Source organism: Podarcis erhardii (genome assembly GCF_964252035.2).
Source record: "Podarcis erhardii genome assembly, chromosome: 6".
Classification (NCBI taxonomy): Eukaryota; Metazoa; Chordata; class Lepidosauria; order Squamata; family Lacertidae; genus Podarcis; species Podarcis erhardii.
Window position 1 is genome coordinate 15,577,551 of NC_138510.1, and position 144,179 is coordinate 15,721,729.

The following is a 144,179-nucleotide window of genomic DNA, read 5'->3' on the forward strand; positions in this document are numbered from 1 at the left end:
CAACACTGTAAAGGACAGGTCATACATTCAGAAGTATGACTTGGGGGACAGAATTAAATTCAGAAGAACCCATTTGCTGAGAAACTGGATAGGCGTCAGGGATTTTAGGAAAGATTTAGGAACTACAGTTGATGACCAACTTGTACACAAATCAACAGTATGATGTTAAGACAAATATCATTTTAGGTTGCACCGACAGGTAAAACTGTTCCAAAACTTGAGGTGTTTTTGTGCTCCTGAGCTCAAGATGTCTGTATCTGAAGCACTGTGTTTCGTTATTTGTACTCCTTTCAAAAAGAGTTTGGGACTCTGGATAAGTTTTGAGGGGAAAGATACAAAGATTAGTAAATAGGAAGGAAGACTAAAGGAAGCAGGCCTCTGAACATTGGGAAGGGATAACTTGCAGAATTATTTTCTGCAAGATGAAGATGGCTTTTCAAAAAGCATTTGGAGCACAGAGGATTGTTCTATCAAGGACTATTAAGTGCTACAGCTAAATCCCAATTTTCCATACATAAACATACAAAGTCCCTTCTAAAAATATAATGAATGAACACAGAGATCTTAGGAACAAATCAGACTGGTTAATTTTGTGGGGAGCAGGTGGGATTTGTGTATCTTGGTTGGCCAAAAGCCTGTTTTGCTGGCGAAGTCATGCTTGGAAATTTGTGGGACTGAACAAAGTGTCCACAGCAAATTTTATCTGTTGCTGGTGGGATCTCAAGGTGTTACCAAGGACTCCCCAAAACCCCACATTATCAAAGATGTGACTGAATACCTTTTATACTAATTGGGCATGGAGTTTTATTAGCCTGCATAGCTTATTGTGCCTTACGATGCTAAGTACTTTTAGAATGTAGACTAAATTATGCAGAACAAAAGAAGTTTTACAGTTCATAGATAAAACCCGTTTTGCCCACCAAATGTTTTGGACCGTGATTCCTATTAGCCTCCATCACGTTGGATGGGCTAATATGAGTCATCGTCCAAAACATCTGGAGGGCACCAAGTTGGGGGGAAGGCTGGCCTGAGACAAGGGTGCTAACCTTCAACCCTAGGCCTAAGAACACAGTGACTTGCCCAATAAATAGCCAGAGGGATTCATGTCCAAGCCAGGATCTGAACTGTGCTCTTCCAGACTACAGTATTTGCTGCCAAAAGTAGCAAGAGCGGCTTCTCTAAAAAAGTTCCTTACATCCACCAGTCACAGCCTCAAAATTCAGACATGATTTGGTGCAAGAAATATCAGGCATCATAAATAACCAGTGGTCCTCTGTCTCAACTAGGCCTTGGTGGAAAAGGGGGAAGGGGGAGAAAAAAACACCCAAAAGTACAGCATTCACGTGAGAGAACGACTGAGAAGGTTTGAGATCCACAGCACAGCTGTTGTTGTCATTCAGTGCTTGGGGTTTTGCAAACCTCCAATGAGGGGAGAAGGGTTCTGCTATCACAGGGGGGTTTGTGCTGTGATGAGGCGGCCTTTTTCTTATGGCTGCCCCTAGCAAGCTGGCAAATTTGGGGCTTGGGTGAAAGGCCACATGTTCTCCAGACAGAGCCTACTACTTGGGCTAGCAACAGGTGCTTTCTGGCAGTGTCTGAAACCTCAGCTCGTCCCTAGGCTAGCTGGTGCTGATGTTGTTCAGGACCTCCTCTGAGAGAGGACACTTCCTCATCCTCCTTCACAGAGTCAGAGGAAAGGTAGCATACTTGTTGCTGGAGCGCAGCCACATGAGGAAGAGTAGGAATTGACGTATCTGCTTGCCTACCTACTTCTCCCTCTGGCAGCATGGGGGTGGGGGGTTGGTCTCTGTGGGGAGGAGGAGTGGACCCCAGATAGGGTGCGTGTATTGCATGAGGGGTGCCCACCCACACCCAGAAACCCTTTAAATGATCATACTGTCATATGCGGTGGTTATACAATCACCTCAGTACAGTATGTCTTTACTTTCACTTTCTGATCAGGAATTCCAGTCCACATTCCCCCCAAAAATATTTTCAAAAATCAAATATTAGATATTGGAAACCCCAAACTAGCGATAAATTTTCCTAATTAGGCAATCCTGGAATATACATATATAGCTCCTTTATCTTGATGGACAGCATTGGGATCAAAGTATGTTAAAACTTTTTCTTGCCGTGTTTTATCTCTGATCAGAAGGTACATAATCAGATACTGGTGTATAACCACACAAAATTGGTCGGGGCCAACAAATACAAGGCCCTGCAGCGATGTCTGGCTTACCTGTTGTGGACCCATCAGGGGCCTCCGCAAGACCTGGAACTGTTCCTGCCTTGTTATCTTCTCCCCCACTTAGCTTTGCAACAATCCTGCCCAGGCAGCCCATGCCAGAGAAGCCAGGATGAGGAAGTGCCTAGAACCTCTGGTGCGTTATTATAGAAAAGTTCAGCCACCTAACTATCTACTTCTAGGGGTTTGATAAGCCTTATTAAGGGAACTCAGATGCTTCTTTTAAGGCTAACGATACATAAGAAACACCTTCTGAGTGTGTTATTATATATTATATGGGTGAGCTCCAGTGCCTTGTTGGTTGCTGTTCTATAGGTGGCATAAACCGTTTCACTGTATACCCTCCAGTCTCTTCTTTTTAAGATATGTTTTATGGGGATATTGTTTTTCCTGGGGTAATAAATGGCAGGCTTTCTGCCCATCTCTGTGTAAACTCCGCATTGTTTGTACATGTTTGTGTAAATAGTTTTCACGAAAGCAAGAACAAAAATTATTTATTTCAGCTACTGGATTTTTCTCTCCCCTCCAATCATGTTCAGGAAAAATATATATATCTTCATCTCTCCTTTGAGCACATTTTGTTTCCTTATTTAAAGATATTTATTAACAACTGTTGGCGCAAAAAGAAAACTATACATTTTGGGTCCTTTCCCCCCTTTAGAGCAGTTGTTTTTAGAAGGTTGTTTGTACAATTTAATCAAATAAATCATTGCTGTTTTACATGTTTTAAAGAAGACTGCTTAGTTTTGTGTGTTGATGTGATCATTTCTCTTTTTTTCCTCTGCTCTCTGCCCTACCTGTGCTTGCACCCCAGACCTGTGCACATTTATTCGTAACTTGAGTAAAGTACCACTAAGGTACACTCAGGATTTCATCTGTGTACTTATAGTCCATCCTGCGCACATGAAGATGAGTGACAAGATCTATCCTTTCAAGAAATAGGCAATTGATTTAACGTGCCTGCCATGGTAATTTTGTTGGCCGTGTTAGCAGTGCAGAAATGATGAACTTAAAAATATGTCAAGGCATCCTTGCTAATACTGCTCGAAGTAAACCTTTATTTATTCAGGCTTGCCTTAGAGTCAACCCATGGTCTCCACTTACTGTCCCTGGTTACACACCATAAGAATCCTGGGAACTGTAGCTTTTTAATGGGTGCTGGGAATTCTAGCTGTGTGAAGGCTGAGCTGCAGTACCTAGGATTCTGTGCGTGGGAGGGGGGGAATCATGTGCTTTAAATATATAAAGTTCCCCAAACTTCATCACTGTGAGCCTCCACTGCCTCCACTTCACCCTAGTTGCTGGGCATGTCAATCGTCAACTCAAAATATAATATTGAGAAGGTTCCAAGTTCAATCCCGATGTCACCAGTTAAAGGTAAAGGGACCCCTGACCACTAGGTCCAGTTGTGGCCGATTCTGGTGTTGCGGTGCTCATCTCGTTTTACTGGCTGAGGGAGCTGGTGTACAGCTTCCAGGCCAGCATGACTAAGCCACTTTTGGCAAACCAGAGCAGTGCACGGAAACGCCGTTTACCTTCCCGCTGGAGCGGTACCTATTTATCTACTTGCACTTTGACGTGCTTTTGAACTGCTAGGTTGGCAGGAGCAGGGACTGAGCAACGGGAGCTCACCCCGTCGTGTAGATTTGAACCGCCGACCTTCTGATCGGCAAGTCCTAGGCTCTGTGGTTTAACCCACAGCGCCACCTGCGGACTGGTAATATTCCCTCGCCTGATACCTTACAGAGCCACTGCAAGTAATGGTAGACAATCCTGAGCTAAATGGACCAATGGTCTGATTTGGTCAAAAATAATACCCCGACATACTATGCAGTTGCATTCCTTCTTTCCCCCTTAGTCACAAGGCCTTTCAGTCTACTAGATCTCAAGATCACCTAATAGTGGGGAACTTGATCACTGCCTGCCCCCCTTGCTTTGATTCATTCCCACCTCCTATTTCCTTGTATTCCTAACTGCTTAGATTATGTGCCATGGTTACTTGTCAACAGTCACAGCAACCACATAGCTCTTAATGCAGAAATGTGGGGGTGTGGTGGGGGGTAAGAGCCCCAAGGAAAAAACGTAAATCCCTTGCTGGCAGCCTTGCAAAGATGCCCAGTTGATTCTAGCACAGCTGTCGGCAGCTGTTTCAAAGAATTAGGAGGTAAATTAATTCTGTTTACTGCTGACATAGTTGAGAGATTTAGTCATTCCAGTAAAATTGCAGAGGCACAAGAAAGGCAGGGGGAGAGAAATGCTACGGAAACATCAGCCAAGAAGTTGAATCTCTCTCCTTTCCCCCACTGCCCAATTTAAGTGGATATATTTCCAAAGATGCTGCCAGCATTAAGATTCTCTCCTGACACCCTGACACCACTTCATGGAGGGTATGTTCTTGCTCAGGAGGCAACATATCGAGTAGTGGTTAGAGTGTCAGGCCAGGTCCTGGGAAACCAGGGTTCAAAACTTCCTGCAGTCGTAAGCCTCACTTTGGACCAGTAACCACCTCTTAGCCTAACCTACCTCACAGAGGTGTGGGGAAGAGAAAATGAGAACCAAGTGGTGCAGCAATAAAACTGCTAGCACATTTGCAAAGCTAAGCAGGGTCTAGTATGGTTTCAAATTGGACGGGAGACTGTGTTGAGATACCTGCATTGCAGGGGGTTGGACTAGATCTACAATTCTATGATTCTATGCGCACCACCCTGAGATCCTTGGAGGAAGGGCGGGATAGAAACGGAACAATAAGTAAAAATAAATAAATAGGCTTGTACCTAGTGTAGTGCTCAGAACAGTCTGGGCGCAAGGATTTTTGCTTGCACAATGGGACTCCCCACTGTGTACCCTCTAAATCTGCTTTGGGGGTTCCTCCAACCCTCTGGAGCAGATCTGAGAAGAGCAGGGAGGAGGAGAGGAAGCAAAGCCTGTTGTGCAAGTGGAACTTCTTGCACTGATGATACGGTTATGCAGCACTATGTTAGATACAAGCCATAAAGTTTGAAAACACTTGTTTGCAGCAGGAATATTCACTAGGGACATGCCTCTGTATGTTCCCCTAATTGTTAGACAAATGTTTGCCCGTTATTCCAGAAACTGAACTGGAACCTTGTGCAGAACATACTGAGGTACCCCACAAACTCCAAAAAGGTACATTTCCTTCTGTTTCCAATATTCAGAATGTGAGTGCCATTTCTTCTGTAGCCAAAGTAGCACTACACCCCCTCCCCCTCAAGAGACAATATACCAGCGGACTCAGGGGAACTGCAAGGTTCTCTCTTATCTCTCTCACACACGTGCACTCCCATATAATATGTGACATCCAAAAGGAATGGAAACCCTCAAAACAGCCCAGTGAAATCTGAGCAGGCTGAGTGGTCATAGAGCTCTGACTGAGTGACGAAGGGGAGGGAATGGAGAATTGATTGAGCAGAGGAGCCATGGAACAGAGTGACTGGGATCCTGAACAGCAGCACTTCACACTGCAACACTTTGTTGCAGATCCTGCTTGTGTCTCCAATGCTGTGGTCTCAACAGGGATCATATTATGCTCCTATGCTACTCAGAGTGTGCTTGCCACAGCCTACCTTGCAGATGGGCAGAAGCAACCTTTGGAAGCCCTGCTGCCTGTGGAAGCATTCACACTGCACATTTCAGATGATCAGGTGGGAGAAAGACAGTCGCCCTTGGTGGCTTTTCTTGAAGCTCCTTACCATCTTATTTCTCGGTCTCTTTCAGTATTCATGCTGCCAGGGTGGTTGGAATTAGAGGCTGAGACAGTTCTGTGTGTTAAAATATGGGACTCCCCCAACTGCGTGGATTCAATTTTGAGAAGAAAGCGATTGGATAGATTATGTGTTGATGAACCTTCATAATCGTGCCAGACATTTACTTCTCCTTAGTCCCTCTTGAGAGTCCCATGGACTGCAAGAAGATCAAACCTCTCCATTCTGAAGGAAATCAGCCCTGAGTGCTCACTGGACGGACAGATCCTGAAGCTGAGGCTCCAATACTTTGGCCACCTCATGAGAAGAGAAGACTCCCTGGAAAAGACCCTGATGTTGGGAAAGATGGAGGGCACAAGGAGAAGGGGACGACAGAGGACGAGGTGGTTGGACAGTGTTCTCGAAGCTACCAGCATGAGTTTGACCAAACTGCGGGAGGCAGTGGAAGACAGGAGTGCCTGGCATGCTCTGGTCCATGGGGTCACGAAGAGTCGGACACGACTAAACGACTAAACAACAACAGGCCCTCTCCTCAAGGACTTTTGCACAGCAGAGGTCACTTTGGGGATAGAATAGGTGCATGAGAGAGGAAGAAATTAAACTGGTGCAGTTTCACCCACCAAGGGTAGGGAAAGCTGCTCCTATTGAACTTCTACCTGCCATAAAGATCTCACAGACAAGGAGTCCTGTTAAGGGGGAGGAACTGGGTGAGTGATGAAGTGTGAGCAAAGTATTTGAAAGGAGCCCAGCGCTGGGTAGGGAGCAAACGTATTCTCAGCCCAGTGCTGACGGTGAAGGGATATTTTGGTCAGATTTCTTTACTGCAACATCCTTAACCCAGCCGTTAATGTATCTGGCTCTGATATGAACTTTGGCCCGGCTAATGGAGGGAAACTATTCAAAGTTGGTGGATTTATCCCTATGCAATGTGCTACTGATGTGTCAAGTTCCTTGGATGACTTCACATAAACTATGTGAAAGTGGAAAGATGCCGAGTCTGGAATGAGTTACAAAGGGTCAAAGTTCAGCTATGTTGTCTCCCAGTTCTCTTGCAAGTGAAACCACTTTCCCCCTCCGCTATTTGGGAATCTTATTTAACTGTTACCCCTAATCCTAAACACATTCACTTGGGTTGGGGGTGGGGGGCAGGTTCCATGGCTGTCAATGGCATGTGCTTGTTCCAAGTAAATAATAAATGCATTCATTGGAGGGGGAATTAAATTGCTAGTAAATTTATTGCAATTATGTTGAGGCAGCTCCAGTTATTAGATGTGTACAGTATCAAGACCAACAATAAAACCAGTACAACACACACACAGCTTAACAGAACTCTTTTATATGAGTGGCTGACACCGTAGTTCATTTCTCCTTTCTCTAAAGTTGCCCCACCAACTTGAACTACATTGCTCCAGAGAAAGTTGTGTGTTCCCCCCCATTTATATATTATGTTTCTATCTCACATTCCCTCAAGGTGTTGTACCTGGACCTCCTCCCCCTCCCCATTTCATCCTCACAACATCCTTGTGAGGCAGGTTAGGTTGAGAGATGCTGACTGGCCCAAGGTATTTTTAATAAACAAGTAACACTCATTCCCCGCACTCCTGAAAGATTTGGGACCCATATTTATATCAGTCACTTTCCCCCACCCCTCCCGGTTAGTTTTTGCAGAGTAAGTTTTTCATGACAAAGAAAAGTGAAGACAAAATGTAACATTGCAGATGACAGAATGTTCCAGGTTCCCCCCTCCTTTCTTTGGTTAACCCATCCATAATTTTGGTTTCACATTACTACTGAGAAGTCGGCTGTAACAAGGGCAAGGTAAAAACAAGCACGTACGATACGCAGAATGTGCAACGATAAATACTGTTAAGGGCATCTGGGTTTAAGAAGCTGTAGTTAACTTTCTGTCAGCACTGCCATTGGAAACTCTTATTTTCTGAGATTTATATCTTTATTTTGGGAAGGGAGCGGAGAAGAGGGTGGTGCAAGAGAGATTGGATTCCCTTGGACCTCAGCGCATGAGTTTTAGCTATCAAGCGTTTATTTTTGTAGTTTGTGCTGCATGCTGGGCGGGATGGATTCAATTTGTCTGTTATGAATTTCAGTGGATCATGTAACTGTAGCACTGTTTACCTCCATTTTTTATTTTTATTTTAAGAATGATTATTGACATATTTTGTGCTTAGCAGGAAACCAAGGACCCCTGCAGACAATGGTTCTTGTTCAGAACACTACAACTGTAGGGCAACAGAGGCATTTTTCTTTTCTTCTTTAAAAGGCTCACAAATACAAGCCAAGGGTAGGCATACGGTGGCAGACATCTTGTCCTGCACATCTTGGACTTGGCCAAGGGTTGCCTCAAACCAATAGCATGAATCCAAACAGCAGGAATTAAAGAATGAGCATCCCTGGCCAAGAAGTCACAAAATAGCAGAATGTGTTAGAGGCAGCACTGCCAAGAATCTGAAGAACACTCCAGAAATATGGTTAGGAAAGACGTGGATAATGTCAGAGCTGAAGGCTTGAGGAAGCAGGTGTTGGTTCTTGAGGGAGCCATGAGGGCTAGCCCAAATGGATCTGCTTCCTGGGGTAGAACAACAAATGGTGCCCACCGCTCCCTCACACAGGCTGCATACACACTCCTATTCATCCTGCACCCAGTACACTCCCACCACTGGTTTGTCATGTGGCGTGCACCGAACATTTGCTCTTGGTAGTCCCACCTGCCTCAGAAGTTCAGGGGTTGTGACCCAGGAGAGGCTATTCACTGTGGCAGCCTCTAAGTTGTGGAACACCCTCCCTTCGGAAGTGTGTCTGGCTTCTTTGCTATACTGCTTTTGGCAAATGCCGAAAAATCATTTATTCAGCATCTTCAGGAAAGTGAGGGGCAGATGGGGCTTGTCAACCTGGGAAGGTAGCCCATCTAGGAGAAGGAAAACTCTGATCACAAACCTCTGCTGCCTTGTGGGCAGTGCTGTTTTTCTAAAAAAAGAGGTGCTGGAACTCACCATGAACTCTTCCCTTGTTCTCTTATAATGGCAATGGTGCCCATCTGAGAGGTGCTGGAACTGCTTTCCGGAGAGTTCCGGCTGAAAAAAAGCCCTGCTTGTGGGACACATTTGGGAGAGGAAAAGGCTAATGAGTAAACCCTACACAAATTTGGACTGGAGTCCCTAAGTCCTTATACACCTCCTTCTGCATGCTGGTGCCAAATGCATTGCTCTGCTTTCCTTTAGACCAGGGGTCTGCAACCTTTAAGACAAAAAGAGCCACTTGGACCCGTTTCCAAAGAAAAAAAAACTGGGAGCCGCAAAACTCATCATTATAAAAATAACTTTTAAAAAAATAAAAATATTTATTAAAGTTTTAAATGTTACAAAAAGAGATAACTCCAAATTAAACAAAAACTTGACAACACATCACAATAAAGAAAGAAGAGAATAAATTTTTTTTTATAAAAAACAGAAAAATAGAAACAATTAAAAAAACACAACGAACCTTCCCATAACTTATCTTTCATTTGCTTGTTTCCTTGACCTCCTCACACCTCCCTTTTTTGTATTCTAGTTCGGTTAGCTATTTCAGCAAATCCTTTCCATCTTTCCCAATTTTTATCCTATAATTTATCTTAATATAAAAATAACTTTTTTTTGTCACTTTTTATTATTTCTTTGTTTGACCCCTCAGAATTACTCCTCCTCGTAGAAATAAACGTTAAATTAACAAGTTACCTTTTTTTGTGTGTGTGTTCTTCACTCCCCTTCAAAACAGTGACCAGCATACATGCCCCCTTTCAATGCAGTGACCAGCGTACATGCCCCTTACAATGTAGTGGGCGGGCGGGCGGGAAGGTGACGTGGGGACGGTGCATGACTAACTCCCGCACTGCCCCCATGCGACGTCACAGCCAGTACAGCGCCCGCCACAGTGGGTACAATGAGCCTCCTCCCGTTGCTAGTATCCGTCCCGGAGCCGCAGCAAAGGTGTAAAAGAGCCACATGAGGCTCCGGAGCCACGGGTTGCAGACCCCTGCTTTAGACCACATCAGTGAGGCTGAGGGGGTCTTGTTGTCTGGTAGCCCAGGACTTACAGCCCAGACTTGCATCCCAGAGACGTCACTTCGGTGCTGCTTACTCAGCAAAAACAATGTGATTTGACTTCACCCCTGAAGGTGCACTCCGTTGTCTCTCGAGTGCACCAGCAACTACATTTGTTACCCCTGACATTGACTCATCAGAAGAAATAACATGGAAGATGACAGACAATTTGTGCATGAACCCAGCTTTTATGGTGCATTTCCAAATTAAAGTCAACTTCCAATCATAGTCTGTTCATATCAGCTTATTCATTGCTTTAGTACATCTTCTCCCACCACAGTTAAATAAATAATAATCCACCTCTTCGGACACTGCGGCAACCCTGAAGCACTGGTGTGGTTATAATATGTCATGCTGTTTTCTGAAAATGTAGTGGTTTGACCACTTAGCCAAAAAGTTGGAAAATGAAACCTTCAGCTTTCTTGGGGGGGGGGGACCCACTAAACCACCAATAGTAGCCTCCTGGGAAGCTAGGAGTCAGAGTGAATGGAGTCTGCCAAAATGTATGGAATTTCCTGTTAACACCACTAGACCACAAATTCAAAGCATGTCAAATTTAGCTGGGGACTGTAACACATGGAGTTACAACTTTCAAAGTTAGATGTGCAAAAGCATGGAACTACACATAAATGCAATTATGACTCAAAGCACAGGTTGGATGATAATCTGAAGGAACATGGATACAAGTGCTGGTTAGGAAACTTCAAGCCCTACCAACTTTCTAGGAAAACACATTTGTGTACTCATACATATGCATCTTCCAATTTTGGAAAACATTGTTTGGAAGAGTGTGTCAAGAAAAAGGGACAGAAACACGTCTTATGTTATTTACACAGAACATTTCTGACACGGAACTTCGGAAAAGAGGAGATAAGTCGAATGTTCGGCTGAGGGGATGTGGAACAGTAGACTATGCCACTTGAGAATGAAGATTTGGTGAGTAATTATTTGGATCTTTCAGTGACCACATTCATACCCTGCCTTGAATTTGGTTCTTTGTGATCCACTACAACACACTGGCTTGTGGAAGGTTCCACCAAGTTAGACTCCCTTCCTGTGGGAAGCTAATGTGTCATGGAGAAGGTCTGTCACCTTGGATGAAGCTCCACATCTTTCCAGTGACTCATGCTCTTGACAAATGTTCTCCTGCCCTCTCAATCACAATTTCTGGGAAGCAGGAGAAATTGTATTGAACCTAGCGGCAAAGCTGTGAGGGGAAAACATAATGGTAAAGGCTTTAGCAAATTATGGCTGTAGTCCTATAGCCAGCTAGATGGCCTCCAATGAACTGTAGAATCTTGTAGAAGTCTTATTTCACTGGTGAAGATGAGCTCCTTTAGCCAGTTCCCAGGGGTCCTAATCCAAGACAAGATCTGGCATGGATGAACATCTGGCACCTGAGGTTGTCCTAGGCTGGTGTTACAAAACTGTACGGAGGAATTCAAAGCAGTACTAAGCAGATCACTCCATCAGTGCAGACGTTTCTCCTTGCCTGGTAGAACCATCTCTTCTTTCCGCCTGCTGCATGCTGTTCTGGGGGTCCTCCTGACCCCCCTCTGTGCCAATTTGAGGGTAAGCATGGGGGAGGGGGGGGGGGAGGAAAGACCCATTGTGCTCGAAGTCCTTGCACAGGCTTCCACTAGCAGGACTTGTTAGTTGACTCCATCCAGCCCATGGTCTACAGACCTTAGTGATCTGCAAGCTTCATTCAGATGGTCCATGCCGTGTTTGTAAAAATAAAAATAAAATCATATAGCGTCTAACACAGCACATTGCAATTGTTACAGCTGGCAGACAAAATCATTAAATGGCCTGCCAAGACCTTCAGCAATATTTAGTGTTTGTGTGAAGTCTGAGAACCACTGTTCTAGGCAATGAGTTAGTCTCTTGTAATGGATCTACCATAAACACTGTGGTGGAATCAGCAAACAATTTTTTAAATAATATTTTTTATTAAAGATTCTCTTTGTTTACAAAAGTACATGCATTGTCTCTTTTCTCAGGTTGTAAAGTCTTTTCCGTATATCAGTTACATCTGATGTGAGATATTAGTGTTGTATACAGAATAAGGTTGGGGGAGAAGAAAAAAGGGGGAGGGAGGGAAGTGGTAAACGTTGGAGAGGCGATACCTCCACAGGCACAGACCTCCACATGTGGTTGGAATGCTCCAAAATCCAACCCTTCTGGACAGCAGTCCTACAAGAGATATGCAAAATAACTAAACAGGTATTAGAACTCACCCCAGAACATTTTCCAAGATCATAATGCCAACTCACATTATAAAGAGCTTATAACCCACCTACTCTCAGCAGCCAGAAGCCTCAAATCCAGACACTGGAGAGACCTGTCAGGAGTAAGCATGGACCAATAGTATCAAATGGTATAGGAAACAACCTTACTAGAAAAGCTAACCAAGAAACTGAAACAGACATGGGGACAAAGAGAAGAGGACACCTTCACCCCAGTAATGGCTCCCCTTTATCACATACACAGCCCAACAAGACAACAAGAACCCACTGACAGCATATGAATCAATGTGGCTTACTTGACCCAACAATCCCCACCCCCAAACAAATCTCACTGCAGCCAACTAAACACAATCAACCATGCCCTGGGCCCCCCAACCAACCTCTCTCACTACCAAGGAAACATAATAAACAAACAGAAAGAGAACCTACCCAAATGATGCTGAAATAAAACCCCCACATACACACTAAGCATAAGAATCTGCAAACATTTCAACTCTGATCAGATCTCCCACCTCATTTCATTTATTTGGAAAGCAATGGTGGGGAAGCCCTGAACTGGACCAGAACCCCAGTGCTGGAGGAAGTGGTTAAATCCATCCATCTGCCATTTTCCTGATCCAAATTGCTCCCTCCTACTGCCGTTTACTCTCTTAAAGCAAACATACTTGTGGCTGCCTTTAAAAGAGATTAAAAGAGTTCAGAGAGCCATTTCCCAATGTCTTGTCTTGTTAGCCTCTGAAATAGCAGGGCTTCTCTCCCGTCCATGAATAAATACCAGGTTACATTCCTGCAATTTCCTCTGAAACTTATCTTTCAATCTTCTTAATCCAGTTACTTGAGCATCTTCATGTTAAAAAGGGGGGGGGGGGAATGGCATCAGAATATGGTGATGAGAGTGTAATTTCAGGAGCCGCAGAGCTATATATAGGCATTGCTGAACAACCAAATGAACTACTTTACTTCTGTCAACCACAATGCCACTGAGATAGATGGTATGAATTACTGTCATTTCCAAAATTGCTAGCTGCAGAAGAAACATCCAAGACACTCTACCGTGTGCTCTAGCAGTGGGACTGACAAATCCACTGTAATCATGCAAAAACATTTTAAATGGTGCTGGTAAGGACCAGCTCTGGAAATGGAGTGTCAGTCACTGAATCTGGAGACTTATGGCAGTCTGATATGGTCCAGGGTTGCATAGGTGGGGACTGAGCCAAAACTGGGCAAGGCAAGAGTTGTGGCTCTTACTGTTATACAATAGGATACATTGTTGGCATCCATCTGCCTCGGGAGACAATGGAGTCACACTGTTGGGGAGTTACAGCACCTGCTGTGGCTGTAGAAAGCATTATGGGAGAGACATGTTTTGTTGCAGCTGGGGCAGTCCAGTTGTGTTGCTGCAGATACACCATGATATTTCTTTGCTCTGGTCACTGCTGTGGATGCACAACCTGACTGTCTGTCTCCAGGCACTGTGGTTGCCTGCAAAGGATTCTCATACAGTAGGGTTGATATTGCTAGCCTTCATGTCTCATTTTCACACATCTTTGTAGCACAGACTTGGTCTGCCAATGGGCCTGGTGCCTGAAGCCAGCTCCCCGTAGAGCACGTCCTTGGGGATCCTGCCATCTTTCCTTCTGTGGACATGACCAAGCCAGAGAAGACATTGCTGAGACAGGAATGTGCACATGCTGGGAATGCGGGTTTAGGAGAGCACGTCTCTGCCCTGCCATGTGATGCCCAAAATCTTCCTGGTGCAGCACATGTGGGAGGCATTGAGGCAGGTATAAGTTGCCCATGACTCACTTCCATAAAGCAGTTACAGATAGGTAGCCGTGTTGGTCTGCCATAGTCAAAACAAAACAAATTCCTTCCAGTAGCACCTTAAAGACCAACTAAGTCAGTTCTTGGTATGAGCTTTCGTGTGCATGCACACTTCTTCAGATACACTGAAACAGAAGTTTCCAGACCCTTCTATATAGTGAGAAGGTGGGGAGGGGTATTACTCAGAAGGGTGGTGGGAATGGGTGATTGGCAGATAGCTGTGATGAGCCTGTTGACGACTCTTAACGACTGCAATAGGTCTTACAGGAAAAAGCAAGGGGTGAAAAGGTGAAAAATGGCTTTGTCATGTATAATGAGATAAGAATCCAAGGTCTTTGTTCAGACCAGGTTTTTCCATGGTTTTGAGTTTGGTGATAAGTTGTTTGGTGATAAGTTCCATAAAGCAGTGTGCTCAACATGCAAGCCTGGTAGACCTTCATAGTTTACATTACCATATTTCAAGGACACATTCCAATCTCACAAAAAACACTTGGAAAAGGTGCAGAGGACTGCACATGAGGACAGCCTTGGGAGAAGCCCTGTTGTGTTCTGAGCTAATGCCAGAACCCACAGGGGAAATGGCAAGACTCCTGGACCATGGACAGCTACAGGTGAGCCTCTTCCTCCAACAAAGATTGGTACCAGACTGAGGCCTTTATGCCTCTGTCTCCAGACTACCTCCTCCAGGCACCACCTGACTGAGAAAGTTTCAGAGCCTTAAAGGGGCAACTCTCTGGCCTTAATGCTCTCCTCTGGCTAGGGAGACCTGAGTTCACACCCCTGATCCGCTGAGTTGCGTAGTTGCAAACCTGTGCATGGCTACCAGGGAGTAAGCTCCACTAAAGGGAGTGGAGTAACTTCTGATTGTTGTTAAACACACCAAGCTTTTTCAAAAGGTCTCCAGTCAGCTGAAAAGCAGCCCTTAGCTATAAATTAGAACGGCAGAGAATCTTGCAAAGAAGTGTTACCGCTTAAACTGCTGGCATAAAAGCGGAACCCTGTCAAAATACCCAGCCCCTGCTGGATCATTTCCCCCATTCTCGGACTTTTTCTAGGCTATTCCATCATAGGTAAAGGTTAAGGGGCCACTGACCATTAGGTCCAGTCGTGGCTGACTCTGGGGTTGCGGCGCTCATCTCGCTTTATTGGCCGAGGGAGCCAGTGTACAGCTTCTGGGTCATGTGGCCAGCATGACTAAGCCGCTTCTGGCAAACCAGAGCAGCACACGGAAATGCCGTTTACCTTCCTGCTGGAGTGGTACCTATTTATCTACTTGCACGTGCTTTCGAACTGCTAGGTTGGCAGGAGCTGGGACTGAGCAATGGGAACTCACCCCGTCGCAGGGATTCAAACCACCAACCTTCTGATTGGCAAGTCCTAGGCTCTGTGGTTTAACCCACACTGCCACCCACATCCCGGTAAAACTCGAAAGCCTTGTTATCACCTTATTCGTTTGGCAGAGCAAGGAGAGCAAGGAGGGTCAATCCATTACCTTGGTGCTCTGGCAAATTACATCGTTACTGCTGCTTTGGAAAGAAGAGTCCTGGTGGTGAATTTCCCTTCTCCTCCCCATTCCTGAGCCACCAAACCACTGCAGTTGTCTCTCCTCAGTCAGGCTTCCTTCTACCCCTGTCTTACACCAGTGGTGGTGAGAGAAAACCTCCACAACAACTATGAAACACAGCTGAGGAGAATGCAAGGCATGCCTCGTAGGCTGAGAGCAGTGCCATCATAACTTCTCCCAGAAAAAACCCCAACTTTGTTGCTTCTCTCTGTGCTTTTTGGGGTGTGTTTGTTAACAGAGGCATATGTCTCATGCGTCAGAATTGTGCATGGCCAGAGGATAAGTATAAGGCTCTCTCGCCCCTTAATCCAACCCTGCATTTCTACATTGCTTTATTTTGTAATGCATTTACAATACACCCCCTTGCACAATGTTCCAACAAGTGATGGCCTCCGAGCACTGCCTTATCTCCCACAGACATGACATCTGCAGCTGCTGCGGGTTTCTTCCTATGAGATGAAAGGACGAGAGGAAGATTCTTCCAGTAAATTTTATAGTGCCCACAACAGAGAGGTTGGAAGTCACTAGGATTAAAAATAAAATAAAATCCAAAAAATAAAATCACTGCCTCCTGGTGAGTAATGAGTAAGGAGCATGCCAACAAAGTAAACACCAAGACAACATCTAAAGACAGGGCAAAAGAAACTGGATTAAAGGATATCTAATGGGTGGAAGGCACAAGAGGGACATAAACAAGTTTCTCCATCCTGTTAAGTGTCTCTTAAGTGCCTTTCCCCCCATATGACCCCCACTCAAACTGTTCAACTCACCGCCTGAGGCCCTTCTTTGCACTCCCCATTCAGCAGAAGTCCAGAGGGTGTCAGAGAGAGAACAGGCCTTGTCGATGGCAGTTCTCTGCCTGTGGAACGTTCTCCTCATGGAAGCTTGCCTGACTCCAACATTATTTTATTTCTCAAAAGGCCTTTTCTAAAATGCTTCATGTGTTTCCCAAACTTGGGTCTTCAGCTGTTTTGGGACCACAACTACCATCATCCCTCGCTAGCAGGACCAGTGGTCAGGGATGGTGGGAGTTGTAGTCCAATCACAGCTGGAGACCCAAGTTCAGGAAACACTGTTTTAAAACACAGGAAGCTGCCTTATACTGAAACCGACCTTTAGTCCATTAAGCTCAGTATTGCCTACACTGAAGGGCAGCAAGTCTCCAGAGTTTCAGACTGAGGACACTGTTTTCCAAGATTTTGTGTGGGAAACTATTAGTATCACTAACCAGGTGAACACCTGGCATGTTCAGGGTGGACTTAGGGGACCCCTAGGTCAGTTTTCTTCTCAGCCAGGGTCTCCTTGGATGCACAGCTATGTAACAACTGCACCTTGTGTGGGTATGGGGGGGGGGGCTCTGCTTGAGAAGTCCTGACCTAGGTTATTCTGCTGCAAGTAAGAACCTGTCTTTCTAAGGTCACCCAAGATTCTTTGCTTTTCCCTGTATAAAAATGTCGGCAGAACAGCTGTCCTGGCCATGTTTTATTTGTTGTAAACTCTTCCTATTGTGTGTTACGATGGTGGCCTCCGGCAAGGGAGCTTATCTCCCATCTACTTCAGCTCTCAGAAGAGCTGCTCTAGAGAAGTGCTGAGTATCTGCTGAGCTCCCCAGGGCTTTACATTTTCACCATTTGCCCCTCCTGGCGCCAGATGCAAGCCCAGCTGAGCACATCAGTTGCCTGCTGAAACTCCTACAGATGCCTGGTTTAGCCAGGAGATCACAGCACTCCGGTCCCCCAGTGCTTTTGGTCAGATGCACACAACCTCTTTTGCACCATCCCTTCGTCGGTCCTCATTTTGGATGTTTAGCAGCAAAGTGCCATCATCCTCTGAGCTGTGTGTCAGGCGGTGCTGCACCCATCCATCACTTCACAGATGGAAATATCATCCCACCTCATGGCAAATGGGTCACCTGTCCGTACTCTCCCCTCTCCATCCAATAGACATCGCTGAAGATTCTAGTCCATATGCGGTATTCATTGACTCTGTCTGCCTTCCACTGATTTAAACATCTAAAAGGTGATGTTTGGTTAAATACATGCTAGAAAGACACAATAGTTCTACAATGGAGGGTTATTAAAGTTGATTGTCTTATTTATTTATGTATTACCTGTATATACCACCTTTTCCTCCAACTAGCGCAAAGTAGTGTATCCTCACAACCACAACCAGGGTCAGCCAGGGAGGTTCGTGACCCAGTGAGGATTTGAACCCTGCTCTCCGAGGTCATAGTCCAACACTCTAACCATTACACCACACTGGCTACACATGACACTACACCCCCCTGCCCCAATTTGTATTGTGTTTCCTCTGCCTTGAAATGAATGGGGTGGAATAATGTAATGACGATGTAATTTACATAATTAATGACGTAAGACACATAATTTCACCACAGCAGACAGCAAGACAAATAGCTTTGCTTTTTTCTTTTCTTTTTTTTTGCAGAAAGCAAACTGCAGTGAAACAGGAACAGCGCTGTGTGGGACAAGCACAGGCAGAAAACGATGTCTCCTTACATCCCTATTTCCTAACACTTGTAAGTTCATTTCAGCTTCACTTGGGTAGAGAGGATGACGTATACATTAAGTTAAGCATACTTGGACACTTGCCTACAGCAGCTATCCCTCAAGCCCTTTCTTTCAAATCTTTCCGCAAAAGATGGCAACTTTAGCCTTCACCTATTTCTCTACCACGCACTTCCTCCTGCTTTCCTAAATCTGCAGCTTGTACCCTTAGGGGAACTTTGATGTGGTCCTTGTTATTTTCGCATCTGGGCTCCACATTTTGGAGTTCTGCACTTGATGATGATCTGGAAGAGCAGCCCGATGCTAGTGGTATCCTGGAGCCGAGCTACTTAATGAGTTGTTCACTAGATATCCCGCTGTGTCCGTATCTTGTTGCAGAATGGATTTCTCTTTGGTTTGCTGATGGCTACAATATTTTCCAGATGTCGAAACTGCAATAGTAATAATAATTAGCATCATTTCCAGTTGTGGGTTGCAGAGCATGGTATCCAAGAGCGTAATCTTTTGTGACCTTCTCCAGTGCAAGTGTGTGGGAGCCCTGCAAAGGGCACAGAGCAATCCAGCTGCTCAGCTCCTGCCATTTCAATGGCACTTGTGCTGGAGAAACATCCAGTGGACTCTGCCCCAAGTGGAAGGAAGATTTAGATGAGTGGGGAACCTGTGACTCTCTAGACTACAACTCTCATCATCCTACTCACAGCCCTTGGCTGGGCTGATGAGAGTTGGAATTCAACAAGTATCTGGAGACCCATAGTTTTCCCCATCCCTGCTCTAGAGGTTGGGTATGGGTCAGAAATTTCAATAACAATGTGCAAATAATAATATATTGTTATGAGTTTTGGGTGTGAAGCTGTATGCCAGACCCTTCTAATCCCTGGATCTAGCAAGTGTTAAAAGCTAATCAAGTTAAATTAGCTTCCTGGTGAGGTGATGGGTGATTAAGGTTCTTGGTGCAAGAGGACAAATGGGTGGGGGCCCCTCCCTCAACAGACAGAGCCAGAGTTTGGAGTGGAGATTTTCAGTGATGCGACTTAGAAGTAAACCAGCAAGCTGGAGAGAAAGTCAAAGCAATGTTTGAGAGCAATGCTTGATTTCTGTTTGAATCGAAGGCTGTGGCTATGGGAGAAACAAGACCCACTTGGGGTGATTATGCTGTTGGCCTTTGTAGGCTCAGGTTGTATATATGTGTAAATAAGCCCTATACCACAATGACACCACAGTCTCCATTGTGCCTCATTCTCAAAAGAAAACACAAACCCTGGGTAAGTGCCTGGAACTCCTGGAATCTTGCACCGCTCAGAGATTGAGGTGGCGTGCAACAACATTGTTAGTATGGAATTTGTGCATGCGACATAGCAGGAAGGAGTTGCGTAAGAGCGCTGCTTTCCTCACAGCCTATATCGCTATGCATGCTTTTGTTGAAAAATGGGCTTCAGTTCAGAGATGAAGGATTCCATTTGCACTTCTTGTTCCAAGTACAAAAAAAGACTAGGGGGCTACCCATACTGTCATGTTTATCTTTCATTGACTAAACCATCAAGTGAGGACTTGCATGGGTGAATGAGGCCAGCACAGATAGATGTTTCATATCACCCAAATGCAAACTGGCCGTTTAGAATCCTGAAGTCTCCCTTTTATTTCTCAGGGAAGTTTTGTAGAGTCTCACCCTGAAGTCCTAGATTGCAAAAAAAGAATCTCTTCTAAGCTGGCAGGGCTTTCTCCTTCAGCTATCTTTCTCAGTGAATATCCCCTGGAAATAGTACAGCAGCAGGGGTTAGTTGAGAAAGATAACTAGAGAGATAACACATATGGAAAATTCATGGTATCTCCTTCCCTTCCGTATATGATTTTGAACAGCCAAAGCCTGGCAAATTTTCATGTGGCGAGTGTAACATGTAGCTTGACTCTCAACCACCATATTTTCCTATAGAGCATGTTCAGCTGATGCATCTGTGTGGCCAAACTAGTGTTGCTTCTGGATATTTGCAGTTCCAGCACTGATCCTGAAAACACTTTCTCAGGAGCAGTTAGCCAGAGAGTCTCTCTCTAAAAAGGTAAAAGGCCTAGAAAACTCAACATGTTTTCTCTAATTCCTTTTTAGGGACAGGGAAGATTATTACTGCTTGCTGTTGCTGCCCACACAGAATTCGGGGAGGGGGGAGAGCGGAAATTAGAGGTTACAGCAAAGCAAATAAATGTTTCCAGTGGTTGGATTAACTGTGGACGGAAGCAATTCAGCTTGTATTAAAATCTAGTGGACTGTCTGTAATGGGGGCAATTGGGCTGCTCTGAAGTCTTTCTGTTTAGATGTTTGGAGGAATTTGTTGATGGCTATTTCAATCATTTCTCCTCCCTAAAGACACGATTCCACTCCATGACTGAAGAGGCATGGCTGAAAAGGACCGTAGGTCAGTGGTAGAACATCTGCTTTCCACCCATAAGGTCTCAAATTCAATCCCTGACAATCCCCAGGTAGGACTGGGATATAACCTTCTTTGAATCCTGGAGAGCTTCTGCCAGTAGGTGCAGGCAGTACCAAGCTAAAGGAACCAGTGGTTTGACCCATCTTCCTATGTCTCTATGTCTTGGCACTTCAGGTAGCCACTTCCACATCACCCAAAAGAGAGCAAAAGAGGACATGTATTTCCATCTGCTAATGTACCTCTGTAGATTAGTTCTTTTAGTTCTAATTCAGTGGTGGGGAACCTCTGGCCTCCAGGCTAAATTAAGTCCATTTGGGCTCCTAACTGGTCAGGTGAGGTTGTTTCCCTCAAGCCATGCCCACCTGCCTTGCACCTAACATTAGGTGTGATGTCAGGTGTTGGGCAGGTATAGAGCCTCCAAGTGTCCCTTATTTTCCAGGGACATCCTTGATTTAGAGAAGCCATCTCGGTTTCTGATTTGATTCCAGAATGTCCAGCTTTCCCTTAGGACAGGCATCCCCAACCTGCAGCCCTCCAGATGTTTTGGCCTACAACTAGCTAACAGGACCAGTGGTCAGGGATGATGGGAATTGTAGTCCAAAACATCTGGAGGGCCAAAGGTTGGGGATGCCTGCCTTAGGATGTTCCTATTTTCATCAGAGAAATGTTGGAGGGTATGGAGTTATCAACCCCCGAGCCCTCTGAAGGCAATCCTGTATAGGGAAGTTTTTTTAAAAAATGTTTAATGTTTTATTATGCTTTTATATATGTTGGAAACTGCTCAGAGTGGCTGGGGGCGCACGGTAAGATGTGTGGGGTATAAATAGTAAAATTATCATTATGGAATGGGATGTCCCTATTTTCATCAAAGAAATGTTGGAAGTTATGCAGGTAATGCCATTTCCCACCATTTAATGCATTTTTGTGGGTTATTTTCCACTTACATGTGCATTTAATCTGCACTTTACCTCAGTATATGCATTTTTGTACACATTTACTTGACGGGAGAACCACACTGCAAAATTTGTTGGGGAGCAAATTTCAAAGGATGGTTGTGTTCCACTATTGTTTTGGAAAGCATGGATCAGATAGGTTTGCCTTTAAATGGAAAGTGAATTGAATTTCTACCATATCCCTCAGAGGAGGACTGAATGGGTGCAGAAACTGTGGCCCCCGAGAAGCTGTTGGACTCCCATCAGCCCCTGCCAACATGGCCAGCAGCAAGGGGTGATGGGAGCAATCATCCTTGTTACAAGGCACTGTATAGGGTCCAAAAGTAAATCAGCATACGCTCCAGCATTTCTCCGATGAAAATATGGACACCCTGAGGAAAATTGGGATGTTCCAAGATCAAATCAGAAACCGGGTCAGCTTCTGTAAATCTGGGACTGTCCCTGAAAAATAGGGACACCTGGAGGGTCTGAATCAGGGGTCTCACACACAAGGAATAAGAAGTTTGATGGCCAGAATGTCAAGAGGTGAATCTTTACTTCTTCACACAGCGCATAAACTCTGGAATTTGTTCCCCCAAGAGGTAGTGATGGCCATCTGCTTGGATGGCTTTTCATGCTCTCTGAGTGTGAAATGCTGTGGGGGGTAAGGAAGGAAAACAGGCAGTGGGAGGAGGGATGGAGGGACTGGAACCCGGAACAGCAGCACTCCACAATGCAACATTTTGTTGCATGTCCCGCAATACAGTGGATGCTCGGGTTGCGAACGTAATCCGTGCAGGATGCACATTCGCAACCCGCAGCATTTGGAGCCTGCGTCTGCGCACCTGCGCACATGCGATCTGGTGCTTCTGCGCATGTGCAAAGCGTGATTTAGCACTTCTGCGCATGAGCGACCGCCGAAAAAAACGCAACCTGAAGTGGCTGTAACCCGAGGTATGACTGTAGTAGAATCCAAAGGATGGAACGGCCTGGAAAACAACAACAACAACAACCCAAACCCAAGCAGCCTCACCTCCTGCCCTTGAAAAATCTGGCCACAGTAGGGGGATCTGGACGCTTCTCAAGTAGGCCTTGTGCCTTATCTTTTTCCACCTTGATGGGAGCCGAGCTCTTTTGAAAACACAACTGCTGTGAAGCGGAACTGCTCTGTGAAATCAAGTTCCACCACGGATCAGCAGTCCATCCCATGCCTGTAAACACATGCCAAAATCTGGCATCTTCCACCCTTTCTGAGTAATAGCCGATCCCGCTGCAAACTCTTAACATGTGACCTGCTTTTCTTGCTTTCAGCTAGTCAGTTATTTCCCCCTCTTCTATTTAAAGATCTGTTCTCCCCCTGCTCTCCCCACTCTCTACATCTCTTGTGCAATCTGGTTATGATTACGGCTTACAGCCACCCGCAGCTTGATAAACTTATAACAGCTGCATTGCAGGAAATCACCCGCAATTCAACCCTGATGTTGTATGGATGTCTTTAGTTAACTCAGGCTTTTAACATTTGTGTGTGTGTGTGAGAGAGAGTGTGTGTGTGTGCGCGCGCATGTGTTGTGTGGGTGCATGCATGCGCACTTGCGCACGGGCACACAAAACACCTTTCATGAGTTTTGACTTGAGAGATCAAACGGCTAACAATGTGTTGATCCGGGATTGCTTTCCTGATGATGTATTGTATCATTTTGGAGAATTATGAGGGTCCGAGGTTTTCGTTCGCTAATGTATCAAAGTCGATAGGCGAATGGGGGGTAAAGCTGCGTCCTGGGAGAGGAAGCTATTAACAGCTACGCCTGGAACATTTGGAGGGTCACACTGCGTCATAGCTATTGGGTTTATTGAACATTAAGTTATATTCTTCCCTTCTCCCCTAAACAAAGGAAATGAGTTCCTATAATCTACTGCTTTGAGCCACGTCCTCTGTGGGGTAATGAAAAATGACCTACCTCATTTGATAGGAGACTGTTTGCAGGCCATGCATCATCACAAGAATGGATGCTATTCAACAAATAAAATTATTATTTCTTCCCTGAGCACTGAGTCGCAGCCCTTCATAGAGGAATTATGTATTACCAAGCTGTTGAGTGTTTGCCTAAAAGGAACATACAGTGTTTGTGTGTGTGTGTGGGGGGGGGAGCCAGCTTCAGCACTGGCTGCCTGTTCTCTTCTGGGTACGATCCAAGAAGCTGCTTGTTACACACAAAGTCTTGAACAGTTCAGGCCAATGTTGAGTCCCTGCAACCCTTCATCCCGCCCCCCTCCCCACCCATTGGCTATGCTACTTGGGGGTTGTAGGAAATTGAAGCCTGCCAGTATTTGGAGAGCCACGGGTTCCCCACCACAAGCGGAGACCCCAAATACTTCTACAGTGGTACCTTGGTTGTCAAACCTAATCTGTTCCGCGAGTCTGTTCGACTCCCAGAACCATTCTGCAGGAGCTTTCTGCACTCAGTTGGAAGCCACAGAAGCTGCATTGGACATTCGGCTTCCAAAAAAGTTCGCAAACGGGAACACTCACTTTTGGGTTTGCGGCATTCGGGAGCTGATTTGTTCGGGAGCCAAGCTGTTCGACAATCAAGGTACCACTGTATTTCTTTTTTTAAGGCTCTATTCTTTAATTGCCATTTGCCACACAGAATGGTTATTGACGCGAGAACATACAAAATGCAGAAAGAACGATGAGTGTAACAAGTAAAAATGGAAGGGGAGAGGAAAGCCAGGAGACAACTGAGAGTGCAATGCCCCATACATTTATCACATATAAGAAAAGGGTGAGACAATTTAGTTCTCAGTAAAGTCTTTCTGTGGGCTGTGCGTATGAAATATACTTGAGTTGAGTGTTGATTTCATGCTCTTTATTTCAACTCATGGTCAACAGTGAGTGAGTTCCCCCCCCCCAAAACCTCTGGCTATATATACATTATTTACACAATGGGTCCTGCATGTTTGGCTGATTCAACTCCCCTCCTGGAGCCTGATTGGGCTGCTCCTGCAGACCAATCAACTTGCTGCCTTCTAGCATCCTACCTGCCTATTGTTCTAGAATCCAAGCTCAGTACATAACAGCGTACAAGTTAACATAGGAGAAAAACTGATACCAAGTCGAATAAAAGTGGACTGTTTTTGATGAACCGTTAAGGACTCTCCGTGTGTCAGGAGTTCTGACCGTGCAAGGTCCTATGCTTTTACTAGGCAATCCTCTGGGGAAGGAGGTGAATCAGACTCTCCCAGAGCAAATAGCAGCTAGCGGGTCCCTGATTCTAGCGAAAGGCCACAGCTCAGTGGTAGAGCATCTGCTCTGAATGCAGAAAGAAGGTCTCAGGTTCAATTCCTGGCATCTCTGAGGAGGAAACCATGTCAGAAGCTCTGGAGAGCTTCTACCAGTCATTATAGACATTATTATTCAAGTGAATGTCCATGAAAGTCCCCTGCAGACCTTTCCCATTCACCATGGGAAGGCTAGGGCCAGTGTGCTCAGGGATGGATGAGAACAAGGACATTGGGGTGGAAGTGGGGTTGTGTATGTTGACCCTGCCCTTGCCCCCACTTCTAAAAATTGCATATTCAGGCAAACTCCTCAGCATGGCTTGGGGAGCAACAAGCTAGCCAGGGCCCGCCCTATTGTTAGGCACAGTGAAGCAGCTGCCTCAGGCAGCAGATGTTATTGGGAGTAGAGTGGGAATGAAGGACGTGCCATCTTGTCCTTTGCTTCTTGGCAGCAAAATGACTTTGCCCAGCCCTGAAGAGTCCCACCACGTTGGCCACAAGAGCAGTTGCAAACTGATTCAAGTCATTTTGCACTTCTGAGCCTGTGCTTGTTCCTCAGTACAGGCTAGTTCTGAAGTAGGAGAAACCATAAACTTTTTGTTCTTGTTCTTGACGGAATGTGCATGTGAGTGACATGGAACTATTAAACATACATTAAATCAAATTCAGGGTGGAGGGAGGGACACACACCCACACACCCACACCCACACACCCACACACAGAGAGATACAGATGCATTGAATAGCCCCCAAGCAACAGAAAACTGGTCAGTCAATTTGGATCTGCTAGTTTTTAACATTCCACAAACTGAATAAAAATGTGTATCCAATTACATTCTATGAAAGGGTCTTGCTTATGAGGAAAAACTTTTGTGGTCAGGTCGCACTTTTCCATTTGTTTCTTGACCAGATTCAACTTGCAGTGTGTGTGAGAGAGTTTCTGTGTAAGATGGAGAGGCAGGCAGACAGACTCTCTAGCCTGAACTTTTGGAAGAAGTTGAAGTTTGTAGAAATCAAGTTTTCATCTTCCTTCCTTCCTTCCTTCCTTCCTTCCTTCCTTCCTTCCTTCCTTCCTTCCTTCCTTCCTATTGTGTGCTGGTCCAGGGGGGAGGTTACCGTGGGGCGAGGTCCAGGACCTGAGTTGAGGGTCGGTAGACAGTCCTCCTCGGGCGAAGCGGGGTCCACAGCGGGAAGCCAGGCAAGGACAGGAACTCTGGGGGAAACAGGACTGGATGCTGGCCGAAACAGCTCATCAACGACGTTGCTCCCGCAACCTGGGACCGGGCTGACTGGCCTTTATCTTCTCTGAGGCCAGGGGCGGTCCCGGCCCCCAGGAGACCCACCTCTCCTGGCCCTAAGGCGAGCACTCCTCCTGGGAGAAACCAGTTCCCTTCGCCTCTCTGCCCTGAGCCTCTGCAGTTCAGGAGAGGCTGAAGGGTTACTGGGCCCAGGGGGAGACTCACCTGCAGGCACTGAGTCCTCAACCACCTCTGGAGCCAGAGTGGATTCACCTGGTGCCTGCTCCTGAGGCCCTGCCCCAGTTCAGCCAGCCCTGGAGGCGGGGACTCCTGTGCAGGCTGGGATTCCTCCGGTTCAGCCTCTGAATCGGATTCCCAGGCCATCACATATTGGGAGAATCTGGTGTTCTATAATTTTTTATGCCTTTCTTTTTTCATCACCCCTTCGAGGTTGGCAAACAAGCCCATTGGCTCACAACCAGATTCTCCCAATGTTGCTGGGTGGTTTTGTACATTACACTGATTTGGGGAAGTGAAGATGTGCAGATGAATTGTGCTCCATCTTAGTGCACTGCTAGTAGAATGCACAAAAAAGAACTTAGGAGAGAGGCCCATAATCTTCGGATGTGGAAAAAACATTCATGTATCACTATTCCACCACCATCGTTTGCTGAGCCCATGGTTTGTTGCTGCTGTTAAATTTATTACCTGCCCTTCATCAGCAGGTTGCAGGCTGAGTTACAACAGTTTAAAATTCAGTATTAAAAACAATTAAAGCAAATTGCAATCACAGAAGTAGTCTGGGTCTTGAAAACCCAGTGGCGGGTCTTCAGCATTTGTTGGGAAGGAACTCCACAACTTAGGGGCTGCTACAGAGAATGCCCTCTTCCAGGCCACCCTCCCCAACATTTGAGGGCAGTGGATCTACCAAGAGGGCCCACTCTACTGATATTAACATCCGAGAGGGTCTCTAGAGAAGGAGGCATTCTCTCAGATATTTGGTGCCTAAGTCAGTATGTCATGTAAGCTGATGTTCTCTGTGACTACTAGACTGGCATTCATTTACCAAATTTAGATCTGAATTAGTTTATGAGGTTGTAAGCCATGCCTTCAGATTTTGAAAAATTAAGTGAGTTTTGCAGAGGTAGAAACATCTTTGATTTATTTATTTACAGCTGTCTGCCAAATCAACCTCTTAGATCAGTTCCTTCTCCTTATTTTCACACTGTTGTCCCGTCCCTGCCAGTGAATAGCTCCTCCATAGAAACAGTAACACATTAACTTTGTTGGCGTTATATTCTTGGCTGATCAACTGAAAAGTTCTGAGAGAAGCACAAACACCTCTTGGGTCACTGTGAGCGGAGACCTTTTGGCTCGGGAGTGTAATTAAAAGTGCTCGGGAATGTTGCTAACCTCACTTTTCAAAAACAAATGCCATGTGTTTACTCTGACACGAAGTATTGTGGAAATATTCGGAATACTTCTTGGGCTTAAAAGAAATGCGGAGGAGAAAATGTTCTGCTTCAAAACAATATATATATTCTGAAATGCTGTTTTTTTCCAGCCACATTGAGGCTGAGCCTACAGAAGTGGTGCCCGGGAGCCTTCTTGATACAGGTTTACTCTTTATTTTGGTACATTTATATGTTGCATTTTTGCGAGGGCAGTCAAGGTGTTGAGTAGATAAATAGTAGATAAATAGATACTGTGAGTAAATAAATAGGTACCGCTGCGGCAGGAAGGTAAATGGCATTTTCCTGCGCTCCGGCACTAGTCATGGTATCTCATGCGCCAGAAGTGGTTTAGTTATGCTGGCCCCTAGAAAGCTGTCTCCAGACAAATGCCAACTCCCTTGGCCTGATAGTGGAGATGAGCGCCACACCTCATAGTCAAATTCCATTGGACTTAACTACCCAGGGGTCCTTTACCTTACCTTTTTACCAAGGTCTAAACCACTGAGCCTCTTGGGCTTGCCAATCAGAAGGTTAGCGGTTCGAATCCCCATGATGGGGTGAGCTCTTGCTGCTCTGTCGCAGCTTCTGCCAACCTAGCAGTTTGAAAGCACACCAGTGCAAGTAGATAAATAGGTACTGCTGTGGTGGGAAGGTAAATGGCATTTCTGTGTGCTCTGGTTTCTGTCACAGTGTCCCGCTGTGCTAGAAGTGGTTGAGTCATGCTGGCCACATGACCTGGAAAGCTGTCTGTGGACAAACGCCGGCTCCCTCGGCCTGAAAGTGAGATGAATGCTGCAACCCCATAGTCGCCTTTGACTAGACTTTACCATCCAGGGGTCCTTTTACCTTTTACCTTATCTTTTTACCAAGGTAGTGACAATTTAAAACAATGGCATATAATCTGACACAATATGAATCAGGAAGATGGAAACAAGCAAATTTTGGGGGAACATTTAATATGACGTAAGAGCTCCATGACTGAAAAATGTGGTGTCTGCTGGAGGTACTATTTGGTTTGGAGCTATAGGATGTGAATGGAGCTTAACTCTTTCACTTTGCCAGGACAGGCTCTAGGATCGAGTGAAGTCCTTGGCAAAGTGTCCTTTTGTGGGCTCCTTCCTACGTCAGTGGGCCCCTTCTGGTTGTTTAATGGTTGTGGGCATTCAGTGGATAACATTGGCAAGTTAGCTGGGTCAGGGAGATGGCATTTAAACATTCCCCACGATGCCCTGGAGTAGTGCAATGTTGGGAGCATTGCAGGAAATTAAAATGGCAGCTCCTGGACTTGGGCATTGTTTACAGGGGGAGCCCAGGGACAGCCTAAGTTTCCTGTATGCTGACATCAGGCCTATCCCTCACAATGATTCTCCAATGAAAATCACCCCAAGAAAATTGCTATTAGCTGTGGAGGAGAAAGCATACAGGTCCAATACGTGGACTACTCTTCCTTGCCCTCCTGCTCCCCCCAGCTAATAGCAGGTTCAGTGTAAGTGTGTGAGGTGATGTGGGGGGTAAAGAGTTTGATCATAATCATGCTTGCCTTTGGCTCACTTTTGGACAACAAATCATGAAACTCCAACGTCATACCTAGTTTGTCTCTCAAGCTCCGATTCTTTATGCCAGGAAGGATTCCCAAATGTACTTTGTAACTGCACCTGAACAACCATGTATCATCCACTGAAAAATGCAGTGAAAGCTGTTAGCAAAGTCACTTAAATAACAGATGGAATACAAAAAAAGGAAAGAAATCCTGATGACACTTCACTGGATAAATGGAGCAAAAATAGCATATAATATGGGGAGAAATAAACCAGAGAAATTTCACTTTCTTAGTAGTCAGGCCTCACATGTGGAAAGAAGACACATTCAGAGTAAAACTCCTTCAAACAACGCAGACGACCAGAGCACATGTTACCTCAGCAAGGCTCATGCAATTCTGACAGGTTGATATAAAACACTTCACCGCTTCATTGGCTGTCTGTCAACAGAATTATTAACCCTTAGGCTACTAACCAAATGATCCCTGCTGTTGTACATCCAACCAAAAGTAAGCAAATCATTGCTATAATATGACTTACAATTGATTCTGCCTCTGTGTTTGTTTGGGCATTGAGTATACATGCAGATGGAGTTTAGATCTTGGCTCTATTATTATGCTGTTGGTTTTATATAATGAAACTAGCATGCGTGGAGATGTACTCTTCTTACTCTAAAGGTAGTAGGGCATTGTTGTATGGTCAAATACTTACTGATAAAACATTTAATATTGTCAAATGTTGACCACCACAATTCTGCTGTCAGATATTGTTTCATGGTAATAGCTATGTCTGATATTTCCTCCAAGGCATTCAAGACAATGGACATGGTCCTCTTTCCTCCCCCAAATCCTACCACCCCACAACTGCCTTGTGAGGTAGGTAAGACTGAGAGACTGCGAATGACCCATCCACTGAGCTTCAAGATTAGGTGGGGATTTGAGGTGGCAAATCAGGAATAAGGTTAGGCTAGAATCCTTCTCCTTTCTAACAAGATTGTGAGAGGATTTTTATTTTGCATGTGGAAGCATTCCAATACACGAGTCTCCAAGTGCATTTTAAAGCGAGATGGGTGAGAAATGAGTTGACTATCGGATTTAGCTACTTGTGCATTGCCAAAAAGGAGGAAATGTCCCACCCCAAAGAAGGTAATATATTTACATACTATATTCTTGTGCTAATTCTTATCTGCAGAAGTTAGAAATAAGTAGTGGGTAAAATTCTGTGTGCCTGCTCAGTCTGTTGTCCTGGCTGATATTGATGAGCAACTTAAATGCCTCTGCAATCCTGTCCGGTGGTTCTTCCTCTTTAAATCGGACTTGGACCAGGCAGCTCTTCAAACTGAGCACAGCCTTCAGATATACAACTGTCCTCTGTAAGGTCAGACTCATGGCCAGTGCATTTTACTACATTGTTGGCAGCTTGGGAGAACAAGGCCTAAGACAATCATGTTGGTGTTTTGTGTCTATGTGCGTACCTTGTTTTTCTTTTGTACTGGAGGAAGAGAGAGAGAGAGAGAGCGCGCTGGGAGCTGGGAGGTAGCTCGCTCTTTCTAATTTCATTGACAGCAGCGGTGATATATAGGGCAATTTTATCTTAACAACCTGTAACAAAGGATAAGACAGTAGTCATCTTACATTCCCCAGACAGTAGGAGATGTTTACTCATTCTCACAGCAGACTCTCTCATCATTCATCTAGACTTTATTAGCTTGCCAGGAAGCAGTAAACCTATAATTTAAGAAATGTATCATGAAGGGGAAAGCCTTTGTTTGCTTGTTTGTTGGTTTAGTAAATATAGCTGGAGATCTGGAATCAATTCCTTGCTTTTTTGACTCCGCACAGGCCCCCCCCCATCCATAATGAGGCCTCCCACAAGGCATGGCATCGCATTGCAGGGAAGTACCCACTGTTGTGTCCCTGGGGATGAATCCTGTACCCTCCAGAGCTGGACAACAGAAACTACATAGGTTCTTCCATGAGGGAGTCACAGAGAGAGACATTTCTCTGGACACCAACGGCGTGCCCTGCTAAAGATAACATGCAATATTAACCTCACGCTACTCATTCATTCACAACTTAAGCAAGTACTTGTTTACCATCATAAATTTCCTCAGAGCGAAACTGTGTAATTCTAAATTCAGGATACAAGCTGCCTTTGAAACAGCAGTGGCACTGGGGGGGGGGGGGCTATGGGGGTTCACAGAAGGGGCAAAATATAATTTTAGATGGGAAAGAAAGAAAGGAATAGCACCATCCCTTCCCATGCCCATCTCAGAAGGCCAGGAGTAGGACCCAGATAATCCCATGAGTTGTTTCCAATTCTCCCACCAGCCATTCCAGGCCGGGGATCTGACATGGTCCAATGGGGTGGAAGATAGGGTTGCCAGACCTCTAGGTCTTACCTAGAGGCTTGCCTGACCTTTTCCAGGTGGCACGTGGAGAGCTTGAGTCTCCAGGTGGGGAAGAGTCCCTTTAACAACAACAAAGAAGAATACTTGGCATGCGGCTTGCAGGCTTCAGCCCAGAAGCAGCTGGCTGCAAATTATACCACAGACACTCGGGGGTGGGGGGAATGTCTGCCCTCCTCCCTTCCCCTCCCCCAATTAACCTCCATCTCAGGGAAGCCACTGGACTGGCACAAAAACAGCATTGCAGCACTGAGTTCTCCTCTTCCATGATTTTATCTAAACTTATATTCTGCCCTTCGTATAAATCCCAGAGTGGGTATAGGAACACCCTGTATTATGACATCATGGCGTTATTTGCTTCTGCTGCTTGGTTCCATGTCATTTATTGGCAGGTGCAGGGAAATATACATCACAATGTCACCATAGCGCATGGTTTTGATTGTCAGCTATGTGTTTCCTTTTGCAAGTGTTTCGGTGTTTGGCCAATCCTGGAATCACTAGAGTCAACTGAGGTTCATTAATAAAAAAACAGCATTTTGAATGTCTTATAAACATGCAACACCAGATGGCGCTGGAGAGCAAAATAAAAATTAAGCGATTTTCCATAGCGGTTTTCTTTTGTTATAACGATTTAATTTCTGACTTTTTTGTTCTGACAAGCCTTCTCGGCTGGATGAATAGGATGGGTAGGACCAAAACCAATGGCTTCAGGTTACAATAAAGGAGATCCCAACTAAACATCAGGAAAAAATTTTCTGACATTAAGAGCTGTTCAACAGTGGAACAGTCTCCCTTGGGAGGTTGTGGAGGTTTTTAAGCAGAGGTTGAGTGGCCATCTGTCATGGATGCTTTAGCTGAGATTCCTGCATTGCAGGGGGTTGGACTAGATGACCCTTGGGTCCCTTCCAACTCTACGATTCTGTGATGTCTCCTTGGGCTTGTTTTAAAATTTATTCATCATATAGAGATGATGATGATGATGATATTTATATACCACTTCAGAGGGTAAAAACACCAGTAAATAAAACAACCAAACAGTAGCACCCTGCTCCCACAAACACATTTAAAAGTCTGTAGAATATTAATCATCCGTATAAAGCCAAAAATACTAATACAAAATACAAATTAACATGTAACACTTAAGAACAATTTAAAACAACACCCCCACGAGTTAAAACTCTATCCCCATTAAAACTAAAAATTTAGCACAAGGGAGCAGAAATGCCACCCTGAAAAGGATGACCCCCCTTGGTGTTTCCCATTTGGGGGCAGCCTCACCCCCAGGGCATGCCTAGATGGGGCAGCAGGTGTTTCCAATGCTGCCTGCCCGCCCAGGGTCCTGGTCCTTGCCCTATTTGCACAGCTGCAGGCAAGTCCTGGTCTGGAGGTCCAGTAGAGGCCACAGGTCCAGCAGGTGTGGGGAGATGGAGGTCCCCCGGGCAGCAGCTGCAGGCAGGTCCCAAAAACCACCTCACTCAGCTGAGTGACCCCAGAGCTTCTGCTTTCACAAGCGCTTACAGCAGATGATCAGAATGGTGCAGCTGAAATCACTCACAGGGGACGTTGGAGACATAACTTGGGATCTTTGATGAATGCAGTCCCCATGAATTCACAATACAAATCAATCCGATCCACACCCTCTGGATTTCATATGCCAGTAGGATCTGATTATACATACCCCAACTTTTGAATTTCCCAAATGTTTCAGCACAGCTCTCAGGTCAAGAAAGTATAATTTGGAGTAGCATGTTTTAAATGCAAATCTTTATGCAGACTAAAAGGTAAAGGGACCCCTGACCATTAGGTCCAGTCGTGACCGACTCTGGGGTTGGGGCGCTCATCTCGCTTTATTGGCCGAGGGAGCCAGCGTACAGCTTCCGGGTCATGTGGCCAGCATGACTAAGCCGCTTTTGGCGAGCCAGAGCAGTGCACGGAAACGCCGTTTACCTTCCCACTGGAGTGGTACCTATTTATCTACTTGCACTTTGACGTGCTTTTGAACTGCTAGGTTGGCAGGAGCAGGGACTGAGCAACAGGAGCTCACCCTATCACGGGGATTCGAACCGCCAACCTTCTGATCGGCAAGTGCCAGGCTCTGTGGTTTAACCCACAGTACCACCCGCGTCCCTATTATGCAGACTTAAAAATAAACAATCAAAGATTGTGGAAATAGGACTTATTATGGGTGAACACATGCAAAGCTACATGAACCAGAAATATGCTGATTTGGCCATCCTTGGCACAGCCTTCTCAGACCTTGTGCACATCTCTAGGGTCACCTCCAACACCCCTCCAAATCTTGCTGCTCCCAAGCGATTGACTGCAATCTCTGTGACTCTTCCACATGCCTTCTTGGGGTCTTAAGCAGAGCCAGCTATTGAGCGTTGCCTCTCATTGTTATCCCGGGCTCAGCCTGCCAGCACATGTTCCAAGGCTAACATGTCGGTTCAAATCAGTGCCGAATCTTTCCGCTTCTCCACCTGCAGGCCCTGCTCAAGGCTGCCACGTAATAAGCGGCAGTGGGAGCACAATGGTTGGGATGAAAAGGGGGGGGGATCCCCTATAGACTTCTCAAGAGGGTTGATTCTACAAAATGGAGATACAAAAACAAGTTGCTCCTATCTGTGGCCGATTTTTTTGCTTCACACCACATTGGAGCACGGACGGATATTGAAGAGCTCTATACAGTTGCTTATTTGCATTTAAAATTACGGGTTCCTCTGCACCTTCTTACAAGCCTGTGCAAACAACTCAGCAATCATCTCTTATCTGAGGATCATAGAAAGTGATAAACGATGATCAGTAATGAGTCTCTGAGGCCTCTCTTGCAGAGGGTTTCGACAGAAGCAAGGAAGGCCGTGTTGGGTTGGCTACCTTAACGATGCACACACATTACAATTTACTCCGGATCCAACAGGCTCCTGCTGCTGGTGTGTGAAGTGGAGTACACAAGATTTATATACAGCTTGGTTGCAATAAAGCCTCAAAGTGGTTTACAAAAAGAACAAAACAATAACATTATCAATAAAAAAGAAGAAGTTAAAAACGGCTACAGGCAATCCTCCTTTGGAGCGGGGGTCTTTGTATGATCTTTATTTCCTGTGTTTCCTCTTTTTCTTTCTTTTTCTGAAATATACTCAGAGTCGCAAAGTGATTTCATGCTCTTTATTCAGCTCATGGTGGTGAGGACGAATGAATGAATGTCCCCTCAAAGTATCTGCTTTATATACATTATTTACACAATGGGCTGCACATGATTGGCTAATTCCGGAATTCTACTGTAAGCCAATCAGGTTGTGGATTCACTTCAATCTGGAGCATGATTGGGTGGTTCCTGCCAACCAATCATACTGTGCATTGTTCTAGGACCAATCAGACTGCTGCATTCTGAATCCTATTGTTCTAGGACCAATCAGACTGCTGCCTTTTGGATCCTATTGTTCTAGGACCAATCAGACTGCTGCAGTTTGGATCCTATTCGACTCAGTACATAACATTTTCTATTCACTTTCCGCTTATGTTTTGTTTTGTTTTTTGATGCCCTCTGTTCTGGGTTAATGAGGGTACACACAGGAAGGTGATGGCTGGCTGGTGGAAGATTCTGTGTGACAGGCAGGGAAGGGAAGTCTCCCAGGTGAGAGCAGGGAGCCCATCGCCTTTCATGTGAGACAAGGGTTAAGTTCTACCTCTGATAGAGTGCTCTGTGTTTCTTCTCCTTTCCTCTCTCTTTTGTTTTCTTTTGTATTTTTTTCATTTAGATTAGTTTGCTTTTTATTGCATTGCATGCTGATAAGTTTCAATATTTTAAAAAAACACCCAAAACTTACGGCACCTTATGGGGGAAACACACACACACACACACACACACACACACACACACACACACACACACATTCTGCATGCCTGGATAGGCTTTCATGAACAAAAGCATTTTAGGAGGCATCAAAAAGAATACAGCGAAGGTGCCTCTCTCATGTCAATAGGCAGGGAGTTCCCAAGTGTGGGTGGTGCCACACTAAATTGGGTTCTCCCTTAAAGAGGGCATGTATTGCAGTGAGACCTGGAGAACCAGGTGGGTACGATTGGTCAGCCACAACACCCGATTGGTAGGTCCCTCGAAGCTGGGTGCAATCTGGCCAATGGGACGCAGTCCAAATGGTTTGAGGGACCTATTTATGCCCATGCACGTGACCCAGAGCTTCCACTTTCTGTGCGTGCATTCGGAATACCCACCCACGTCTCCGGACTTTTAGGGCTTGTGCTTGACCTTGCCTATGCCGTCGTGTGTCGTCTGTCATTGGGACAGGGGCACGGCAGGAATTTTCCCGACTTGGCTGATTGGCTGTTGCCATTTGGGTTTCGCCTGCCGCATAGCAAATCATCACAACTTGTAAGGTTGCGGATAGGCACTGGTTCAGGTGATAGGGATGGGAGAACGCTCTAGCGTTGTGCCCGTGCCTGAGTCCAGGGGGACATTTGGGTGGCGGAGTTAGCCCGTTCCCAGCTTTCCACTCATCCAGGTATTCACCCTTGGCTGACCTTAGCTGGAACCCTGGGTCAGAGCTACCTGCATGGCAGGGAGCTAGTCGAACCAGAGCCTATGCAACCAGTCACTTTCTGTAATCAACAAAGTTGTGGCCTAAATTCTGCCAAAAACCAAAACTTGAGTCAAGTGTGAATTTATTTAGGGGGGAGGTTTCTGGGTCTGAACACGCAAATGACTGATTTCTTACAAATGTGGAACATTGTATGGGGTAAGATAATCCCACAAGTAAGCTGTTCCCGAGCTGCAAAGGGCTTTGTATGCTAATAGTTACACTTTGAACTTGGCCCTGTAGCAAATTGGCAACCAGGGCAGGTCTCTGAGCACAGGAGTTATATGCTGACAAGGTCTCACTTCAGCCACTATTTGTGCCTTGATGTGAGGACTCCTGCAAACAGAGGACCGTTCTCCAAAGCAGAACATCCGGCCACTCCATATAGGGTATTTTATCACACCGATGCCCGTCTCTGCATTTCCTCTATCCCTTGGCATCTCTCCAACCTTGAGGGATACGAAACAAGGGACACCCTTATCAACACACGGAAACAGGCCTTTATTATCTGACAGGAAATATCTCTATAAAAGCTGAACCTGCCACCTAAACATGAGACGCAGGCTTGACTGTAGAAATCTAAGCAGCCCTGGTGTCGGGGGGGGGGGGGGAATCAGCCTTCCTTGGCACCTGCCAGCAGCAAACATATTTTGCTTCTGTATAATCCAGGATTTCGCTGCCACCGTAACCCCAACAATATCACCTTCTCCTTCAGCGCTCCTGTTCGCAACTCGGCGTTACAGCTAAGCCCTTACGAAAAACAAAGAGGTGCCTGTTGATAGATAATCCTTGAAGACTGGCCTTTGTGTGAAACTCAGAGAAGAAGGGGGAAAGAACACCCCATCACGGAACGGCATTGGCAGGAAACACAAATAACTCTGGCTAATTTTCACGAGTGTTTTTCAGCTCTGATAATGGGTTGCATTGAGTATTTCTTTCTTCAGAGAGGCCAGCAGTAATGTGATGTATTTATCAAAGAAGAGATTCCAGGAAACAATGTTATATAAGGGGAAGGGGGGGGGGAGCCCACCCGCATTAAACAGCCAGATAGGCGAAAGTGGTGGTGGTGGTGGTGGTGGGGATACCAAAGTGTGCAATCAGGTGCAAGAGCTCTTGCATCATGGAAAGATTATTCAACAAATGCCGTTTTATTCAACAGATAGGCCCAAGCCCAAGACGTGAGCCAAACCCAGCTTGGTATAAAGTGAACATGGAGCATGCATTCTTCAATTACCAGATGACTCTTGGTCAAGAGGTCTCAAACTGTCAGCAGCTTCTAAGCAAAGCACATGTTTTTCTTTCTTCCTGCCCTCCCTTCACCCCAGGCAGATTTTGTGTACCGTAGAGCTAGAACAGATAGCTTGTGTGCAGGAAGAATTTGGCACCCGCCATAGCTTTCCCACTTGGAATTGCCTCCTCTCTGTTTGTCACATCCCAATTCCATCCTTGAAGTAGTGCAGGAAGTTGTGTTATGCCAGGCCAGACCATTGGCCCATCTGTCCCAGTGCTGTCCCCTTAGGCATGAACAATTTCTGTAGCATCTCCAGCCTTTGGCTTCTGCTGCTACCAGATCCCTTTGCAACAACAGGGTCCAAGGACCGAACCTCCTGCTTTGCATGCCGCTGGGCCTCTTAAAGCTATATTGGAACCACAGAGATCGCCTCCCTCCCTCTTGTCTCTATGTGGATAGTGTCATAATAATGTTTTGTCACTAGATGGCACTGGACTTGGTTGTATCTGGGCGGAGTCAGGCGTTTCCTACTGCTGTTCTGTTTGTGTTTAAGAGAAACAACAAAATTCTTGTCTAGCTTCCTGGTGGATGTGCCCTCTAAGCTTTCTGGGACTGTCTCCAAAGAAGGTTTTACCTCTTTCAGTTGTTTGCTCTGATAGGTTGGCTGCTGGTTGACTGATTTTGGTGCTGGTTCAGTCCCCCGCCCCCCATCTGCAGTTAGTGTTGTGAGTCACAAAGGTTCACTCCAAAGCAACTCAGCTGTTTTTCTGTCTGCCTTATAACTGACAACAGTTCTTAAAATAGGCCACCCACTCGCAGCCTCTCCAGATCTGCTGCTGCTGTTCTGAGGAGCTCTTATCGCAAATGCAGAGGCAGTGGTTGGAAAGGAAGGTGACAGCTTCTGAACAATCTCCAGTTTGGATTCTTCCCTGGAGTATTTTAATTGGGATCCTTGAGACACAGTTCTTGGACTTTGTCTACCGTATGTGCAATATTTGTGCACAGAGGGTGTTTGCATATCATTGGGCTTGATTTTGGGTCCAAGCAATCCAGCCAGCTTCTTTTTCAGTACTTCCAGCTTGCAACTTTGGGGATGTGGGAATTGCTGTGTGGGCCAATGATTATCACAGAACAATATACATGCCCTAGGGAAGGTTGAAGGAACTGGCTATGTTTAGCAAGGAGAGGTGAAGACTCTCTTTCTCTGTGTGTCTGTGCCTCTCTCTCTCTCTCTCTCTCTCTCTCTCTCTCTCTCTGTGTGTGTGTGTGTGTGTGTAGCATATGATAACATTCCTTAAATCCCCAAAGGCTTGAGACAAAGACTCCTTCTCTGCGGCCCCAGAAAGCAGGCTTAAGTAACAGGAAGGTAGATTTCAAGTGAACCTTATGAGGAGCCTTTTATCAGAGCAATGTGACAAAGGAACAAACAATCTGCTGGGGTGGTAGGCTCTCCCTTCAATCAGAGGCTGGACAGCCACCTTTTGGGGATGCTGTAGCAGTGATTGAGGGGGTCAGACTAGATGCCCTACAGGAGCCCCTCCACCTCTATGATTCTATGACACTGGATTACACCATATGCTGAATTGATCTTGCATTCTGGGTCCACCAACCGGGTGCCACTAGCACATAGAATCATAGAATCGTCAAGTTGGATTCATCTCGTCCAACCCCCTGCATTGCAGGAATCTCAGCTAAAGCATCCATGACAGATGACCACCCAACCTCTGCTAAAAACCTTCAAGGAAGGAGAGTCCACAACCTTCTGAGGGAGACCACTCCACTGTCAAACAGCTATTACTGTCGGAAAGTTCTTCGTGATGTTTAGTCAGATCTCCTTTCTTGTAACTTGAAGCCATTGCCTCGAGTCCTACCCTCCAGAGCAGGAGAAAACAAGCTTGCTCCATCTTCCATGTAGCAGCCCTTGAGATATTTGAAAATAGCTATCACACCTCCTCTCAGTCTCCTCTTTTCCAGGTTAAACATACCCAACTCCTTCAACTGTTCCTCACAAGGCTTGGTTTCCAGACCCTTGATCATCTTGTTTGCTCTTCTCTGCACATGTTCCAGCTTGTCAACATTCTTCTTAAACTGTGATGCTCAGAACTGCACACAGTATTCCAGGTGGCGTCTGACCAAGGCAGAATAGAGTGGTACTATCACTTCCCTTGATCTGGACACTACTTCTGTTGATGCAGCCTATAACAGCATTAGCCAGCATAGCATTAACATGGCATTCAAGAGGTACACTGCATCTGAACACTGTTCTCTTTAGCTATTCACTCTTGATAGCCCTATCTTTCATGCATTTATGCAAATCTTTCTCTTTTTGCTTAGCAATAACTATTTAATTATATAACAATTAAAAACTAACAATAAAGCAGTGTGATCTGATCCGTTGTTCTAATGCTGCATTTGATTTTATATTTAAAAAACAAGATTGCATTGTTGTGTTATTTTATGAGCATCCCAGAGAATGTGTTACTAAAGGTGGTGGTGGTGGTAAGAGACCTATCAATAGCATGTTGTTGTTGTTTAGTCATTTAGTCGTGTCCAGCTCTTTGTGACCCCATGGACCAGAGCACGCCAGGCACTCCTGTCTTCCACTGCCTCCCGCAGTTTGGTCAGACTCTTGTTCGTTTAGGAATAGCTTAGGGGCAGAGCATCTGCCTTGAAGCAGTAGTCCCTGGTTCAATCCCCAGCATCTCCAAGTTGGGTTGGGAGAGCCCCCTGCCTGAAATCCTGGAGAGCCATTGCCGGTCCGTGTAAACATTACTGAGCTGAATGGACCAGTGGTCTGGTTCAGCAAAAGGCAGCTTCCTGCATTCTTAAGGCCCCTGTTTCCACCTCTGGTGCAAAGAGCAGCGGTATAGAAGCTGGGTAGTATAATGCTAGGCTGCCTCCTCCTCTTTTACATCCCAAACTGCATCACTATTCTGGCTGCTCTATAATGCGCAGAAATCAGTAATGAAATAGGGATTTATAAAGGGTGGTGAAACATTTCAGAATGGAAGAAATTTATGTTGTGCATAGAAAAGAAGGTGTGAAATAGAGAAACCAGTAGAACTGAAACAAACCTCATAATGTGCAATACAAATAAATCCTTCAATATATTCAATTTATTTCTTATTGTTGTTATCTTTCCAATAAGATAACAACAATAAGAAATAAATTGTATAATGTGATTAATGTAACAATAATAGTTGCAAATGATACACAGATAGACATTAAGAATTGAATATATAGAAGGATTTATTAGTTGACAGACATTTTATGGACAAATGTGGAAGCAGAACAACAATATATAAAATGGAGAAAGATAATGCGAAAAATCTAGAGGTGATATAAAAAAAGTCAGAAGAAGGAAGGAGGGAAGTCAGCTCCTAGGAGCAAGTATAAATGTAAAATGTAATACAATATGTATGTATAGTATGAAATTTGTAAAACTAATAAAGATTATCTTGAGGGGGAAAAAGAAATTGGGATTTACACTGAGAACCGGTGAAACTCTACTCTGGGGAGTGGGAGAGGGGGAATGTTTATTATATATGAAAATCAATAAATGCATTGTTTTTTGTTTTAAAAAAGAAAATATCCTGAGAACTTTGTTCACCCCAATGTGGGGTGCCAATGTGGGGTTGAAGAAGAGGTGTTGTGTGTCCTTCAGGTGCAGAGCCAAAAGGAAAGACAAGACCAGTTGAGAATGGGACTGTACTAGGGAGACAATGACTTCCTTTTTTATTTTATTTTTAAAGGCATAGATTAACTCCTTGTTGCCAAGGGACTGACAAAGGAAAGAGCATGTGTCCTGTGTCAAAGGCACAGGTTGTAAAAACCAGTCCCAGCCTTGACAGAGAGCAGGAAGGTTTCCTAATAAAAGTTGTGGCAGCCCTCCTATTTGATTTCACAAGCCATCCTTGGTGGGCGTTATATAAACGGTGCCCCGTAATCAAAATAATGCCCAAGGGCATATTGGTTTAACAAGCCCGCAAGCTGCTGCGGAGTTGTCAGGATACGCAATGCATTTGCAAGATTCTGAGCATTCCTGCATATGGGATTTAAAATGATTCTTGCTTCAGGACATGTTGTTGAAAGGCTGCACTAGCCAGAATTCTCTTCTGCAGTGCAAATACCTCTCCTCTTTTGTGTTAATGATGTTTAGGAATCAACATGCACAAAGGTGAATAATGAAGCCTTTGGGGTAATAATGTTGCCTTTCTGCCCTTACTTGTAAATGCAGAAAATTATATCATTGTTTATGCTATTGAAGGCTGATCGCCAAAGAATTTATGCTTATGAATTATGGTGCTGAAGGAGACTCTTGAGAGTCCCATGGACTGCAAGAAGATCAAACCTATCCATTCTGAAGGAAATCAGCCCTGAGTGCTCACTGGAAGGACAGATCGATCCTGAAGCTGAAGCGGAGAGAGGTTGTGCATGAAATTTCAGGCTGCACCTGTGCAATGCATCTGTCAGTTTTAGTTTCATATTTTTCCACTCTTAATTCCCATTTCCACATTCGTTTGTAATTTTTAAAAAAGCATTTCAGTTCAGGTTTCTCCCAATCTGCAATTTTGCTTCAAAGTATCTTTTTTTAAAAAAAACCACACCAATGAATTTCTCCTAATATATTGCATATTTGTATGTTGTTTTCACAAACATGTACATTTGTGTAGCAGGCTGGAAGACTGCCTTGCAAAATTTAGAGAAATGTGATGTTTGAAGGAAGGCTGGGTTTTGGTTCACGTATAGATTTTCGAAAGTGCTAATTGGGTAGGTTCCGCTTTGAATGTAAACCAAATCAGATTTCGCCCTAATTTCTTATTCGAGCATGTTCTTGGTTTTGAATGCATGCTGAGTGGTAATAGAAAATGAGGGGTGTGTACATGGGATTTTGCTTTGCATCATGAGTTTTTGTTGTTGTTTGTTTAGTTGTTTAGTTGTTTCTGACTTTTCGTGACCCCATGGACCAGAGCATGCCAGACACTTCTGTCTTCCACTGCCTCCCAGAGTTTCGTCAAATTCATGTTGGTAGTTTCGAGAACACTGTCCAACCATCTCGTCCTCTGTCGTCCCCTTCTCCTTGTGCCCTCCATCTTTCCCAACATCAGGGTCTTTTCCAGGGAGTCTTCTCTTCTCATGAGGTGGCCAAAGTATTGGAGCCTCAGCTTCAGGATCTGTCCTTCCAGTGAGCACTCAGGGCTGATTTCCTTCAGAATGGATAGGTTTGATCTTCTTGCAGTCCATGGGACTCTCAAGAGTCTCCTCCAGCACCATAATTCAAAAGCATCAATTCTTCGGCAATCAGCCTTCTTTATGGTCCAGCTTTCACTTCCATACATCACTACTGGGAAAACCATAGCTTTAACTATACAGAGTTTTGTCAGCAAGGTGATGTCTCTGCTTTTTGAGATGCTGTCTAGGTTTGTCATTGCTATTCTCCCAAGAAGCAGGTGTCTTTTAATTTCATGACTGCAAAGGATGACCAGGCATCTCATGCATGCATGTTTCATTTAGTTTCCTCCTTTCCCCATATGCCTTTCTGAGCCCCCAATGTTTCTTCCCCACATACCAGTGCAACCACTGAATCACTCTGAAATACTTTGATGGGCAGCGAACTCTCAGCCCTTGTCCCAGATGTTTTTAGATACACTTCCAAAAAGAAGGCCTTTGCGGGATAAGATCTTTGAAGTACTGATAAGGTTGTGTAATCCCTTTTACCATCTGAGAATTTTATAAGAGCTACCAGAAACACAGGGTGGTGGTATTTTATCTCTTTGAATGGATAACAACTGTTGGCCATTTGTAGCATACATTTCCCTGGCTTCTTTTTCAACATACAGCCCAATTGTGGAAACTCAGCAGAATGAAAAACACACTTTCAAATCTGGAAAAGTTGCAGGAACTACATATTTTCAAAATGCTGCCCGCACGGTACTTCCCCTGCATAAAAGTGTGAACTGTGAACGCTGAACTTGGCAAATGTGGGTGTTTACCCAAAATTCTTGAAATTTGGGGCAAACTGCAGGAAAGTGTCATAACATTCTGACATTTTACTAGGAAATAGCCAGGAACTTAATGTCTCTGGTAAATGACCACATTTTACTCTCATTTCCACCATTTACCAATAAAGAATGAAATTGGTCATGGCACAGAAGCCAAAATCTTAAAAGGCAAAATGGTTGAAGCCAGCAGTGATGTTTGCCAGTAGAAATGGCTCTGAAAAACAATTGTTGGATTAAGCTACATCTGCTCTGCGTCATTTCAGTTTTTTGCCTGAAGAAACCATTACGGTAAATGTTCACAACAGGTTATTTTATTTACTTTACTAAAACAACTCTTAACATTTGCATTGCATCCTTTTTAACATCCAGAGCACTTCATGTGCATTATCAATTGCCATCCATACAAAAATCTTGTATTCAGTGGTGGTTGTTGTTCTTTGGGGCCAGTAGGGCAGAAGAAAGTAGGGAGAAAGGTTGTTTTCTGCTGCTCCAGAGAAGTGGACACGGAGCAATGGTTCCAAACTACAAGAAAGAAGATTCCACCTAAACATTAGGAAGAACTTCCTGACAGTAAGAGCTGTTCGACAGTGGAATTTGCTGCCAAGGAGTGTGGTGGAGTCTCCTTCTTTGGAGGTCTTTAAGCAGAGGCTTGACAACCATATGTCAGGAGTGCTCTGATGGTGTTTCCTGCTTGGCAGGGGGTTGGACTCGATGGCCCTTGTGGTCTCTTCCAACTCTATGATTCTATGATTCTATGATTCTATGATTCTATGATTCTATGAGATAGCGAGACTAGTAGAAGGCAACGCAGCCTAATCCTCCTTCCTGCTGAGCTCTGCTGAGAAATCCATAGAGATACCTGTTTATGCAAAACATGTTCTGTGCATTCCTAACCTTTGTAAAGGATAGGAGATGAAGCAAGACCTCACTTGATTTTTGAAAGCAGAGGTGGGAGACCTGAGACTCTCCAGATGCTTATAGACTAGAACTCCCACCAACTTTGGTTGGTGCAGAATTCAGTCCCTATTTCCACCAGGGAAACATTGGAGGGTATGGACTAGAATGTCCCCATTTTCATCGGAGAAATGTTGCAGGATATGCAACCATCATCTGAGGCCCTTCTTCCTTTTCCTCCTTCAAGAAAGGTCAGGAGGGCAGCAAGACAAGAACGGGCCTTTTCTGTGGTGGCTCCCCACTTGTGAAATGCTCTCCCTAGGGAGGCTCACCTGGTGCCTTCATTACATAAATTTAGGTACTAGGTGAAATCATTTCTCCCTGGTCTTTTGCTAATTAAAGAACCTGTGGCCTTTTAAACGTGGGAGAGGGTATTGTTTTTGTTTGCTATTGTTACTTATTTTTGTTTTGTTTTAAAATTTTGAACAGCCCTGTGATCCTCAGATGAAGGGCGGTGTAGATATTCAACTGAGCAACCAACTAACCCAGGGGTCAGCAAACTTTTTCTGCAGGGGGCCGGTCCACTGTCCCTCAGACCTTGTGGGAGGCCAGTCTATATTTTGAAAAAATAAATAAATGAACGAATTCCTATGCCCCACAAATAACCCAGAGATGCATTTTAAAGAAAAGGGCACATTCTACTCATGTAAAAACACGCTGATTCCCTGGACCGTCCGTGGGCCAGATTTAGAAGGGCCCCCAGGCCTCAGTTTGCCTACCCATGAATTAATCAACCCTGACAATTGGCCCTGCTAGCTGGAGCTGATGTCCAACAACAATTGGGAGGTTTCTCACTCCAAACCTAAGGGCATGATATGAAACAAGGCACTCCCTGAAGCATGGTCCAGACTGTTTATGATGGCAACCTTAAAATATTGTCATTACAGAATCTCAGGGTATTTCTAGGTGGGTGTTTTCAGGTGGGATTCATGATGTTTTCAGGTGGGATTCCATCACATACTGGGACACCGTGATGGTTGCTATGAACTGGATGTAGCACAGATGAGATCAAACTAGAACCCCTAGGAGGCAATAAAGTAATGCCAATGTATGTGGCACCATCAATAAATGTCCTAACATGATACGCTGGGAGGGAAGTAATGGGGAACTTTCCCCATTGAATGGTTGCCAAGGAAGCTTATAAATACCATGGCAATTTTGCATGGGTCCAAAGGGAGTTTGCCCATCAGTAAGTGAGCTCCTTGCATATGTGAAGGAGGCCGTATTCTAGAGCTTTAAATGTCTGCAACCACCTTGAATTTCTGCAGCTGTGTGGCTGCATCACTTAACATAACTCACCTGGAGCACATGTGATCTCCTTCAAGCCATTTTTATGAGAATTGTGCACCCTGGTGTTGAGCTCCAAGAACTGACTGTTACCGTATTAAGTTACAGGGACTGCAGATAACAAAGCATTCAGCCTAGGAAATAATCATCCCTAATGAATAGCTAACACAGAGAGGCAAATGAGCAAAGTTTTAAAATCTAGGGGTGAACTTGAATTACCTTTGAATAAAAATCCTGTTGTGAAAATCACCTCTCACATTCTGTCAGATCGATATGCAGCCAATGCTATCTAAACATACAGGATACAATCCCAATGTAGATTTGAACTTTTTCCGTGTGTCAATCACGTGGATGTTTTTGGTGGTCTTATCTGCATCTCTCTTGTCTTTTTTCACTGCTTCAGAACACATTGAATGAGATTATGCTTTTCCCTTCACAACTGCGGATGACACCTCCGTAAAACAACCTATTTCTTTAAGGCAGAAGGGCCATTTACTCATTGCGCACACTTACCTGGGGTGTAAGCCCCAAAGACTGAACATAGTGGGATTCTTAAATTCCTTAAAGCCCTGCAAAAATATATATAAATCATTTGACAGCTTTTGCTTAAAGCTCACGACAGCAAGCAAAGCTAGTCTAGGTTTGAAGGGGGTCCTGGGCAGTGCCCTTTGGTCAATTTTCCTCATAGTTGGTGAGACCCACAGTTTTCCCTGGCAGAGCTGGGCATGTTAACATTAATTGATTTCCTACAATGTCTTGAGCAATGCTGTGTCAAGGACCGTGTGATAATTTAAAATGTTGTTGTTGTTTAGTTGTTTAGTCGTGAGCGACTCTTCGTGACCCCATGGACCAGAGCACGCCAGGCACTCCTGTCTTCCACTGCCTCCCGCAGTTTGGTCAAACTCATGTTAGTAGCTTCGACAACACTGTCCAACCATCTCATCCTCTGTCGTCCCCTTCTCCTTGTGCCCTCTATCTTTTCCAGCATCAGGGTCTTTTCCAGGGAGTCTTCTCCTCTCATGAGGTGACCAAAGTATTGGAGCCTCAGCTTCAGGATCGATCTGTCCTTCCAGTGAGCACTCAGGGCTGATTTCCTTAAGAATGGAGAGGTTTGATCTTCTTGCAGTCCATGGGACTCTCAAGAGTCTCCTCCAGCACCATAATTCAAAAGTATCAATTCTTTGGCGACCAGCCTTCTTTATGATCCAGCTCTCACTTCCATACATCACTACTGGGGTAAATTAAAATAGTGGCGTCCAAAAACGGTGGATTGGCGTAAGTGTGTGTCTTTGCCCCCAGGCCTGACAATATAATATCTCATGCAGCTTTAGCCAAAATCCTCAAAATCAGATAACAAAGAATGTTTTTTTCTCCTGCTCTGGGGGTAGGAATTGAACCAATGGCTTCAAGTTACAAGAAATGAGATTCTGACTAAACATCAGGAAGAACTGCTATTTGGGCCCCTACTGAGGTGCTATTACCATTTTTCAAAAGGTGCATGTTAATTGCATTCACTAAATTGACCCTCAATTCTAGTTTGGCCTTTCACTGGCTTTTTGCATGGAGCCACAAATCTTTAATTACCTTTGTTAACATCGCAGCAGGAGCTTGCCTGTACCTTTGAGTGGAGTTTGCTGACCTCTTCCGGCAAAAGGAGTTTTTGCCCACTGACTAATTCATTCAGCCTATGCAGTCTTATGTTTTGCTCAGAAGACTATACACATTTCTGCACATGAGCTCCCAAGAAAGCATGAATAGTGCTGCAGCTCATTTGTTGTAGCAAAACCAACAGAATCTTGTGACACCTTAGAGCAAAGTTAAACATAAAATGACATCAGCATCCGTAGTCAAGGGCATCAGCAGAAGCACAAAGTGGATGGTGAAGGCGTTGGATGGGTGCTATTATATTCAAAACAGGAAGTGAAGATTAAAACTGAGATTGCAGATTCAAAGAACATAACTAACTTTGATCCCAGCTAAAGCTTAATGACCAGAATGCATTGGCCAGTGTATCTCCGTTGTGAACGTATTTATTTATTTTTTGGTCAGTTTAACTGTGATGGCTTCTCCCAAAGAATCCTGGGAATTCTAGCTTGGTTAGAGATCTCTAGTCTCTCCCAGTTCTCAGGAATTAGAGCACCCAAGATTGTGGGAGACAGGAATAGCTATAACACTTGCATGTTGAGTAGCTATGTTCTTATTAATAGCCAGTTAACAGCAATCTGATGTACCACGACTTGGACGTAAACCTGATTTTTAAAATCAGGACTTGCTTCTAGGTACAAATTGTACTGCAAGTTTTTCAAGGGCAATCAATTAAAAAATTAAGCACAGCCTGACACCAACTTTCCTTTGTATTCTGAGAATTTCCCTGTTAATCCATCCACCAAAATTCTGCTCTGGAGTCTCACACTGCTTACATTATTTTGAAGCATCCATGTGACAGATGAAGACTGGGGGCACTGGGCATACACCTGTCACATTTATAAATTCACATCTAGAGCTAGAGTGATGAATTTATTTCTCTTGTGTGGGATACAGGCTAAATTACAGAGCAATCCATTGGAGGAAAGAATGGAAAGAACAGATTCCTGCCAGTCTTGTGCCAGCTGCGCAGATGAGGGAACAGCTGGAAAGAAACTGCCTTGAGGTTCTTTGACAACCAAGCAGTGTATAAATTTTATGAAATAAATACCCCTGCTCCCAGCTGACATATTTCACCTTCCTTGTCGGGAACGTGTCAGAGTGGGAGATCTTTGTATTCAAAGCCTCTCTTGATCTGCCTGCTCCCTATCAACCACGTATATCCCAAGTTAACCATTTGGGAGATTAACTTGGATATTATTGGGGAGAAGGGGGAGGAATGGGGCCATGTGCTGCTAACACTTCAAGCAGCATCGTAACTTGGGCTGACCCTATCCATGCATTTATCTAAGCCTATATAAAACTAGAATCATAGAATCATAGAATCATAGAATCATAGAGTTGGAAGAGACCACAAGGGCCATCGAGTCCAACCCCCTGCCAAGCAGGAAACACCATCAGAGCACTCCTGACATATGGTTGTCAAGCCTCTGCTTAAAGACCTCCAAAGAAGGAGACTCCACCACACTCCTTGGCAGCAAATTCCACTGTTGAACAGCTCTTACTGTCAGGAAGTTCTTCCTAATGTTTAGGTGGAATCTTCTTTCTTGTAGTTTGGAACCATTGCTCCGTGTCCGCTTCTCTGGAGAGTAGAAAACAACCTTTCTCCCTCCTCTATGTGACATCCTTTTATATATTTGAACATGGCTATCATATCACCCCTTAACCTCCTCTTCTCCAGGCTAAACATGCCCAGCTCCCTTAGCCGTTCTTCATAAGGCATCGTTTCCAGGCCTTTGACCATTTTGGTTGCCCTCCTCTGGACACGTTCCAGTTTGTCCGTGTCCTTCTTGAACTGTGGTGCCTAGAACTGGACACAGTACTCCAGGTGAGGTCTGACCAGAGCAGAATATAGTGGCACTATTACTTCCCTTGATCTAGATGCTATACTCCTATTGATGCAGCCCAGAATTGCATTGGCTTTTTTAGCTGCCGCGTCACACTGTTGGCTCATGTCAAGTTTGTGGTCAACCAAGACTCCTAGATCCTTTTCACATGTACTGCTCTCAAGCCAGGTGTCACCCATCTTGTATTTGTGCCTCTCATTTTTTTGCCCAAGTGCAATACTTTACATTTCTCCCTATTAAAATTCATCTTGTTTGTTTTGGCAACTATGTAAGCCAGTTGCCGCCGCCACATCTCTATGCCACGGAAACAGAATTTTTAAACAACAGCGTCATAAAAATGGAACCTAAGGTTTCAATTTTGAATAGATGCAACCCAAATCCTACTTGTGCATTTAAAACATACATTTGTTCCTTGCGGTTACCAGCACATTTAACCAACAACAGTTCTCAGGATTCTTTGGGGGAAAAGCCATGTGCTGCTTTCAGTGGCCTGCACACCACCTGAATCTTTTTAAAGTTCAGGAGGAATGTGCCTGCTGTTGGAGGGATAACATTTCTAGCAACTGCCCGTTGGGGGAGCTAAAGCTACACTAATAAAACAGGTTTCCCTTAATTTTTATTATTTTTTTAAATCAGCAGTAAGAAAGAGAGAGCCCACAAGTGAGAAAGAGAAAGAGGGAGGGAGAAAGGAAAGAAGGAAGATTTGCATTATTTTCCTTTGATGCACAACCCCACTTCTCCCAAGGAGCAGAATCGATGGGGCAAATCCCAAAGCATTGAGGGTGGTGCAGCCACCTGCCCCCTGGGAATTTTGGGGTGCCCTTTTTGTGCTACAAGTCTCGGTGATATGTGCTGACTGCTCCTCTAAATCAGAAAAGCTGTGTAGCACATTCTGGTGCAGTGTGCATTGCTGCAAATTATTTATGAATTTCTTCCTTTCTTTTAAAAAGTAGTTCTATACTGCTGTATCATAAAACACACACACACATCATGGCGGTTTTCAATACTACAAAAACATAACACCAAACAATAAAACAATAAAAAGTTAAAGACAAAAAGAAATTAAAAACAAACACCAGTAGATCATTGTGGGGGATGTACTCTTAAAATACCAGCATAGGTCTGGTGGAAATGAAAAGTTTTCAGCCAGCGATTAAAAGTTGGCACAGAAGGTGCCCGCTGAATATCTAGTGGCTGGATGTTCCACAGGATTGGGCCAATGATACCAAAGGCTTGATTTCTCATTGCCATCAAATGAACCTCACCAACTCTGGGAAGAATGAAAGACACTCCTGCAGATGATCTCAGTGGCTGAGCTGGAATATAACGGTTAAGGTAATCCCTGAAGTACCTGTGACCCAACTTGCTTGCTGCTTTGTAAATCAACACAAGAACCTTGAACTTGGCTCAGGAGCAGATGGGTAGCCAGTTCAGTTGCTTTAACCATGTGATGATCTCAGCTGACTCTTGGGATCCTGCCTCTAGGGAGGGCCAGGAGGAGCCCAGGAAAACCCCCATTTGACCCCAAACGAAGCCTTGCCCACCATCACAGATGCAGCAGCATCAGGTATCTTCTTAAATTTCAGAGCAAAAATAGTTACCGGCCTTCAATCCAACTCTAGGTACAACTGCATTCGCATTTCACCAGTTTTGAAATTTGTAAACCCAGAGGACATGGTCGACTGTGCAGGCTACGAAAGTTTAAAAAATAAATAAATGCAAGAGGTTGAAATGGCGTGGTTCAGCATTTTAGTTGGAGAGGGGGGGGGGTGAGAGGAACTAAAGGGAACCATCTTGTAGGAGAATTTTGTACATGGTACCTGTTGGCCTGAATGATTGTCCAGCCAGCCAGGAATGTAGCTCAGTGGTTGAGCAGATGCTTTTCATGTTGAAGATTCCAAGTTGAAACCCTGGCATCTCCAGGTAAAGGCTGACACAGAACCATGCATGGGACCCTGGAGAACTGCTGCCAACCAGTGTGGTGATGCTGAATGAGGTGGACCAGCAATCTGACTTTCCATAAGGCAGCTTCCTATGTGTCCAGTTGCCCACATCCGAGCCATGCCCATAGTTCAACTGGCCATCTAAATTGGAATGTTTCCTGGCAAGATCATGTGGCGCCTGTGACCTGACAACATTTGAACTTCTCAGATGCTCACATAACCCACAGTGAGGGGAAATGTATCTCATATCCACCTGTAACTGAAAACATTTCAGGTAGCTGGAGGAAATCAATGCTGTTCAGTGAGTTCTCAGCTGAAACAGAGGACATTTATTTTTATTGCTCATTGGAGGACAATATTGAAGGATAAAAGTGTTACTTTACATATTTCAAAAGGATCTGTGTACGAGTTATGTCATGCATGGAGGAAAGGGTAAGCTGCTGCTTTGGGAGCGTATAAAGGGAGATTTACAATGTTTCTGAAACATGCTGGGACTCATTGAACAGTGTTATAACAATTATTTTTCCTACTTGCATTTGAATCATTTCCACCTCTATATTTGCATTTGCGGCACAATCACCTTTATCCTTGAATTGATATCTGAGTCTGGCTTGCAGTCAATACAACAGCAGAATCTTAGCAAGATAAAACGCAGTAACAGAATTCTTTGCCTGTATCACAAGAAGTACCAGAATACAGTGAATATATCCCATATATCCATATCTGCCCATACAAGCACAGAATTTCCTGAAGACTGTTGCTTGAAATGCTTCCAAATCTCAAAATAATAATAATAATAATAATAATAATAATAATAATAATAATAATAATAATAATAATAATAATAATTTCCAGTTATAGATAGGTAGCCGTGTTGGTCTGCCATAGTCAAAACAAAATAAAAAAATTCCTTCCAGTAGCACCTTAAAGACCAACTAAGTTAGTTCTAGGTATGAGCTTTCGTGTGCATGCACAGTGTATCTGAAGAAGTGTGCATGCACACGAAAGCTCATACCTAGAACTAACTTAGTTGGTCTTTAAGGTGCTACTGGAAGGAATTTTTTTATTTTATTATTATTTCCGTGCAGCTTCTAAACTTCAAAGCATGAGGGTAGCATTTGCTTATGTGTCAGGAACTAGATACATGATATGCAAATTTTTAGAGTGACCCAAGAGGAAAATTCCCTCTGTTTGCAGCTTGTTGTGTGCAGTTTGTTGAAGGAAACACAGAAATCTCAAGTGTAGAGGGATCTTATGGAGCCTAAAAGTGCCCTGAAACTGGTCACAGCTGTCTGTGACTCACACAACACACACCCTAGGATACCTGCTTCATCCAATATTTTCTCTTTCCCCTCCCCTCAATCTGATATTTTCTCAGCATATGGGTATGACTTGATGTGTTTTCTTGCTAACCTACACCCTGCATCCATGCACCTTCTTTCCCTTCTGTCATTTGTCATCGATTTGCATCCATGGGCACTTCCAGGCTGTCACTATTTTTGGGTGAGATTCTGTCACAGCGCAGCAAATTCAGGTTGTGAAATATTACAGTTGCTTTGGAGCTCTTGCACAACTAATGCACTTGCCCCAAAGGCTGGACTTTTTGCAGCAAGGGAAGCGATAGGGAAAAGCACTGGCAAATGTGGGATATAACACTCGCTGAATGAGAAATCATCTGTCCTCCCTGCAAACAAGTCAGAATGAATGCCTAATAATAATAATAATAATAATAATAATAATAATGTCACCCTGAAGTGCTCCACATCACCAAAAAAGAAGTCTCCAAGAGAGCACGAGGTGTATGTATAGGCCAATGCAAGTATTCAATAATGCTGCTTATAATAACATAGCATAAAATACCAGATTGCTGGTTGAAGGACTAGGCTGATTTTGACAGTTACATTATTATTATTTTTTTGCAAAACGCACAAACCTTTACACGTAACACATTTGACTGCTGCTCACATGCCAACGGGCTGATGAAAGTAATGAAGTATGCATAGGATAGGCTTGTCCTTACACGATACTTTTCCAGGGATGCTGAAGATTCATACTGTTAGGTTGTGGGTGAACATAGCAGACGACACAGCGATTTCTCCAGAGCAGCTCTTTATTTGTACGCTGGACAGAACTGAACAGCAAACAGCTCAGCCGGCCTGCTTTTATAGGCAGCCGGCTGTCAACATTGTAGCAACAACAACCCAGGGTTTCCCGCCTAAAATAACTGACGTGGACCTGAGTGAAAACTATCTACAGTATCCCCCTGCTGGCCCAGGGTGAGAACTTCAGTACATAACACCCCTCCCCACTGAGATAAGGCATTAGTTACAATCGTAATGGTTTCCTTATATACAGCACTACATGTAATGGTTCAATTAGGCACAAAAGCATATCGGTTACATTTCCCATACTTAGACCAACAGTGATACATGTCCAACAACATAGTCCTTTAAATAAGTTGGGCGCTTGGAAACTCTGCCAGACCACTGGGGACTGGTAGCCAAGTCCGGGGGGCCACACAATTCTTGCTGAGGCTGTGGTGCGACCCTAGGTGGCGTTGAAACCAAATCCCCTGGATCCGCTGCTGTGGGTGGAGCCTCCGCAAGTGGAGTGGTCTAAGTCTGTGGTAAGTCTGGCAGACCCTCTGAAGCGGCTTGGTTCGGCTCCACGCTGGCAGTTTGCGAGGGAGGTGTAGGTGGAGCCTCGCCATCTGTAAGTGTCTCTTCTGGAGCCACAAGCACAGTTGGGGGCACCACGGTAGTGTCCAAGTCCCCAACCCTGCGCCTAAGCTGGTCTATGTGCCGGCGTCACAAGCATCTGTCTTCGAGTGCCACTTGGTACGAGCGAGGTCCAGTGACTCCCACTACTGTGGCTGGCACCCAAGGAATGTCCCCCACATAGTTCCGGGCAAAGACCTGGTTTCCTGGAATAAATGACCGTGGCGCGTTGGCACAGCCTGGGGGTTCGGCCACGGCAAAGTCTGGGTGCAGCCGGTCGAGCGGTGACCTGAGGCGGCGGCCCATAAGCAGTTCAGCAGGACTCCGCCCAGTGGCCGCATGAGGGGTGATGTGTTGCACAAACAAGTATTTGGCGACCCGCTCGTGCCAGTCTCCCCGGTCCAGGCGCGCCAGTGCCTCTTTTGCATCATTCTTTCCGCTTGCCCATTGCTGGATGGATGAAAGGGTGCCGTTAGGGCATGGCAGATGCCCAGTCCCAAAAGATACCGCTCAAAAGTGCCTGACGTGAACTGCGGTCCGTTGTCGGAGACAAGGACATCAGGACACCCAGGCGTCGCAAACAGGCCTCGCAGCACCCGGATGACGGCCTTGGTAGTGGTTGAGGGCATCAGGGCCACCTCCAGCCATTTGGAATAGGCGTCCACCACTACCATAAAGGTCCGGCCATGAAAGGGGCCAGCCAGATCGATGTGCACCCTCGACCAGGGTGTCTTTGGCATTTCCCAGGTGTGTCCCTTAGCTGCCGGTGGTGCAGGCCTCGACTCTTGGCACGCTTGACAGGCGGACACCCAGGCAGTGATGGCATCATCCATGTTAGGCCACCAGACGTAACACCGAGCCAACGCCTTCATTTTGACAATTCCCGGGTGGCCAACGTGCAGAGCCTCCAGGACGTACTGACGGAGTCCCTGGGGAATCACGACGCGGTCTCCCCACAGCAGACAGCCGCGATGAGCCAAGAGTTCATGTTGTCTGGTTGCGAAGGGCTGGAACTCTGATGCAAAAGGCCCTTGTGGCCACCCCCTCCACACCCAGTTGAGCACCCGGCTGATGGTGCGATCCTGGGCAGATGCGGAGGCCACAGTGGCAGCCGATACAGGCGCTGCCGGAAGATCCTCAATCAGGAGGAGCGATGAAGCTGGAGCCGGGTCTTCCACAAACACTGGAAGAGGGCAACGGCTGAGGGCGTCGGCATGGCCCATCGATTTCCCCGGGTGATGGATGAGCCGGTAGTAGTAGGCAGCCAGGAAAACAGTCCATCGCAGCATGCGTGGTGAGAGGACCGGTGGAGTTGGACGATCACCGGTGAGGAGGCCCAGGAGCGGCTTGTGGTCAGTGATGAGGTCAAAAGTCCTGCCATAGAGGTATTCATGGAACCTCTTCACTCCAACCACAAGTGCCAGTGCCTCCTTGTCAAGCTGGCTGTAATTCTGTTCCGTTGGAGATAGCGTCCTGGGAAAGTAGCCGAGCGGTGCTTCTCTTCTGTCTGGAAAATGGTGACTAAGGACAGCGCCAATGCCAAAAGGTGAGGCGTCGCAGGCAAGGACCAGCAGCCTGGATTCACTGTACCGTACCAGCACACGGTCCGATGAAAGGAGAGCCTTGACCGCGTTGAAGGCCGCCGTCTCCCGATGACCCCAGGACCAAGGCGTCTTTGTGCTGAGGAGTCGGTGAAGAGGCTCAGCCACCGTGGGTTTGTGGGGCAGGAACATGTTATAAAAGTTCAGCAGCCCCAGGAACGCCTGCAACTCCGTCTTGTTCTTTGGGATGGGGGCCTGCTGGATAGCGCGGATCTTGGATGTGGTCGGGTGAAGGCCGGAAGCGTCGATAAGATAGCCCAATTGCATTCAGTTCGTAGGATATGGACAGGGTATATTGGAAAGTGTGCATGAACACATGCACTTCAGATCTGTAACTCTCTTGGTTCTTAAATCTTACAGGTCGGAGTTCATGCCTGGAGGGGAAACGGCCTCTTATGGCTGGTTAGTGACCTTGACAACTTTCACCCAGTCTCAGATCTCCTCTACTCAGGTAAGCTTCGATAGAGCATGGAGATCTAAGTGTTCCTGGGTGACACATCTTTCCTCTGCTTTTGTCAACCTGTATTTTTCGCTTGCCTTTCATGTTGGGATTCTGTATGGACAGCCATGTGACCATCCCACTCTTCTAGTTCTTCTGGAACTCCCAGTGACAAGTGGATCACTAAATTGATCTTAGATCAGGGGACTCAAGCAGCTCCAGCTAACATAGCCAGTGATCAGGATTGATGGGAGGTGCAGTTCAGAAACACCTGGAGGGCCCTGTAGTCCTCACCCCTGTCCTAGATGCAGGAGTGCCAACTTGGCCCCATAACCAAGGGGTCATGGGTGCCATGCAGCATGCATTGCCCCGGCATGGAAATATGTGGGTGCCCAGCTCCTTCATGGGGAATTTTGTGGGTGCTCGGGCACCCAGGGCCCCAGGGAGTTGGCACCTATGCCTAGATGATCAAGTGGGATCCAGTGATCAGGTTTATTTCATTTCATCCAGGAGCTGCCTTTTGAGGTACCACAACAGGGTTTCCCAAACTTGGGCCTCCAGCTCTTGTTGGACTACAACTTCCATCATCCCTGACCACTGGTTCTGCTAGCTAGGGATAATGTGAGTTGCAGTCCTTTTTTCAACAGGATGATCATGGACTTGAAACAACTCCTTTTAAAACCAAACTTTCCAATCACTGCCAGGTTCCTTTCAAATATTTTGCTTGTCTGGTATTTTGATATTGTAGATCACCTTGTAGTCTCGTTTGGGAGCTGAAAGGGAGTATCTAGGTGATTTTACAAATGAATTATTCTAAAGCATGGGTAGGCAAACTGAGGCCCGGGGGCCGGATCCAACCCAATCACCTTCTAAATCCGGCCCACAGATGGTCCGGGAATCAACATGTTTTACGAGTAGAATAATAATAATAATAATAATAATAATAATAATAATAATAATAATAATTTATTTATACCTCGCCCATCTGGCTGGGCTTCCACAGCCACTCTGGGCAGCTTCCAACAAAATATTAAAATACAGTAATCCATCAAACATTAAAAGCTTCCCTAAACAGGGAACTGCCAGAAGGCCCTCGGCGCTGGACCTCAGTGTCTGTGTAGAACGATGGGGGTGGAGACGCTCCTTCAGGTATGTGTGCTTTTATTTAAAATGCATCTCTGGGTTATTTGTGGGGCATAGGAATTCATTCCTTTCCCCCCTTCAAAATATAGTCCAGCCTCCCACAAGATCTGAGGGACAGTGGACCTGCCCCCTGCTGAAAAAGCTTGCTGACCCCTGTTCTAGAGTGTGGTATAAACTTTCTTGTTTATACCAGAGTGTGATGGGGCCAAAGTAATCATTTCACCCAACAGGACCCAACAATCTCCTATTAGAGGGGTCCTAACAGGAGATTGTTGCTGAAAAGCAGACATTGGAGACTGACAGTTTGAGTGAAGGAATGGCAGAGGAAAGAGACTGCATAACCCTCTCCTATCCTTTTCCAAAACCACCCTCCCCATTCTGCCTTTTTTGTCATTTTTTCATTTACTCCCCTAAAAGAAAGGATCTTGTCCTTTCAAGAGCACGATAAAGGGAGAAAATGTTGGGAGCTGGCTAGCTAGTCTGAACAACAGCAGCAACACTCCCAAAGGATGTCTGTGTGACACCAAAACTGTGAAAAAGGAACACCTGAACCGAATTAAGCTCTGTGCATCAATGAACAATTGCACAAGCTGATCTTGCAATGTCCATTTTCGCAGGGCCTGAGAACATGCAACAAATAGGAGACAATTAACAAGAACAAAGACATTCAACATCAAACATCCCTTTGGCTCTGAAAATTAATTGCGGGAAAATAGGCCCTCTTAATCAGTTGCAGATTTGTCTCTGTAATAGCTAGCGTGACTCCACTTAATTATTACACTGTAGTCTGGAGTGAAGAGTTTGGTTCTCAGCTTTGTCTTGTATGAGGTGAAAGGCCAGTGGGATGGCAGCATTAAAAGGTCAAGGGTGACGGAAAGGAGGGTGTAAGGCAATTGCGGTGGTCTGTATAATAAGGCAATCAATAATTGTTATTTAAAAATAATAACTGGGTCCTTTTCCTAAATGTAAAGTGTAATGCAAGCTTGCAAACTGAATGTAGTGCACTTTAAATGACATCAGATAGAGAACTGCTTGGGGAAACTCTTGCAATAAATCCTTGCATGAAATGTGCTTTGCAACAAAAGTGCAGCTCTTTCTATGAATAATTAGATCAAGTCCGTCCCCCCCGGGGGGGAGGGAAGAGGGGGGACGTCCTTTGAACCTGACAATGGCCAGAACAGAATAACCAGAATTCTGCACATGCTATTTTCTTTATTTTTCAACACTTATTTATTTGGTGTATTCATAGGGTTATTTCTAAACTGCCAGCTCATTAAAAACAAATCAGTATAAAGGGCTTAAAGTTTCCTGAGCCCTGTACAGATCTGAAAAGATGAGATGGTCTGTGCCCACCGGCTCACCATTTAATGGCATGATACATAAAGTAAAGTGGGACTCAGATGGCGCTGTGGGTTAAACCACAGAGCCTAGGAATTGCCAATCAGAAGGTCGGCAGTTCGAATCCCCGCGACGGGGTGAGCTCCCGTTGCTCAGTCCCTGCTCCTGCCGACCTCACAGTTCGAAAGCACGTCAAAGTGCAAGTAGATAAATAGGTACCGCTCTGGCAGGAAGTTAAATGGTGTTTCCGTGTGCTGCTCTGGTTCACCAGAAGCGGCTTAGTCATGCTGGCCACATGACCTGGAAGCTGTACACCGGCTCCCTTGACCAATAAAGCGAGATGAGTGCCGCAACCCCAGAGTTGGTCACAACTGGACCTAATGGTCAGGGGTCCCTCTACCTTTACCTTACATAAAGTAAAGGGAATGGGGAGAGAAAAAGAAATCGAACACTGAAGGGTTCGTTCTGCAGCTGTTCCTTCACTGGATTGAACCAGATTGGTCTCTCCCCTTGCCATGACGTTCCTCTTCGCAGGCAGGGCATCCAGGTTCTCAGTGGCTATAGCAGAGGCTTACAACCTTTTTTGAGTCCACAGCTCCGTTGATCAACTACATTCTTCTTGTGGCTCCCCTGTGCGGAATCATGTTCCGAGTCTTGGGAGCCCAGTTATGTCACCCCTTGTCTGCTGAGCCATCAACCCCTCACTCCTTTTTGGACCCTTTCTTGCAGAGGGTTCCTTCAGCCTCCCCTCCCCTCCCCTCTTCTCTGGAATCCTCACCCACTTGCTTTCTTATTCTGAGGCCACCTCAGCTCTCAGCAACCAGCACCCCCGGCTGGCCCCAGAGCCACAATTTGCCTGGGGAACCTGTAGCCAGGCCTGCTGCAACAAACAGCTGCACAAGCCTCTGCTGTCAGGCTACTGCCAGCGACTCCCAGCCGGTTGCCCAGGAACGTACAAAAACCGTCGGGTTTTTGTTCAGTATTTACAGAGAAAAGCTATAGAACCCAGCCTCTTGGATCATGGCGTTGCTCGTGTCCTGCACTTGGCTTCCCATGGGCACCTGGTTGCCCACTTTGAGAATTGAGTGGGCTTTTGTCCTGATCCAGCAGGTTCAACTTTATGCATTTTTAAAAATAATTCTCTCCAAAGGCAAAAATAAGGAACAAATTTCCTGGCACAAATGCCAGGAAATAGGAAATGTCCCTGGAAAATAGGGAGTGTTTGCATGTATGACAGTAGAACCCTAGGCAGTCGAGAATTGGCTTGGAAAGCTATTAGCTCATTTGCTTTGAAGAAGATAACGGGAACTGAAGATGGAAAAAGTTCATTCATGCTTTATATTTTTCCACATGCCATTTGTCTTCTTTGGAACAAACATGAAAGCAGAAATGAGTCCCTCCCCCCACAGATTCACTATTTACTTGAAGTATTTGCAAATATTGCCATTCTGTAATGCAATCTGCTTTTCTACCAACCTACCGTATTTTTTGCTCTATAACACACACCCGACCATAACACGCACATAGTTTTTAGAGGAGGAAAATCCGTAGGCATGCCACCCGTAGGCATTCCCTCCAAAACACGCACAGACATTTCCCCTTACTTTTTAGGAGGAAAAAAGTGAGTGTTATGGTGCAAAAAATACGGTATATTAAGTCAACTATCTATGGACCTCTACATTTTGTTGAATTTGGTGTTAAGTTGTTTTGCCCCATTTTTGTGGATCTAAAGGGTGTTCACACATTATGTTCAATAAATGTACCATTCCTGTGTGCATAATAGTTGCACTTTGCTCTGGTACTGTGATTCACACATGTTGTTCAATGCATGTAGAGCCTATGTACCTGTGCATACAATAGCTGAGCTGCACAAATCAACAAGTGCACACTCTTCCACACAAACACTTGTACATGCAGCTTGTACCTGTGTTTAGTGCAACGTGCGAACAAGCTTCTTGTCAAACACAGACAACTGCTTCCGTTACCACTTTGTGTACAGAAAACTGCAATCCCGTTTCTGCACCAGCACACAAAATAATTCTTGCTTTTCTTCAATCCCACCTTTGGTGTGTTTCATTTTTGCTGCTGGTAGAGAATGAAAGTAAAAGAAGGATGTTTATCCCTGATATCAAAAGAAGGTTGCTAAGACTAAGGGAAAAGGAGCCACCTGTATTTGGGCTGGATTTGTAGGGAAGAGTCATAGCTCAGTGGTAGAGCTTTGCAAGGAGATGGTCTTGGGTCCAATACTTTATGTCTCCAGGAAGGTCTGGAACAGACTTCTTCTTGAAACCCTGGAAAGTCAAGTCCAGTCATAGTCAATGACAAGTTGATGGCCCAGTGCTCTGCTATGCTGTATCTCAGTTCCCTGTATTCCTAAGAGTCGGGGATTCCTTTTTTATGAATCCAGATTCTTCCTTTCACGAATGAAAACGAATGAAGCAGGTATATTTGGAATAAAATTTGGTGTGAAGATCAGTTTCAAAGATAAGGGAAATAGTATTCACTCAATATCACAAGCCTAGGCATGTTTACTCAAAAATAAGCCTAGCTAACTTCAAATAAGGGACGCGGGTGGTGCTGTGGGTTAAACCACAGCAGCCCAGGACTTGCCGATCAGAAGGTCGGCGGTTCGAATCCCCATGACGGGGTGAGTTCCCGTTGCTCGGTCCCTGCTCCTGCCAACCTAGCAGTTCGAAAGCACGTCAAAGTGCATGTAGATAAATAGGTACCACTCTGGTGGGAAGGTAAATGGCATTTCCTGCTCTGGTTCGCCAGAAGCGGCTTAGTCATGCTGGCCACATGACCCGGAAGCTGTACGCCGGCTCCCTTGGCCAATAAAGCGAGATGAGCGCCGCAACCCCAGAGTCGGCCACAACTGGACCTAATGGTCAGGGGTCCCTTTACCTTTACTTTAACTTCAAATAGGTTTAGGATTACGACCCTTTAAACCGCACGGTGAACTTCAGTTATTTGGGTGGTCACTTATGGATTATCAAAAAGCAGAGGAAGAAGGGAGACGGATTCATGTCTGCGCATGCTAACTTATATGCATATATGCACATTTAGAAATGGTGGAGCCCAACAACACTTGGAGTGTCACAGGTTCCCCATCCTTGCTCTTGAGTGACGGCTGTGTCAGAATCATGGTGGAAAATCAAAAGCGCGACTAGCATGACTTGAAGGAAACATTTGGGAGGGCAGGCTGGGACCCTGGCAACAGCCCACAAATGCAAGGTGGTGACTCTAACCCTCTCTTTAGCTTACCCCATTGATTAAATTGGGCCTTCCTTTGAATTGGGGCCACTGTGTAGAAGCTGATACATCCATGTTCCACTCTTCCATATTCTGGTCAGATAAGCCTTTGCAAAATGCCTTGGAGCCTCAATAGTTTTGCCCAATCTCTCATTATATCTCTGTTGCTTCATTCCTTCCCAACGTAATCTGAACCCAAAAGTAGCTTTTTTGTTGAACGATAATACAGGTCAGCAGTGTTCCATAGGTCAGAAGGTCGCGCTGAGCCCCCATCTGTTTTAGTTCTCCTGTGGAACCATGAAAGTCCTTTTAAACTTCAAATGTTCTGCAGCATTCCTGACTCGCCAGTAAGACGCAAGAACTGCGGTCTAGAAATGTCACTTTCCCCTCCCCTCCCCTCCCCCCACTTTTTTGATCTGTATGGGAGTAGTGTTGGCTTTAGGGAGGAAAATTCAATTCAGCTGCAGGCAGGTCAGCGGAGAAGGGAAGCTTACAGTGGGTGCCTCCGGCCTATAAAATGCCTACCCTACTGTGTACTGGCTCCGGGGCTTATTAAATGCCAGCCATTTTTGACTAGTAAAAGACCAAACAAAGCATGCGGACCTTGTTCCTTTGCTCTTTGATGATCAAATTTGGTCTTAAGTGAGAGGTATTATTTATATAAACACATACGCACAGGCTGTCCTGAGGAATTAACACATCTGCAGGCTCAAGGTTAAAAGCCATGCATCGTCTTTATCGCAAAGGCTTTGGAACGGCCAGCCTCCGCTTGAGTCGTTTGACATGGGAAACAATTCCCGGAGTATTTTTAGAGTCATCCATATAAGGTCCTCTGAGCTCTCTCTGTTCTTGCTGATTTTCAATCAAGGCCCAAAGTGGCCAGACCCAGGGACATGGGTCAATCCTGATTCACTCTGCATTTAAAAGCGAACCTCCTTAATTTGCACTTTCTGGAACAATACACAAACAAAAATGAAGCCTTCCTTCAAAATTTGCACTTCTCTGAATTTTGCAAGGCAGTTGTTCAGCCAGGTAATGTGTATAAAAATGCATATACTGGTGTAAGGTGTGTGTGCGTACACACACACACACACACACACACACACGTGAAAACAGCACACAAGAGTATCTTCTATCAGGGAAAATTGTGTTGCAAAAAATGTGCAATTTGGTCAAATATTGTGCAAAAATGTGCACATCAGGAGAAATTTGCACTAAAATGCTTTTGACTTTTCATGTGGACTTTTTTAAAAAAATGCAAAATTATGCAGAAATGTTGAGAATTCAGTTCAGGACTGGGAAATGGGAAACTTGAAATTAACAGATTTGCCCATCACGAATCACTGCTAGGATACATTATACATGCCTCCTCAACCTCCATTCTTACTTCATCAGTGCAGTCCTGGTTAAATGAACTATATTTCTATCTAACACTGCAGCATGCCATTCTTAAATCTATGGTAAAATATATTTTTTTCTTGCTCCAAGCTCCAAGCTAACAGCTATGTTAGTGTAACCTAAGGAAAAGGCATGCATACTAAACCCAATGTTACATTAATCTTTTCTATGAAACTTAGGTGTGTCTCTTGGCAGTGCACTTAAAATAAGCTGAAAAGCTCCCCTGAGGCTTTTGTGGAGCACAGCCAACTAAAAAAAAACCAAACACACACCATGGATGAGCAAAACTTACATAGGAGTTTCATGTAGATGGGCTACCAACTATTGGATATTTTATTCTTGCTCAAATGCATAGTACTACATGTTTTCCACTGGCCTATGACATCACTTTCTGTATTTAAGTATTTTAGGAAACCCTGTGTGATTTGAGTAAGACTTACATGAGGTGCATGCATTATAGACTACAATGAGAATTCCCATAATACAGTGCAACTGTGAGCAAACTGAGCATCGATGCAAACTAAACTGTGAGTAAACTGAACAAACTGTGAGTACGGGAAGCCTTATTGGAGTCAATAGAAAGCCCAATGCTTCAAAGCAATGTGTGTGTGTGTGCTTTTATATTTCACATGTCCTCCAAGGAACTTGAGGTAGCATACATGGTTCTCCCCCTCTCCCACTTTTTCCTCACAACAGTCCTGCAAGGTAGGCTAGGCTGAGAAACTGGCTGACCCGAGGTCACCCAATGAGTTTGATGGCTTTGCAGGGATTTGAACTCTCATTTCCCAGGTCCTAGTCCAACTTGCTAACCACTACCCCCCCCCCCAATTTGCAGTATCTTCACACTGTGAGGGCCAGAACCTTAAAGAAAAAGTAACACTGGAACTCTTAGGAACTTAAGGACAGTCGTGTATATGCAAATTACATGCAAATATTTGCTCTCTCTCTTTGTGGGTGATGTGGAAGAGTCAGCATGTGCACTGGCTGTGGCTGAGAAGAGCTGAAGTCCAAACTATCTGGAGGCAAAGGATGTCCTAAGGTGTAAAGAGAAAGTAAAAAGAGACTGAGAAGAAGAAAGAGCCAACGTTGCTCCTGGCTTTTCTTGCAACTGGTCAGAGAGCAAAACAATAACAAGAAAGCCAACCACTTTTATTTTCTGCTCCAGTCAAAGCAGCAACTCTGTTTAGATACCTGGATCTGAGTGAATATTCTCATTCGAAGAATGTACATTAAAAGGAATAAAAGTAATGATAATGGCCACTAACTTGGATGGCTTTAAAAGAGGATTGGACAAATTCATGGCTACTTGTCAGGGAACTGCCATCGGAAAGACAGGAGGTGGAGGGGCTCTCAGAAGTCAGGAGAGACTCAGCAGCGGAGGAAGGCACCAGCAGGGGGAGAATGGGAGATCAGAGAGAAAGGGAGGCGAAGGAATGGCTCAGGGAGTCTTCCAGTGATAACAGCGGAGAAGTCTCAGGACCTCCCATAGGTACACCCACTCCTCGCCGGAAACTGTCGCGCCGTGAATCCAGACGACGCGTTTCCGTCAAGGAGCTTTTATGCTGGAGTAAATTCTGTAAACGCCCACTGTCGGATTCTGCCAGCGATTGACGGAGCCATGCTTAAGGGCTCCGCAAAAGACAGAGTTTTGCTAAACTGAGCAAACTCTGAGGAACTAAGCTTTTACGCACAAGCAGCTCATCATCCCATCACACTACTAGTTACGGTGTCTCTGCTCTGCCTCCACAGACAGAGGAAGCAATGCTTTTGAATACCAGTTGCTGGAGACCAGTTGCTGGAAACCACAGGTGGGGAGAATGTCCTTGTGCTCAGGTCCTGCTTCCTGGTTTCACACAGACCAGATGTGTCCCTGGTCTGATCCAGCAGAGTTCTTCTTATGTAAAGGGAAGGGACCCTGAGGAACATCTGGTCCAAGCCCCTGCAATGCAGGAATATGCAGATGTCCCTTACAGGGATCAAACCTGCAACCATGGCATTACTGATGTGATGATGCAAACGCAAGCAGAACAGTTCACAGCCTGACTCTGCACAGCTGGCTTGAGTACCAGTATATAACTCATATTTGCCAGAATATACATGCCTGATAAAGAAGACACGCCCTGTCGTAATGGTCAACTCTCTTTGTTAACGTGAAAGCATTTGACTTCCTGCCAAGCAAGGAAGCAACCAGCTGTCTGCCAGAGGCTGCTCTGGTGTGACCTCATTTTTTATTTTGAATATTGGATTGCGATTTGAATGTTGGATGCTTCCAGCCCAAATCCAGATGGAAGAAGAGCCTTGTAATGGGGTTGTCAACGTCAACAGTTCTGAAGGATGATCAATCACTGGGCCACTGGCTGGGAAAACGTCATAAAGTATTTTTTTTGTTTTAGCTGCATGGGCTTGCCTGTGTTTTACTGCCGCAGCGACACAGAGGTCAGGAAGAGCCTCTAAGGCTGCTGTAGAACAGAAGCTGGTGAGCCTTTTGAATTGAGTTTTACAGTGCTGAGAGCTGTTGCTTGCATTCTGTACCTTCTCAGCTCCATCCCTACATCACAGAATGGTATAAAAGTGGAGCCAGATTAACCACATTGCATACCTGGGCAATTGTCTACCCACCCTGTATCCCGCCCCCCTCCAGTCTGGTTCCATTTTAAAGGTTCTCAGCTGGTTTGCCATTGTTTTGCTTTCCCCTGACCAGAGCGCCCCGTATAGGTGAAGGTAAAGGGACCCCTGACCATTAGGTCCAGTCGTGACCGACTCTGGGGTTGCGGCGCTCATCTTGCTTTATTGGCCGAGGGAGCCGGCGTACAGCTTCCAGGTCATGTGGCCAGCATGACTAAGCCGCTTCTGGCGGACCAGAGCAGCACATGGAAATGCCATTTACCTTCCCACCAGAGTGGTACCTATTTATCTACTTGCACTTTGATATGCTTTCGAGCTGCTAGGTTGGCAGGAGCAGGGACCGAGAAATGGGAGCTCACCCCGTCGCGGGAATTCGAACTGCTGACCTTCTGATCGGCCAGTCCTAGGCCCTGTGGTTTAACTCACAGCGCCACCCACGTCCCTGTATAGTTGATGTTAAATTAAGCAGTAGGTGCTTTACATTTAAAGAAGTACATGGGTCTGCAAACACACTTCAGTGTAGTGGGTGTTTCAAAGGTTTCTTAATGGACAACATAGTGCAGAATGAAAGCAATTTCATTCATTCGCCTGCTTACTTATTCATTCTATCTCCCTTTCTTGCCGAATAGAACCTCGGAATCCATTCTCATCTTCCCTGCTCATTGGCTTCTTGTAGGAGAGAGTTGTAGTTCGGACAGCATTTGTTTGTTTAATAAATGCATGGCCTTGTTTTCAAGAGAGCTTCTCCACAAAGTGGACTTCAACAATATTTAAAATCACAACAATATTAGAATATAATTTTAAAAATCCATAAAACCAACAGTCAACGATAAAACGCCAAGGTCCAGCATAACACTTCAGTACACATTAACCCCCAAAGGCCATTAAGCATGGGGGAAAAGGTTAAAAAGAACATTTTGGCTTGCGCTCAACACTCCCAGGTAAACAGTGCAAAATTCACTCATTTATTGTGAGCAGGTGTTTTGTAATCTTTACATTAAATAGTCCACAAACAGTGCAGCCCTCAGTGGGTCGACTCACACTACAGGTCTACACATGGCTTAATTTCAAGTTAACATGCACAAGACTGCAGCCTAAGTATCTTTGTTCTGAAAAGGAAAGGGGGTCATTATTTCATTCAAGAGTCTCAGTGCCATGACTGGAGTGAGAAAAAGCCTAAGGGCTCCCCCACCCGCCCCCACAATACGTTTAATATGCATTCATCCTGATTTGCTTGCATAAAGCTTACACTTCATAGAAGTGCATACATATACAATTGATATTTTGCATTTGTTCTGATTTGTTATTTGGTAGTAAACATTCATCCTGCATACACCCTGATGATTGTGGAATAATTTGCATGCTTTCCCATTAATCATTTATTCACCCCCCACTTTTCAATGCATTTCCCCATCAATTTCCAAATCCAGGGTTTATTTTTATTTTAAGTAGATTAGTTGCTCTAGGGCAACAGAGCCCTTCAATCCACATTTGTTGCGTAAAGCTCAGGTATGCATTTGAATCTCTCCTGCATAGCACTGATACTCTGGAGGTGCCCTAACATGCAATGCAAGTTGCCTTCCTGTAGCAGCCAGACAAGACACAAAACGGTTCTAACAGAGGAAGCACACTTTGACTTGTGAGTTCAGTAGAGTGGCACCTTTGAAAGGAGAGGACATGTATCTCTGAAAGAAGATGGGACAAGTGATGCAGATTTGCATATAATGTGCATGTGCTACAATATATGTGTGTGTGTGTGTGTGTGTGTTGTGTCTCACCAAGGGGGAGGGAATGTGCATAAGCTCCATCCATGAGACTTTGCTTTCTGCAGGGTTCCTGATTGAATGAACAAAGTCTACATAAATTCACTTTATTTATGTGCATAGGTTCTCTTGCTGAATCTGCACAGGTGGGGTTAGTGGGCACAAACACAAACCATTGTTATTAGTGTTATTAGTACATGCACATGCTCTCTCTTTCAAAGCAAAATTCTGTGCACATTATTAGCATGTTTGCACAGTGCTTCTTCATTATGGAAATAAACGGAGATTAAAGGGGTTTAATTTGGCACCAATTCTGGCCTATAATGATTATAAACTGGGAGCTCATTTTAATCAGGAAGTAATTGATGTCAACATTTCCCTTTCTGTGGAAAAAATATCAGCCCCCCCCCAAAAAAAAGCCTTCTCCAACTTTACTCTTGTTTTGTGGAATGTGAATGGTTCTCTCTTTTTCTCATTTTTTGCTCTCTCTTCATCTCACTTCTGACTTAAATGCTTGCAGTTTCCCTTGATGGATGTCTGCTCCGGTGGTAAAATGTTTGGGAGCCCCTTTGATTTCACTTGATTCTCCAAAAGTATTCATAAAAAATACCAAAAAAGCCAAAAAAAGCCAAAAACACACACAAAAACCCCTACACCCTTCTCTGTTGTTCAGAGGTCTTGCTATCATCTGAGTGATAATTTTTACTCAAGGCTGGAATCTTGTAAACTTTGGGATTTCTGTGGTTTTTCACTTCAGTTAACTTTCAGCCAAATCTACTTTGGCTTTAAACAAACCTTAAGAGGAGGAAACAAATGACATATTGACTCTATTTCCTCAATGCAAAGGGTTGTGAAAAGTTAGTAAAGTGTCTATCAGCTGTTTCGTTCTTCTGGTCCCAGGGCAAATTTCACCCCCACCCCAAGAGACCCCATTCCTCTGGGGATTCCATGTGTTTGCTCATATCACTTGCAGTTTGAGCAACACCTTGTTCCTCTGAAAGAGGACAAAGCCATTTAGTTTTTTCTGTTTTATCATAAGCAGAGAAGTCCTGCTGCATCAGTCCAAAGGCTCATTTAGTCCTGCATCCTGTTCTTGCCGCAGCCAAACAGATGCCTATGGGAAGCCTGCAAGTAGAACCCAAAGCGTAACTGCTCTACCCACTGCCTCCAATAGGGGAGGTAGATCATAGTCCGCATCATAACTATCAGCCATTAATATCCTCTTTAAACGCCATCCCAGTTGGTGGCCATTGCTACATCTTAAGGCCAAACTGCATCAGGGGAGAAACCTCCAAGAGTTCCCATAATCCTGGGTTGCAGAAGCTGCTCATCACTATTAATCTTAAATGCAATCCCTAGGAAGGACGCGGGTGGCGCTGTGGGTTAAACCACAGAGCCTAGGACTTGCTGATCAGAAGGTCGGCGGTTCGAATCCCTGCGACGGGGTGAGCTCCCATTGCTCAGTCCCTGCTCCTGCCAACCTAGCAGTTCAAAAGCACGTCAAAGTGCAAGTAGATAAGTGGGTACCACTCCAGCGGGAAGGTAAATGGCATTTCCGTGCACTGCTCTGGTTCCCCAGAAAGCAGCTTAGTTATGCTGGCCACATGACGCGGAAGCTGTACGCCGGCTCCCTCGGCCAATAAAGCGAGATGAGTACTGCAACCCCAGAGTCGGCCACGACTGGACCTAATGATCCTTAGGAAAGACCAACCAATGCTCCATTTTGCAAAGCTGCCTTCTAATGGAAAAGCAGTTATGAGTTTTCTAAAGCATCCAAGGGAACCTGACAGTTCCAAATGGGGAATGGAAATTCCTTTAATTACTGGAATAAACCCACCTGGATTAAAATGCCCACCTGAACAAAATAGCACGCGGTTCATAAATATTTCCACTCATGCCAGTTGTTTTGTCAGAGCCAATGGTGACTTCTTACATGCATTCACAAGAAACAAAAGCACGAGGACAAACAGAAGAAGATGCCTTCACCCTGGTATGGTTACCATTTATCACATACACAGCCCAACAAGACAACAACAAGAACACTCCAACAGCATACAAATCAATCTCGCTAACCTGATCCAAACAAACACACACAGACCCCTCTCACACACAAAAACAAATTTCACTACAGCCAATCAAAGACAACCAACCCACACCCGAGGCCACCCCCAACCTCTCTCACCACCAAAGAAATACAAGTGAATAGTAAAGAGAAACCACACAAGCGACGATGACACAAAACCCCACACATACACTAGGTAGAATAGAGGCATTGCCACCCGACCCCAGCCCCACTCACCACTCCCCCTCCCCCTCTTCCCCCTTTTCTTCCTAATGTCTCACAACAAATGAAGCTGATCTGTAGAAAACACAACTTGAAAAAAGAGACACTGTACATACTTTTGTAAACCAAGAAATCTTTAATAAAAATATTTTTTTTTTTACCCCTGCCACCTCCCATTCCAAACCAAAGCACTGAGAATTGCTGCTGCCAGGAATTGCTTTTGAGCAAAACAAAACAACTGAAGTTCTCTCTCTCTCTCTGTGTGAGTTTTAATGATATTTTCATACATTGCAAAGTGGCTTTTCTTTTAATTTTACACCACATTGTTGGAGATGACATCAAACGGCACAATTTGTCATGACAGGAACGTATTACAAGGGGGAAAAAATGAAAACAACGATTTGAGGGGAAACCCGCTTTGGAGAGTTTGTCATTTGGAGCAAGCGGGTCTGGGTTGGATTATTCTGATGAACTACAAGGAGGAGGACTCTTGCCACACATCTGGGAGGCAGATACAAAATACAGAAGCAGTGGCTTTGTCTAGCAGTCAGAGCACAGTTCCAGGCTAATCTGTATGTACGAGCTCCAAAGCCTTCAAAGGGTTCCCGCCACAAGACTGGCCTGCATAACATGTGATCAACCAAGCTGAACTTGTCCCATATGGGGCAAGACTTCCTGGTTTTGTGGGCTCAGGCCTGGTCCAGGACATTTGCTGTAAAACACACCCAAAAGGATTTGCAAATCCCAACCTCTGAAATTTGACTTAGAGGCAGAACCGGGTAACACGGGGAGGGTGTAAAATGCTGCTATAATGTGCAAAAGTATAACATGGAAATTTAACCCTAACAACCCTTGGGTGAAAAATTGTGTTTTGGATGTTGAAATGTGTTTGGTCTCTAGCATAAAACTGCTGTCATGTCATGTTTCGACATCATTGTGGACAGAGATAATATATCACTGTATTTTAGTAATTTTATGGATAACTCATAGGATGTCCCTATTTTCACCAGAGAAATGTTGGGAGGTTATAAATAGAAGACCCCAAACCTACATCCAGCTGGCGGTTCCTCACCCCTGTGCCAGACCTTCTCATTGTTCTTGTGGAGGGTGTGCGACAGGAAAGGGTTAGTAAAACTGGAGACTGCCTCAGCAACAAGAGGAACAGCCATTTTAGATCTGGTCCTAACCAATGTTGATGACCTGGTTAGTGGGGTAGAAGTGGAAGGATCATTAGGCGCGAGTGATCATGCTCTTCTGAAGTTTACTATACAGCGGAAAGGAGCAGCCAAGCATACTAGGGCTCAATTTCTTGACTTTAAGAAAGCCAACTTCATAAAACTTAGGGAAGTGCTGGGTGAGATCCCATGGACAGTAATACTAAAAGGAAAGGGAGTTCATGATGGCTGGGAGTTTGTTAAGAGGGAGATAGTAAAAGCACAACTTCAGGCAATACCAATGAGACGGAAACATGGAAGGTGCCTAAAGAAGCCAGGGTGGCTATCTAAAGAACTTTTAACTGAGTTAAGATTAAAAAAGGATGTGTACAAAAAATGGAAAGGGGGGGAAACCACCAAAGAGGAATTCAAACAAATAGCCAGCACGTGTAGACACAAAGTCAGAAAAGCTAAAGCACAGAATGAACTCAGGCTTGCTAGAGAGGTTCAAAGCAACAAAAAAAGGCTTTTATGGGTATGTTCGTAGCAAAAGGAAGAACAAAGAAACAGTGGGGTCACTCAGAGGAGAAAATGGTGAAATGCAAACAGGGGACACAGAAAGGGCTGAATTCCTCAATGCCTTCTTTGCCTCAGTCTTCTCCGATAAAGAAAACAATGCCCGACCTGAAGAATTTGGAGCAAATGATTCAGCAGAGGAAACACAGCCCAGAATAACTAAGGACAAGAATACTTGGCTAGTTTAGATGTATTCAAGTCTCCAGGGCCAGATGAACTGCATCCAAGAGTATTAAAAGAACTGGCAGATGTGATCTCAGAACCACTGGCAGTCATCTTTGAGAATTCCTGGAGAACAGGCGAAGTCCCGGCAGACTGGAGGAGGGCAAATGTTGTCCCTATTTTCAAAAAGGGGAAAAGAGAGGACCCCAAGAATTACCGCCCAGTCAGTCTCACATCAATACCAGGGAAGATTCTGGAGCAGATCATTAAGCAAACAGTCTGTGAGCACCTAGAAAGGAATACTGTGATCACCAATAGTCAGCATGGATTTCTGAAAAATAAGTCATGTCAGACTAACCTGATCTCGTTTTTTGACAGAATTACAAGCCTGGTAGATGAAGGGAACGCAGTGGATGTAGCCTACCTTGATTTCAGCAAGGCATTTGACAAGGTGCCCCATGATATTCTTGTAAAGAAGCTGGTAAAATGCTACCACTCAGTGGATTTGTAACTGGCTGACTGACCGAACCCAAAGGGTGTTCATCAATGGTTCCTCTTCATCCTGGAGAAGAGTGACTAGTGGGGTGCCACAGGGTTCTGTCTTGGGCCCGGTCTTATTCAACATCTTTATCAATGACTTGGATGATGGACTCAAGGGCATCCTGATCAAATTTGCAGATGACACCAAACTGGGAGGGGTGGCTAACACCCCAGAGGACAGGATCACACTTCAAAACGACCTTGACAGATTAGAGAACTGGGCCAAAACAAACAAGATGAATTTTAACAGGGAGAAATGTAAAGTATTGCACTTGGGCAAAAAAAATGAGAGGCACAAATACAAGATGGGTGACACCTGGCTTGAGAGCAGTACATGTGAAAAGGATCTAGGAGTCTTGGTTGACCACAAACTTGGCATGAGCCAACAGTGTGACGCGGCAGCTAAAAAAGCCAATGCAATTCTGGGCTGCATCAATAGGAGTATAGCATCTAGATCAAGGGAAGTAATAGTGCCACTGTATTCTGCCCTGGTCAGACCTCACCTGGAGTACTGTGTCCAGTTCTGGGCACCACAGTTCAAGAAGGACACTGACAAACTGGAACGTGTCCAGAGGAGGGCAACCAAAATGGTCAAAGGCCTGGAAACGATGCCTTATGAGGAATGGCTAAGGGAGCTGGGCATGTTTAGCCTGGAGAAGAGGAGGTTAAGGGGTGATATGATAGCCATGTTCAAATATATAAAAGGATGTCACATAGAGGAGGGAGAAAGGTTGTTTTCTGCTCTCCAGAGAAGCGGACACGGAGCAATGGATCCAAACTACAAGAAAGAAGATTCCACCTAAACATTAGGAAGAACTTCCTGACAGTAAGAGCTGTTCGACAGTGGAATTTGCTGCCAAGGAGTGTGGTGGAGTCTCCTTCTTTGGAGGTCTTTAAGCAGAGGCTTGACAACCATATGTCAGGAGTGCTCTGATGGTGTTTCCTGCTTGGCAGGGGGTTGGACTTGATGGCCCTTGTGGTCTCTTCCAACTCTATGATTCTATGATTCTATGATTCTATGAGTCCTAGCAAAATTGCTGGATGCCTTCCTTTTGTTAGGGAGTTTGGTTGATTGTTCTCAACTGCTGGCATTCTGAATGACTGGGAAATAGCTGAGCAGGGGAGATCTCCTCCCTCATCTCACCTAGGGATGACGAGATCAGAGTGCTTGCATGTGAGGAGCAACCTCAGCTGGAGTCAGGCGGTGTGTTGGAGCACTTAACTGTGTCTCATGAAACAGTATGGTGTAGTTGTTAAAGTGTTGGACTAGGACCTGGGACCTGGACTAGGACCAAACCCAAGCTCCGCCATAAAGCTTACTGGGTGGCCCTTTCACCCCTTCTCGGCCTAACCTACCTGTCAGGAGGTGCCGTCAACAGCTCACTGGCTACCTGCCTAGTGAAATCAGGGATGCAGAGAGCGAGAGAGCTTTTTCAGTCCTTTTATTTTCATCCATAGAAACACAGGAAGACTTGGAATGTCCAACTTCATGCTTGAGCCAATGTTGCTCAGTATACCACTCCAATCCCCTGGCAGTTACTTCCTAGCTCTCAGACACCTCCTGCTGCCTATGGTGGCTGCTAAGGGAATCTGTTTGGATTTCTGCTCTGAGATACGAAGGGCATGTCTGGTGCGAGGGGAAGGAGGGGATTCTAGCATACTCTTCAGTGACACTTGGCTGCTATACTGTTTCTGACATATCAGACTCCTGCCTCTGTTCACTGCTATCTTGCTCCTGTTCCTCACCATCCATTATTTCCCAGCTCCTTTCTTCTTCCGGGGTGTGTCCTGTCTCAAACCACCACAATCCTGTTAGAATTCCTGCTCCGTGTTTGCAGTCATGAGATTATTGTCTATCACATGACGGTGTATGTTTTGACTCCACATAGTGGGAAGTGACAGGATGTTTACGTTACTGTGTTCCATGAGGTGGGACTATTGTTCTTTGTCCTTTTTCTCTTTGCTGTCTGATGCTAAAGAGAGAGGGAGCCATGTTGCAGTGCTCTGTGTGTGTTTATATGTAAATAAAGTAGATTAGCCAAAATGCTGAGTTGCTGAGGTCTGTTACGCAAGCTGCGAAGACTCTGCGGATCCCTAAGTGTGCCGGTGTCTGCTGGCATCGGTCGCTGTGATGTTCTCTCCCACTTCCTCCTCTCAGGAAGACTCTTGTGGGGATGGTCGCCACCACTCCTTGCCTGCCCAGGGTTGCTGTGAGGATGAAATGAAGATGGAGGAGGAGCATCAACATCACCTTGAAATCCTTGGAGGAAAGGCAGGATATAAATGTAATTAAATAAATAGGTAAGAATATATTGATCATAAATAGAAATATGGCAAAACACCAAACAGTTTCCAGTGACCTTCCAAGAGCAACCAACCCCGGGGTAAGCACTGCACAGATTGGAGAAGTGAGGTCAGTGTAACATTCTGTGAAACCACAAAGTTTCCTTGTTCCGGTGGCTCCATTTTGGGTGTTCAGCAATTTGCTTCCCTCTTGTTTCCTCAAAATGGAAATAAACTGCAGCAAAGATGGTTTCCAAGTTTTCTGTAATTAACAGGATGTAGGAGCCTTAGACATAACAAAGAAAAGATTGGGGGAAACCACAAACACTCCATATGGATTTTAGTTCCTGTTTACTGGAGTTCTGTTTACAGCCTGCTCTTTGATGGTCAGATAACCAGGAGTCTCAGGTTTCAAGCAAACCCTCAGTCATTATATCCTCCGTGTCTTTTGGGTCTTGGAAGCGATTTGCATTAAGCATGAGAAGCAAGGAGGAAAGAGAGGGTGGCAATATGTGCCCTTTTGGAAACAGCAAGCTCGGTGTTCCAGAAAGCACAAAAGGGGGCTGCCTCACTGGGATGAAGAGAGCCAGGGAATGACAAGTCCAGGTTACGACTGGGACAAATCAAGAGAGAACGGAGCCCGTGGAGGTGTCCACAAACATAAGAGGAAGGGAGGAAAATTTTGATGCTTTTCTTCCTCCTCCCCTGCCACTTTCTACTGTGTTCTGGAGGGTCCCCCAACTCTCTGTAATAGTTTACTGGCAAGATTGCCTTTCCTTATTTTTGCCCACCCAACCGCTTCATTCTGTGGACCTGGTGCTGTTACAGGTGCCACGTGAAATTTGTTCCACACTTGTAAGAAATCGATCCCTTAGTGTGGCAGCACCTATACTTCGGAACTCTCTGTACACTTTTCGGTGCCTGCTGAAAGGAAACATTTATATTTAGTCGAGCATATCCAGACATATAGAAATCACTTGTGTTTTATTTCTTTGCATCTTCTGTTGGTTTTAACCATTTTTTTTTAATATATTAAGATGCCTGCTTTTAACTGTTTCCCCCCATTCTTTTAATGTTTTATTTTATATTTTTGTAAATCACTTAGAGGTGGTCGATGTTTTTACGCTAAAGCAGTATATAATTTTTGTAGAATAAAAATGATTTTGAAGGGTGGTGCTGGGGCAGCTGAAAGGGGGGGGGGTTGATGCTTTTGTGTGTGTGCAAATAGTTTTTTATTTCCTATTTTTCTCTCCCACTGGATCCAAAAGTTCTTCCACATGTGCAATTGATTCCCACCCTTTAATTCCCCTCTTGATAAAAGAAACGTCATCGTGTCAGTCTTCTGAGACACAATAATAAGCAAGCTCTTAATCTAACAATCCATTTGGATGTATTTCTGGTTACTGTAAACTTGTAAGATTTCAGTTCAAGTGAGTCTGAAGGACGGCTGTGGAATTAAATCCAGCCTGGCTTTCTGCATGGGAGGAGAAAAATTGTGACTCCAGGGCATGGCTCATCATCTTATTATTTTCCACATTCAGTTTGAAAGAAAGTAGAGTAAGTCAAAGGAGCATTCTTTGAGGATTTAAGTCAAGTGGTAATTTAATGCTTACAAGGATCTGGGGAACAGATAATAATACATTTAATTAAATTGTACTTTTCCAGCTCTGGAAGGCAGAGGGTAGGCAGTGTAGTTTGCATATTTCCAACTGGTAGAATGTAAGCAGGCCAAGAAAGTTATAGTTAGAGAGAGGTCAAGATAGGAACTAGTGTGTTGGCTGGACAGCTTCAATAATCTCAGGTCCCTTCCCAGTGTGGCTGCTCACCCTTCTCAAGTACTTTTGCCTGGAATGAATGTGTCCTTGAACAATTCCTCTTGCTTGCCTGGATAGTGGAATGAGAAGTACCTGTGTAGAAGTCTCTGCCTTTTATGGGGCAAGAGTGTAGTTGACCATACAAAGGAAAAGGAACTCTGGAAATCCCTGCTCACTCCTATTAAGCAGGAACCATCACTGTGTTGTTTGCAGCAATGGCTAAAGCCTTTTTTTGTTTAGACAAGTCTACCCAGGCACGTAACGGCATTTGTTTGAAAACTGATTTTCCTTATACGTGGATACATTTTGGGTTGCGTTCAACTAGCTGTCACTCAAAGTAGACCCACGGAAATAAATGACCAAGACTAACTTATGTCCATTTAATTTCAATGGGTCTACTCAGAGTAAAAATTAGTTGACTACAACTCTCGGTGTTTCTTTTCTCTTTTATTTTTAATGTTTCATTGTGGTCACATCTACATTATGCAATTAAAGCACATAGGCTCCACCAAAGAATGCGGGAACTGTTATTTACTCCTCAAAGAGCTACAATTCCCAGCATCCTTAACAAATTACAGATACCTATATAAATATATACGAATGATATTATTTAAACACGTTGCTAAGATACTTGTGAAAATTTTATGGTCAATATTTAGGCGATAAATAGGTCTACAAGAAGTCACTTATGTCCTTTCCTTCTTCGGCCATGACAACATTTGCTTCTGGTATCTTGTTGGCATTTGACATTTCATTGATTATCCTAGTTAACAGACTAGTTAAGATCTCCACCAAAATTTTATAATCATTTGCTGTCGATCCATCTTCCTTTTTATTGGGGAAAGGGAATACAGTGGTACCTCGGGTTACATATGCTTCAGGTTACAGACTCCGCTAACTCAGAAATAGTACCTCGGGTTAAGAACTTTGCTTCAGGATGAGAACAGAAATTGTGCTCTGGCGGTGTGGCAGCAGTGGGAGACCCCATTAGCTAAAGTGGTCTTCAGGTTAAGAACAGTTTCAGGTTAAGAACGGACCTCCAGAATGAATTAAGTACTTAACCCGAGGTACCACTGTATAAGTGGTTTGATGTAGTGAGCAAATACTACCAAAGGCACTCTCCTCCTCCTCTTGCATCATCTCCCCTTCTACTCTTCGTACTGCTTTCCCTTGCTTAATAGACGCTGTAAAGAGCAAAGGCGACTCCCGTATTTCGTATGTGACTGTCCCAGGGGCATCTGGCAAGCCGCAGTTGGAGATCATTCTTGAAATGCTCTTGGAGGTGTGAACAAGTCTCCTGTTTTGTAACTTCTTCTAGGAGAACATAAAACTTCATACCCTGGAGAAGAGCATGTCTGGCTCAAAGTGCTCCGAGAAAAACGATAGAAATGTCATATTAAATACTTTCACACCTCTGCAGTTTGCCACTTGTATTTATATAACGGTTCCTGCTGCCTGCTTTCTCTGCTTCCCTCAGGGAGGACACCGTTGGAGACAGAGCGCTGGGGTGGGTAGAGCTTTTGTCTGACTTGGCAATGCTCGTCTCCTTTCCTTTGAAGCATCCATCGCTTCTATTCATGTCCATGCAGCCATTCATATCGGAAGGCAGGATTTTGGGCTGCATGGAAGCATGGAAAGATCTCTTGCCATTGGCCTTTAAGCCAAACTTGTGGGTTTCTGGGAAGAAAAAGAACCTGAGTTTTATGGCTAGTATAATAAATCAATTCATCTGTCATGGCTGGGCTTCCAACAGTCAGTCAGTTGCACAACGCTTACCTGCACTTCATACCCACTTCAGAAGCAAGCAGGTGAGATCACATGCTCCCGTACTTACCTGAAATGCAAAATATAGTGGTACCTCGTGTTAAGTACTTAATTCGTTCCAGAGGTCCGTTCTTAACCTGAAACTGTTATTAACGTGAAGCACCACTTTAGCTAATGGGGCCTCCTGCTGCCGCTGTGCCTCTGGAGCACGATTTCTGTTCTCATCCTGAAGCAAAGTTTTAACCTGAAGCACTATTTCTGGGTTAGCGGAGTCTGTAACCTGAAGCATATGTAACCTGAGGTATCACTGTAAAGCATGGCAGTGCAAGTGCTGAGGCACAGAGGGACTGACACAGCTGTGTGTTGCAGGATGCTGCTCATGTCCCTGGCTGAAATGAGTTCCTGCAGGCTGCTGTCTGGCCTATCTGAGCGGGCTTGTGGCCAAACTATATATGACACCCAGTTGCTAAGTTCACATTCAGCCCACACTTCCATAAAAACCAGTCACGAACTTTATCGATAACACAACCACAGCAGCCGACAACTAAGGACTTATAAGATGTTGTTGATTTGCACAATGCAACATTCTCTCCCTCTCCCCTGAGGCCTCCTGAGCACCCACAAAATCTGCTCCAGAGACTCTGCTCCACAGAGTCTGTGGAGAAACTAGCCTACCAGAGAAAGGTAACAAATAATGTCCATTGAGCCACCCATATTTGACTCTATTCCTGCCCACTCCTGGCATGTGGCCCCTGGAAGGTTGCTCAGAAAGGAATGTGGGCCTCAGGCTGAAAGAAGCTCATCACAAATAATAAAGCTCACAGATCACCACAGAGATTTCATAGGGACCACACACTCCTTATTTCCTGTGACTTCAAACCACCAGGTCCTCTTAGTTCTGATTTACAGCTGCTGCTGCTTCTCTTTTTCTGAGGTGAAGTGCTCTAAGCAGGGAAAGAAATTCAACTTAGGAATAAGCAACCCATTACAAGGATTATTAAAGCATATCTAAATTTCTGGGGGCAATATTACAAGCAGCAGAGTGCCTCACTGGGGCAGAACAGTTACCACCCCCTCTTTTGGAAGTGAGTTCCATAGTTTATGTATGTGCTACATGCAGCACAGTCCCAACAATTAGTCAGAATGAGGTGACTGATGTGGGGATTTGTTGGAAGACAGAGCTGTGTGTGTGTGTCAGACACCTTGCCCTGTGCTCCATAAACATGCCAACTGCCCGTGGGTGTGGTGGTGATTGCTGTCCTTTTGCCAGCCTTGGTAGCTTAGTTAACTGGAACTGGTGTGTGAGTCATATTTTCCTTCACCTCAGAGAGCAGATCTTCTTGTGCTAACCCTGGCTGCATGAATAAGTCCTTTTGCCTCTCCCAAATCTCCCACCAATCAGTTGCTTGGGATAACCCCAGGTTCTAGTCTTGGTATCTACTTGCTCCAAACTATAGAAGTTCGGTAAAGAAAGTAGATACCAAGAATATTTTTTTAGTACATTTACTCCCTTTTTTCTAAACTTAAGAAAAAGCTCCCAGTGTTGTAGCATTTCCTTGTTGGAGAGTTGCTTGGAATATTTTGGTTGTCCTTTTCTGTTCATTTCACAGCTCTTCAATTAGAGATCAAAAGAGAAATTTGATTCGGTTTGCATCTAAAGGCAAATCTATGAAATCCACACTTTCTGAAACAATATAAAAATGAAAAAAACAGCTGCATCTTATCAAACGAGTTTTACAATGCAGTTCTCCACCCAAAGTTTTTAAAAATGAGCCGCCCTGAGACCCCCAGGTGTAGGGCAGTATATAAATTTAAATAATAATAATAATAATAATAATAATAATAATAATAATAATAATGTATGTTTGGGGAAAGTGTTCAGAAAAAGGAACATATATGGGGAAAGAATATGAAACATACAAAAAAGGCATTCTATTGGGGAAATTGTGTGCATTAATCAAAACTGCATACAAAAATATGTTTGTTAGCATAAATTTTCACTAAAATGTGACAATTTTTTAGGAGGATTTTTTAAAAATTGCAAATCGCTACAGAAATCCGGAGAGCTGGATTTAAGACTGAGAAAATGTGTAACAGCTCCTTCCATCCCTGTCTACAGTACAGACTGTGGCCATGCAAATCTCAAAAATCTACTGTGCTCAAAACTTTGCAAGCTGGTAGTCTAAGCAACTGCTCTGTTTGTAGAAGGCCTAAAGGAAAATGGAGAACATTCTCTGATGATACTCTGTGTGTACTTTGCTGATTAGATTCTTAATTTAATTGCACACCACCATTTTTATAGTAGCAACAAACTCTCAGTGTTCTTTGCCACAATAATTTAGCTGGGACGCCAGAGGGGAGGGCTGGGGCCAATCTTCTCATTTTATGCCAGGTTTTGAAGCTACCAGTTACACTTGTCAATCTCGGGCATAAGCATTTAGCAGTTATAAAGAACTCATTAATGGAGCAGAGATTTATTTGAAACATTTCAAGCAGATGAAAGGCGTGCGCTCAGTGAAACTAAGAACAAAAGTTTTTCACTTGGGTGCAACCCAGCAAGCCGCACTGAAAGTATTAAGCATGGGTGGGTCAATTTATTCTCAGTAAGTGTCAAGTTTGCATGCATATTTCTACATAACTGTTCCGTCCTATTTCCACATTTATCTGAGAATTTTTTAAAAAAATCTTCACGAATTTTTTATTTCAATTAGGGGTATTGGGTGGAATTCAATTCAGTTTGCATTTACAGCTGAAACTGCCAGTTGTTTCTGAAATGGGGAACAGAGCATGTTTGATGTGGAAAAACCATAGACCCCTTTCCAGGCACCTTCTGTCTCAGAGCTACCACCATCTTCAGTTGGTTATATTGCAGGGATAGGGATCCTGTGCCTCCCTTCAGATGTTGCAAGACTACAGCTCCCATCATCCCTGACTATTGATCATGGCAGCTGGGACTGATGACCACTGGGAGTTAGCAACATCTGGAAGGCCACCTGTTTCCCCATCTTCACCATTTTAGTCTGGATGTGCCAAAGGCCCGACTTTGACATGTGAAGAAATGTTTAAGTTATTCAAACTGTGCCATTCTATGACCACGTCCCAATTATATCCATCTATTCCAGGTGTGTCTATTCAGCACCTTAAGAAAATATTACGAACTGCTACTTACTCGTGGAAGTAAAGGGTGGTACCCAAGTCATAAATCAGGGCACGGATTTATGTTTGAGCGATGGAACTTTTGCCCTTCTCCCTATGCACCCTGCTTCCTCCCCAAGCTTCTCCAGAGGGTTAGGTGGACCTCTACAACAGATTTAGGGGGGCACAGAGGGGGGAAGAGGGCGTGCATTTTGTTGTGCAAATGTAAATCCTTGCACTCATGGGACATGAGAGTTGGATCCTGCCCAAGGTGTGTGCACTTCCGGGTGGACTTTTTTTCCTTACAATTATTTAGTAGCACTAACGAGTGAGATGCAGTTGATGCCATCCTGGGTTCATGTACAACTGTCCACTGAGGAAAGGGAGCAGCCAGCTTTGCAAAAGAAAACAAATAAATACAATCCAATAAGTTATACGGGGTATATGCTTGAGACCACCATGTAGGTAAGCCTCTTCTCCCACTTCCTTGCCAAGATTTTTATGTACACTACAAATGCAATGTAGCAAATCAAGTGAGATCAAATGCAACTGTTTGACATGAAGCCACTAGTGAATCAGTTTCCAATTTCTTTGGTGGAAGGGAAAATAAAAACAATTCAAGCTGTGGGGGGAAATCATATGATGTCAGCTAACTCCACCATACAGATTTGATGTATTGATCGAATCAGCCGGGGCTTTTTCCCAAAGGCCCGGTTTAGATGTACTAATAACCTCTGCACAATTACATACCCTCCAACATTTATCCAATGAAAATGGGGACATCCTAAGGAAAAGCAGAACATTCTGGGATCAAATCAGAAACTGGGACAGCTTCTGTAAATCCAGCACTACCCCTTTAACACTTGGAGGGTTTGCAGTTATTCTTGGAGAAATAGGCCTCCAGAGGAGAGCCAGTGTGGTGTAGTGGTTAAGAGCAGTAGTCTCGTAATCTGGGGAACCGGGTTTGAGTCTCCGCTCCTCCACATGCAGCTGCTGGGTGACCTTGGGCTAGTCACACTTCTTTGAAGTCTCTCAGCCCCATTCACCTCACAGAGTGTTTGTTGTGGGGGAGGAAGGGAAAGGAGAATGTTAGCCACTTTGAGACTCCTTCGGGTAGTGATAAAGCAGGATATCAAATCCAAACTCCTCCTCCTCTTCTTCTTCTTCTTCTTCTTCTTCTCCGTCAATGGCTACCACAGTCTGCACAATCACAAGAGGAAGGACCTTCTCCAGGCTTGCACAGACCACAGTGGTGGTGGCACAGCTGACCCTCACACGAAGGCCACTATTTTTAAGTTCTGCAAGAACTTTTTGGCCTTTGATTTTTTTTTAAAAAAATAATGTTTATTACTTTCAAACACTACAAAAAAGAAAGAAAAAAGTAAAAAGACAAAAAACAATACAATACAATATAAAAACATTACACAGCACTAACACCATAACTAAACTAAACAAAACAAAAACACTTTAACACACATCATACAATTTCAATGAAATTTCAATTTCAATTTCATTTACTTGTTTCAATGACCTCCTCACACCTCCCTTTTTGTATTCCACTTCTGTTGATTGTTTCAGCAATTCCTTTCCATCTTCCTCTGTTTTCTATCCTATAATTATCTTAACATATTCTAACCTTATTTTTCCCAAATACTCTAATAATCTATTTATACTTAATTCCTTATAACATTTCTACTAAAGCCATATAACTTCATTCCAACATTTTTCTAACATTCATTAATTTTACAATATTTCTATAAATAGTCTTTAAACTTTTTCCAGTCTTCTTCCACCGACTCTTCTCCCTGGTCTCAGATTCTGCCAGTCATTTCCGCCAGTTTCATATAGTCGATCAACCTGGTGATCTTCTGTCCGATGCTCTTAGCTCTTTTCCAAGTCCCTTCTGCAGATCTTCTTCGTATTTATACAAAAACTTTACTTTGTCTTCTACTGATCTTATTTTTATTTTCCTTCCTTTGAAGAGTAGACCTTGTGGAAACTCCCACCTGAAGATGATTTTATTCCTTCTCAGCAAGGCAGCCAAATCTCCGTATTTAGACCTAAGATCCAAAAGGTATTTCGGGGTGTCTTTAAAAATTTCCACTCTTGGCTGTTGTACTTCTAGGTACTTCTGGTAGTGCCAACAGTCTCTTATTCTGTTCTTCTCTTTTTTCCCTCCTTTTCCAAGTCTGAAGGCCTTCACAGTTTTAATCTCTTCTTGACCCAAGTCCAAGTCCCAAAAACCAGCAAATTCCTGTGTGAGGAAATCTATCATACTTTCCTTCTCCAATTCAGGTAGGGCTCTGATCCTCAAATTCGTTTGTTTTTCTTTAAGCTCAATCATAGCCAGCGTTGACTTATGGTCATCCAGTTGCCTCTGTAAGGCTGGGACTCTCTCTCTCTCCAATTGTGTTACATTACGTTCAGCAGCAACGGCTTTCTCCCTAGCTTCCTTCTCAGTCTGCCATGTCAAAGTAGATCCCTGTATCAATTTCTGAATGGTTTCTGTATTAATATTCACCTTTTGTCCCAAATTATTTATACTTTCTGTATTTAAATCGATTTTAGTAGTTGCAGCTTCCACTTTTGCATTTGTCACGTCTACTTTCTTGTTAAGCTGTTCCAGTGAATCATTTATCTTATTTAATGCAACCGCTAAGGCCTCTTCTATCGACATTCCTCTTGATTTTGAATATGCTGGTACAAAAGCAGTAGTAGAAGAAGCAGGGGGGCCTGATGTTGAGGCTCTCCTAGATTGCTGCCAAGTCCTCCCAAACCTTAATGTTTTTTCAAGAATTGACTGGTCATTTTTTCCCTTTCCATTAACCATAACACTTAACCGATTCAAGGTCAGTCCCAAAGTCTCACAGTTTTTTATCTTGCAGCTGGAAATTCCCCCAGCCCAGCTCTTGTAACAGTTTCAAAGGCTTCCTCTAGAGGGAAACAGTTTCTATTTAAGTTAGTAATGTCCTTTTTTAAAACACAGCTCAAGCAATAAAGTTAGTTTCAATTTTCAGTTACTTTTACTCCTTTTTAAAAGCAGATGGAGACAGTAGAAACAATGTATTTCTCTTATTAGCTAGCTGTCAACGAACAATCGCTGTCAGTGAACGTTCCAAAAAAGTCAGTCCTGCTAGCAGCCCGTTTCCAGGGTCTGAGTGGCGGTATTTTAACTCTCTTCGCTCTCTCCCGCAGGCTTATTCAGTTCACAACTCCCCCCCCTCTTCTCCTGCCTCCAAGGGGGGGTTTAATATTCTTTACCAATGGAAATTTAGTCCTTTACAATAGGCTTTCCAAGACTTCAGCTTGCAACCTCATTGCTTCAGTCTATTTACAAAAGGGGAAGGCGGACTTCCTGTATTGAACCTCCCCGTTACGATACCAAATTAAATGTTTAGAAATCCAATTCTCCCGCTTCAGCTCTACTCACGGGTAGTTACTTTAGAATCAAATTGTCCACAGGAAAAAGTCAGCGCTCTCCGGCAACAGCTATGCGGCTTCGCTCCGTGGAAGAAGCAGACGATTCAAAGCACTGCGCCGCTCACCCCACGTCGCTCCGGACCCCCGAAACTGGGTTCCCTGCGAGTAGGGGAGGCACAAAAGGTGTCCGCCGAATCCCACGTTCATAGGTTTCTCCCGCCTGCGATTTTTTACGGGTCCCCGCCTTCGCCGTGGCGACCAGACCCAGATTCCCACGGAGCAAATTCCTCCTGATCAGAGGAATTCCGCCATTACCGGAGGCGCCAACCCGGAAGTCTCTCAAGAACTTTTTGGCCTTTGAAACCCCATGAGTCTCTTTTTACTTTCAATCCTCAGTCCTCTGCATTATTTGTTATGGGTAAAATTACATTTCTTCTGCAGTTGGAGGAAAGCCTCAGCTTGTTTCCTAAGGCAGCTGGCTTTGATATCGTGCCAGATGCCTCATCACATTTGACGTGCAACTCGCAGAACGTATATCACCTGTATTTTTATCAAAGCAGCCAACCTACCTTCAGTATATATTTCTTCCAGTCTTATCCTTCCAAAGCATTATTGGAGCTGCGTACAAAATGTTACAAATGGTTGGATAGCATTTCCTATGTATGCAGTTGCCAAAATTAATGCTGGAAAAGTACAGGACTTATAATAAAATACTTTATATGAACGTGTGACATTTTGCTCTTTGGGGTGTTTTTTTTTTAAGTGTGAATTTTATTTTAATCAGTATATTACACACCTACTGTTACACCAGTCTAGGCAAACATTTCTGCAGGGTCTTCTCTTGCAGAGAGGAAACTAGCCTATCCTTCAGTGAGAATGTGCTACAATGCTTTCAGCACAGTCCTATGCATTTTTTAGGATTCCCACTAATTTCAGCAAGGCACGCACACATGCACACAGAGTAAGTATGTATTGTGATCTTAGACTGCAACCTTTCACCGTAAGATCTCAGGATGGTGTACAAATGTGTGATTGAAACTGATTTGCACAACACCATACATAATTTTTAATTTTTATTATGTATTAAATTCACTAGTTGCTTTTCTTGCCTAAGGCAAGTCAAAGAGAGTTAAAAGGGAAAAACAAAAATCCCACATAGATACATTAAAATCAAGAAGAAGAAGGAAATACAAACAAACAAACAAACAAACGACAACTAAAACATTGCAAGCTGCAGCAAGACAAAAACTTGAAAACTAAGGAGCAGACTAGGGTAAAATTCACTCACAACATTAGGGAAAAGCAACAACCCTTGCGAAGCCTTCCTTTGTTTTGTTTTTTTTATAATAATTTTTATTCAAATTTTTAAAACACATAATTAAAAAACAAAAACATCACAAAATACAAACAAACATAAACATAAACAACTCAAACATAAATAAATTCATAATCTTATTTTCTTGTAACTTCTTTCAATCGACTTCCCCTTACCTCCCTTTCGCTGCATCCTTATTTTAAAAATTTTTAGCAACCCTTTAGTCAATTTATCCATTTAGTTCCCTTCATTAAATTCCCATAAATTTGTTAATTACAGCTGTAGTTCTCTGCTTCTTACCCCTTGACATCTTAACACTCCTCAATTTTGCAACAGTTTTTAAGATATATTTTAAATTTCTTCCAGTCTTCTTCCACTGCCTCTTTCCCCTGGTCACGAATTCTGCCGGTCATCTCTGCCAGTCCCATGTAGTCAATCACCTTTGTCTGCCATTCTTCAAGAGTAGGTAGTTCTTGCATCTTCCAATACTTTGCCAGAAGAATTCTTGCTGCAGTAGTAGCATACATAAAGAAAGTCCTATCCTTCTTTGGCACCAATTGGCCAACCATGCCCAGGAGAAAAGCCTCTGGTTTCTTAGTAAATGTCCATTTAAGGACTTTCTTAATTTCATTATAGATCATTTCCCAGAATGCTTTCACCCTCGGGCAGGTCCACCATAGGTGATAAAAGGTACCTTCAGCGAAGCCTTCCTTTGAGAGGGCAGTCCAAAGTTGGGATGCCACAGCAAAAAATGTCCCCTTCTATGTGGTACCACAACGTATCTCTACTAATGCCCAATTCAAAGTGTGGGATTGACCTGGAAAACCTTGCATTGCTCATAACCCTAATACATCATGGACTTCCTTCTCCCATGTGAACTTTCTCAGATCGTGAGATAAACATCTGAGGCTCTTCTTTGGTCTTCCCCTCTGAGAGATGCCTGGAGGGTGGCAACCAGAGAACTGGCCTTTTCTGTGGTAGCCCCTTGGTTAAGGAATGCTCTCCCCAGGGAAGCTTGCCAAACACTGATTTTGCAATCTCTTCCATACCAGGAAAAAAAATGGCATTTTTATGTTCCTGGGAATTTAGAAAATACTGAAGCTCTGGCCATTGGCATTTGTTAGGTGTGAGTGGATATTTTATGACCCTGGGTTGTTTCCTTTTCCTTTTGATAAACACCATTAGAATATCTGTTGTTTTATTTTACCAAATTTCTAATTATATACTGTTCTGAACTATTATATACTGTGGTGTATAATCTTACTGTAAATCTCTATTGGAGTCATTTTGGGTGTGTATAGAAATGCAGAACTAATTATCTGTATTTTTTATTTATTTACAATCATCATCCCAGAGCAGGTTACAACAATTACAAAAACCTTCATACTCAGTGAGGCTAAATTCTGAGGAGATGTGTATCATTGCCCTTGAAGTCTTCTCTTGCTGCCCACAAAGGCTTTTAGTCTCCCCCTCCATACACTCGCTGCCCTCTTCAGCATGAGTTAGTGTTGTTGGCTACCCATGAAAAGTATATAGAAATGACAGTGGAAGAGTGGTGCTCTTTCCCACTTTCAGCTCTATATACTTTTCAAAGCTCAGATTAATTCTTTGGAAACCATGTGTGTTCTCAAGGTGTGAGGCTGAGAAAGATGGGAGTTGTCCCAGGTGGGAGCTGGAAAGATGTGGATCTCTGTTTGTGAAGATTCAGCTAGAAGGTTGATAGAATATATAATTTTGTGTTTGTGTGTGTGTTTCATTTTTCTTCTTTGTTTCCCCCCTCTTATTATTCTTTTTTATTGTTTTGCTCTCTTTAGATATTAGCTTTGTTTGTTTTTTATTGCATTATATGTTGAAAACCTTTTATAAAATGGATTTATTTATTTTTTAAAGGAAAAGCCGTGTGTGTGTGTGTGTTTGCATGCTCTCTTTCTGTTTCCATCTGTGGGCATATATTGGGAGCACTAATCCATGGGAAGGGACGCGGGTGGTGCTGTGGTCTAAACCACTGACCCTAGGGCTTGCCGATCAGAAGGTCGGTGGTTCAAATCCCTGCAACAGGGTGAGCTCCCATTGCTCTGCCCCAGCTCCTGCCAACCTAGCAGTTCGAAAGCACGTCAAAGTGCAAGTAGATAAATAGGTACCACTCCGGTGGGAAGGTAAACGGCGTTTCCGTGTGCTGCTCTGGTTCGCCAGAAGCGGCTTAGTCATGCTGGCCACTTGACCCGGAAGCTGTATGCCGGCCAATAAAGCGAGATGAGCAGCACAACCCCAGAGCCGTCTGCAACTGGACCTAACGGTGAGGGGTCCCTTTACCTTTACCTAATCCAAGGAAAAGGAAAAAGAAGAAGAGACCGGAGCAGGCAGTGTCCATGGAATCCAGGTCAAAAATCCAAATGTGCTCACAAGCCTGAAAAGGATCTCTGCTCTTCCTCACATAGCAGGGTGGCGTGAGTTCCTGCCCTTTGTACAGTGGTACCTTGGGTTACAGACGCTTCAGGTTACAGTTGCTTCAGGTTACAGACTCCACTAACCCAGAAATAGTACCTCGGGTTAAGAACTTTCCTTCAGGATGAGAACAGAAATCATGCAGTGGCAGCACGGCAGCAGCGGGAGGCCCCATTAGCTAAAGTGGTACCTCAGGTTAAGAACAGTTTCAGGTTAAGAACAGACCTCTGGAACGAATTAAGTTCTTAACCCGAGGTACCACTGTACAGTACTATGTATTCATTTGCAAAGGATTGAATGAATGAATGGGCAGAGCCAATGCTGCAATGACCCCTTTAGCTCTTTGCTGCACTGGTTAGCTTCTGAACAGGGACATCACATCATCACCTGCATGAACTGCAGCATTCATTCAGCTCTTTCTGCGGGGATGGAGGGGACAATCTGAGGAAACTGAAGGAGTGTGCCCACCAGCGTCCACAATCCCAAAGAGCGCAGCAGTACCTTTGGAAGAAAAGAATGAGAGGATGTGAAATGTGAAGTATTATGCTTAAGGAAACAGGCACCACCACCAATCGTCTTAAAACCCGGATAAAACATGTTAAGACACTGGGTGTTAACCCTGCACACAATGTCAACATGTGATATTTTCTTAAACCTCCGCTTTTTTCTTATTTTAAAAATAAAGAACAGTCAATATAAGTGACTGTCAGTGTGTGATTAAACCAAATTTTTATTATTGTTTTAGTTCCCCCCCAATAAGCTAGAGTGCAAAGTGTCACTCGAAGGTGTCACGGCAGAAGGTCACCCACATTCTTCTCTGGCAGGGGGTGATTCATCTCAGCTGGGTTTCCTGGTTAAATGCAAGGTTAGATAAATACAGGAATATTTCCAGCAGAGGAAGGCTTATATAGATGGCGGCCCATTTCTGCACTGGCACCTGCTAAATAAATCCAGATTCAGTTTGTTTTAAAAGGCAATTAACCTTTACCGATCCAGAAAGGTTCAGGGATAAACAAGCCGGTTTTGTTTGGTAATCGGGGAGCAGAACCAATTATGCAGATGATACCATATTATTCAGGATGGTGGCAACCCAAGTGGGTTGCAAGGACCTCTCCAAAGTAGATGAACAGGCTGTGGTACATATTAGTGGCTTAAAGAGCAATGAGGTCACTCCTTTTCTCAATTCGGATTGAAGCTGATTTGAGGGGAAATGCACCGAAACTGAGTATTTCCTAAGAAACAACAGGACAGATATAGGAAAGACCTTGATTATGGCTAGTGTAATATGTACAGTGCTTGCCAAACCAGTGATGGGAGAGCAGCACATGCAGAGTAAAGAGGAGTGACAAACTTTTGGGAGTGATTGATCAATTCCTGCAGTAATTATGGATAGCTTGATGAAATGATGACTCACAGTGCAGATGGACTGCAGAGGGCAACACACACAAATGGTTTTTAAGACTGAAATGCGGTTGTAGAGGGCTCAGTCCAGATTGGGATCCTAGTATGTGTTGGATTAGGGCTGCTTTAACCCTTTGCTCCCCACTTTGATTCTGATCCAGATTGGGCTTCCCGCAGTGGCCATTTGCATTAGGGGGGAAATCTCCAGGATGGTGGGGAGAGTGCAATGACCATGCTCACTAAACCATGGTTTGTGAAATGCCAACCATCGCTTGGTTTAATGTGACATGCAAACCAGGCCATATATATTGGAAGAAAAGAGAAATGATGAAGGAAGAGTATACATGAGTAGCCAACAGCTGCAGGGGAAAGGTCACATGGGACACAGCTCAGAATGAGCTCAGGCTTACATTAATTAAAAAGGGGTTTTTTTTTGGCTATGTTCAACGCAAGAGAAAGAACAAGCAAGTAGTAGATCCTCTGCATGGAAAAGACAGAGAAATGCCATTGGGTGACAGAGAGAGGCAGAAATGCTCTGCATCTACTTTGTCTTTACCCAAAAATAATACAATGCCCAATCTGTTAATAATAGAATAAATGATGCAAGGAGGGAGCTGCAACCCAAGATGGGAAAAGATGTAGTAAGGAAACACCTAGCCACTTTAAATGAATTCAACTCTCCAGGGCCTGATGAGTTGCCCTCCAGAGTACTGAAGGAGCTTGTGGACGGAATCACAGAGCCTCTGTCTATAACCTTTGAGAATTTTTGGAGAACAGGTGAGCTCCCTGCAGACTGGAGGTGGCCAAATGTTGTCTCCATCTTCAAAAAGGGGAAAAAAAGAAGATTTGGTTAACTATGACCAGTCAACTTGATGTCAATACCAGGAAAGGTCCTAGAACAGATAATTAAACAATCAATCTGTAAGCACCTAGAAAAAGATGCTGTGATTAGGATTACATGCTGGGATTTTAGAGAATTGAACCTGTGGCCTTTGCGCATAAAACATGTGCTCTACCATTGAACCGCATGTGCCCCTGTCTAAAATAAAGATCTCACTAAGGGAAAGGCAAAAAAACCCAAGGAGATCATTGTTACTATTTTGAAGCCACCCTGACTACACATAGGTTTTTAAATTCCTGGCTATTATTCTTGCAATGCAGACACAAACAGAGCCCTGGTGCCAGCTCCTCAAGCTTCTGGAGCCACGGAAGGTTGGGTGGTGGTGGATGTCTTTGAAGAGAGAAACACGTAGCCAGTTTCAACTTGAATGGGAGAAGCATCCAAAATGAAATCCAAATATTTAAGTAAGCTAGAGAAGTTAGGAAGGCTTTATGTAGGGGATATGTCATCATGGCAGTTAACCCCAGAGCATCTGCCAATGAGTTACAGGGGGATGTGGCTGTAGTTGCTGACCCCCAACCCATAGCACTGGTTCTGAAACACTACTCCCATTCACAGTTCTATCCATTTGTGCCTTATCAGTAATTGATCATTTATCATATGAACTTTGATGGCCATATTTTTCTCTGCTTCAGCACGACAAAAAGCTCTCGATCTGGTGGGTCAGAAAACATCTTTGTCTCCATTGAGAAACTAACATGAGGGAGAACGAAGTGATGTTCTTCAGGTCTCACGAAAAATGTCAGAGGCAGGAGCAAGGACCGAGCACATCTGCCTAGTCTGGCAAAATTAAATGATAGTCAGTGTTTCCATGCAACATGCAAGTCTCTCATGGCAAGGATGCTGTTTTATTCTTAAGTTAACGTATGGAAATCCCTGCTGGATCAGACCAAGGAGCCATCTGGTCCAGCATAATCATCTCACAGTGGTCCATTAGATGCCCATGGAAAAAGCCTGTCAGCAGGACACAACAGCACAGCAGCACCTTCCCCAATTGCAATTCCCAGCAGTTGGTATTTAGAGGCAGGGCTGGCCCAAGACCTTTCAGCACTTGAGGTGAACCACAAAATGAAGTGTGTCCCCCCGGGAAGAAGGGGTGAGTGAAGCTCTACATTGGGAACAAGGGGGAGTGGATATCTACATTGGGACCAAGACGGGAAATCAAATTAACCTTACCTGATGCTTGAAGTGGGAATCAAGGGCCATGACGGGGGAGGGAAGGGGCCTGCTCTGAATCACGCTGTGTGGGTGCAGAGTCCAGTCTTCACCATTTCCTCCCTAGGAGTGAGAGGAGACCAGCAGTGCCTCCTATTTGCTGAGAGGCCACTGTAGAGGAGGCATTGCGGGGCACTGCTGAGGAGATGGCAGATTCAGCCTCTTAAGGAGCGAGCTGCAGCTGTCACTTCCACTGCAGCAGTGGTGGCAACAGCAGGCGATGTGCTCCTTGGAGGCCAGATTTGCTATGCCTGTAGATCCTGCCACCCAGGGCGGCTGCCTCACCTTGTCTCATGGGTGGGCTGTCCCTGTTCAGAGGAATACCGCCTCTGACAATGGGGAGGACATCATAGCCACCACAGCTAGAAGCCATTGATAGTTTTATTATCCTCCGTGCTTTTGTCCACTTCTCTTTTAAAGCCATGGAAGTTGGTGGCCTACTGCATGTGGGAATCGAATTTGATGGTTTAGCTATGTGTCGTGCAAAGAAGGGCTTTCTTATGTCGCTAACAAAGGCGCCAACTTCTCAAGATGATTGTGGGGGCCTGATGTGACGTCGCAAGGAGCCAGAGGGAGGAGCTGAATGCCCTCTGAACATTGACAGGATCCAGCCCTTGGAAAAAAAACATGGCTGGTGCCTATGGTCAGTGCAGATCTTCCAACAGTCTGCTTCATTAGAGGCCCATGAATCCCAGTGTTATGAGAAGAAGAACTTTTCTCTATCCAATTTCTCCATACCATGTGTAATTTTTATGTTTCTATCATGTCACCTCTCACTAATCATCATCATCATTACCCTGTTAGCACAGCGCACGATGGGTTGCTGAGCTGGTGAGGCTCATTTGACAACCATAAGAAACAGATCCTTTAGTCTCATTGGCCCAGTCCTGTGGAACACTCTGCCAATAGAGATTCAGTGGGCAACTTCTGCGCCAACTTTAAAATTGCTGCTGAAAACTTTCCTCTTCCACCTAGGCCTATGCAGGCAATTAAGAGTACATCAGTTTATTGATGCTTATTTTTAACTTATTTGCTTTTACATTGTTTTCATTTTTAAAAAATGCTTTTATTGTATGGCTTTTATCTTTTTCAAATGTTGTAAACCACTTTGATATGTTCTGTGATTTAGCGGCATATAAATACTTTTATAACTAAATAGATAAGGGGATAAATAAAGGAAGAAAGCTTCCACAACAAATACACAATTAATGATCATTACCATGGTGCTGAAGGAACCAGAGCATTTTGTGTTTGAATTACAGTAGTTTTGTAGGGTCCTCTACGGGAAAAATTGGAGAAAACCCTAAACCAACCCTCTGTGTCATTGAATGCAATTTATTTTCTTAAGCTGAATTAAGGTGATGAGTCAGATAGATACTCTTTCCTGCAGTGTTCTATCCCTACCTCACCGTATTAAAATAAGGAATTCAGTTGATATGTTCTTAATACCTTGTCATAATGGTTCCTTCTCGTTGCTGTGTACTAACTCATTAACAAAGTAACATGTTTTGATTCCACCATGAAAACCCTCCGAATAATTGTTACAGCTACAGTCCTGGGGCTGAAGAATAATGTTTCCAAAGCGCTTTTATAGGCTACAAATTATGTGCTTTTTATAGAAGTTATCTAATTTTAATTTTTAAAAATCCCCCCTGGGCAATCCTTTAACTCCTTTTGAAAGCACAGGAGTGTTGTCTTCTATGGGTGGCAAACAGATTATCGGACTGTCAGGCTCTCAGAGTCCATAGGATTTATTTATCAACAGCAGCACTCTATTCCATGGGATTTCAGTGTCATAATCTTGAGATTGTTGTTGCCCTAATTTGCCATCCTGACATTACAATAAGGGTAGTTTGAAAGGAAATTTATTTTACTTAAGGAATGGAAAACAAAGATATCACATTATTTTTATTTTTCCTGTACATGATTAGAGGGCGGACTTTTTTTGTTTCGTTTTGAAAGTAGATTCTGGGGGATTCATAGCTGAAAAATAGCTTCTAAATGTTTATCTACCAACTGGAAAGAGACTTTGATTGCATCCACACATTCCCTTCTCTTGGGAGTTGCCATCCTTCACTCACTTTATATAGAAAATTGAGATAATATTGTTGAGAAATCATTGCACTCAGGGCTTTCCTTCTTGCCTTCCTGATCCCCTTCAGACAAGGTGAACAGGTTCCAGAAAGGGCCAGACTTTAAGCTAGATGCTTTGATGGGCAGATAACTTGGATGTTTTTTCAATAGACAGAAAATAGGTAGCTTAAGATTTCCTTAAGAATCCTGAATTGGGACTGTGTAATCTGGGGAGCCCTCCAGACATGCTGTTTTTTGCTTATCCATTTGTGCTCGTGATGCTATCGTGTCAGTCACACGCTGCTTTCTGTACTGTTTGTGTCTACAAATGTTTTGGGGAGGTCACAGTGCTTCATTTCCAATCAGTGCTTATCCTGTACCCTCCTGCTGAAACCCTGTTTTAAGAAATTCTGTGGTGCATTTGTAGCAGCACAACTGGATGCTTGCATCTGCCCCAGCTGCAACTAAACATGTCTCTCCCCCATTGGTCTCTACAGCCACAGCAGGAGCTGCAACCCACCAACAGTTTGACCTCACCCATAAAGGCGCACTCCTCCATTGTCTCCTGAGACAGGAGGATACCAACAATGGTCTGCATTGTTAGCACTGGAAAATAATAGTTGGCTCACAGCTGTCTCCAACATTTTAGGGCCAACCTGCAGGGCTTCAGCATTTATGGTGACTGTTCTTGGCCCTCAGTGATGCTCAGGAAAGCAGATGGTCATGGGAAGGGCCATTCTAAAGCATCTACTTTGCATGCAAAAGATGATAAGTTCAATCCAAGTAAGGGCTGGAAAAGGCTGCTGAAAATCTGGAGAGTGGCGGCCAGTCAGTGTAGTAAATACTTCCTCTGTCCCTGTTCTTCTGCAAAGGGCTTTTGGGGCTATGAAAGCAGAATTCAAACATTTGTCTCAACGTAGAATTCCATAATGCAGGTATGGTTAGTCTTACCTTGTGAATGAAGTATGAATGGCCAGGGGACTATACACTCCCTTCTTCAATTCAGCTATATGTTTCTGCTAATGCCAGGGGGGTGTTTCATGAAACATGCATTGCACTTTGCTAAAAGGAAACAGAAACAACAAATAACTGAGCCGCACAGATAAATATCAGCCAGATGAATAGATATCTTTCCACTAGCAGATCAGCTTGCAAAGATTTAACCTTTCCGAGGCTTGCCATTTTTTAAAAAAACATATGAACTGTCCCATATTTTTAGTTTCAGAAAATTGCATTTTATCTACTGGGTTAGACATCACGTTCCTTTCATGGGAATAAGTGGCATAATGTTTTATGACATTCTGCTTTTTCTAAAGTCAAGCAAAGGATTACAGTAACTGATTCTCCCCCATTCCCCTCACTACCTCTCTCTGTATGTGTGTGTTGACAAGCACAGCACATATATAACAAGTATATTCTTGTTCTTTATTGCCCAAGTGTTTGTTGATGTGTCTCCAAGGGAAGAGTGGGACTGATATGGCTTCATTTAAAGCCTCGAGCACCATATCCCAAGCATGGAATGTCGAAAGATCTAAAGAAGATCAAGTGTATTTATTTCAAGCATATTTTTTTTATCATTATGAGAGAATGTTGTTTAAAAAGTAATTTAGGTGTTCAGTGCAAATAAGAATATTGGCAGGACAAGATGCCACAAAGTTATTGTGCACTGCAAATAAATAAACTCTGCATCAATACTTGTTTACATATGAAGATTATGCAAAACAACACTGAAGAAGGTTTGATTTGAAAGCAAAGATATCCACAGTCCTTATATTTTAGTGCTGTAACAGAAAAGGATTTTAAAATGGTTGATTCAACGGATTGGTGAATATATATATGTGTGTATATATGTATATGTATATATATGTGTGTGTGTGTGTGTGTATTGCCATGGAGCAAAGGGAAAAGATATAATGCAACTCAGAAAGAAAATAGGGGAAGCACAAGAAAAATATATCACAGGGGGTAATTGTACCGAGTGGTGGAAATGTATTATCTTTACCAATGTTCGCTGCATTGAAATACTTGAAAGGTTGATGAAAGTATGCACACTGCAGACAGAGAGGTGTTCTTCTTTGTCTCTCATATGACTAGAACCACTGGGTCATCCAATGAAGCTGAATTGTGGAAGATTGACAGCAGTCATGAAATTAAAAGACACCTCCTTCTTGGGAGAAAAGCAATGAGAAACCTGGGCAGCATCTTAAAAAGCAGAGACATCAACCTTGCCAACAATGGAGTTGACAACCTTGCTAACCTTGCTAACAATATAGTTAAAGCTCTGGTTTTCCCAGTAGTGATGTATGGAAGTGAGAGCTGGACCATAAAGAAGGCTGATCGCCGAAGAATTGATGCTTTTGAATTATGGTGCTGGAGGAGACTCTTGAGAGTCCCATGGACTGCAAGACGATCAAACCGATCCATTCTGAAGGAAATCAGCCCTGAGTGCTCACTGGAAGGACAGGTCCTGAAGCTGAGGCTCCAATACTTTGGCCACCTCATGAGAAGAGAAGACTACCTGGAAAAGATGTTGGGAAAGATGGAGGGTACAAGGAGAAGGGGACGGCAGAGGACGAGATGGTTGGACAGTGTTCTCGTAGCTACCAGCATGAGTTTGACCAAACTGCGGGAGGCAGTGGAAGACAGGAGTGCCTGGTGTGCTCTGGTCCATGGGGTCACGAAGAGTTGAACACAACTAAACGACTAAACAACAACAACAGGAGGAGGAGGATAGAAAAAAGTATGTACTTCTTCTCTAAGTGCATGAATCTACTGACATAATCACTGTGCCCCTCATCTGTGCTGGCCTGGAGCTGGCCTGGAGGGGGAAAAATAGAATCATAGTATGGTTGAGTAAGCCCAAGGGTAATCTAATCCAACCTCCCGCAGTGGAGGAATAGCAGCTAAAGTATATCTGATAGAGAGCCACCCAACCCCTGCTTAAAAACCTTCAATGAAGTCCACCACCTTTTGAGGTAGTCTGTTCCACTGTCAAGCAGCTCTTACCATCAAAACGTTATTCCTAACATTTAGTTGGAATCTCCTTTCTTGTAATTTGAACCCATTGGTTCGGGTCCTACTCTCTGGAACAGCAGAAAACAAGCTTGCCTCAACTTCCATGCAATAGCCCTTCAGATACTTGAAGAAAGTATCCTCTCAGTCTTCTCTTCTCCTGGTTAAACACACCCAATTCAGCTTTGGTTTTATTATATTTTATTATATTTACTTTAAAATAGCTTCTAGCCAATATGCACTCAAAAGTAATTTTTGCTCGGAGCTTGCATTCCAAAATTTCTTGCAACACACAGAGTTCGAAGGATCCTCAATAACACCCAAACATTACTTTTTCCTTCTTTCCAACAGCAGGTGCTTACTGACCTAGATTAAGTTGCCTGAGATGTCAAAGTCCTTGAAAAAAAAATGAGCTAACGTTGACCTAAATGGCTTCAGGCGCAACATCTGACCAAAGGAACTATGTCACACAGTATAAATACAAAGAAAAACATCTACGATTTCTGAAAACTCAGCAAGAATGGATTTATTTTGTTTTTTTCCAGAATGGAAACTCTTCAGTGCCTTTGTGTGGAAAGCAACTGACTCCATGCCATATTTTCACAATTCATGTGTGGAATTTTTCTGTCTTGCAAATTAGAGATTCCACACAAGCCATGTTAGGGAGCCCCAAAGGCCAGTTTTAAAGCGAAAAAGCTTCAGCAGCATACAAATCTACCGGATCTGCACTTTCTGAAACAATATGAACCTGGACCCTGCGATCATCATCTGAGACCCTTCTTTGTGCTCCTCCTCCACAAAAGGTCCAGAGGGTGGCAACATGAGAACAGGCCTTTTCTACAGTGGTTTCCTGTTTATAGAATGCTCTCTCCAGGGAGGACTGCATGGCCCCTGCACTGCATATTTTTAGGTGTCAGGTGGAAACCAGGCCTTTGGCTAATTAACATTCTATGGCCTTTTCAATGTGTTTCTGGGAGGGGGGTTATTAGTTTGTTTTTGTTTTATTTTGTGTTCTCATTTAGAATTTGGTTGTTGTTGTTGCGAAGCTCCCTGTGATCTTTGGATGAAGGGCAGTATACAAAATAATAATAATAATAATAATAATAATAGAAACATAAAACAGCCATTCTTCAAATTGTGACTTCTCTGAATTTTGCAACGCAAACCTCCTTTCAAGTAACATGTACAAAAATGGATAAGCTAAGTAGAATGTGCATTAAATGCACATACAGTGGTACCTTGGTTTACAAACATAATCTGTTCCAGAGGTCCATTTGTAAACCAAAACAGGTTGTAACCCAAGACACACTTTTGCCAATGGGGCCTCCCCCCCCAAATTGTTCGTAATCCAAAAGAAAAGAAAAGAAAAGAAAAGAAAAGAAAAGAAAAGAAAAGAAAAGAAAAGAGGGTTGTAATAATAATAATAATAAAGGTTGCAAACTGGGACACGCACTTCCGGGTTTGACGTGTTTGTAATCCAAGACGTATGCAAACCAAGGTACTGTATTAAGGAAAAGAACATATAAGAATCATATTAAGGACATATAAGAAAGACAGGAAGGTAGAGTACTCTGGAGTGAAGGTCCTGTGTGTAGGTTCCCCCAAGCATCTGGCTGGACACTGTGAGAAAAAGATACTGAACTTGATGGGCCTGATCCAACATGTTTTTCTTATGTTCTTATTTTCTTAACTGTGGGAAGTGAATTTAAGATTGAAAAAAACGAGAAACTGAGAGAAACCCAAATGGACAGATTTGCCCATCACTGCTTCCAGGTGAGCGGGGTTAGGATTGCAGCCCAAGTCATATCAGAAAGTCCCTCCTTTCTATCTCACCTCTAGCAGGAAGACAAAAAACAAAACAAAAACAGGAGTGAGGCACAGGAATCAGAAAGAATAGGAAAAAGGAAAAACTTGTTCCCAAAAGTGCCAACCACGAGGATTGGCTAAAACATTTCAGAACATGGCTATGTCTCTTAAATGTCCAGTTCTTTAGAGGAGTTGAAGCAATTTACTCCAACACTAGCTCCCTATCTGGCACCAAAGCACAAATGGTTAACTCCCTGCCTCTTCCTGCACCATGGTCACAGCCCGGCTCCTACTTGCAATTTTTTTTGAAGAGACAGAGATGCATTCACATAATGTGCAGTTTCCCCCTTAGAAACAGAATTCAATGTGTTTTTGGAGCTTCCTTCTTTTAGATTACCTATGTCTTCAGCCTTATTTGCAATCACAGTGGCACCTCAAGTTACAAATGCCTCATGTTACAAACGCTTCAGGTTACAAACTCTGCTGACCTGGAAGAGTTACCTCGAGTTGAGAACTTTGCCCCAGGATGAGAACGGAAATCGTGTGCCGGCGGCACAGCAGCAGCAAGAGGCCCACTAGCGAAAGCACACCTCTAGTTAAGAACAGTTTCAGGTTAAGAACGAATTAAGTTCGTAACTAGAGGTACCACTGTACTTGTGCCACATTAGCTTTCATGCATCTGCAATATTGCTTTTAATAAAAAAAGGGGGAAACAAACAGATTGACTAAAAAACATGTAACCCTCCACTCTGTACAGTGATACCTCAGGTTAAGTACTTAATTCTTTCTTGAGGTCTGTTCTTAACCTGAAACTGTTCTTAACCTGAAGCACCCCTTTAGCTAATGGGGCCTCCTGCTGCCGCCACACGATTTCTGTTCTCATCCTGAAGCAAAGTTCTTAACCCGAGGTACTATTTCTGGGTTAGCGGAGTCTGTAACCTGAAGCGTATGTAACTTGAAGCGTATGTATCCTGAGGCACCACTGTATTGTTATTTGTGCCTTCCCCAATTGGCATTGCAATCCTTAGGCCTCCAAAAAGAGTCTCGTTGGCCAGATCTCACACTGATGCCCACTGTGAAAATGGGGTCATTCGAACCTCATTTCTCCTACTGCTCTGCTTCATTCCCAATACTTTGTTGAGATGCCAACAACAGATGTTTCTGCTTTCAAGACTACAGGAGCTGCATGGAACAATTTCTCTCTCCATCCACTCTGAGAGCAAAATGTCAATCCATCAAGGGTGGAGTAATATATTTCTCTTATCGCCAAGGCGAAAGCTCACTGACCTGCTCAGCAGGGGAAACTGAACTGGGGTGCGAAGAGAGCAGATGGCTCTCAAGATTAGGCTTCAGCCACTGCGCTGGCTCCTCTTTCCGAAGGACCTTTGGTAATTAAATGTGAAAGCTCATTGGCTTTGTTCCCAAATTCCTTAGGAAGTTAGAAATGCAGGACCAAACCTTGTAGTCAGTGCTCATGATAAGGTTCGGCTCAAAGCGTGCTTAAAAAATATATCAGTAAATCTTGTGACATTAAAAGGAAGAATTCTGTACCCACATGTAAATAGGTGTGATAAGACATTCATCAATAACAGGTACATATAATTTTATGGAGGAAATGGTGGTCACAAAGATGTATAAGTTCTCAAATTATACTCAAATTTTACAATTATACTTTATAGTGGCCATAGTTCAGTAAAAGCAATAATCTGGTTGGGAGCCTCTAAATTCTTTTTGTTTTGTTTTCCACAATTGGTAACTGGTTGGGAAAGTGAAAACCAGGGTGATAGAGCAACTTTTGTGTTTTGCTTTTCTCAGGTCTGCAATCTTGTGCAGTGCCTCAAAATGTTCCTTTGGGACACTGTACCTGGAAAAGCCGCTTTTTCCAAGTCAGTGATCTCGTGTGGGTCATGTAACTTGAAATATACTCAGAGTCAAGAGTGGATTTCATGCTCTTTATTCAGCTCATAGTGGTGAGGAGGAATGGAAGTCCCCTCAAAGTATCTGCTTTATATATAATATTTACACAATGGGCTGCGTGTGATTGGCTAATTCTGGGATTCTCCTGTAGGCCAATCAGGTTGTGGTTTCACTTCCACCTGGAGCTGGATTGGGTGGCTCCTGCAGACCAACCATACTGCTGCATTGTTCTAAGACCAATCAGACTGCTGCATTCTGAATCCTATTGTTCTACGACCAATCAGACTGCTGCATTTTGGATCCTATTGTTCTAGGACCAATCAGACTGCTGCATTTTGGATCCTATTCAACTCAGTACATAACATAACTCATGCAGGATTTTGGACCCAGAAGATGGTATCCTTGCTTTGGTCTGTGTTGAGTTGGAGAGTGTGTGCACCAGTTGGTAATTTGATGCTTTTCCTTTTCTTCTGCAGGTCTCTAGTTTTATTCATGCCCTCCAGCTCTGAATTCAAACTTTTTGAGTTTCAATTTCAGATTTTAGCTTAAAGGAAAAAACCACACACCTGAAATGCCCAGAACCATAGTACCACTGGTCCACACAATAAATTTCTCAAAATGAATGTATATACGGGAAAGTTTTCTGGCAAGAAGACAAAAGATTCCAGATTACCTGCGGCCCCTACCAGACGTTAAAGGTATGTGGGGAACATGTGACAGCATACACATGATCTTCATGAGAAATTATGAGAACTGCTTTTGCAGGGCTCAAGCTTGCACGGCACCACCCAAAACACAAGTTTTTGGGTGTTTTTTTTCGGGGTGAGAGCGCAGAGCTAGAGTGTATGAGATTGCAGCACTCAAAATGGCTGCCACGAGTTTGCAGATGTCCCATTTTTTTTCGGGGCACTTGGCAGGTATGGTTTGAGTATTCCTGAGACATTAAAATGGGTGTGTGTGTGTGTGTGTTCCAGTGCCAATCGAAGGAGAACTGCTGTTGTCATCCTTGACAACATGGGAAGGCTCCAGTGTCTAGGGCCCCCTCAAATCTGGAGCTGGCCCTGGCATGTAATTTTAACTGCAGGGGCCCTTTTCAGATCTTTTTATAAATGCACAGAGGTTGAATGTGCCTCTCCACACCTCAGTGTGGTGTAGTGGTTAAGAGCGGTAATCTCGTACTCTGGTGAACTGGGTTTGTGTCTCCGCTCCTCCACATGCAGCTGCTGGGTGACTTTGGGCTAGTCACACTTCTCTCAGCCCCACTCTTCTCTCAGCCCCACTCACCGCACAGAGTGTTTGTTGTGGGGGAGGAACGGAAAGGAGATTGTTAGCTGCTTTGAGACTCCCTAGGGTAGTGATAAAGCAGGATATCAATCCAAACTCCTCCTCCTCCTCCTCCTCCTCCTCCTCTTCTTCTTCTGTCGTGTGTTCAGATAATGTCTAGAATAGGCTGGGGTAATTTGAATGGTCTCCCTGTATCAAAGCAATCGCCAAGCTGTCCATCTTGGGCCATTAGTTGGCATCGAGTACAATTCTCAATGGGACGCAGGTGGCGCTGTGGGCTAAACCACAGAGCCTAGGACTTGCTAATCAGAAGGTCGGCGGTTCGAATCCCCGTGATGGGGTGAGCTCCCATTGCTTGGTCCCGACTCCTGCCAACCTAGCAGTTCGAAAGCACGTCAAAGTGCAAGTAGATAAATAGGTACCGCTCCAGCGGGAAGGTAAACGGCATTTCTGTACGCTGCTTTGATTTGCCAGAAGCGGCTTAGTCATGCTGGCCACATGACCCGGAAGCTGTACGCCGGCTCCCTCGGCCTATAGAAGCGAGATGAGCGCTACAACCCCAGAGTCGGCCACGACTGGACCTATTGGTCCCTGTACCTTTACAATTCTCAAATTGGGGAGGGGAGAGAAAATACTCGTAAGCGATGTGCAAGGCATGGGAAAGGGATAAATTTGTCACTTCATGCTGCTGCAGTTCAACTTCAAAGCACCTGAACTTTCTTAAAGGTTTTATCCTTGAGCTGAATGGAATTTGTTTCACAGGCAGCTTTGAGAGATGTAGCCTCTAGCAGATCGTTCACATTTCAGGCAGCTTTAGCAACAATCTGTATTGAGTTTCACCTGATTTATTCCCTCTGCAATATTTCATGTCAGCTGCTATCACTTGGGTGTGGGTGGGTGTGAGAGAAAGAGAATATCTTATTCCAGACAGCCCTCTCCTAAAAAAATAAAAACGTATCCATCATCAATTCTACTCAATGTAGACTCATGGATATAAAGGGCTTAAATTAGTAATGTTCGTTGATTTCAATGGGTCTCCTCTAAGTAGGGCTGCTGGATGCAGCCTACAGTTTAAATAAGGTTAAACTCAATGATTTATGGCCAATACTAGTCTCACAGAGTAGACCCTTTGCAGTAAATGGATATGATTAACTTAGTTCCATTAACTTCATTGGGTCTGCTCTGAGTAGGGCTTAACTGGGCTTACATTTAAAGCACATTTAAATCTCCCAGCTGAATCATGGGGATTGTAGTTTATTAAAGATACTGGGAATTCTTTGGGGAAAATAATGCCCTTTCAGTGTGCTTTGTGTGTAAATCACAATGAAAACCAGTTTAAAAACTAAAAGCACAACGGATATGAACACCTCCAACTCTTTTCTTTTAAAAAATGTTGTCGTTTTCCCCCAAATTTTATTTTCTAAAGGAAGAAAGATTGTCTGAAGAACAAGCAGATGCTTCAGCATTCAAGTGGGCTCTTGATGGGACATGCTTGATCGCAACATTCAAATTTATTTGGCTAAACGTTTTGGCTTCTGCCTTCATCGGTTGGGATTCCAACCAGTAATGCCAAAGGGACTTTTCTAAGTCCCAAATGATGCGATGTGGGAGGTGTGTGTGGAAGGCACCCCAATTTCCATCCCAATTCCTCTTTCATTCTTTTGCAGTAATGCATGAAATAAGCACGCCGGTGCTGCGATTCTAATGCTTGAACAATGTATCTTTGATATGACTTAATGCTTGTGGTTCAAGCTGGATTAAAACTCTCCACGTTCTACACATTGGTTTTTGCTTGTGGTAAAGAAGATGAGTGTTAATTCAATGGGAGCCTTTTGCTTCTCATTACTTGCTGATAATATTCCCCCCACCCCACCCAAAAGGTGCTCTTCATGGCCCTTAGTCTTCAAAATATCCTTTAAAAACAAACAGAGGGTCTTTCCACCCTCCCCTTTCCCCTTGAGGCAGATCTAAGTGATAATGTGAATACTTGTGTGCAGAAATTGGCATCTCAACTCACACAAAAAAGCAACAGGATGACTCCGGGGCAAAACAGAGGGGTGTGTGTGTGTGTATGTGTAATGTTAAAGCCACTTTGCAAACAATTTGAAGTTTCAGCCCCCTTTTTACAGCCTGTGATGAGAGTGATTGATTTGTGTGAAAGGAAAATTAACTCTCCAAACTCCAAAGATGACAATTTCCCATTAATCCCAGCTTTGGAAAGGGGGCAAGGTGGTGTTTCTCTAACACCTGATGACAGAAAAATGGCCATTCAAAGCTCCCTTCGGGCACCTGATGCTTGGGAAAGTTGTGATGTTTCCATTGTGATCTCCTAAAGACAGAATTAACCAGGGGTTGCTGTTGTTGTTGTTTGATAAAAAAATAACAACAATGATGCTCCGGTCCTTATATGTTGAGAAAAGTGCATAAAAAAGAGTTGCTGGTGAGTACTGTAAAAGAGAGAAAGCCCTTTGTTCAACTGTTAAGGACATCTGGAGATGCTTAAAGGTGTGTCTTTGATTTCTAAGGTGATTAAACAATATACAGTTATAAATACAAGTAAAATAATAAAACTATTAAAAATAATAAAAATATACAGATTCAACAAAAGAGGTGGATTCCCTAAAACAACAGACCTTAACTGTCAAAAACAGTTAAAAACCATCCTGTGAAGATGCTAGGTTCACTTCTGTGGAGAGGGAGTACAATAATTATATGTGCTTTATATAGTAATTTTCAAAGCAAGACTTTCATGCCCAACTAGAAAGTGTCTGTGGTTAGCATGTAGGTCTAATCCACACTTCCAGGACACAAAACACTCACATATATATATGTATATATAGACACACACAGAGAGAGACCCCCCCAATGCATTTCATGGAGCTTTGGCTTAAAAACATGAAAACACTGTTTTTAAAAGAGAATATTCTAGTTTGGTTTTCATCTCTTAATCACAACTGAAAGTGCCCACAGTATGTCTCTTTATTTATATATTTGATTGGCAATTTAGAAAACTGCCATAAATTATTTGAAGAGTGTGTTTATTTAGTGTTACAGTCTCGGGTCATTTCTCTTCAAAGGAGACTTCAAATACGTGCTTGACAATTCATGTCAACACTTGGAATTGGACACTGCTTCTCATTTACTCATAGGTAAACTAAATGGATCTGGCAGAGGCATTGTGTGTTAAGTGTATGTCTACATTTCTGCTCCATGCAATTGCTTTTTGACTGCCATCTTATTTGCACTTGCGGTCTGAAGAATCAATAAAAAAGTTCATCAGGAAAGCTTTAGGGAGCACGGAAAACCATTTTCACTTCATTAAACGCTTTAATCTCTTCCATAATTCAGTGTGGAGGATTTGTATGGAATATATTGTTTCACAATTTTAATCCCTGTCCCCACAAATCCAGCCAACTTCACCAGATGTTTGGAAATCCAGATGGCCATACTCTTTCCGCTACATAGGCTTGACTGCTCTCAAGCAAGGTGTGCCTTGTTTCAGAAGATTACAACTGCACAGAATGCAATGGACCCTTCTGTATCAATGCTGCTGGAGAATAAGAGGATTCCTCATAAACACAGGAAGGCTCATGGTTTACCTAGCTATTATGAAACATACCTGTATTCCGTTACTCTTTGCCTCCTCATATTGCATAGGTCAAAGATAGGGAACCTTTGGCCATGAAAATAATGGTGGACTACAGCTCCCATCATCCCAGGCTTCAACGTTTAGAGGACCACAGGTTTCTCACCCATGATTTCATAAACATAAGATATGCCATTACATTACAGTGGTACCTCTTGTTGCGAACGGGATCCATTCCAGAGGCCCGTTCGCAACATGAAAAGAGTGCAACCTGCAGCAGAGTGTCTGTGCATGTGTGGGTTGCGATTCACTGCTTCTTCGCATGTGCGTGATGTCATTTTGCGTGTCTGCGCATGCACAAGCAGTGAAACCCAGAAGTAACCCTTTCTGGTACTTTCTGGTCGCTGTGGGATGTAACCTGAAAGAATGTAACATGAAGCGGACGTAACATGAGGTATGACTGGATTGCACAGGGCTTTGCCTTGCACTCATACCTTACAGTTAGCGTTGTTCACAGATGGCTGGGGGAGGCGCCATCTTTATTCTTGTAGCATAATACCGTAATTATGGCATAAGCTTTTGTGGAAGAGAGTCCACGTAATCAGATACATCTTATGATGATTGTGTCTGGTCAAGGGGGGCTCTGGACCACAAAGGTTTGCCATAAGAAATGTGTTAATCTTTAACGTGCTACGGGACTCTCTTGCTTTTCCAAAGCATATCTGCGTCAGAAGCCGATGACATCCTGGAAACACATGGCTTCACAAATGGGTCTGTGTTTGTAGGGGATAACCAACCTCTCCCTCCTCATCCCGCAAAATGATCCAATTAGCCGAGGAGGAAAGAAATGCCTCAAGAGTCCAAACTGTACATGGGTTGCCTAGGAAAACACAAGCGGAACTGGAGCAACTGGAAGTAATTGAGGAAATCCTTCATGCAGCTGATTGCCATGACAGGAGAGCAAAAGCAGATTTTTGGATGCTCCTGGAGGCTTTTCTGAGTGTGTGTGAGGGAGAGAATGTTTATCAAACTTTATTTGCACATATTCTCTGGGTAAGGAATGAAATGAATTCTTCTAGCTCGGGCCTGAATGGCAGCAATCTTATTGAAAGGAAGAAAAACCGAACACGGTCAGCTTAATTTACCTCACACGTTAACAGAAAATCCAGTATCGCAATTATATGTCAACAGTGCTGCAGCCAAGCGAAAAGGGATAGATTGGGAGGAGGCTCACCATCTGCACTATGCATTTAACTTTAAATAGTCATGGCAGGGAGGGGCAGCTGCCCCCCCAATCAATAAAAATCATTAAAAATACATAGCTAAGTGGGGTTCTGCCCCTGCACAACAAAAGGCCTGCCGTCCCCAACAAAACTCCTGGCTATACCCATTATGGCTTCCCCCAAAGAATCCTGGGGGCTGTAGTTTGTTAAGGGTGCTAAGAGTTCTCAGAAGACCCCTAATCCCCTCCCAGAACTACAGTTCCCATAGTTCCCTGGGAAAGAGGGATTGATTGTTAAACCACTCTTCACAATTGTCGTTCTGGGAGGGGACCAGTAGCTCACGGGGCTTGCAGCAATCTCAAAGGCTGCTGACATTTCAAATTTCAGCCTCTGCCCAAGTCTGTGAATCCAGTCACGAAATCCAGCAATCCATTCATCTCAGCTCTACGCTCAAATTCCTCCTCATGCAGTTCTTCAAAACAATGCATATGTAAACGCACGCTGGTAATCTGTCAGGAAAAATTGCCTTCACCAACGCAAATTGCACATGCACTGACTCTGGAATTAATGGCATTCTCACAGTTAAACAGAAAGCAGGTACAGTGGTACCTCGCAAGACGAATGCCTCGTAAGACGAAAAACTCGCAAGACGAAAGTGTTTTTCGTTTTTTGAGTTGCTTCGCAAGACAAATTTCCCTATGGGCTTGCTTCGCAAGACGAAAACGTCTTGCAAGTTTGTTTCCTTTGTCTTGCAAGTTTGTTTCCTTTTTCTTAAAACCGTGCATTCAGGGGGTGCAGTTGCGACTTGACTTCGAGGAGCAACTCATAGCATGCCCTTTTTGAGGTTTTTGAAGACTTTGGTGATTTTTGAAGCTTTTCCAAAGTCCATGCTTCGCAAGACGAAAAAATCGCAAGATTAAAAAACTTGCAGAACGAATTAATTTTGTCTTGCGAGGTACCACTGTACAGCAGATAACAGTAGAGAGCCAACCCACAGAACAGGGGGTATCTGGGCACCCATACTCAGTTATAATATGTTCAAATTGTCTGTACTGAATGCATCAATGGAAATACTTCTGAACAACCTTTATTAAACAATGTGCCCCCACCCCACTCTCAAAAAAGCCACCCGCCCACCCCGTAATTAACCATGGCAGGGGTTTGGATACTCAAGCTAATACTTACTAAAATAACTCTTCCAGTCTTTGGGTGCTTAGTCAACATGAGTTCAAAATTATCTGAAGATCTCTGGCTGATGATTTCAAAAAGGTTGTGTGTGAGTTCCTGACTCCTCCATCTGCTACAGGCACACACAGAAAGCAGCTATTTACAGATTTCAGGGACTTTCCGCTCCAAGCCAAAATCTGGAAGGATGTGAATTTCACATCAGTATCTGTAAATCTGGAAACACTAGTGGAAGCTTGCAGAATTGTGATTGCTATGGAGAAAGAGCAGATAGGGTGAACGCCCCACAAAGTAGAAGGACTTGACGGTCACCCAGTGAAGACAACCATAAATAAGGTCCAGTCACATCTCTACTTTTTTCACTGCACACATAGAATTAAAGAGTACAATAAATGGCAACCATCACCCCTAGTCTGGATGGCTTTTAAAAGAGGATTAGACAAATCCATTGAGGAAAGGTCTTTCCATGGTATTAGCCAGGTGAAATAATTGTAACAAATATGGGATACAAGGGACAGGACAAGAGGTAGGGGTTGACTGTTATCCTTCCTACGAACCTTAAGAAAAGATGCTTGAGGATTTCACTTGTTCTTCATCTGGTAGTGAACTGAATGGATTCACATCACCCAAACTAATGTGCAGTTATTCTTCTGATTCTGCAATTTTCTCAGTTTTGCAACTCAGCTTTAAAATGCGTATTTTATGCTAAAATAGGTATGAGATGCATGTTTTGCCATAAATTGTATATAAAATGTGTGTCTTTATGCTGAGAGGCACTAATTGCTCTCTCCATACAGTTAAATACAAGATAGATATCAACTGATAGATAGATGGTCAAATAAGTCCAAATTTCATGCATATTTTTTTAAAATGCAGAGTAATACAGAAATGGGATGGAAAAGGCTTATGAATCAACACATGCAAAACTGACGCGGAATAAAAATAGCTGTTGTTAGTGATACAAAACGTCCTATACAGTGAAAGTGCCAAAGCTGAGAAGGGGTGGACAGTTTTACCACTAAGAAAACAATCCAGAAAATGCCAATGGAAGCAGGGAGGAAGAATACAAAAAAGAGGGCACTGCAGGGAGAGAGGGAGCTTTGTGCTAAATATTAGGCTTTCAAAGGGGGAAAATGCTTTTCTTGGCATATGGATCAAACTAAAGGTAAAATTTTGAAATGATGTATTTATACCATTTTTTAAATTTAGGGTATTTTATTGCTTCCTCCTCCCATGTCTTCAGCCCAAAGGGACTCCCAGTACAGCTTCTGTATAAGGAAATAAAACAGTTAAGGAGTAGATCAGAATAGAAACAGTAGAGCAGAAGCACATTCAGAATCAGAGGTGGGAGCAGTGGAAGTTGCCAGGAAGTACGATCTACCCTAACTGGAATTGGCTTTAGATTTTCAGGAAAAGGTCTGCTTCCAGTGCTACCTGGAGATGTCAGAGACTGAAGTTGGATCCTTGTGCATAAGAACAACATATAAGAAGAGCTGAGAAGCTGAAACAAAGGAAATATCTTTTAGCTGATGCTAAAAGAACCTGGGGACATGGGTGGTGCTGTGGTCTAAACCACTGAGCCTCTTGGGCTTGCCGGTCAGAAGGTCGGCAGTTCGAATCCCCGCAACAGGGTGAGCTCCTGATGCTCGATCCCTGCTCCTGCCAACCTAGCAGTTCGAAAAGTGCAAGTAGATAAATAGGTACTGCTCCGGCAGGAAGGTAAACAGCATTTCCGTGCGCTGCTCTGGTTCACCAGAAGCGGCTTAGTTATGCTGGCCACATGACCCGGAAGCTGTCTGCGGACAAACGTCAGCTCCCTTGGCCTGAGATGAGTGCCGCAACCCCAGAGTCGTCCACGACTGGACTTAACTGTCAGGGGTCTTTTACCTTTACCTTTACCTTTTATATATATATATATAAAACCCACACCAGACTCAGGACTCTGTAGAGAACGTTTGCGAGCCAGGGCACCATCACAAAAAAACCCCTGCCATCTCACCTCTGAACACAGGAGGAACCAAATAAAGTCCTCCGAGGATGATCTTAATTTGCAGGCAGATTCATGCGGCAGAAGGGGATCCTATTTATTTAGGTACCAAAAATAACACATAAAAGTTATTTACTCAACCAATCACTTCACTCTGCAGGAGAAGACAGGAGATATAGGAACTGAGTCTTCATTGTTGTGGCACCTACCTTTTGGAGCTACCTCCAAATACATATCTACCAGGTGCCAGCTCTTTTGTCTTTCTTGTATGGGGGGGGGGGATTTCTATTGAGGACCTTCCCTTTTCAACGAGAATTTTAAGCAGAGCTCTTTATTCCGGTCTGCATTTGTACTGCATTTGAATACTTTTTTATTACACACAAAAGTGTTTTTAATTGTTTTTATATATGAAACTGATTTCAAGTATGTTTCAAATGTGAAAGTGTTTTTTAGTGTATTTTAATGGTTATAATTGTTTTCATACATGACATCGTGTAACTGTTTTTATTGCTGATGTTTTTGCTTTGAGATTCTTTATGGGAAATGATTTCCAAACAGAAACAAACAAATAATAAAATGGGTATACTGCTTTTCAGCCAAAACAAAATAAAAAAATTCCTTCCAGTAGCACCTTAAAGACCAACTAAGTTAGTTCTAGGTATGAGCTTTCGTGTGCATGCACACTTCTTCAGATACACTGAAACAGAAGTCACCAGACCCTTCTTTGTCTTTGTTCAGACCAGGTCTCTCCATGGTTTTAAGTTTGGTAATATTATTGGAGATAATGGAGAGACCTGGTCTGAACAAAGACATTGGATTCTTATCTCATTATACATGACAAAGCCATTTTTCACCTTCTCACCCCTTGCTTTTTCCTGTAAGACCTATTGCAGTCGTTAAGAGTCGTCAACAGGCTCATCACAGCTATCTGCCAATCACCCATTCCCACCACCCTTCTCAGTAATACCCCTCCCCACCTTCTCACTATATAGAAGGGTCTGGTGACTTCTGTTTCAGTGTATCTGAAGAAGTGTGCATGCACACGAAAGCTCATACCTAGAACTAACTTAGTTGGTCTTTAAGGTGCTACTGGAAGGAATTTTTTTATTTTGTTTTGACTATGGCAGACCAACACGGCTACCTATCTGTAACTGCTTTTCAGCCATAATGGTTCTCAAACCAGATGGTGATAATGCAGCAATAACACATGACAACAATTAACCCTGAATTAAAGCCCACGAGCAGTTATTACGAAAAGAAAGAGAAATGATAGACTATAGAGAAAGATATGTTTATTGAATGCATGAGGGGGCAGAGGAGGTATGGCTGCTGGCCATGCCCTTCCCACAATAACTCCATCATCATTTGATGTGCCTATACTGTATACTACTTTGTTTCACAAGTGCCCTCAAAGCTGTTTATCTATATCTATGTGTAGATGTAATTCATTTCATTACTGATCACAGAACACAATGAAAATAACAACACCAGCACCATCAATACAAACCAAAACAGACTCAAGGTTCAAAAATCACCAAACCACCTAAAGCTAGGAAACACAAGTGAACTTTCATCACATCAGTGATCTTTCAACCACAGGCAACAAGTTGATATCCTGCCAGGCTGACCACATCTGGAGATGCCCCGCAGCCTGAGGTGACTTCTTGCCAGGCTTCCTCTGCTCCTTCAAGATAGGGGGTGGGCTGAGTCCCATCCCAGTGAATATTGAGGGAGCAGGCTGTAGAGACCTCAGCCCCATTGTGTTTGCAATCCTGCTTCCAAAACAGCTGTCCGTGCCTCCAGAAGAAGGGTGGTCCAGAAGGAATGGGCCACCACTACCATTTGGTCCTTCCTCTCCACTGTCTCCATACTCATCCATCATTCCAGAGAGGAAAGATGGACCTCAGCTTTGAGCTACTGTTTTCAGTAGAAGCTCTGTGTTCTCAAGAAGGTGTGGTTCTGCCCTCATGAATACAGAGACCTGTCAGGACCAACCACAGATCAGTAAAGCCCCTGGCACAGGGCGGGGCAAACCTGTGGCCCACCAGATGCTGTTGGACTCAAGTTCCCAACAGCCTCCCTACTTCCCTAGCTAGTCTGACCAATAATCATGGAGGGTGGGAGTCCTGCAAGAGCTAGAGGACATGTCTTTCCTTTCTTTCCTTGCACAATACTTATGCCGAGCTCACTAGGTGTTTGAAAAAACCCCACCTTCAGGCCTGGATTGTGCAGAGCTGGTGGTTTCAAACCCGATCCTCTGTATACAAAGGTCAAGCGGGCTGCCTGTTTGCCTCCCAAGCTGGCTGCAGGAATGTCTCAGGAGAGGAGACAACAAGCACGAGGTCTGCAAAGGCAAGTTGCTTCCTGAGTTAAATGGGCTTCTGGTTGTTAAGGGGATCAGATAAGCCAAACCAGTAGCCAGTACTATCATTAAACTACTTGCGTAGCAGCTTGATGGCTCCATGAACATTTCAACCTGTGTGGCTGTTTCCCGAAATTCTCCTGCTCCTGAGATAGAGCCTTTTGCGAAAGGCACAGGGCTGATGCACAGATGCACCTGGTCAGTCGGTGGAAGGTCCTGGAGATGTTTTTCACAGGCCTTCCTTTGCTATACACTGGTGCGAATAAAGATATTTTTGTGTGTGTAGCTGAAGCATGTAGTTACATGAAGTTTCATGTAACTAGATACACGAAACATAGACCAACACTCTAACCACTGCACAATTTTCCTCCTCTCACTGCTGCTGTGATCACATGCCGGTTTCAGAGTCTTCCCTAGTCTCCCAGAACATCAAGCTTTCCAGTCCGGATAACCAGTGCTAAACTAAGGTCTTCATCCTCTTATGGGCAACAGTGAGTGGGGCCAGAGGCAATAGTGAAGTGAAGCGTTGAATGTAATTGTTACCTTAGTAGAGTAAGGTCATTTCTACACACCCTTGTACACACCCTCTAACATCCATCAAAGCAAACCAGGAGCATTATCGGAGTTCTAGGACTCATTCTGACCAGGAAAAAATCAGTTATGGTGGTTAGGGGGCAGAGGTAGTAAGGGGTGTGGCCTGGAAAAGGGGCACCCAAGGTTCTCCATCCTTGGCCTTGTCCATTGAAGACTGGGGATGGATCTACACACAGGAAAACAGAACACTATAAACAAGTCAGAAATTAAATTGTTATAACAGAAGAAAAAATCTCTATGTAAAAATCGCAAATAAATTTTCTTTGCTGTCTGGTGCTATCTGGTGCTGCATGTTTATAACGCATCCAAATCATTGGTTTTTGACTAATGTGGCTGAGTCCCTTCCAAGCAATGAAGCCTTCTTGTGCACGGGGTTTATCTGAAGAAATGTGACTATATTGTAACCACACCAGCCTCCTGTTTTTGGAGGGGGTCGGAAGGGGGATGTCCACCTACTTGTTCCTTGATTTGCAAACTAGCTCATCCACTCCTTCTGAGAAACCCAGCATGGCCCTTCTGAATTCATTAATCAAACAGCTGAAGAGCACCAACATTGGCTTGTTCTGCTGCTAGCCATGTCTGCCATGATTTCCTGTAGAAGTCATAGATATTTGTCACTGACACTGAACATTCCCTTGGGGGGAGTTGCTGCCCCTGTCCAGAGCAATCCTCATCAACAAGCTGCCTTCAACTCCTGGCATTGCCCTGCTGCTATTTTATTATTCTGTTTCGTTTTATTTAAAACATTTCTTCTTCGCTCATCGCTGCACAGCGGGTTACAACTCAAACCGTTTTAAATTCACAAGCAGTTACAAAACTATTTAATATTTTGCTTTCATGTTGCAAAGCACCCTGAGACCTTAGGGCAAAGGGTGGGTGATTATTATTATTTTTAATAATAAAAACAAGGCATATAAGGACCACTCCAGAAGTCCTTATCATTCTGCATTCATTATTATTTGTGCAGAGACATACACAGCCCCACTTTCAATACTTTTGTGTGTGCCTGCAACGGTATGGGGTGGTCATACCGAGAGCCAGTGTGGTGTAGTGGTTAAGAGTGGTAGACTCGTAATCTGGTGAACCGGGTTCGCTTCTCCGCTCCTCCACATGCAGCTGCTGGGTGACCTTGGGCTAGTCACACTTCTTTGAAGTCTCTCAGCCCCACTCACCTCATCTTCTTGTTGTTATCATATATTCCTTTCTTTGTGATCTCTGTTAGTCTTCACAAGCGGGCAGGTGAAAGACAAACATCTCCTGTGTGGGTTTTACACTCTCCAAAAATCATATCACATAAAGGACAGACGCCATTTCCACACCTCCGTTAAAAACATCCCCACTGTCTGTCCGTTGATTCACAGGCTTGTGAATCTATATCTCACAGGGCTCTAACAGGTCAAGATAACGTTCCGATAACCATACATTCACATTCCAATGAATGAATTAATCACAAGCAGGCGACTAAGAACTGTGTGGGAGTGGATTATTGATTGAAGAGAGGACTGGTGGAAATACCGGGGAATGAAAGGAAACTTTTATGACACAGTTAAAATGGAGTTTTGTGAAGACAGGCTTGCCTAAGGTGGACGAGAGGGAGGAGGACCTTGGGTGCATTATGGACACCGCTGGCAAGGCAGTCCCCCCCATTCCCTTGGGGGGGGGGCAAGGAAGGCTGCATACTTCCCATAGCAGCCTCTTAATTACCTCGTGTGGGTCGGAGAGATGTTGTTGTCGGCCATCTTCCAATGCGCCCCCTGGTGGCCCCCCAGCCATGACTGTTTAAAGTGCCATGATACAGCTTTCAGTCTATTCTGCTGATGGGTCCTTAGCAGATTTCTGCAGTTTATTCATGGCCTACCATGTCTTCCATTCATCAAGTGATGTTAGGTATTTACATTTGATTTTAGGTTTAGATGACTAAAATACCTGACATGATAGCATGGCTGAAAAATGCAAAATGTTTCATATTTCTTCTCTATCTCAGTATCTCATATAACATGACGTTGAGCATTGTGCAATACTATTACACTTTAAAAACAAAACAAATCACATATATAGGTTTAGGCTTGCCATACGTCAGGAAAATTCCTGACATGTCCTGGTTTTCAGGCGTAAAAATGGAGTCATGGGAGATTTTTTGCTGAATTGGCAAAATGTCAGGGAAAACCCGGATGTATGGCAATGAGATGGAAAAAGCGGCGGAAACAGCTCACTATTTTTGGTTTCCTAAAAAGGTTTCCTTAAAAAATGTTTCTTTTAAAAAAACACAACAATTTTTGTGGTTTCTTAACAATTCCTTAAAATTTCTTTTAAAATCTCAATAACTTTGTGGGTGTCAGGAATTTTACTTTTTGAAACATGGCAACCCTATATAGGTTTTTTGTTTCTTTTTTAAGGGAGACACTCTCAACATCTCATTTGCCCCTCCTTCCCTCACAGCCCATATATTAGCCCAGTGGTTTTCAACCAGTGTGCTGTGGCACCCTGGGGTGCCTTGAATGATGGTCAGGGGTGCCATGAGCAACACTGGCCTCTGTCCCTCTTTCCTTCCCTTCCTCCTCTGATGCCCTCTTGCGTCTCTGCCTCCCAAAGGCTTGTGTGACTGGCTGTTTGTTGCAGCAGCCCAGGCTATAAGCTTCCCAGGTGAACGGTGCCTCTGGGGCTGGCCAGGGGGTGCTTCCCAGGCCCCTGTGGGGCAGTGTGAGGAGGCACCTCTCTTTGGGGCAGGAGGGCTGCCCAGAAGACTTCCAAGTGGACAGGAAAGGAGGCTGAGGGAACACTCCACAAGGGTGTTTGAAAAGGGGTGAGGGGCTGCCAGCTCTGTGGGCAAAGGGGTGACATAACTGGGCTCCTGAGACCCACAGGGGTGCCACAGAAAGACTGTAGGTCAAGGGAGCCGTGGACCCAAAAAGGTTGAAAACCTCTGTATTGCTAAGGATTGAAAACCATTGCTAAGGATTTCATAACAGCTCTGCTGGGCAGGCCCAGAGAAATCCATTCAGTCTTGAATGACATTTTTAGCCATCACCAGCTGGATGGATTTGAGAGCATGAAGACATCAGCCATCCCCATTGCTTCACCCAAGAAATGTGGCATTCTGGTCAAGGTATGTTGCCTCTGAACACAGATCAGCCTTAGCTACCAGGGTTCTTAACATCGATATGCCTGCCTGTATGCTGTAAAAGGGACCCCTTGGTTAGAACGGCTTATCCTTCTGTGTCTTTAAACTCCAGAGTTTTAAAAATTAGGAACGCCACAATATTTTTGTATAGGTGGCTCAGTCTCTTAAAAATAGCAAGGTTTTGTGAGTGATCTGTTCTGATCTTGCTTTAGCAGAGCTGAAATGCTTCCCTCGTTCTTTGCTATGGAACACTGTGTAACTGAGAGAAGTTTGTGGGTTACACAACCAACGGTCAAGCAAGTTATTGTTTCTCAGAAATAATTGTATTAGCTCTCGCTGTGATTTAGAGTGGCTGTGACATACTGTTTGGATCTAATACTGTTATCCTTTGAAAGGGCTTCGTCTGAAGCAATCTCTCTCTCCCCCCCCCCCCTGCACAACCATTTCCATTTAACTGAATTCCTAGTCTTTTTACATTTACACGTGGTGCCTCTGAAACGGTTGCAAAATTCAACGGCCAGAAGAGGGCAGCAATTCCTCTAATAAAAACCAACTGGAGAGTTTCTTTGCAACAAATTGTGAAGAGGTGCGCAGCACATGCACTGGGTTTGTGGTAAAGGAGGAGGCAAGAAATGGCTGGAAGAAGTGGGGGTTGTGTGCGTTTGTGTGTTTGTGAGGAGCGGGAGAGAGAGAGAAGGCCTGTCATGTTCAATTTACACTGTATCATTAAAGCCAAGGGCATTGCAGTAGCTCAGCCTATCTGTCCAGTTTGATAAAATGATGTTAAGCATCTGCTCTTGGTTTCATATCGAAATTGCACCCAACTTTAATAAATGGACATGTGGAAACTTTCCCCTCTCTTTCAGTCAGGGCATTCTCATTCAGGGCTTTTGCAAAGGGCAAATTGTCCAGTTGCCTATTTCTCAGGCCGTATCCACACTTCTCTTTGTGGTGCCATTTCTAGGCACAGATATGTGACTTCCAGGCACAGGGCTGAGTGGGGTTGTTTTTCGTCCCAGCACTTTCCCTGGGAAAACTTGCTGTTTGCCACTGAATCAGAGCAAATGCCAACCAGGTTTTCTGCAGATTCGCCTTGGTTCCGATACATAGAATCATAGAATTGTTGAGTTGGAAGGGACCCCAAGGGCCCTCTAGTCCATGGGTAGGCAAACTAAGGCCCGGGGTCCGGATCTGGCCCAATCACCTTCTAAACCTGTCCCGCGGATGGTCTGGGAATCAGTGTGTTTTTACATGAGTAGAATGTGTGCTTTTATTTAAAATGCATCTCTGGGTTATTTGTGGGGCATTGGAATTCATCGTTCATCCCCCCCCTCAAAATATAGTCCAGCCCCCCAAAAGGTCTGAGGAACAGTGGACCGGCCCCTGGCTGTCCAACCCTTCAATGCAGGAATCTCAGTATGGTAAACAATGGGCAGAGAAAGTGGTGGGACAAACAAAACAAAACGTGGCTCAGACCCATGCCTAGAAATTATGGGAGTGTGGATGGGCCCCCAGTTTTTGCTTTTGAACCAGGAACCATAGAACTCCAAACCCTTTCCCTTGGTAGCCACTATGCTACCTAACTGCCACTGAAGAAATCCTGTTGAACACTTTAAACAGTTCTGGATTAGCCAATAGGCAGACGAAGTGCTTAGGGCGATAGCAAAGTAGGGGCACCAAAAAAATGAGAGTTTTAGTTTTTTTAAAAAAAGAATTTGACACTAAACATTAGGAAGAACTTCCTGACAGTAAGAGCTGTTTGACAGTGGAATTTGCTGCCAAGGAGTGTGGTGGAGTCTCCTTCTTTGGAGGTCTTTAAGCAGAGGCTTGACAACCATATGTCAGGAGTGCTCTGATGGTGTTTCCTGCTTGGCAGGGGGTTGGACTCGATGGCCCTTGTGGTCTCTTCCAACTCTATGATTCTATGATTCTATGATTCTATGACTTGTCCAGTTCTGGGCACCACAGTTTAAGAAGGATATGGACAAGCTGGTACGTGTGCAGAGGAGGGCAACCAAGATGATCAAGGGCCTGGAAACCAAGCCTTATGAGGAGCAGTTGAAGGAGCTGGGTATGTTTTGCCTGGAAAAGAGGAAACAGAGAGGAGACATGATAGTCATCTTTGAATACTGTCACATGGAAGATGGAGGAAGCTTGTCTTCTTCTGCTCTGAAGGCGAAGGCCTGGACCAATGGATTCAAGCTACAAGGAATGAGATTTCAACCAAACATCAGGAAGAACTTTCTGATGGTAAGAGTTGTTCAACAGTGGGATGGACTCCCACAAGAGAGGTGGTGGACTCTCCTTCCTTGGGGGTTTTTAAGCCAATTTTGGATGGCCATCTGACAGGGATGTTGTGGGGAGATTCCTGCATTACAGGAGGTTGAACTAGATGACCCTAGGGGACCGTCCAACTTGACCATTCTATGAAGCCATGTGCTTCAGCTGAAAGAGTTGGGTGCACCCTTATTGCTAATATTACGTTTTTATTTGGTTTTTTAAAACTGCTATTATTTTTGTTATTTGGGGTTGTTGTTGTTGTTTTTTTTTTTTAAAAAAAAAGGAATGGGGAGGGAAAAGAAAAGAAAAACCATCAGAGCAGCTGCTCCTCCACTAGCCGAGAGATGGGGCCAGGCTGGTCTTTCCCCTTGTATTCTTTCTGGGAGACAGAGAGCACAGCCTCCCAGTGGCCTCCTCCAGTCACCTGGCTGAGACCAGCTGGGCTCACCTGCAACACCTCCCTGATAAACAGAGAAAAACCTTCCTGGGAATTATTGACTTAAGCATGAGGATAATACAGTGCAATGTACAAAACTGCAAAGGAATTTGCGGAGCAGCAGCAGTGAGAAATCCAAGCTATTTTAGCAACTGGAATTTGCACGTCTCACCCCTTGGAGTTCCTTTTTGTACTTCACACCCAAAGTGTGATGATAATGTTTCATACTTAGCATTCATAAAGCTCCTTTTAAGAGTTTAAAGCACTTCCCACGTCTTGGTAAGGACCAAACTGCATTTTACGTTTCTGACTTTTTTTAAAAAAGCTACCTAAATACAGTCTAATTTGTTTGGGGAGGAAGTAGGAAGGTTGGGGGTGTTTAATCATTGCTTCCCATGTCTTTGTTCTGATATAAATCCCACCCCCACCCCCTGCCAACACTGTAAGTATAAGCCTGAGATTTTGTAAAGAGTAAGACCTGCTGAGAAAGGAGTAAAGTCTCTAGATCAGAGGTTGGCAACCTAAGGCCCATGGGCCATATCCGGCCTATGGGCCTCCCGGAACCAGCCCATGGCTGGTTCCATGGATCGGTGCGGGGATTCCATGGTGTTTTTTTTTTTTAATGGTGCGGGCGCCATTTTTTTCCTGCTGACATTTCCCCTCCCCTCCCTCACTGCAGCGGAAACTCCTCCCTCCCTCCCTCCTCCTGGTGCAGCAGATTGCCAGCCAATCGCCTGCTAAGGTTTGAGGCCCTGGCCAATGGATGAGCGGCGGCTGCGTGTGGCTGAGAAGAGGAAGGGGGCTGGGCTGAGTTGGCAGAGAGCACTTCAAGCAGCCCCTCGTCGGAGCAAGCTGTTTGCTGCCGCTGCTTGTGCCACTACTGCCACTCTGCCAAGCGCGGCTCCTGTGCCTGCCCTTGAGTGCGGCAGAGGCTATCAGCGGCAGAGGAGGAGGAACAAGCAGCCCCAAAACAGCCCTTTTAGGCTGCTCGTTCCTCCTCCTCTGCTGCTGCTGCAAGCCTCTGCCTCTCGGCAGCACCCTAGATAGGCAGGGGGGTGGGAGGGGCTGGTGGAGGGGGGGGGAGAGAGAAGCCTCTCACACACACACATGCACACACACATGCACTCTGGCCCACCAGGAGGTTTGTGGTGCAGTGAACCGGCCCACCCCCCAAAAAGCTTGCCAACCCCTGCTCTAGACCTTATAGAATAAAAGTTAGAAAGCAAAATGTGGAGGCACCATTCAAAGCAATTGCTTTGTGAGATATGAACCTGTCCATACCTTTCAGTGTTTTTAGCCAATGAGTGAAGTCACAGCTGTCATTGATGAGCATTACAGAGAAATGTAAAGTCGTATAACTCCAAGGGAAGATCCCCAAATTGCCCAGGAAGTCTTTTCTCCAGACAGTGGAGAAGCATCTTCTTGGTTCATTCTGAAGGTGTTTTGAAATCCTCTCTGATGTGTCTGTGACTCTAGCTTTTATTGAGATTCAGACAATGCAGTTTTGCCCGTTTCATTTTGAAGGGACTTCCTGGGTTATTTTGAAGCTCATAAATGGGTATATTCATGTCAAACTCTCAACACATCATTGCTGACAACATTTGTATAGTTACTGTACGAGGTATACATAAATTGCCATAACAAATGCTCTTAGAACACACCACTTACTTTAAAAAAAAGTTTATTCTTAAACTTATCCAAGCATGGGCATCTCCAGCTTGGTTGCTGTATATCTTAAATCTCTTTTGACTGCCCTCCCTTGCAAATACCATGCTTGGTCTTGCACTGAACATAGTATTGCTTGCTTACGATCAGCCCCTGGAAGAAATGCAGTAATAATTGGTTTATACCTCATGAAGCTTGAGTTCTTTGTATGGTTTATGGTTGGCACTGGGGGAGAGCCAGGTTCTTTTGCCTTTAAGCAGACAAACATTCATCTAGTTAAGTCACATCTAGGAAGTCCGATTATGGAGACAGCTTCGTCTGTTGACATTTTGTCTGCCAGATGTCTTAGTACTTGTATGTGACTCCCGATGATTTTTTGGGCCCTCCATCCCACCTGCAGAGGAAGATACAGATTTGCATACAACACAAAACATGCACATTTTATGAAAATGTTTGTCCCCTTTTGCAAGAAGGGAAAAAGGCCCATTCCACATCAGTGTACAGAAAATATTACTGTCACTCCTGAGCTGACGTATCTGAACTTTCCTCACTTTCCAGCAGCGGTGTAGCTAGCCATTTGGGTGCCTGCGGTGGGATGAGGTGCCGTGGAGTGGGGCGAGGTGCCCACAGGGTGTGACGGGGGTAAGGAGCACCTGAATCCCAGTGCCCGAGCCCCGTTCTGCTCCAACACAATTGCAGGCCTGTGTTGCTTTTTCAAACAGCGCGGAGCCTGCAGGGAGTCTGCCTGCTGCCTCCCCCTCAGCTGTAGAGTGAGCAGTGCCCGAGCCACCACGTCACTCCCAGTGCATCACTCCCAGTGCCACCTTTGTGTGGCGTCCAGTGTCCACCGCCCCCTGCCCCTCCACACTACGCCTCTGCTTTCCAGGTTACTCATAAATACGCTTATGTATCTGATACCAACGAATGTTAAGTTGTACAATCTATATAATTCATGTAAATTAATTAAATCTGCATAAAGGTGCTTAATCTGCTCTCCCAAACACAGGGAGGGGCACCCACTTTATTTGATATCAGCTATATTTGGTATTTGAAATGTAATAGTATTAAGTATTGGTGTTTGGTAGCTGACGCGTAATGTGATTTCAGTATTTGACAGCAATCGACAGATGGTTCACAATAATATTTAGTATGTGACAGCTGAGTGCTTCTAAGATTTCATTTCCGATGCCAGCTGAAATGAAAACTACCAAGAGATGCAGGGAAGGCTGAGCGCTTGCTCAGGCTGGACGGCATTATGGCAAGCTTCAAATGTTTGACAATAGATGCCTTGGTTTTACCAAAAACCCAATGTAGTGCTATGAGAGGGAATCTTGCTGATTCCTTCCTTGCCCATCAGCATCAAAACCTTTGTGTGGTATCGCTTTGCCCGCAGGGAGGTGCAGGAGGGCATTGACATCACATTGCTAATGCCAGCTGCCAGGCTGGGGTTGGTTCTTCACATGCATCAGACAAAGGGAAGGGGGGTTGTTGTCTCCTGCAGGTTAACCTGAACCACCTTCCCCAACCAAGTCCCTCCAGAAGTAGTTGAGCTCTAGCTCCCTTCAGCCCCAGCCAGCATTCATGACTCCACATTGGAAAGGGAACGAGGCAGAGAGAATGGCACCATGCCTTACCCAAAGCACAGAGAGGGACTGCAGTACCTTGAGGACCACCTCTCCCCTTAGGAACCAACCCAACCATCATCTGAGGCCCTTCGAAGTTTGTCTCCTCCATGAGACATCTAGGGGATGACAGCACAGGAATGGGCCTTTTCTGCAGTGGCTCCCAGCTTGTGGAATGCTGTCCCCAGGCAGGCTCACTTGGCACCTTCACTACATATCTTTAGGGGACAGGCAAAAATGTTCTTCTGTAACCTTGTCTGATTAAATAATATATGGCCTTTTAGCTATGTTTGTGAGAGGAAGGTTATTGGTGGCGGTGGTTGTTGTTGTTGTTGCTATGATACATAGGTAAAGGGACCCCTGACCATTAGGTCCAGTCGTGGCTGACTCTGGGGTTGCGGCGCTCATCTCACTTTATTGGCCGAGGGAGCCGGCGTACAGCTTCCGGGTCATGTGGCCAGCATGACTGAGCCGCTTCTGGCGAACCAGAGCAGCGCACAGAAACGCCGTTTACCTTCCCGCCGGAGCAGTAGCTATTTATCTACTTGCACTTTGACGTGCTTTCGAACTGCTAGGTTGGCAGGAGCAGGGACCGAGCAACAGGAGCTCACCCTGTCGCAGGGATTCGAACTGCAGAACTTCTGATCGGCAAGCACTAGGCTCTGTGGTTTAACCCGCGTCCCTCGCTATGATACATATATTGTGCTTTTATGCTGTCCTCTTTGGGGGAAGGCCAGTATATTGAATGAATGAATGAATGAATGAATGAATGAATGAATGAATGATAAAACTCCCCAGGCATCCCAGACTGTACTGGAGGCCAGAGCGTCCACAATCCCTTCCCCACTGTTAAAGCCCAGGGAAATGATACCTGCTACTTTGAAGATTTTTTTCTCCAGCATCCACCCAGGCAACCCCACCTGCCATCTAGCAGCAAGGAAGAATGCAGCCTCTACATGCCCTGCAGATCAGGACTTGAGATGCACATATATGTGTGTGTGTATTAAGTAGAGGAGGGAAAGCTGTAAGGAAATGGTGTCCAAATGGAGCTAGTCTACTTTCCTCTGGGGTAATTTCATCCCTTCTGCAACTGTGTACCTCCAGGGCCCCCTTGGGCTATTCGAGGAAGTTGGAGCTGAAGTTCCCCACCCTCCCTCCTGAATCCCGCCCCCCCACCTCCAACACACTTAACTCACAACCAGCTACAAGGCTGTCAGTCACATTCATATTTGGTGCCTCCAGCAACAAAGCAGCGGGGAGGTGGGGGAATGGCTGGAGCTGGGGAGGGAAGAAGAGATTTAACATTCCTTTGGAAAGCATCAGACGGTGCCTTGTAATTAACTGCAACAGTCACTTTGGGTTTTCTTAAGCAAATGAGGCAGGGGAAGGATGGGGGAGATTGGATTGTTGTCCCCCCAGGGAAGAGGAGACAGTCATCTCGCCAGGCACCAAGCGCTGGAAGGCGACTTTTCTACCTGGGCAGGCAGCTGAAAGGGAGAAACGCTGTTGCCTTAGGGTAGAAATCGAGGGGTTTGCTTTTAGGTTTTCAGGTTTTTCAGAAGAGTTGGACCATGGATAGTGTAGAAGGCTGGATTACTCAGTACTGGATTACCCAAGCATGTATTTAGGGCACCAGCAAAGCAGGGACACAAAGAGGGAGAGGGAGAGGGAGAGGGAGAGGGAGAGGGAGAGGGAGAGGGAGAGAACCTTTGGAAATATTTTTCTTTTCAGCATTGAAGCATCAAAACAGTCATCACGAGAAAAATCAGAACTTTGTTAGACTTCCTTCCACTCCACGCTCTCACCACATTTCTTTTTCTGTTCTCTTTTCATTACTTATTCCCACGTAAGCCAGGAAACATCCTACTAATGTAGATCAAAATAATGCAAGGAAATCACATCCTGCCATGTGTTGCACATGGTATACATACATGTACATTTCAGCATACATGATATATATCTGACAGATAAATGACCAACTAGAACTGTTTTTTATACATATGTAATTTTATTTATTTTAGCTTGTTCTGAGATTTTAAACTTCCCAGTTGGTGATGTTATTCTGATATTTGTCATTGACCACAATAAAATGACTACAATAAAATGTGTGTGTGGTTTAATCATGTTTATATTTTAAATTGCATACAGAGAAGGGAGCACCATCATTTATTATTTATTTATTTATTTATTATTAGTGCTTTTTTCTAAAAAAATGTTTAGGGGTACTCTCAATTTTGACTCGAGAAAATCACCATTTTATAATTCAAATCGGGAAAAATAAATACAGTAAATGGACAAATGGACAAAGATTAACAAAATGTTTAGGGGTATGCGTACCCCTGCATCCTGCCAGAAAAAACTGCTTATTATTATTATTATTATTATTATTATTATTATTATTATTATATACCACCCTTCATCAAAAGATCTCAGGATGGTTCACAGAATAAAATACAAGATAAAACACATCAAATAATTAAATAATTAAAACAATAACCCCTCTTCCCACAGATGCATTTGAAAGGCTGTAGATTATTAATCAGCCAAAGGCTTGTTTGAAGAGGGATGTTTTTGCCTGGCACCTAAAAATATATAATGAAGGTGCCAGATGAACCTCCCTGGGGAGAGCATTCCACAAACGGGGAGCAACTACAGAGAAGGACCATTCTCGTGCTGCCACCCTCTGGACCTCACATGCACACAAAAAGGAACTCTTTTCAGTGTTTAGGGTCTCTAAAGGTCCTGAGCTTTACATATTGTGCATCATTGTCTTCCTCCTTCTTCAGACAACCTGCCTTTTCAGCCTCCATCCTAATTTGGTTGCACAAAGCTTATGCAGAAGTTAGACTGTGTCCAGTCTTTACTAAGCATTTGTTCTGATTTAATGATGCAATGGTTACACAACAAAGCAATTTGTCCCAGTTTGCTTGTGGGGTGTTTGCACATCTTCCCGTTAACCATGTGTTCATGCCACTCTTTTCAGTGTATTTCCCAACTGCAAAAAAGGTCTGGGTTTTTTTTGTTTCTTTTGAGATGTGGATTTGTGGCCTGTGGTGAGAGATCGCTTTAACCCACTTCCATTGCACCTACCAAAAGTTCCAGTATATCTTTCTGCCACCCTGAGCTCCTTGGGGAGGAAGAGGCAAGATATAAATTCAACAAATAATTTTTTTAAAAAACCCCTCAAATTTGCTGTAGACGCACAGTCACCCAAGCACACCATGCTGCAGCGCTGAAATGAGTATCCACAAACATTTGATATTCACTAACACTTCCATTTTGCACTTTGGGTGTGAATTTTTTACCTAAAAATTGGAATGCTACATCACAAAAAGCAGTTGCTCAAGAGGAAATCATGCTTTCCTTGCTCCCTGCCCCTGTTACAGGCAACTTGCTGCAAGCATTGCTGCTTTACACCAAACAGAATACAGCAGGATCACATCTTACGTGCAATTAAGCCAGTGTGGTGTAGTGGTTAAGAGCGGTAGACTCGTAATCTGGGGAACTGGGTTTGCTTCCCCGCTCCTCCACATGCAGCTGCTGGGTGACCTTGGGCCAGTCACACTTCTCTGAAGTCTCTCAGCCTCACTCGCCTCACAGAGTGTTTGTTGTGGGGAAGGAAGGGAAAGGAGAATGTTAGCCGCTTTGAGACTCCTTCGGTAGTGATAAAGTGTGATATCAAATCCAAACTCCTCCTCCTCCTCCTCCTCCTCCTCTTCTTCTTCTTCTTCTTCTTCTTCTTCTTCTTCTTCTTCTTTGCACAATTTCAACCTAGTATGGTTGAAAACTGTCTGGTTGAAATTAAATACACAATTTAAAGGCACACAGGCAGAGAGCTTAAAACCTGTCATGAAAAGAGCTTTTAAGCTTTGCATCTTGCTTACTGAACAAGTCCTGCTCTGGGAGAGTATCATGACATCTTGCAGGAGCTCGTACCCTCCAACATTTTTCTCATGAAAATAGGGACGACAACAACAACAACAACAAGAATAATAATAATACCTCGTCCATCTGACTGGGTTGTCCCAGCCACCCTGGGTGGCTTCCAACACATAAAAACATAATAAAATATTAAACATTAAAAAATGTCCACACACAGGGCTGCCTTCAGATGTCTTTTAAAGGTTGCATAGTTACTTATCTCCTTGGATCAAGGGTCACATAACTCCATACCCTTCAACATTTCTCCGATGATGTCCTAAGGAAAAGCAGGACATTCTGGGATCAAATCAGAAACCAGGATGGCACCACAAAGAACTCATAACCCACTTACTTTCAGTAGCCAGAAGCGTCATAGCCAGACACTGGAGAGACCTGTCAGGAGTAAGCATGGACCAATGGTATCAAATAGTACGGGAAGCAGTCAAATAGTACGGGAAACTAACCAATAAACTGAAACTGACATGGGAACAAATAGAAGAAGACACCTTCACCCCGGTATGGCTCCCCTTTATCACATACACAGCCCAACAAGACAATGAAAAAAATCCACCAACAGCATACAAATCAATATGGCTAACCTGATCCAAAACACCCACCCACCCCACTCACACATGAAAACGAAGACCACCACAGCCAACCACAAATGAACACCCTAGGCCAATCCCAACCTCTCTCACCACCAAAGGAACACAAGTGAACAGTAAAGAACCTGCACAAGCAACACTGACACCAAACCCTACATATAGTAAGTAAAATCGAAGCATCACCACCTGACCCCACCCCCACCCATCTTTCCCTCCCCCCACCTCTTTCCCTCTTTTCTTCCCAATGTCCCAACAAATGAAACTGATTTGTAAAAATGTTACATGGAAAAAAATATATACGAGAGATACATTGTACACACTTTTGTAAATCAAGAAAATCTTTAATAAAGAATAATAATAAACCAGGGTGGCTCCTGTAAATCCAGGACTGTCCCTGGAAAATAGGGTCTGGGAACTTGGACAGCCCTGTGTGATTTTGTGAGGCCATATCAGAACCTGGTCATCTCAGAGCGTTTCAGGCCGAACTTGCCCAGTAACCAAGGACTTGCTTAGGGGGGCTAAGGCTCTCTGGCTCCAGAAGGTAGAGATGCTTGCTCAGGAGCAGCTTGAGTTTAGGTGGTTTTGCACACATGCGCCATCCCTGGCATGTAACCCTCGCACAAGATAGGATTGTAGTGTCCCGGGAATCTGTGGATTATGCTTCATTCCTCCTCTGGACGCCCATGTTAAGAATTCCAATGCGAGGTGAGATAAGGAACGTTACCTTCTCCAGTTCTCAAGAAGGACCAGCGTGGCATGCATGCCTGACCCTGTATTCCTGCGAACATTATGCAAAGTATGAGAATCGCTTGATTTTGTTGTTGTTGTTCATAAAAACCACACAGATTAGCTATCCTCACCCCACCCTAACTCATTTTAAGTTTCCTCTGTGTGTAACTGCAGAGCCATTTCCCTCCCTCAGCTCGAGGGCACATACCATGAAGAATATGTGACAGGAAAAATCAAACGCTGTCTCTTTTATTTAGAAACCCTGGACAGGGGCCTGAATGAGGCTGCATCACACAGCTCAAGTTCCCCTTTAGCTTCAGGGCTCTATTTTTACTCATGCATTTTTTTAATTTTTATAAAAAAAACCTATATCAGTTTCTTACAATTTAGGTGCCTCTGAGTAATTAAATTGGCAATTTGTGGCCTAACATCTTCATAAAACAGGTGGGACTTCAACTGCTGACAAAAATGGTTTTATGTGTTTACATAGGCTTTAAATAACGGCTTAATTATGGGGCCTGCTTCCTGTTATATAAACAGCAAGCAACATTATCCTATAAACTGTAGGCTCTGCTAGAGAAGGATACAAATGAGATCAGATTCTTTACAGATGACACAAATCCAAGGAGAATATTGTATCAGTTGCTGCGTCAATGTTCTCGGGGTAAGCGTTCCTTAAAAGTGACACCCTTAATATATATATATATTTAGGTCCTCCCCCCCCCTTTAAAGTCCACACTTGGACATTCTTGTCAGATTTCTGGCTGATTTATCTCACAGCTGTCCACAAAAGTTGCATGGGCTTCTCCAGGCGCTACCAGAATTTTTGTTTGTGAAGTTCAGGAATGTGCTATTTAGAACTGAGACAATTTCCTCTGTGGACCACTGGGAACCACCAAGAAGGCCCTATTGAGTGCCGAAATGTTATGGAGCGAGGAGACTTCCGGGTTAGCGCGAACGGCTAATGGCGGATTCCCTCCGAGCCCCGGAGGGAATCGGCTCCGCTGAAGACGGGTCTTGCCGTGCCGGGGACACGGGGACCCTCAGAAACCGCAGGCGCGGAAGCCTGCGGACTTGGTGACTCGGTGGGCACCTTAAGCGCCCTCCCCGACCCACGAAGAGCCTTTTTAAAGGCTACGGAGAGGGTACGGAGAGTGGCGTGGTGCTGAGAGTAGACCGCTACTTCAGTGGAGCGAAGCCGCGAGCCATGGCCGGAGAGCGCTGACTTTCTTCCCAAAATTCGGATTGGATAACAAAGGACCCGTGAGTAGTGGAATTTGGACTTTAAAAATTTTTTATCCTGTGAATTCGGCACGATCGGGGGATGTGTTAAAGGGAAGTCTGCACCCCCTCTACTTACAGACGATTTAAAGCAAGGAACGGAGAATTAAGGCGGAATGAATACTGTTTTGATGATTTAAAAGTTTTTCACAAATTTGATAGAAGAAGTTTTTGTGCTGGAGAGAAAGGGAGGAACTTTGGAACTTCATGTGTAATCCCCCCCCAAAACCCGGGAGTGTCCTGTTTGTGTGCCGAAGGAAAAAGTGAAAGGAGTTTGACAGCTGTCAAAGGAGCTGTCAAACGGGTGGACAAAGTAAAGAATTTTGTTATTTAATAACTCTCTGAATCAAAGGTGATACATTTGAACTGAGGTGATTGGAAACAAAGTAGTGATAACAACAAAGTAACAGATTGTTGGAAAAGGACTACCAAGTAACTGAAAGCCCCTTAGGGGGAATTAGTGACATTACAATGGCTGCAGAGGGAAAATTACTGGCGGAGATAGAAAAAATGTTCTTTCTCGTGGGAATCCTGCAAGAGCAGAGTATGGCTTTGAGCAAAGTATTTATGACCTTGAATTCTAAAACAAACAACTCTGCTGAATGCACAAAGGAGATGTCTGATAAAAAACCTGCAGCTGAGCAGGAAGAGATGCTCTTGGAATTGACAGAGAGGAAAGAAGGAGTGCAGACACTACAAGTGGAAAATATCAATCAGGAATCTACACTGTTAGAGTACGAGCAAGAAGACCTTTGGATTACAAACCTGCGAAAGATGAGAAAGAAGAAGAGGGAAGTCCCTGGAGTACTTGGAATATTAAAACTAAAAAGAATAAAGCAACATGATTGGGACTTTCCTCTTGAGTATGGAAAAGTAGATGATCTTTCGCAGCAACCACTTTTAAACATTCTGGATGAAAGAAAATATGATGTGACTCTGACTGAACTCCTTCGGGGTCTCAGGACCAACAAAGAGGACTACCAATATAGTTGGCAGAGAGGGACTGACAGAGAATCAGAGGCCTCGGATGTGAGGAATCCGGGCTAAGAACTATTTTTTGTTTGTTTTTTGGACATTTGTTTGGGAAGGGCCAGAAACCGGGGCGGGGGGGGGGGGAGAGAGAATAGAACTATAAAATGTTATGATTTGCTTATTTGGTTAATGTGACCTATAATCAATATAACAAAGGGAAAAATTTGTGGAAGGGAAGTTAGATCGACCTTAAAAAAAAAAGAAATTAATGATTATAAGAGAATCGGATAAGTTGAATATAGATAAACAAAAAGAATTAAATTTTAAAAGTAATATTAATATGTTTAAGAGGTTAGGTAAGAACTTGCTGAATTAATTATTGGAACTGGGATGTAAGAAGAGGGGGTGGGGGGAAGTCAATGAAAGAGGGTAAAGAAAATTAGGGCATGAAATTGTATTTGTTTGTTTTTGTCTTTGTGTGTGTGTCTGTTGTTATAAAATGTAAAAACCCAATAAAAATTATTAAAAAAAACAAAAACGAAATGTTATGGAGCGAGAAGGAAGAACTTGTCGTGGAGCTGTCCTTCTTAATGGCAGCCGTGTATCAAAAGTAGCATCTAATATTGTCTCCAGGCTGCTTTACAGGGAAACATCACTGCCATTATCGGTTCTGCTGTAGTGACTCATATCATTGTTTTATTTTACTTAACATTGGTAAACAGTGGGTACATTCCAAAGCCCATCTGTCAAAGATCCGGATTATTATCATTCATTTATTTTGCTTCTTCATAAAGATGTTTACAAGTTTGAATGAATTGTATTATTGATTAATAGCACGTACATACCATTCTTTCTGTAAACCGCTTTGAGGGTTTTTTGTGTTTTTCTGCGCTCAAGCAGTGTATAAGTTATATGAAATAAAGAAATACATACATACATTGAAAGCACACACCCTCCCAAGAATTGTGGAAACTAGTTTTTTAAGGTTGCTGGGAATTGCAACTCTATATGGGGCAAACTACAGTTCCCAGGATTCTTTTATTGGGGGGGGAGCGTGGGGACATGATTTAAATATATGGTGTGTATGTAGCCATTATGCCCCTTGACATGCTTATCTCCATGTCTCTGCCCCATAAACTTCCTTTCCCTTTTTATTATTGCAGTCCCTTTGTTGAGGTTACATGTTCTCTGAAAGCTGTTTGTTTCCATCGGGCGTCCTTCTTTTGTGCAACATGATACGCCTGCCTCAGCCATTCCCCAAATCGGCTCAACATATGTCATCAGTTGTACGTTGCTGCCCCTTTTATTTAAGATGCGTTTTGGTAGCATATGTGAGACTCGGGTTGCCGCAGATTCTCCAGGGAAAGGAAGGGAACACAAGGCAATTAGCAGGAGCAATCCCCAGACCTCTCTGTTAAACCTCGATAGGAAGTACAAAGACTTATGTCACAGGCATGGAAACAATTAAGGTCAACAAGTAATCGTGGAAAAGGAAACTCTAAAAAACAAGAACATGGTAAATGACCTAGTAAACACTCCCCACCCGGACTTAATATACATGGCATCTGGGGTTCACATGTATAATTTAGCCAGCTTTTCTCCTCCCTCCCCACTCCTCCCTGGATAATGACTTCCTTTTGCAATTTCCTGGAGGAAGCTGTTGGAGCGATAAAATAGGCCACGGTGTTTCTTCATTTTGAGTCAAAAGAAGTTTGCCGATCTGCTCATTAAGGAATGCAGGACACCCTTGTTCTCCACCCCCTCACCAATTTTCTTTGAAAAGGGAAGCATCCCTTACGAGATTTCCGTCAACCAATAAAGCTATTTTGGAAAGAAAGAAAAACAACACACAACAGTGTCTCTTATGGATAATTTGGCTGGGATACTTGAATTAGGCTGTGCACCTTGCGTATTAGAAAAAGGGTTATTTCATAAGAGGTTGATCGTAAAAATATAACGCAATGCAAATGTTAAAAATGCATCTTCAGTAACGCTAACTGAAAGGTGTATTTGCTTACTGTCTTCAATTCGTGGGATTTTCTTTGCTTCAGATTTCAAAACGATATCTTGAATCCTGAACAGCATTTGAAATATCTAGGTGTGCATATAATGCAATTTTCTCTTTCCTATTTATATTTAACAAAATAAGAAAATTCCTTCCAGTAGCACCTTAAAGACCAACTAAGTTAGTTCTAGGTATGAGCTTTCGTGTGCATGCACAGTGTATCTGAAGAAGTGTGCATGCACATGAAAGCTCATACCTAGAACTAACTTAGTTGGTCTTTAAGGTGCTACTGGAAGGAATTTTCTTATTTTGTTTTGACTATGGCAGACCAACACGGCTACCTATCTTACAACGTGCTTTTCGGAGCATTAATATTAGGAAGGCAGCTGGACTGGATGGAATTATGGGACGAGTTATTAGGGACTGTGCTGCAGAATTACCTGGTGTATTTACGGACATTTTTAATCTATCCCTGTTGCAGGGTTCTGTCCCTACCTGCCTGAAGACATCGATTATAGTGCCAGTCCCTAAACAGTCAGTGGTGGTATCTCTCAATGACTACAGACCAATAGCCCTAACATCTGTCGTTATGAAATGCTTTGAGAGATTGGTGCTAGATTATATTAAGGCTGGTCTTCCATCCACTCTAGACCCGTTCCAGTTTGCATACAGAAGAAATAGATCTACTGATGATGCTATTTCCATCGCTGTCCATACTGTACTGAGTCATCTAGAACGACAGGGAACCTACGCAAGGCTGTTGTTTGTGGACTACAGTTCTGCCTTTAATACAATTCTACCAGACAGGTTATTCCTTAAAATGACCAATTTGGGTATACATCAGAAGATCTGTTTGTGGGTAAGGAATTTCCTGACTGATAGGCCGCAGACAGTGAGAATGGGACCTTACTATTCTTCTACTCTAGTATTAAGCACAGGAGCCCCTCAGGGGTGTGTGTTAAGCCCCTTTCTCTATTCCCTGTACACATTTGACTGCACCCCACTGTATAAGTCCAACACAATCATCAAATTTGCGGATGATACAACAGTGGTGGGGCTCATTAGTGAGAATGATGAGGCTGCTTATAGGAAAGAAGTACAGGGGTTAATTCAATGGTGTAAAGAAAATAATCTTATGCTTAACACCAAAAAAACCAAAGAACTCATAATTGATTTTAGGAGAAAGAAAGGTGTATTTTTACCATTGCACATAAATGGCGAGGAGGTGGAGAGGGTTGGTAGTTTTAAATACCTGGGCACTTACATCTCTGAGGACCTCTCACGGACTGCAAATATTAATATGGTTGTGAGGAAGGTGCAGGGGAGGTTGTATTTCCTGAGAATGCTCAGAGGATTGAATCTATCTCAGCACCTACTTCTGTCCTATTATCATAGTACCATTGAGAGTGTCTTAACCTATAGTATATTATCGTGGTATGGGAGCAGCTCTGGAATGGATAAAAAAGCTTTACAGAGAATAATTAAAATTGCCCAGAATGTTATTGGGCTCCAACTACCAACCCTGGATGAGATCTTCGCGTCTCGCAGCTTGAAGAAGTCACACAATATCCTGAGAGATCCCACCCATCCTGCTCACAACCTCTTTGAACTGTTGCCTTCGGGCAGAAGATACAGGACAATGAAAACACGAACCACACGCCTTCTGAATAGTTTCTATCCAAGAGCTCTGATTGTACTAAATAATGATCTCAGGGCCAGTTGTAAGAAATAGCAAGCAGTGCGTAGTAAGGAATGAGATAGGTTTTAGGTTATGCTATGCTTCTAATAGGTTGTGTTATATTCTGGATTATGTATGTTTTAATAGATTATGTCTGAATAGGATGAGAGTGTTGGAGATACGTGTAAATGTGTATGTGAATCCGGTCTTGGGTGTTTGATTTTCGTTGTTGTGTATACTGTGTATATACGGACAATGACAATAAATTTATCTAATCTAATCTAATCTAATCTGTAACTGGAACTATTTAGATTTGTAAGCCTAAAGGCTGGGGGTGAGTATGAACATGTTTCCCCAACCTAGCGACCTCCAGATCTTTGAGAATAGGACTCCCATCAGCCTCAGTCAACATGATGAGGAAGACAGATTAAAGCACAAAATATCTTCTAAGTCAACATACTCTCCAAAATTGATGTCTATTTTTTTCTGATAATAAAACTGAAATCCATTTGAAGCAATGCTGGTCAAACAATCACACACCAACCAATACACTTTGACTTGAAGTCAATGTAGGTTAATGATACCTTGTCTAAATTTGTATGTAAGCGGATTATTCTGATGACATTGAGAGAGGAGGGATAGGCACTGGGGCTGCCACTTTCAACAGTCATGTTTCAAAGGCATGGAATGATCTCTAAAGAAAGCACCAGGAAATCATACTCCGAAATTTGAATCCAGAGTTCGGACCCAGCTGGAGAATGCACAGTAAGACCTGTGTTTTAATTTACAATCAAAACTACTGGTCTGGTTATTTTCCCTTCTATAGATTTACAAGACACCATGAAGGAGTGTTGGAGTCATAACTCAGGATTGGACCTTGGAGGTGTATGGAGAATTAATGGTATCTAGAGTGTGAAAATAGTCCAGGCAATGAGGGAGGAATCCAAGTGACAGCAAGAGGATTGCAGTGGAATATGGATCTGAGATGCAGTGGGAATCTGGATGCAGCAGTTATACTTTGTGCCTCAGATTGAGATGTGGAGGGATGGGGCTGCCATTTTGAAATTTTGCTTAAGGCTTCGGAATGACTAACCTTGATGCAGTGACAATCTCCAGGCTGATCATCTTGCCCTAATTTATTGCCCCATGTCCATCTAGTGCTGAGAAAATTTTAAGTCCCTATGGACTGGTGTTTTTGTTTTAGCAGGTGCATTCTACAACATGCTGTAGACACACAAAAGAAGTGGATTAGTGGTGGATTTATACTGGACCGTCCACACATTGTTCCACTTTATTAACTGTTTTTCCTAAAAATTATGGGATTATTGCTTTATGGAGAGGCACTCTTGCACTACAGTGTAACAAAAGCAGGACAAAACAACAAACAGAACATTTGTGGTATGAAAAGTTATGGGATTTCAGCAGGAGGTTACAGGATATGGGACATGCACTGGCTGTAAACAGTTACATCCACCCTGAATATTTTGCAGGTGCAAATAGTTTTGAAGGCGAGATCACCTATGACTACCCTGATACCACCAGGAGCACAAACGATCATGAATACACATCGAAAAGGATGTTTGGAGGGGCGCTGTGTGATTTGCTGGAAAAAAGAAAGAGGGGGGAAGTCTTCGTTCACAGAGTATAACAAATTTCCCTTTTGTGTACAGTGTCGACCCCATCACAATCACCATGCTGCAAAAACCCGTCCATGCAATGCCACAAATACATCTGAAGTCCCTGTCACTTGTTTCCACTGCAGGCAAGATGCTTCTGGAGGCAGCACTCAGAGCGGTATGTAACTCGAGGCTAGATCTGTCGTACGGTGAATGTAACACACAGTGACATCTGTCACAGCTTTTCTTCGATAAGCCTATCACGATTGCTCTGACCAGAGAGGAAGACATCTGAAGCCAGTAACAGAATAAATGCAAATGATACTTGGAGTACAGTACAGTCCCAAAATAACCATGCATTGCTTAGATGTTCAAGTGTGTTTCTGTATAGGATATATTTATCCTTTAATGCATTATTATTTCAAATACAAGTGTCCCTCTGACATGCTAGAATGGTCTTTTATTATCAGAAAAAATCTGGAATTTTGTGAAAAGAGCCGTTGGGTAAAGCTGCATGAATGTATTTAAATTAATTCTTTTTTCCCCTGTAGCACAGTCTTGTGGTAAGGAATTTTGCAGATTTATGTTTTGCTGACACCCTCCTCATCTCTGGCAAAGTATGGTTGTAACTTTCTTTGAACTGCTATGGGGGTCTTCCCATTGTGTTAAAAATCAGAAGAAATTAAGAGGACTCATCTCTGTGTGTGTAGCACTGCCCAGTTCTGCAGAAAGTTGTGCCTCTCAAAAGGGCTTTGACCATTTGCTGATGTTAGGAATATTTGTCCAAATGCACTTAACTGGCATGTTTGATTTTCATTCTGCAATTTAGATTCAGAATTTTGCATATCCCCCCCAATACGATAAACGTAAAGGTAAAGGGACCCCTGACCATTAGGTCCAGTCGTGACCGACTCTGGGGTTGCAGCGCTCATCTCGCTTTATTGGCCAAGGGAGCCAGCATACAGCTTCCGGGTCATGTGACCAGCATGACTAAGCCACTTCTGGCAAACCAGAGCAGCGCACGGAAATGCCGTTTACCTTCCCACTGGAGCGGTACCTATTTATTTACTTGCACTTTGATGTGCTTTCGAACTGCTGGGTTGGCAGGAGCAGGGACCAAGCAATGGGAGCTCACCCCGTCACAGGGATTCGAACCGCCGACCTTCTGATCGGCAAGTCCTTTCTGCAATTTAGATTCAGAATTTTGCATATCCCCACCATTTCCCCAATAGGGTAGACCTCTGCAATTTGTGACACACCAAGTTTCCTGCATTGCTATCATCCATGACATAAATGATCGCCGGCCCCATCTGACACACATTGAGGTTTTTCCATTTGTTTGGACATTTAAGCAGAGGTTGGATAGCCATCAGTCATGCACTATCTAGTTGAGATTCCTGCATTGCAGGGATTGGACTAGATGACTCTCAGGTTCCTTTCCAATTCTACAATTCTATGATTCTAACTCAAAGTGTGAGCAGGCTTGGAGAGGGCCTCTTATGGAACCACAAGTCTGCAACTCTGGTGCTGCTGTTAGAAGCAGCTCGAAGCAGACACAAGTGATAATCACCTTCTCCTAGTCTGTGCTCAGATTACAGCCTCCTCCTGCTGCATTTTCCAGGGGTGCCATTGAGCACAAGCCGCACTGGGCAGAATTAACAGAAAGGCCCCCAAATACAGCAGGGCTGGCTTACCCCATTCTGGAGGAAGTGAAGCCATACACTCTAAAGAGCCCAGACCCTCCAAGTGTCCCTATTTTCCAGGGACAGTCCCAGATTTACAGAAACCATCTCAGTTTCTGATTTGATCCTGGAATGACCCGCTTTTCCTTAGGACATCCCTATTTTCATTGGAGAAATGTTATAGGGTATGTAGTTATGTGACCCCTGAGCCAAGGAGATAAGTAACTATACAACCTTCAGAAGGCATCTGAAGTCAGCCTTGTACAGGAATATTTTTTTAAAAGTTTACTGTTTTCTTATGTTTTTATATATGTTGGAAGCTGCCCAGACTGGCTGGGGGAACCCTGTCAGATGGGCAGTATATAAATAACTACTACTACTACTACTACTACTACAACAACAACAACATAGAGCATCCCTACTACTTAGAGCATTTTTCAATGGAAAAAATATTGGAAAGTATGAAAGCCCCTTCACCCAAACCATTCTCTACAGTCTAAAATGACATCAACCCTGGGCATCCCTACCTTTTGAAACAGACAGCCCACCTACCTGCTATTGTTCATAGGCCACAGAGGTACATGACTTCGACTATCAGAGGACAGGACATTTGTTACATTTTTTGAACTGCCCCTACTCACTCACTCTCTCTCTCTCTCTCTCTCTCTCTCTCCTCCACCCCCATTGCTTCCTAGAGCACCACACTATGCAAATTCACAGCTTCGTAAGAAATATTCAGAAATAACACTGCCGCTCCAGACATATGTCCTTTGTGCCTCCTCAGAAAACAAATATTTATCCTGGAAATTATTCCAAGACTTTAAAAGGAATGCAGATCATCAAGCCTTGCACTTTGTTGCAACGCTTTCCCCAGAAACTATAAAATGGCCGATGACTGACAATTGTTATTCGGGGCCCTGGCCTGTGCGTCAGCTTATTCACAACACCTGTCATCACTTCTTGTCAGGAATCTTGTTCTAGTTATGATTTAATTTATGCCTTGTGTGTCATAAAAGCCAGAGCTTAATTTCTCTCTCTCTCTCTTTCTCCTCAGTGAAACTGTTTGTTGATCAGCTTCATTTCTCTGACAGATGCTGCTGCTGCTGTTAAAAGACTTTTCACCAAAAATTATTTATTTATTTATTTATTTATTTTTGCATTCCAACTCTTCTGCTCCCCCGATTCGAGCAAAGGAAGGCAACCCCCCAAATATAGGCTGGCAGAATATATTTACTGGGCCTCTGAATCAAACAGCAACTGCCCTCCAGAAACAAAAATCCCTGCAGGGCAGAGAAACCTGATGTCGTTGCACACAGTTCAAGCTTGGCGTTTAGCTAATGATGGAGGATTTGAGACAATAGGGGATCACACTGTCAACAGTGGCAGCGCGAAGCTCACAGTTACTCAGCGCTTGCTAACCTGTAGCTGAGGCTGCACATTGGAGTGCTTAGCACGTAAAGCTAAAGCATTAGGGCAGCCACTTAACGCAGCGTCCAAAAGGAGGCAATGCATTGCCAGAAATGGGGGGGGGGGTCGGGGGAGACACAGCAGAGAGGGTGCTGATTTGCCTGAAATCCGCATGTGCCGATTTATAAGTTTAGTCACCATATTTCGAAAAATAACTTCTGCAATTAAAGTGGAAGCACAATATGCAATTTAAATACTTTTGCAATTTAAACAGAAGTGCAACTCATCAAGCGGCAAAGACTGTGCCCAGGTCATCTTTGTCCCTGCTCTAGATGCTGTCCATGGATGGGCAGCTTCAAAACCCCTGTTCTTTAGGTCCTTTATCTCTGAACCAAACATGGGCTAGGCAGCCCTTCAAGCAGAGGACTCAATCAAAGAAGGGCTGTCCTCTGTAAAGTAGGGCATGTGGCCATCTATCATCATCATCTTCTTCTTCCACCTTTCCTCCAAGGAGCTCAAGGTGGCACGCATGGCTTTCCTTCTCCCCATTTTATCCTTGCAACAACCTTGCAACAACCCTTGCAAAACTATTGTTTTAATGGGATAGGGTTTTTAACTTGGGTGGGTGTTGTTTTATTCAGGGGGTGGGGTTGCTTTCAATTGTTTTTAAACATTATATGTTAATTTTTATATTTGTATTTGTGGTCTGCGTGATTGTTTAGGGGCTTTTGCTGAGGAGGGTATTTTTTATTACTTTGTATACACTAGTATTGTTAATTATTTTTATTGTTTTTATTATGTATTTTGTGGTGTTATAGTGAAACTTTCTTTTGTGAACTTCCCTGAGACCTACCAGTATAGGGCCGTATTATTATTGTTATCATCATCATTATTATTAGCCTTGTGAGGTAGGCAGGGCCGTCTTTAGCATACACCCCCATATTTTTTAGGGGGGTGAACTCAAAGTTGTTGAGCTTTTTGGGGGGAGGAAAATCGCTCATCTGTAACAACGACGCAGCAGAAATAACTGCTTTCATTTCCTGATTTGCTATGGAGTAAGAAAAAGAAGAGTATGGATTTGATATCCCGCTTTATCCCTACCCGAAGGAGTCTCAAAGCAGCTAACATCCTCCTTTCCCTTCCTCCCCCACAACAAGCACTCTGTGTGGTGAGTGGGGCTGAGAGACTTTAGAGAAGTGTGACTGACCCTAGGTCACCCAGCAGCTGCATGTGGAGGAGCGGGGACGCGAACCCGGTTCCCCAGATTATGAGTCTACCACTCTTAACCACTATACCACACTGGCTCACACAGAGTGACGGAGGATGGGGCTGGGGACTTTCGCTCCATTTGCTTTTCACTGCCGCCGACCAAGAGGGATGGGTATACAGTAGGTATGCATTTGGCGCCCACCAGAATTTGGCACCGGGTGCCCCCCACCCCTTGCACCCCTGGGTAAAGACAGCCCTGGAGGTAGGTTAGGCTGAGACTCAAGGATACACAGTGAGCTTCATGGCTGAGTAAAGATTTGAACTTTCTTCTCCCCAGTCCAACACTTTAGCTCAGAGCTTTCCAGACTTTTCACTTTGGTGACACACATTTTAAACATTCATCATTTCATGACACAGTAATTCAGTTTTACTAGCAAACCAGAGGTTAAACAAACCCCTTTCCAGCCCTGGGTGGAGCATGGAGTGTGTTTGCACAACACACCAACACACTGCAGCCGACACACCAGTGGCGTAGCGTGGGTTGTCAGCACCCGGGGCAAGGCAAGTAATTTGCGCCCCCTAACCCGTGGATTTGCCCTAACCCCAGATGTTGCGCCCGGTGCGGCCGGCCCCCCCTGCACCCCCCACGCTACGCCACTGCGACACACTAATGTGTCATGACACACAGTTTGGAAAGCTCTGCTCTAGCCAATGAAGTGAAATGCTAGGCTGGGAAAACTTGCCATGAGGATTCTGAATGATCCCATGGTGAATGTAAAATGTTGAACAGGCTGGCATGTGCAAGCTGACTCCCACTGCAGAGCATTCTTAAGGTGATAACAAATGCTTTATCTTCTTTTTTTCAATTTTTTTTATTGATTTTCCAAATTTATAAACAAACAAACAAACAAACAAACAAACAAACAAACAAACATAAATCCTAACCTGTAATAATTCCACTTTTGTTAACATTATTAAGTGACTTCCTCAAATACCCCCCCGGCTGAGTTTCAATGTATATCATTGTAACAGTTTTCCAAAACTAATTTCTCATAAAATTTACGTAGTTGAGTAACATCTTTCTTTCTTTTCATATTAACTTTAAACGTATTATTCTATAACATCACATATTTAAATCCTAAGCCAATCTGGTACTTGCAAGTATTTCTATTTAGCTTATCTTAGCATATTTAGGTAAATAGTCTTTAAATTTCATCCATTCCTCCTGGTACTCCTCCTCCTTCTGGTCGTGGACTCTTCTGGTCAGGTCGGCTAGCTCCCAAAAGTCCATCATCTTCATCTGCCATTCCTCCACTGTTGGTACTTCTTGTGTTTTCCAGTTCTTGGCCAACAAAATCCTAGCAGCAGATGTGGCATACAAAAACAGTCTAACATCTTTCTTGGGCAATTCCGGACCTATTATTCCAAGAAGAAAGGCTTCTGGTTTCTTAATAAATGTATATTTCAACATTTTTTTTTCAGTTCATTATAAATCTTCTCCCAGAAGTCTTTCACCTTGGGGCAAGTCCACCACATATGATAAAAGGTACCTTCTTTTTCTTTACATTTCCAACATAGATTATCACTATTATGATAAATCTTTGCTAATTTTACAGGGGTTAAGTACCATCTATACATCATTTTCATAATATTTTCCTTTAACACCATACATGCAGTAAACTTGACCCCTTTCCTCCACAACCTTTCCCAGTCTTCAAACATTATGTTATGTCCCACATCTTTTGCCCAAACAAATGCTTTATCTTCTGTTTGATTGAGACACATTTGTGGTCAGCAGGTGAAGAAGAGGCCTGAATGATCCCACCTTGAGTTCCTGCAGCGTCTGCTTTAGTATAAGCAGCTTTCTCAGGGGAAAATTTCTCCAGGGTAAAGGATTGCAGGCTGCCTCTCCCTTGAAATAAATAGTGGAAACAAACACACCAGCCCTACTTCTTGTTCCTTTCTAGCAATGATTCACAGAACTGTCTCGGTTTCCTGAAATGCTCCGTGGATAATAACACCACCACAACTGTCATCACAAGAGGCCAACAAATCACTGCGTGTAAACAGAGATGCGGGTCGGGGGGGGGGACGTATTTCAAAGCTGCAATGACTTTTCACATCTGAGTATGGCACATCCTCAATCCATCAAGGAATATATGTACATGCTCAAAAACTGCTGTTTGCTTACACAAACCTCGTCTGCAAACCCACATGCTTTTATGTGGCAGAAGGCTTTGTCAGAGTTGTCCCCCAAAGGCAGCGTTTGTTTGCAAAACACACGAGGATAGAGCAGGGTAAATTTGTGCATGCAATCAACTGTCTGCTTTTTTGGCTTTTGGGCATGATGAGTTTGCTTTTTAAACTCGGGTTTAAAACACTTGAAAAACTCGGGTTTTAGGCACTTGAAATTTTAAGTATACTAAAGCTTGGTTCACACACGCATTTGGATCGCTTTATTTTTCTACGTTTGATGATGTTTAGGTGGATGTGTGAACAGACTTCATTTGTGCTTGAGGTGCTGTAAGGCAGAGGATGGGTGCAAATTCTGTCTCTGTATTATGATGGACACATGCAGGACATAACCTGAGACATCTTCAGGTGTTTGGTATTGAAGGAGTGGCTGTGAATGAGCCGGATGGCTTCACCGCTTAGACGCTAGTGTGTGCTTTTGGCACACTCCTCAGCTGATGCAAAGAGCTCTCTCCATCCCCATTGCAAACTGCAGGCACAAGCCATAGATGTGCATTGGGAATACAGCAGGGAGTACAGGCCCTTAAAGATCTTCTAACCATCATGGCAAGGTCCAGCCCTAGCAATTTATGGAAAAACGAAACAACACCATTACACAGTTTTTCAGAGGCAGGGAGGCGGGGGGGGGGGGAGGAGGCACAGATACGTAAGTATTTGAACATGCAATTTGGCCAGAACATTTGAACAGTAATCAAGAAGATCACATTTGTTCAGCACAGAGCACATCGATGCCAAATTTTTGTGTAAGAGACAGAAGCTTGTAAGTCTAGGAGCTTTGTATACACAGGAACCAGTCTACTATTGGGAAAAAGTTTGCTTATTCATGTGTTGTTGTGTTTTTTTAAAAAAATGGTCATGACAATTGGAATTTTCTTCCTGGACATCAGACATGAATGAAAAGAAAGCACTTTATGCATTTCCATGAGTTTTGTTCAGGGGCTTAACCTTGTATAAAGTGAAATACCTTATCAAACACATGCAAATTCTTCAGGTTTTGGCACATACACACAGATACCAGTCATTTAAAATCTGGGCAAGCCTTCAAACAGAGAAAGAATGCATATGCAGTGGGGTTTTTTGGAGCTGCTTATTATATATTTGATTTAATTGCCCACTTTAATCTGTTAGATCTTATGAGTCAATTGGGAACAACAAGCCGTAAATGTGCTGGGTGTCAGAATTCATGAAACTTGAAGAGAGAAAGTTATTTGCTACATTTAGGGCACACTTTAAATTCTTGGAAAGGGGGATAAATCCATTAAAAAAAAATACGATCACACTTGTTGCAAGCCAAGCACAAAACTTCTGCTTATAGATTATGTGCATATATTTGTGAGAAGAATGTTGTGTTCACATTCTTTCTTTTTTCTTAATGACTTTTTTCTTAAGGACAATGTTCAAAATGATGGGGTTTCTAAGTGTAGGAGAGAGAGAGAAAATACATTCATAGGACAAGCAACCCAGGATTCAGAGCATAGACATTAGATGCAAATAGGCTTTGGCATTTGACTGGTTTAAAAGATTTGGGTTGTTTCCAGACTGATGCTGTTTTCAGATAATATTCAATCACATACCAGCAATTTCAGGTGATGTAATTGTTTTGGAGGTCTTATACAACCAACTCACTTTCCAAAAAGATTGGACTTTTTTGTATTAAGGAAAGCGACAGGAAAACGTAAGGCGTGGGACAACACTTGTTTGATGCAACAACATTTAATCTCCTTGTGAGGAAATCAAAATCAATCAATCAATAAACAGATCGTCTAGAAAGTACTTAAGGAATCATAGAATCATAGAATTGGAAGCTGCTCCCAAGGGTCATCTAGTCAGAATCTCCTTGTAACTTGAAGCCATTGGTCCTGGTCCTACCCTCCAGAGCAGGGGAAAACAAGCTTGCTCCATCCTTCATGTGACAGCTCCTTAGCTATTTAAATATGGCCTTCATAACCTCTCTCAGTCTCCTCTTTTCTTGGCTAAACTTACCCAACTCCCTCAACCATTCCTCATAAGGCTTGGTTTCCAGATGCTTGATCATCTTGGTTGCTCTCCTCTGCACATGTTCCAGCATGCCAAGTTCCTTAAATTTTGATGCCCAGGACTGGACACAGTACTCCAGGTGTGGTCTGACCAAAGCAGAATAGAGTGGTACTATTACATCCCTTGATCTAGATGCTCTACATCTGTTGATACAGCCTAGAATAGCATTTTTATTTTTATTTTTCGCTGTTAACTTATGTTAAACTTGTGTTCTACTAAGACCCCTAGCCATGTATTACTGGCAAGCCAGGTGTCCCCCATCTTATATTTGTCTATTGACCTTATTAGCTATGGTGGTTAAATGTAACCCAGGAGTGCTCTGTCAAGAGAAAAAGGCAAACAGCATTTCCAAAATAGATGCCTCACTTTCCTCTCTACAGGAAACCCTTCCTTTATTAATCTCTTTTTATCTCTACCCATCATCTTGTAAAACCAGGAAGAACCACAATTCTCTTTGATCATTTCACAAAGTCTACCTGTTAGCCTGGCTCCAGCATGTTGGGGCAGATTCCAGGGCCCTGGCAGGACCAACTACCATTGGAGACAACTGATGCATTTCAACTGGGAGCTAACTGGGGCCATTATGCCCAGACTGCCACCCCTTCCAAACCTGGAGCCAGGTCTGGTTAACCGGAAATATAAAGAGAGCTGGGAAAGGAGCAAAAGCTATACAACTTGAATCATAGAGAATACAGAAAATGGCTCCCAAACCAAAGGGCCAAGTCTACTGGCTGTTCCTCTTAGTGAAATGCTGGAGAATCATTGTGCTGGCCAAGTCGCAACCTTTTCCAGGGCTGCCAGATGAAAAATTCATACACCGAACTCTGTACGTCAAAGTAATCTGTATGTGTTGCTGTTCTCTGCACTATCATTAACAGGTAAAGAAATTGCATTGACCAAGATCATCGTCGGAGCAAACCTCAATATTCCAAATGTGCAGGTGG

The 144,179-nt window shown here is 44.0% G+C and overlaps 1 long non-coding RNA gene across 1 annotated transcript; it reads left to right on the top strand.

The window, feature by feature from the left end:
• Nucleotides 1-18,154: 18,154 nt before the first annotated feature.
• LOC309345221 lies at nt 18,155-91,239 on the top strand. Its single transcript, XR_014158111.1, has 3 exons — nt 18,155-18,240; nt 27,665-27,717; nt 91,108-91,239. It is a non-coding gene; the product is annotated as an uncharacterized lncRNA (long non-coding RNA).
• The last annotated feature ends 52,940 nt before the right edge of the window (nt 91,240-144,179 follow it).